Here is a 143698-nt window from a genome sequence, read left to right on the forward strand (position 1 = left end):
TCAAGGACTGGTCTGGGGTGTCTGTCTTTAAGGAGGAAGGTGAATTGAGGTTGTTATATCATGTTCCAGGGGCCCAAGTAGCTGCATTATCACAGAAGCCACATTTTGCATCTTGTTCCCATGACCTTAAGAAAGATTTTGTCAAATGTTTTTCTAAAATTTAGATACTCTATATCTAAGGCATTAGCACAAGATACTCAAAAATAAGACATGTGAATAAATGAATAATTGATCTATATACCTGTTTGTTATACCTATTATAAATAAAAATAAAACTGCCAATAAGGTTAGTTTGATACGATTATTTTTCTTGAGAGCCTACACTGTACTGATTCTGATTGTAGCTTTTACTCCCACCATGCTTCTTGGTGTACATTTCTTTCCCACTGACTATGTGGGATAGGTGAATTATCAAGGAAGGAACCATGCTCTCTGAGTCTGTCAGAGCTCTAATAGCTGAGCTGTGGGCTGAGGATATCAACAGGACTTCACTAATTTTTTTTTTTTGGTATATTTTCTAAAGCAAAACCCTTGACCCCAGAAAGGTGACCTGTGAAGATTATGATTCCTGAGCATCAGGGATTTGTTTCCACCTCATGCACCTTGCCAGAACACTTTGTTTTCATCTCCACCAGGCCAGTTCATTTAACTGTAGCTTACATTCCCAGGGATTTGAGTATTTCATTGTCTTCCTTGGGTTAAATTCATTAAACATTTTGAAAAGAGTATTTTGAAGGAGTATCTTGCTAATATTTTAAAACCCAAAAGTCTTGGCTCCTCAGCAAAACACCTCTCAGATTAGTGCTATCTCAGATTAGAGCTATTTGTAACACTCTCTGTGGTATCATTAAATCAAGATAAAGTAAAATTGCTCTTAAAGTGTGAGTAGTTGTGTCTATAGTTCTGTGCTTCCCAGGGGGTTAAGGGGTAATGATTATTTTTAAAGCACTGAGTTATTTATGTTTTCTTCCATAAATAAAAACAAGGGTAATAGAGTTGGGCTAAGAATTTCAGGGGTTTTATAGCTCATTAGTTTTTGCTAATATCTGAAAAAGTATGGAGCTGCTGGTATTGTTTAAGTAACTTTAGAATACCCTGATGTGTAATAGATTGTACTCCTCCCCAGCGATATCACAAGGAGTGAGGGGTGAGTGTTGGGTATGTGCCAGGGTTGGGCCTCCAAAGGTAAAAAGGGGGCTAGACTTTTAACACTTTCTCCATGTTTCATGGGCTATCTTTTATCGCAATTATACCAAAATATTTTCATCATACTCCTAGTATGTATCAAACAATTACATGCCTTTAAAAATGGAGAAAAGTTATTGATTTTGTAGAGTGTGTTAAGGGGTAGCTACTTCTCTCTCTAAATGTCTCCAGGAATGCTTCTGGCCCTGCTATCCTCCCCTCTTATTTGTTTGTTTTTGCTTCTTGGTTTTTTGCTACCTGACTAAATATTTTCCCAATGCTACAAAAAGGACTCTTCACACCAAATACTGCATGTCTTTGTTCTGAAAAGTAAAATCTCATTTTGTTCCTATCAACTTTACAATTTCAAAACTATGTACAAGTGACAGAAGTAGTTTTGAAACATGAAACGGGGTATTTTCTAGAAACTCGGGTGCTCTGAAAAAACATTAGCCTTCCTAGAAAATGTTTCAGATTCTCTTTCAGTAAAATCTGAATTCTGTTCTTGGCATGAGTTAGGTGTGTGATTGTTAGAAAGCATAAGTTTGCCCAAATCTTACACAATATCCTTTGTGATATAATTCTGTACCAGAATAAGAATTTTATTCGTCCTTTTCATGTGAGTATTTTATCTGGACTTTTTAAAGATAAAAAATTGAATGTGCTGGGAGTCAGGACCGGAACAAGACTCGTGGAGACTAAAGGCAAAAAATATTTTGGTGTTCCTTTCTCAGCACCCCACCATCCCCATGCGATGCAAACGTGAACCACACTAAGCCATAAATTATGTCTAAAGAAAATTCTACAACGTTTTGACTTTTCACATATGTCACTACAGATTTTTCTTTCTTCAAAATCTGAATTGCTTTAAGATAGTGCTTTGGCTTTGCAGGTGCCTTTAATCGCTGCTTGCTAATGTAGCGTGGGGGTGGGGTGTGCTCTACGAGTGTGCAAGGACTGGGCTACACGCGCCGGGTATTTTGCACCCGTTTGCATATCACGTGCAGGTAAATATCCGCAGAAACAGCCAATGCCTCTTTGAGACTTGGGGCGCGGCAGACCCCGAGAACCGCCGGGTAGCGCTGGGCTGTAGCCTGTTCTAGGCCCCGTTCCCGCCCACGCTAGCCCGACGGCGCGAGGGGCGGGGCCGAGGGCTTCAGCGAATGAGCGCCTGCGGGCCAGGCGGGCCGCGGTCAGGTAGCCCGGGCGACCGGAGTGCGGCCCCGCCCCCCGCGTCTAGCCTCCCGCGCGCGCGGCTGAGTGCTGGCTGGAATGCTAGCTGCGGTCCCGGTCCCTCCAAGCCGCGCGATGAGCAAGTGGAGCGTCGGGAGAAAGCCCAGCCGCACACTCGGACTCCTGCTGCTGGTGATCTTGAGTTACCTGGTGCTCCGCAGGTGAGAGAGCCCCGCCCGGCACCTGCCTGACTCCAGACATCTCAGCCTTCCACACCCGTAGTTCTCGCCTCCCCTCTCACCTGAGGGAGGCGGCCCCAAGAGTCTGCATCCCGCGAATTCCGAGCCCCCACGGGGAAGGGCTCTCCAGTCTCTTCTTCTTTGGGTCTGGCGTCCCCCTGCATCACTAGGCACTCTGCTCCTTGCCTCGAGATCCAGGCCCCTGGGTCACACTAGGCGCTACCCGCTCAGTCTCCAGGCGTCTGTGTCCTAGAGCTTCCCCACTCTTTCTCTGTGCTTCTGATGCCCGGGCTCTGCTTTCCTCGTGGATGCTCCCAGCTCTCTGGGAAGGACAACAGAACTAGCTTTCAGGTCTCTTTCAAATGTCCCCCATCACTGCTCCGCCCCTAGTCCTCCTTGGGGAACCTGCTTCTGTTTTTCTCCCGGGTCCGTACGTTTCCTACCAATCCTGCTAGAAGGCTTGTCTATTCCGCAGAGGCCGGAGCTCCGGGGCTCCCAGCTATGGTAGATTTTGACTTCCCAGAGCAGTCAGCAGAACGCTGTCCCATGGGTCCTCCAAGATCCTCAGCCCTGGATTTATTTGCCCCACTCTAGGATTGATACAGCTTCTCTCTCCATTTGTCAGTCACCAGCTCACTCCTTCCCAGTCCCCTTTTGCAAAGTGTTGTCTGTGGCAAATGGTTGTGTTTAATCATAGAATAACTTACCCACAGCCTGCATGGGTGCCCTAGCCCAGATTTTTTAACTGTATCTATTTATAGTATTCTATAACCCTGACCATGTCTTTCAGGTAGATGGCTGGCACTTTCCATATTCAAAACCTCCAGTGTTGCTGGGAACACAGACCAGCAGTATCAAATGCTTTGGCACTGAAAGTTAATGTTGAAGCTTAGTCCGGGCAGACAACACCACTTAGCTTTTGCTTCTTCTCTATCCCCTTTGTTAGTTTCTCTGAGTTTCCTCCAGGAGATAGGGAAGTTTTTGATGGAAGTGAATATCTGAATGTATTTTGCTGCCACAAGAACACCTTCAGAAACACTTTCTATTTCCACCTTTTCAAGACTTACATGTCTTCTTTGTTTTACCTGTTCTTGACTTTGGTGTTGGGAAGGATGTCATGATATTGTTTGAGAGAAAGACATGGCACTCTTCTTACTCTGGGGCTCAGAAAATTAAAGAGGCATTTTGTTTCCCCAGTTGTTCCCGAGACTTTTTTTCCATCTCGTCAGTGATCTCTAACCCATTCCTCTTTGAAGACTGGCTCTGGCTCTTGTAGGATGCTCAGCCTTCCTCCTGATGCAAGGCTGATGCAAACCCCAGAAGGATTACTCAAAGCAGAGGCAACAGGAGCCTCTGGCATGCAGCAGGGTATCAGGAGCCCACATCACAGAGAGAAAGGCCAGAGGTGTGCAAGTAGCATGTTGTTTGTCTATTGTTGCAGGTCAAGGATATGGCAGTCCATGCATGGGACCCAGCCAGGTCATTATGAGGAGCAGCTCTGAGGGGCTTGAGTTGGGCCAGATAGTGCACCCTAATAGTCCACAGGAAAAGGTGTGGGAGGGAGGCTGGGTATTTGTTGATGTCTGGCATGAAAGAAGATGAGGTGTCAGGTAGTCGACTGGCTGTGAAGAAGCCTGAGCTTCTCACAGGTGAGTTAACCATGTCCCTACCTGGGTTGGGGTGGCTGCAGCAGGAATCAGTCAGGGGCTTATGGAGGTACCTGGGAATAGCTGTGACTCAAGCCTGAGGAAATAGTTTGAAATGCTTAGTAAAGTCATTGTTATCCTTGTTATTACTTCTTTTATACTAGGTAAGACAGAAGCTCTGACCCAAAGTCAGGGCTGTCTCTTAGGGTCCTTCACAATATGTGTCTTTTGGGCATCTTTTTGATTGTATCACCATCATGGTAATAGGCTTTCTGATCAATTTGTCCTGTCTTGCATGAGCTGGGCACCAAGGATTATCTCTGGAGGCCAGAGGAGAACACACTTTTTGTTGCTTCCTCTTCTTGCCTTGCTCTAGCTTTGACTGGATCATTAACTGAGTTGGAGGTGGGGACCTTTCCCAGCAGTAGCTGGGAATGTGGATGTGGCCAGTGGAATATAGGTCACAAGGGAATTGGCTACTTAGCTGGCAGCTTTGTGGAGCTGAGCTGTTAGGATCAGCCCTTTTCTTGTACCTTAGAAGGCAGGTAGTGGGTGGGGGAAGGGAAGGGGCTGCTGGGATCCACCTTTTGTTTTTTCCCATGAACTTTACCTTATGCTGGTTCATAGTCAGTCATAACTGTTTGATTATATCACATCCAAGAAATAGGAGGACAAAGATGACTTTTGAGGATGACCTCTTTTTTTTTTCCTTAGATTGAACAGTGGTCTCAAATTACCTTTACTGCAGTATAATTGTTAGCAATAAGCTTGCATGTTTAGCTTGCACAGTTTGAAAATTTTATAGATATATAAATAAATATATATATAATTATATATATAATTTTATATATCTATATAGTTATATATATAAATATATATATAATTTATGTATATATAGATCAACATATATATATATATATAATTTTCAAATATGAAAATTCAGAATTTCAAACATGAAAATACCACCACAATTAAGACAGTGAAAATATCCATCAGCCCCAGAGATTTCCTTATGCCCCTTTGCATCTCTCTCCTGCCCCTCTCTGCTTCCGCAGCCCCAGGCACACTGATCTGTTGTTTTCTGGCACCATATATTTGTTTGCATTTTCTAGAGTTTTATAGAAATGCAGTCCTAAAGTATGTACTCTGTTTTTATCTGGTTTCTTTTACTCAGCATATCATTTGGAGATCTTTGGTGCTTATCAATGTGAACCATGTCTGAACCAGCTCCCTCTCCTCTTTCCTACTCCCACTCCATGAATGCAAGAATTCCTGCTTGATGTGATCAAGGCATAGTTCTTACTCATGACTTTTTTCCTTAATATAAATGCATCAGTGAGCAATAATCCAATTAACTCTGCATCTTGTATACCTGATATTTTAGCTGGCAAAAGTTAGGAGAGAGGAAAGTGGCCAGGTAGGCACCCTGCATCATGCCTCTGTAAAGGTAAGTTCATCTCTTTGCCCAGCTCTGCCTCATTTAGTGCTCCTTCACTGACATTACCTGGATTCTAGATCCAAAGTTCTTGAAGGAAAGAAGAGGAGAACCTTATCTCCTTAGAGGAGGTGGATAACTTAGCAACATGACCTGGTCACCTTCTTTCAAACATATTACGGAAAGTGCTGTCTTCCAAGGGTGTGTGGGCAAATTGTGCCTCTCTTCCTGGCCTTCTGTGAGGTCACTGATTTTATGAGCTTTGCCTGTTTTAGGACTTTACCCTGCTTGAGGCCTGAGTCATATTCCCTGGAATGTTTGAACTCTTTGAACACTGTTCCTTTCATCTTCTAGTAGTGAAGTTTTCAGCATGTGGGAAGTGTCTCTTTCAGCAGGTAGTCATTTCTCTGACACAAGTGGGGGAACATGGCTACCTGGGCAGTGGCTCAGTCAGAGAGAGGTAGGATGTCTGAGCCATCCTGTGCTGGGAAGATAGAGTTGGCACTGGGATTCTTACAGTGCTGTACTAGCCAACTGAAGGGACCAGAGTGTCTTGGAGCAAGAACATGGAGATTAAATTTGGGGCAAAAGCTGCACAGCCTGAGCAGCAGAAGTATTGGAAGGTTAGCCAAAGAGTTTTCTGTGCGTTAGGTCAAGGAAGTAGCAAGTGAAATAAAAGTGCTTAATCTTTGATGCAATGACTCAGAGTTCCATTATACTGACTTGAATGCTCTTCTAATGAAGATTCAGCATATGCTGGAGTTTAGGTCAGTATTTTCAGAATATTTAGCACCTGAGAAGGATTCTGGAGGCCAGCCCCCTTTCTCTGGTTCCTCCCCTATAATCTAGCAGAATTCTTTTCGTATAGGGATATTTTCTGCTTCTTCCCCATTCAGGTTTATTTCTTGCTTAAATCTATTGCTCTGGATATTAAAGGCCACACATGTTGTGTGAGATTCTCCTGCAATAGAAGGGCAGGGGTATTTTTAGAGGCTAATGGTAATGAAGCAAATAACTCTTGACTGGGTCTACTGGGTAGACCTTCTTAGGTGATGATCCTCACTGATTTCATGCATCCGTGCACAGCAAGACAGTGGCATTGTTCCTTTCAAGAGCATGCTGCTCTTCCTGCAAAGTTTACTTTGTGAGTAGGTAATCTATAAGGATAAAATATTCAAATAATATAAAGAGGAAAATAAAGCCTCCACTTCTGGTCCTAAGGTACCCCTCTCACCTCTAGCAGAGGTGATTACTAATAATGGTTTCTTCAGGGGAATTACATATACAACAAGACAGCTCTATGTATTATTACCCCATTTGTCCATTAGGGACATAATTTATTCAAACAATTTCCTATTGATGAACATCGATTGTCTCCAATCTTTTAGCTACTGCAAGCAAAGTTGCAACGTAGGTTAACTACACTGGAATTAAAATAAAATAATATAAAGTAAAAACAAATAAGAAAATCCACAAAGTTACAATGAATATCTGTTGGTATATTTCTGTCTCTAGGATTGCTGACCATATAAGATATTCATTTTAAATATCGATAGACATTTAAAATAAGTAAGTAAAAATAAGTTAAAATAAGTAAGTAAAATAGCACATTCTGTTTCTGTTGGATCATTGTGAGGGAGATTCTGACCTCTAAAGTCCGAGGGGAAAATTCTGTTTACTTTGTATGTGCACAGGTTCTTTGTGTCTTTAAGAGCTAGTACATTTCTTGTATATCTATGTAGATAAGTCTCATGCAGTGGCGACTGATTAAAAAAAAAATGTTGAGCATATTTATATTGCCCCTGTGTCATTAAATCATTTTATTCTGATTCCACAAGTACTCTAAGAGGGGAGTCTTGCTATCAGTAGAGTCCTCTGGGTCATCTAACAGAATTTTCACCCCTCTCTAAGTTGAGATATAATATTTTTTTCTATTTATGATGCTATCAGTGGGAAATTTTCCCATAATGAAAAATTTCTGTTACATAACATCAGGACACTTTTTATTGTTAATATGTGGTTGATTACTCCTGAACTGTTTTGTTGCTTCACCTTTGGGTCTCAAGGTTTTGGTCTAGTAGGTGTTTATTCAATACAAACTTCCTACAGCATTTGGAAGATGTTGCCCTCCAAACCAACAGCATGTCCCTGGATCATGTAGGTAGACACTTGGCCTGACTTGCTGGAGTCTGCATGCTAGGCCAGTTCCTGGCTCACCAAGAAGCCTTTTCAGAGGGAAAGACAGAGGTACTAAGATTGTAGCAGTGCCATCGACCTGCAGAATGCTGCAAAATGACCTGCAAAATGAGGTTATACTAGCTTTTGAAATGGAAGGTTCAACCCCTTTGGAAATATTTAATGCTGTTATAGCAAAGCAGGAGCCTAAAGCTTTGGGCACAGGCCAAGGATCACATCCAGGAAGTTGGATCAGTTACAAGGATAGAGTTCCATTTCCCTGGGATTGAAGTTCTTGGGGTTCCAGGATTGATCCGAGAGCCATTATTCTGGATTAGAGGCATTAAAGGCACTGGCCTGGGTCAAAGAGTCGGCAGCTCCTTCCTTAGGCCTTCACGATTCCCCACTGAGGGAGGAGTATATAGCCTTAAGGCTGGTAAGGCCAAAATATCCCCAAGTGCACAGTTGAGGGGAACAGAATGCCCAAGGAAATAGGGCCTCATGGGAGCCTGTAACCACATTAGGATCTTGAGAGTGACAACTAGAAATTTGTATTTTAAATCCAAGTGAGGAGATTTCTATGCATGATGATGTCTTTTGGGCAGTTTAACATAACTGCCATCTAAATAATGGTTTCTAGCATGAACACTTGGATTAATGAAGATATGAGTGTTTCCTTGGTCATCATCTTTAATGTGATGCTTTGGACCCAGATTGAACCTCTTCTCATGGTGGCCCTGATGGGTTCACAGTGCACCTGGAAATTGGATTTGTAAGTTGTCATATCTCAAGTATACATTACATATAGTGCCAAAATAACCAGTCCTTAGGACCAGCGAGGACTTATGTTCTGTGACTTGAAGGACTATTTCTGCAGATTCCTACTTCATCTCCTGAGCTTGTCCATACCCTTGGAGAGCCTCAAATTGTATGGGCATTGCCTGGTCTATGCTGGAGGCCACGATGCTCCAGAAGATGATGATGCTGTCTCTGTCACATCTGGTCGATGGATACTGGTCTGAATCTGGTCAGACTGTGTGGTATGACAGAAAGCTGAAGGAGATGGCTGTGACCCCAGGTGAAGCTTCCCAGTTCTACAATGGCCCCAGTTACTGACCAATATATTTTCAGGATTTACAGGTGATATAGGGATGCCTTCTGGCATGGAAAGAACCATTTCAGACCTGCTTCAATGAGCATACTTCATTCAAGATCATTCAAGTAAGCGACCGGATCTGGCTCTTCTCCTACCCCACCCTGAAGACTCTCTCTGAGATCTGAGAATCAATTCAGGGACCCATTTCACATGAAAGAAATTGTAAGTTTGCCACCTGCTCATCTGCCTTTTCTAATTCAAGCACATTAACTCAGCACTTTTGACCATGCCTGGTGAAGTCTGGCCTATGTAGAGCCTGTGCTGTGTCCCTTGTCCTTATGATCCACTACTGTGATAAAGTATAAGAAGGATTCATCCCTCTACCCCTCCACACTCCCAGTCTCTGCCTGACGGTAACTCCTCACCTGGGAAACTCAGGCCCCAAGTCCTCTGCCTAATGTTTCTGCTATAACCTGTTGCATCTATGGCTCGCACAGCATATATCACCTGCCAAAAGGGATGGAAGTAATCAGAATGTAGAGGTATTGTTACATTGTGTGGGGCCCCGTCAGAAATCTGACATGTGTGCCACTTTCCAGGAACCTCACTGTAGACTGTAAACAGAGTAGGACTCTGAGCAGGGCAAACCTGAGGACAGGTCAGGTCAGTGACCAAGGCCTGCTCTTCAGTTTACTCAAGGACTGAAAATTTATTTATCCTACTATGAAGCTAAGAAACAAAGGCAAACAAAAATTCCAGGAGAAAGTAGAATACGCTCCAGCTAAAAAGAAGGCAGATGCCCTGTATCAAAAAAAAAAAAAAAAAAAAAAAAAAAAGTTTCAACAAGGGACACCTGGTTGGCTCAGTTGGTAGAGCATGGAACTCCTGATCTTGGGGTTTTGAGTCTGAGCCCCATGTTGGGTGCAGGGATTTCTTTAAAAAAAAAAAAAAGAAGAAGAAGCTTTCCACAATCTAAAAAACAAACACACACAGAAAAGCTTTCCACAATCTGAAACAAAAAGTTTCAACATGAATGAGTTGCTCACTGGGAAAAACAACACAAACAAGGGAACAGGATTTCCTAAAGGTTTGGTTTGCTCTGTGGTAACAGGCCTAATTTAGAAGGAAAGTGTCTCCCGACCTCATGTAACCATATAGTTTCCATTGTCCTTATTTTGTTATTACTGAGTTAATTATTCAGGAAGCACTGAGGTTATTATTAACTTATGGTAACAAGTACTAATGATCATTATCAGTATTAATAACCATTTTCACGGTGTTTTCTCGTTTATGAAGCTCTAATATATATCATCTCATTTTTCACAGTGGATTCCTTGGAGAAATACCAAATTTATCATCCTCATTTTCTCAGTGAATTTATCCCTCTTATTAATGTATTAAAAATTCACCTAGTAACCTACCAGAAAGATTTCAGAAAGGAAACAGTTGAATTCTCTAGAATTTGGAGTTACAAGCTAGCTTTTTTTTATTTGCAGTGTTAGTTTCATGCCTCTAAACAAGCACTGAGAGGTAATACTTATTTTAAAAAATCTAGAAAGTGATAGTACATAAAGACACTAGCAAATACAAGCTCTGTCCAGGAAGAGATGGCATATACATATATCAAAGGACAAAATATAGATTAGTGCTTCTCAAACTTTACTGTGGGGTCTGGTCAAAATGCACATTCTGATTCAGGTCTCAGGTAAAGCCTGAGTTTCTGCATTTTTATCAAACTCCAGATGAAGGTACCCTGCAGGTGCAGTGCACACCTGGAGATGTAAATCCAGAAGGAGGGGACAGATTAGGGAGACTCTTACTAGCAGGAAGTATTTTGGAATGAGGGTCACAGAGAGTGCTTCCAGCACCATCACCACCTCTGCACCGAGTGGGTAGAGAGAGGGAGGCTCTCGCATCATTTGGGAGACACAGTCCTAAATAAAAGTTGGGGTCAGTGATGTGAGCTTGGTGAGCTGGAGATTGTTCTTTTGAAGTTCTTGCCAGTGGATAAGGATTGCTGCCTGGTGGCATGACTGCTGAATTGTATTTTCACTGTCTTTAAAAGTAATGAGATTTTGTGCATGCATGTGTGTATTTTTACCACTGGCAAAAATATGTATTATTACCACTGGTCAATGTGTCTCTGTGTTTAAGAAGAGAATCTGTCCATCAGTTCTTCCTCACTCTAGCCTGGGGTGAGCCTGAAGGGTGGAGGACCTAAGGGATGCCTAGAGGTGTCCAGTGGGGAGAGTACATAAAGCCTAGTGAGTAGATGAGGCATGAGGGCAGAGTGTGTTCTTTGGAGCAGATATGAGGAAAACAACTTGTCCTGTGCATGTGGTATGAGAAACTTCAGATGCAGTCAGAACACTCAGGAGCTTATGGTCAAAGGGAAGAGCTAAGGGGAAGAGCCAAAGCAAGGAGATGGCTAGGAGGCCCAGACAGTGGCCACAGAGGGCCTGAGGCCTCCTTTTAGTATATAAGGCCTCATCCTTCAGGGCAGGGTTGGCAGTTTCCTGTAAAGGGCCAGGTAGCAAATGTGTTCAGCTTTGCAGACTACATGGTGTCTTTCACGTCAACATCACTAAGCCCCAAAGCAGCCGCAGACAGTATGTCAACGAATGGGCATGGCAGGGTGCCAATAAAACTACTTATTAACATTGAAATGTGAAGTTAATATAATTTTTTTGTGTTCCCACATCTTGCTCTTTTGATTTTATTTTTCTAACCACTTAATAATGTGGTTCATATCTTGCTGACTACACAAAGACAGGAGGCATAGTGGCTTTGGCCCACACCTGGGGTTTGCTGACTGCTGGTCAAGGGGCTGGGTTGGTTTGACAGGATCCCACTGGACAGACCTTTTGTTGTAAAATTTTAGAAACTGTAATAAGATGACTTGACACAAAATCTTGTGCATAAAACATGGTTAGACAGAAAATTAAATGCTTAAGAATGGAAAGATTGGGATTATTCCCTATTAAGGACATAAAAAAAAAAACCCACACTGAGGCTATTCTAATATACAAAGCATACAAAAATAAACATTTCAAATATCCACAAAACTCCTTTATAGCATGTTTCAGAGTATTTCATTTATATCTGACCTTCAAAGGGTCTTTGTGAACAGTTAGGCATTCACCCATTTTACAGAGGAAGAAACTCATGGCCACAGAGCTAGTGTCACTGACCCAAAGTGATGGTCCTACAAGGGTAGGGCCAGGATCATGTCCAGATCCTCCTTGTGCAAATATTGTTCTTGTTTTCACTTTCCCATACAGGTGGTCCTCTGGAAGAACTATATTCTGAAATAATCACTTACAAGTCACTTGGAACATGGGACTTTTCTGTTTAGAGAAAGGAAAAAGTGATTAGGTTCCCAGGTTATCCACAAATGACTGTTTCAACTATAATATAGCATAACTTCACTCCTGCAGTGGCATCATGAATTCTGGGTCCTGGTGGCTGTGAGAAGTAGGAAGGAGGAGATCAAAATAATTTACTTTGCCCATAGTGGCCATTTACAATATTCCCAAGTGGTCAGTGATGTCTGTGTCTCCTCTGTCTTCTTGGCCTCCTGTTCTCCCTACTCTGGCCATCAGGGTCCCTGATTTGCCCCAGACCCTCCTGTAAAACTTGCCCTAGACCAGTGCTCAGCCTTGCTCCGATCTGTGGAGGAGCTTTTAAAAACTACCAATACCTGTGCCCCACCTCCAGGGTCATTAACTGGTCAGGAGTGGGGCCTGCGCATTCATTGTTTTAAGTTTCCCAGGTGATTTAGATATGGGACCAGCTTTGAGAGCCACTGTGGCTAAACCCAAACCTCTCTTTTTGTGCTGTAGCTGACTTCAGCAAAGTGCTAGGAAGGCTTCTGCTGAAGTGGTTTCACACTGTTTTGGTCTCATACGTCCTACATCCATTTGGTTGCTAAGCCTGGTAAACTGAACTGGTCAATATATTTGTCCTCCCAGCTCTGATCACAACTGCCCAAGGACAGACTGTTGTTTCTGGTCTAGAGCAATACTTCTCAATCTGTCTGTGGTGAAGAATCATTTTTCCTTCTGTAAAAAATTTTTTTTCTAGTCTGTTACTTGATAAAACACATTCAAAAATTATTACTAGAAAAAGGAAATGAAAAGATATACAAAGTCCCTGCCCCAGCTTTTATGATGAGCTTCAACAGACATAAAATTACCTTCATTACGGTAAAGGTACCTCAATTTCTGTACCAATCCCAGACTGTAGCAAGCAGTTGTGAGCAGTGAGTGCCAGTGCCAGGCATACACTGTTGAGGGACTCCAGGCTGGGATACTGCTCATACAGTCTTCTCACCAGTCTGCTTGCTATTCTTGGAGTACATCTGCGTTCACTTTTTAATACTTTTGCCCCTAGTTTCCTCTGTTTTCTTATATTCTCTGCCTTCAAGACCTGTGAAATAGTTACCGTCTAAACAAAGCCTTCTGACTCCTCCTGGATGATTTAGATAATTTCTTCATTCAACAATTAGCTATATATATATTTCAGCTACTGCCCTCTGCCACTGCTAGGCCAGGTTACCCTAACGTGTGGGGCCCAGTGCGTAATGAAAATATGGGGCCCTTGTTTAAAAAGTATTAAGAATTTCAGGATGAAGGTAGTGTGTCTGAAACTATGTGTACAGTGTGTGCTTTGATACATTTATATGTTGTAATATGATTGCCACTGTAGCAGTATTTATCACATGACATAATTATAGTACAATATTATCTATATTCATTGCACTGTGGATTAGATCTCTGTGGCTTATTTAACTACTTGTTGCAAGGGAGCCTTCTCAGCTTGGGACCCTGTGTGGACTGCATGCCTTACATGCCCTGGAGGGCCAGCCCTGGCCTTATCTTTGCGCTTGGCTTATAGCAGCCGATAATTTGTAATTATCTGAGTGTGCAGTGATGTGGAGAACACTGTACATGTCAGAAGCATCTGGTTTGGAGGAACTTTGGTAGGACGGGAGCTAACTTCCTGAGGAGTGTGTGCAATTGAATTTTTCCCATTAATAGCAGGGCTCCAGCTGCTTTACAGTTTAGGGTATGTAACTTTATATTCAGAGCTGAAGCACTTGGCATTGTAGGTGGAGTAGAAGCTGGCTGGCATGTAGGAAAAGGACCCAGCAGGAATACAGGGCTGTGGAAGAAATGGAGAGAGAGCAGGAGGGATGGCTCATCCAATAAGCATGTTGGCAGAGTCAATGATGGTGTGTGCGACATGCATGTGTTCTCTGCCCCCATGACCTGCACCATTGGTCCCTGTGGCTGGCCAGAGCTCTGTGAAAGAGCTGCCTATTTGAAGTGCACAGAGAATGGCTGAATCCAGAATCAAGACTGAAGATCTCAGCCCATTTTGGTTCATGCATCTCTGTTTCTTCTAAGTGATGACAGTCCCCAGTGTGTATCAGTATCGATTGAATGAAGCAATTTGGGCCTTAAGCAGTGGCACAGTTTTAGCCAGTGTTACAAAAGGAATGGAAAGACCAGCAGCAGTTTAGGGAGCTCTTTTATGCAGAAGAGCCCTGCAGGGCAATATGCCTTCTAGTGGCAGGAACTGTAATGAAAAGTGGGCATAGAAGAGGCACCAATGGAAATTTGCTTTTGCCCCAGACTCACTCACTCACTCACTCACTCACGCTGTTGTTTTCTGTCTCCAACTCTCATATATATATATATATATATATATATATATATATATATACACACACACACATATGTATACACATGTGTACACATATATGTGTACACATATGTATACATATGTGTATATATAAATTTGTGTATATATATGTATATGTATATATATATGTATATATATATAAATGTGTGTGTGTGTATATATGTGTATATATGTGCATATATATATATCTCCAATTTCCCCTCTCCTCCACCCCCCATCGACCCTCAGTTTGTTCTCATTATTCAAGAGTCTCTTATGGTTTGCCTCCTTCCCTCTGTGTAATGTATTTTTTATCCCTTCCCCTCCCCCATAGTCCTCTATTAAGTTTCTCAGGATCCACATAAGAGTGAAAACATATGGTATCTTCCTCTGTATGACTTATTTCACTTAGTATAATACTCTCCAGTTCCATCCACGTTGCTACAAATGGCCAGATTTCATTCTTTCTCATTGCCAAGTAGTATTCCATTGTGTATATAAACCACAATTACTTTATCCATTTGTCAGTTGATGGACATTTAGGCTCTTTCCATAATTTGGCTATTGTTGAAAGTGCTGCTATAAACATTTCGGTGCAAATGCCCCTATGCATCAGCACTCCTGTATCTGTTGGGAAATTCCTAGCAGTGCTATTGCTGGGTCATAGGGTAGATCTATTTTTAATTTTTTCAGGAACCTCCACACTGTTTTCCACAGCGGTTGCACCAGTTTGCATTCCCACCAACAGTGCAAGAGGGTTCCCATTTCTCCACATCCTCTCCAGCATCTATAGTCCCCTGATTTGTTCATTTTAGCCACTCTGACTGGCATGAGGTGGTATCTCAGTGTGGTTTTGATTTGTCTTTCCCTGATGAGGAGTGACGTTGAACATCTCTTCATGTGCCTGTTGGCCATCTGGATGTCTTTAGAAAAGTGTCTATTCATGTCTTCTGCCCATTTCTTCACTGGATTATTTGTTTTTCGGGTGTGGAGTTTGGTGAGTTCTTTATAGATTTTGGATACCAGCCTTTTATCCGATATGTCATTTGCAAATATCTTTTCTCATTCCGTTGGTTGCAAATATCTTTTCCCATTCCGTTGGTTGCAAATATCTTTTCCCATTCCGTTAGTTTTGTTGATTGTTTCCTTTGCAGTGCAGAAGCTTTTTATCTTCATGAGGTCCCAAAAGTTCATTGTTGCTTTTAATTCCCTTGCCTTTGGAGATGTGTCAAGTAAGAAATTCCTGTGGCTGAGGTCAGAGAGGTTTCTTCCTGCTTTCTTTTCTACGTTTTTGATTGTTTCCTGTTTCACATTCAGGTCCTTCATCCATTTTGAGTTTACATTTGTGAATGTGTAAGAAAGTGGTCTAGTTTCATTCTTCTGCATGTTGCTGTCCAGCTCTCACAAAACCATTTGTTAAAGAGACTGTCTTTTTTCCATTGGATATTCTTTCCTGCTTTGTCAAAGATTAGTTGTCCATACATTTGTGGGTCCAATTGTGGAGTCTCTATTCAATTCTGTTGGTCTGTGTGTCTGTTTTTGTGCCAATACCATGCTGTCTTGATGATTACAGCTTTGTAGTAGAGGCTAAAGTCTGGGATTGGGATGCCTCCTGCTTTGGTCTTCTCCTTCAAAATTACTTTGGCTATTTGGGGCCTTTTGTGGTTCGATATGAATTTTAGGATTGCTTGTTCTAGCTTCGAGAATAATGCTGGTGCAATTTTGATTGGGATTGCATTGAATGTGTAGATAGCTTTGGGTAGTATTGACATTTTAACAATATTTATTCTTCCAATCCATGAGCATGGAATGCTTTTCCATTTCTTTGTATCTTCTTCAATTTCCTTCATAAGCTTTCTATAGTTTTCAGCATGCAGATCATTTACATATTTGGTTAGATTTATTCCTAGGTATTTTATGCTTTTAGTGCAATTGTGAATGGGATCAGTTTCTTTATTTGTCTTTCTGTTGCTTCATTGTTAGTGTATAAGAATGCAACTGATTTCTGTACATTAATTTTGTATCCTGCGACTTTGTTGAAGTCATGTATCAGTTCTAGCAGACTTTTGGTGGAGTCTGTCAGGTTTTCCATGTAGAGTATCATGTCATCTGAAAAAAGTGAAAGCTTGACGTCATATTTGCCAATTTTGATGTCTTTGATTTCCTTTTGTTGTCTGATTGCTAATGCTAGAACTTCCAACACTATGTTAAATAACAGCGGTGAGAGTGGACATCCCTGTCGTGTTCTTGATTTCAGGGCGAAAGCTCTCAGTGTATCCCCGTTGAGGATGATACTAGCTGTGGGCTTTTCATAAATGGCTTTTATGATGTTTAAGTATGTTCCTTCCATCCCGACTCTCTCGAGGGTCTTTATTAAGAAAGGATGATGAATTTTGTCAAATGCTTTTTCTGCATTGATTGACAGGATGATATGGTTCTTGTCTCTTCTTTTATTAATGTGATATATCACATTGATTGATTTGCAAATATTGAACCAGCCCTGCAGTCCAGGAATGAATCCCACTTGATCATGGTGAATCATTCTTTTTATATGCCATTGAATTTGATTTGCTAGTATCTTATTGAGAAATTTTGCATCCATATTCATCAGGTATATTGGCCTGTAGTTGTCTTTTTTTGTCTGGTTTGGGAATCAGAGTAATGCTGGCTTCAGAGAATGAGTCTGGAAGTTTTCCTTCCCTTTCTGTTTTTTGGAACAGCTTGAGAAGGATAGGTATTATCTCTGCTTTAAATGTCTGGTAGAATTCCCCACGATGCCATCTGGTCCTGGACTCTTATTTGTTGGGAGATTTTGGATAACTGATTCAATTTCTTCGCTGGTTATGGGTCTGTTCAAGTTTTCAATTTCTTCCTGTTTGAGTTTTGGAAGTGTGTGGGTGCTTAGGAATTTTTCCATTTCTTCCATGTTGTCCAGTTTGTTGGCATATAATTTTTCTTAGTATTCCCTGATAATTGCTTGTATTTCTGAGGGATTGGTTGTAATAATTCCATTTTCATTCATGATTTTACCTATTTGGGTTCTCTCCCTTTTCTTTTTGAGAAGCCTAGCTAGAGGTTTATCAATTTTGTTTATTTTCTCAAAAAACCAACTCTTGGTTTCATTGATCTGCCTACTGTTTTTTCAGGTTCTATATTATTTATTTCTGCTATGATCTTTATTATTTCTCTTCTTCTGCTGGGTTTGGGGTGTATTTGCTGTTCTGTTTCTAGTTACTTTAGGTGTGCTGTTAGATTTTATATTGGGGATTTTTCTTATTTCTTGAGATAGGCCTGGATTACAATGTATTTTCCTCTCAGGACTGCCTTCGCTGCATCCCAAAATATTTGGATTGTTGTATTTTCATTTTCATTTTCATTTGTTTCCATATATTTTCTAATTTCTCTAATTACCTGATTGACACATTCATTCTTCAGTAGGATGTTTTTTAACCTCCATGCATTTGGAGGTTTTCCAGACTTTTTCCTGTGGTTGATTTCAAGTTTCATAGCATTGTGGTCTCAAAGTGTGCATGGTATGGTCTCGATTTGTTTATACTTATTAAGGGCTGTTTTGTGACCCAGTATGTGATCTATCTTTGATATGTTCCATGTGTACTCGAGAAGAAAGTATATTCTGTTGCTTTGGGATGCAGAGTTCTAAATATATCTGTCAAGTCCATCTGATCCAATGTATCATTCAGGGTCCTTGTTTGTTTATTGATTCTCTGTCTAGATGATCTGTCCATTGATACAAGTGGAGTATTAAAGTGTCTTGCAATTACCACATTCTTATCAATAAGGTTGCTTATGTTTGTGATTAATTGTTTTATATATTTGGGGGCTCCCGTATTCTGTGCATAGACATTTATAATAGTTAGCTCTTCCTGATGGATAGACCCTGTAATTATTAAATAATGCCCTTCTTCATATGTTGTTACAGCCTTTAATTTAAAGTCTAATTTGTCTGATACAAGTATGTTTACTCCAGCTTTCTTTTGACTTCCAGTAGCATGATAGATAGGTCTCTGTCCCCTCACTTTCAATCTGAAGGTGTCCTCAGGTCTAAAATGAGTCTCCTGTAGACAGCAAATAGAGGGGTCTTGTTTTTTTTGTTTGTTTGTTTTGTTTTTATCCATTCTCATACCCTGTGTCTTTTGGTTGGAGGATTTAGTCCATTTACATTCAGTTTTATTACTGAAAGATACGGGTTTAGAGTCATTGTGATGTCTGTAGGTTTCATGCTTGTAGTGGTGTCTCTGGTACTTTGTGGTCCTTGCAACATTTCACTCAGAATCCCCCTTAGGATCTCTTGTAGGGCTGGTTTAGTGGTGATGAATTCCTTCAGTTTTTGTTTGCGAAAACCTTTATCTCTCCTTGTATTCTGAATCACAGACTTTCTGGGTAAAGGATTATTGGCTGCATATTTTTTCCGTTCATCACATTGAAGTTTTCCTGCCATTCCTTTCTGGCCTGCCAAGTTTCAGTAGATTGGTCTGCTACTACTCTTATGTGTCTACCATTGTATATTGAGGCCCATTTATCCATAGCTGCTTTCAGAAATCTCTCTTTATCCTTGTATTTTGCCGGTTTTACTATGATATATCATGCAGAAGATCGATTCAAGTTATGTCTGAAGGGAGTTCTCTGTGCCTCTTGGATTTCAATGCCTGTTTCCTTCCCCAGATTGGGGAAGTTCTCAGGTATGATTTGTTCAAGTACACCTTTAGCCCATTTTTCTCTCTTCTTCTTCTTCTGGAATTCCTATGATATGGATATTGTTCTATTTGATTGCATCACTTAGTTCTCTAATTCTCCCCTCATACTCCTGGATTTTTTTGTCTCTCTTTTTCTCAGGTTGCTGTTTTTCCAAAATTTCATCTTCTAATTCACCTATTCTCCCCTCTGCCTCTTCAATCCGCACTGTGGCTGCCTCCATTTTATTTTGCTCCTCATTTGTAGCATTTTTAATTCATCATCACTATTTTTTAGTCCCTTGATCTCTGCAGCAATAGATTCTCTGCTGTCCTCTGTTTTTTTCAAGACCAGGAATTAATTTTATGACTATTATTCTAAATTCTTGTTCAGTTATACTGCTTAAATCGGTTTTGATCAATTTGTTAGCTGTTGCCACTTCTTGGAATTTCATTTGAGGAGAATTATTCTGTTTTGTCATTTTGGCTAGTTTTTTGTCCCTTATGCATTTTAAATGCTTGTTGTGTGCTCTGCACCTGCAAGCACTGCTATATGAAAGGAGGGTTATACAGTGTCCAGGGCCTGGCCCTTCAGGAGGTGTTTTTTCAGAGATGGTTACTTGCTCTCTGTTGTGTTTGGTTTTTTTATTACCCTACTCTTAGTGATATTTTGGATCCTCCTCCAGGTGTGCTTTGATTTGTTCCTTGGAGTAGCCCTGTAAAGGAAAACAAATAGACAAACAGGAGACAAAAACACACAAACACACAAACAAATAACACAAACAAACAAAAACAAAAACCTAAAGACTAAAAACAGAAAACCCCAAAACACTGACTAAAGTAAAGAAGAGGGTGGAGGCAGTGCTAATGGAAGAGAACATACAAGGAGAGAAATGACAGGAGGAGTGGCGGTGGGGAGCGTGGGGGCAGGGGGGAGGAGAAAAGATAAACATTGATTAGACAGAGAGGTAAAAGGCTTAATCCAGATGGAGAGAAAGGAAAATAAAGAAGGAGGCAGGGAAAAGGAAACAGATAAAGTTACCCAGACAGAGAAACTATATTGCTTGATTATTCCAGAGAGAGAGAAAGGAGTGTAAATAAGGAGGTGTAGAACATGTATCAAGACAATGGATTAAATATGTCTGTTTAGACAGACAATAACCAGAGTGACCAGCCTAGGGCATGGAAGAGATAAGGAGGAGAAATGGGGGGGGGGGGAATGGAGAATATATCTATATATCCAGAATTGACCTAGAGTTAATCTAGGCAATGCTGTGTCGCTTGTTGGGAGTAGCTGTCTGCAGGGTCTGTGCTGCTGTGGTGGATACGCAGTTACCCAGCACAAAGGGGCATGGTTTGGCATAATCTGGACCCACCTCCACTCTGGGCCCCAGTACTGATCCCTGAGGCCCCACCTTGGTGGTGGTGGTTTGTGGAATGGTGATCCCCCAGTCTCTTCTCCACGGAGCTGGACCCGATGGACTCTGTTTGTGTCGTCCTTATTGTGCCGAGGGCACAGGTGGGGAGGTCCTTCTCGCTCCACCAACTCCCGTGACCCTGTGCTTGACTAGGATTCAAAGTCCCGCTCTGTGCACTCTGGCACTGGGGAAGCGCCTCTCAGTGTGATGGATATGTGGTCCTGGCTGGCTTTGTCTGTGCCCCTGCACTTCAGGGAGGACAGCCTTCTCTTACTGGGGACCAAGAGCCACCACCTTCGCCACGAGCCCCCAGGGGGTGGCAGACACAGGCAGGCTTTGTCTTTTCCCACAGCACTCCAGAGAGATGGCAGCCTTTTCCTCCTGCAGACTGCACCCTTGGCCCAGCCACTGTGCCCAGGAGTGGCGGACACAGGCAGATTCTGTACTATCACATAGCCCTCCAGGGAGGGAACCACTTCCTCCAACTGAGGACTGAGCCCCTGACCTACCACCACACCCAGGCTCCCCTCCTCTCCAGGTGCACCAACAGGGAGCCAGCTCCAGTCCAAAGAAAGCCCTGCAGTTAGAGATCGGATCCCTCTCAGTCTCAGTCCCTGGTCTTTCTCCTGTCCAGATACGGTCCTGCACTTCCCTAGCCGCTCTTTCTTTTCCTTTTGTCTCTCCGTTGAAGGGAGTGCCTCCGCTCCGTGCCCATGTGGCTGTTTTTTATCTCCCCAGTTTGCAGTTACCCACCTATCTTCTTTCCAGCTTCCCCATTTTCTTCCTAGTAGATTCAGTCTCTTTTCCTCCCAGGCTCTGGTGTTCAAAGTCCTTTGGCTTCTGCACTTCTTTGTTTGAGAGTGGCAGGAAGTATGGATCCCCCTACTTCTCTGCTATGTTGGCCTAGCTGAGGTTCTTTCTCTCCAACTCTCTTGAATGTCCTGGCTCCTCCAGCGTCTCTTGCTGGGTTTCTCTCATGGCCTTTGGAGACTGGGGAGAAAAGAGAGGGAGGGAATTCTAGTCATGGGGATCAATTTGAGTGGGCTCCGCTTGGTCGAGTTGCTTTTCCAGGGACTAACACTTTCCAACAGCCCTCCCAGGTGGGGCTCTCTGTTGTGCTAGATCATCACTTCAACTTGATCTTTAGATAATAATTAAGACTTGGAAATTTGGTCAATGAATAAATGCTGTTTCTAACCCAGATACCTCCTTCCAGGTATTTGCACCTCAAGCCGGGCAGCTGTGACCACAATGTGGCTCAGAGGTACTATTTGAAGTAGCTGCTCCTTTGATGTTTAGTCAAATGGCCTAGAAGAGCTGGCCATTGTAGGAATCTGCGTGCCACACCTGCCCTGGGCACCCTGCGCCCCCTGATAATATCCATTCCGTGCCGTGTGCCCCCACCTCGCCCTCTATCCCCATAGCAAAGTCTCCATGTTGACCATTGTGTTTGTCTTGTTCCTGACTATAGTCTCAGCTTCCTCTTCCCCTACAGTGGGGTGCATATGAGTGTGCTGAAGAAAGATGCCTTTCAAAGTTTGGCTAAGTCGGAGGGTGGGGAGCCTTTTCTGAAGGCCTCAGAAGCAGGCCTGCGGAGAAGAACCCTGTCTCCTAACACTCCGTGCTGCTCATTGCTGAAGATAAGCCAGCCTTGCCAGCTGCCTTTTCTCTTTGCAGGTTGGACTGGTATAATCTGGTCCCTGCATGGCTGAGACACCGGCAATCAGGGCTGCAGGCCAACGGCCAACACTTCATGCTGGAGGACTCCACCTTCTGGATCTTTGGGGGCTCTGTGCACTATTTCCGGGTGCCCAAGGAATACTGGAAGGACCGCTTGCTGAAGATGAAAGCCTGTGGCTTAAATACCCTCACCACGTGAGTGCTGCCACCACCCCCCCCCACCCCCCCGGAGCTTTGGCATCTGTGGCATCTGTGTCCTGGGCTTCTTCTAGGCAGCCTAGCCTGTAGGTCTCCATCGTGTCAGGATGGGGGAACGCTGCCAGATCCTGGACCTGAGCAGTCCCTGAAGAGAATCTTTGTGCTAAGCTTTGTGAGGAAAAATATAGGAGGATCAGGTCACCCACGCTCCTGCTTAGGTTTGCCAGCTATGACACCTTCCTTTTCCTCATCTGCACAGCACTCCCCACTAGTGCAGATGAGGAGACAGGATGGACGTAAGGTTTAGAGGCATAGAAAGAACAATGGTGTATACACGAAGGAATATAGTGAAGGAGGGGAGTGTAGGGGTGGAGGTGATTAAATTATCATATATATATATATATGTATATTTTATTTTATTTTTTTTTATTTTTTTTAACGTTTATTTATTTTTGAGACAGAGAGAGACAGAGCATGAACGGGAGAGGGGCAGAGAGAGAGGGAGACACAGAATCGGAAGCAGGCTCCAGGCTCTGAGCCATCAGCCCAGAGCCCGACGCGAGGCTCGAACTCACGGACCGTGAGATCGTGACCTGGCTGAAGTCGGACGCTCAACCGACTGCGCCACCCAGGCGCCCCGATATATATGTATATTTTAAACAAGCACTCCACCCCCCAATTTATTTAGCAAATGAGTGTGATCTTTTTCAAAATAGCTTCCTAAGGAAGTTCTCATCACCTTTCAGCATTCCTGTTTAGAATTATCTTCAGAGCACTATGGCTTCCAGTCTAGCACTGACCACAATGACAGGCACATGATAGGCACTCAGTACAATGTTGAATATGTGAATCAGTTAAAAATGTACTCAGTTGTGAAGAATCTTATCATTCTGTGGATTTATTTTTCAAAACTGCCAAAAGATAGTTGGATCCAAGTCTATGAAATAAAATGGGTTATATCAGGCTGGGCTATTCTATTTTCAGGAAAAAATATGTAATTACAGATCAAGGATGTGGATTTTCTTGGGTGGTTTGTTGAAGCAGCTCTGAAGATAATTTCTAAAAAGAATTACAGGAATGTTCTGGGCTATAACAGCACAGTTGAAACACATGTATATAATTTTCCAGAAGGATTACTTAAAAGGATCCATTTATTTGTGTATGTAAGTTCTGATCCTGAGGGTACATTCACACATCATAGGACTCCTGAAGCTGGTGGGAATATTGTAGGCTAAGCATCTTGCATTATAAAATCTGAGTAATGTGTATTTCCTTAAATGTGGAGCTCCTGAGTCTCAATTGGAAGGGGCTCCACTGGAAGTCAGGGGTGGGTGGGAGTCCAGGAGAGGAGCAGCTGTGTTACTATCATACATCCCTTGAGTTGGGCCCCTTGAAGAACTTACTTTATTTCCTTATCTTCTCTTTAGAAGATAAGGAAAGAGTTATTTGAAATTCTGGTTGCTTCAGTAAAAACAGGACTGATCAGAGGTTTCCTCTTACCTTACTTTTAACTTACTCTCTTAGAAAGTTACCTTTTCTCCACCAGCTGATAAAGAGAGAACAGGAGACATGGGGAGGGAAGGAGGAACGTGGGGGAGTGCATGCTCAAGCTGATCTGTGCTCACATCTTATGCTTCACCCAAATCTTACTGGCCTTCTCTCCCTTCTCCTAAGGAGATGAGTTGTTAGCCACCCAGGGACTGGCCCTGGATACTCTAAGGTCCCTAGATCTCCTCAGTTAGTTCTTAGTTCCAGTCCTGATACCATTAAAACAACGTGCCTAAGAAATACATCTTCGACCATCATAATGGGTTTTAGGGATAAAGAAGGTAATCTGGAAGATGAAGTAGAATAAATGAAAAGCTCATTCCTGTAATTATCTTCTATTATAGCTATGTTCCATGGAATCTCCACGAGCCAGAAAGAGGCAAATTTGACTTCTCTGGGAACCTGGACCTGGAGTAAGTGCTGTCACTGCTTCTGTGGCATGGCCTAAGGCTGGGAGGCAAAGAGGTGGCCCCTTGGGTTGGTCAGGAATCAAAGAGCCATCTCCATTCTGCATTGAGAACCGGAGACAGCCTGGAGTCTGGAACCTTGTTCTCAGGACCCAAATGCTCTCCAGACATGAACCTGTTACTCTCAGGGTCTGAGTTTGCCTCCTCTGAGCTCAGACCTTTTCATTGAAGCTCAGAGGTATCAATCTTCAGTGTCTGCCCTGTTCTGTAGTGTGGTCCAGCACCTGGGCTGGGACAGGGCTTACCCATGTAGGGTAGCAAGACTGTTGGGGTCAGGTTCACTGTTAGGAACACCCCCCACCCCCCACCCCCCCACACACACCGTATCTTGTCTGATGTCCTTGGTCCTCATGCCCCCAGTAGAACTATGCAGAAGGTACTGGGCTGGGGGCAGGGGAGAACCCAGCTCACAGGGCGTCTGAAAGCAGGGAGGGGAGGAGCCAGGTAGATCCACCACCTTGTGATGTGTGCCAGGCTCATCCCCACCCTCCCCCCCCCCCCGCCCCGATGTCTTGAGAGCTGCTGACACTGACCTCCCTAGGGCCTTTGTGCTGATGGCTGAAGAGATTGGGTTGTGGGTGATTCTGCGTCCAGGCCCCTACATCTGCAGTGAGATCGACCTCGGGGGCTTGCCCAGGTGAGCGGGGCTGTGAGGGGCTGTGGCTTGAGCTGTCCTGTGTGCTTGTGCAAAATGCTAATCACAAAGGTAGGTTTAATTTTGCTATTGAAGTATATTTTTCATTTTCTACTGAAACACCATTCCAGAATAAGTGGGACCTAAAGGGAGCCATTTTAAATGATGTTACTTTATCTTAATAAAGTATTAGAGAAACAAATTATTGTTTTTGTTTTATGTTTTATCTTAAAATTTAAGGCTTTAATGAGTTATGTTAGAATGTGTAGTCTCCACTGAGGTCAGTAGAGTGCTCTGTGGCTGGAGTAGAAATCTGGGCAGTAATCACCTGGTACCACATTCATTCCTTGTCCTCATCATTGTGATTAATTTTCAGCAAAAAGACTTCGTTGTTAATAGGGGTAATCTCTCCCATCCTCACAGTGTTCCAAATGGTTAGATCAACTCTCTCCTATACCATGCCACCCCAAGAGGGAAGAAGGCTGGTCCTGTTTGCCTCGTGGTCTCCTTTGGGAATGGCCTCTCCCTGTAACACAGCTACTAGCCCAGGCTTTGTTTTCTCTCTTTTCTCCAGTTCCACCCAGCCCTTCCCTAGGGATCCCAGGCAGGCTCTGTCTCCATCTCCTTTGCTCTCCAGGATGACTTCTCTGTCTCTGTGCTGTTCAGCTTGGCAAGAGTGCCCTTGACAAGGCCATGCACACAGCCAGAGTGCCCTCCCCCTGCACCTAGGGATTAGAAATCTGTGTGTCAGTGATGTCCTCAGGCCCAGCCAGAGCTGCCAGGAGGACAGGATTTAAGTGTTAGCTCAGAACAGCAGGAGCTCCAGCACTCAGCCCTTCTCCTGGGCAGCATTGTCCACTCAGGTCCTGGCATCGAGGATGGGCATGTGGGCACACCCCAGGGAGGCCCAAACAGGCAAAGACCCAGTGGTGATGAGAAGCTAGACCTGGTTTAGGTGAGATGGAGGGTAGAGGTGTCAGTCTAAAGGAAGCTGCTCTCTCCTCCTGCATTTTTACCTAACATCAATTGATAATTTTCTGACCTTGTTCAGGACTTCCAACTTAGGATGTGAAGCATTAGACCCTTTTTAAGAAAATATAAGTGTTTTACTTAGAATTTCAAGTGAGAAGGAAGAGTTCCTAACTCTGGAACAAATGATCTGGGTTCACCTGGGAAATGTGATCACAAGGGACAGGCTGTGGGAAGAACTAATCTTGCTCTGCAGCTCCTCCTCTGAACTAAGCTCTGAAGAGCTGTGGAGGCTGATGTTAATGAGTCACAGTGGAGAGCAGCAGATGGATGGATGGACAGGAATGAGAAGTGGATTAGCCTCTCATGACCTCCATGTCAGGCTTAGTTTTCTGGGAGACACCAGAAAGTTGCATCTGGTCCCAGTGATTCTTTAACCCTTTTGGCTTTACCCCTTTGTAATGAGATTTTAGAGTAAATGCTTCCATGCTGGGCCTTGAATTCAGTGAGAAGCTTTTCTCACTCTGACTGGCAGCCGGACCGTAGCCATAAAGCTGGAAATAAAATCCCTAGCAGTGCTGGTGTCTTTTGGTAGGGAAACAAGTGCAGAGTGCAGGTCTTGAGTTCTGGCAGTGTTTGCCCCTGAATCTGTTTGCACAATCTCCTGCCTTCCTGGCTAAGTGGAGGTGGTGGGGTGGGAATTGTCTTGCTTACCCCCAGCACTCTGAAGCCACTGCTTTTCTCCCCACCATCTCCTGCCAAGAGAAACCCACAAACAGTGCAACTAATTCCCATCCCCCTTTTATTCAAGCTGGTTACTCCAAGACTCTGGCATGAGGCTGAGAACAACTTACAAGGGCTTCACCGAAGCAGTGGACCTTTATTTTGATCACCTGATGTCCAGGGTGGTGCCACTCCAGGTAAAAGCAAGGAGACTCTTCTTGGAAGTTCAGCTATTTTCCTACTGGAAGTAAACAGTCCTAGGTTAGCTCTCAGACAAAGGGCTCCCAGTTCCTTTCAATACAGAACACATTCTTCCCCACTGCCTGAGATCTATAATTGGAGGGGTTTGTAATAGTTGTCTTTTAAAAGATGTATTTCAATATTGTTTTAGGTGGTTCAGTGCTGAAGAGATAGGCACAAAGGCTTACATTATTCCACACAATGTCCGATGTGATGTCTTATTCTGAAAAACCCACTGATTGGCATCCCAATAGTGGCTCAGTTCTTTGTGAAAAAGAGCATAAATGGATAGGCCCTTACCTGTAATACACGGGACTTTTTGTAGTTATAAAATTACAATTGATGACTTTTCAAGGTACATCTTTCTACTATCAAAAAGGTGCTGTATGGTGCATATTTCATTCAATAAGTGATAAAAATCAATTTTGGGAAGAAATTATCTTATCATTGCATGTAATATTTGGAAGCAATAAAAAAGCAGGAATGGGAATAATTAATAGTTTATGTAAAAATAAGAGTCATGCTGAGAAATTAGTACATTAATAAAAAATTAGTACATCAATAAAAATTGCTCTTCAGTCAATGGTTTGTAATGTTCACAGCACACATAGATCAAAGGAACTACTTGATCATCTGTAGGGTAGACAAATAAAACACTGGGTACTAAGTTAAATTTGAACTTCAGATAAACAAGGAATATGTTTTAGTATAAATATATCCTAAATGTTACATGGGACATACTTACATTAAAAATATTCATAATTTATATAAAAACTTATTCATTATACATTCACGTATAACTGGCTATCTTGTATTTTTATTTCTTAAATCTGGAAGCCCTAATAATGAAAGAAGCAACAAGCCAGGAAGTTTTTGGCCTACATTTTTATAAGGAAGATGGAATTACTGAGATGATTCAGCAGGTTGTAGTAGATTGGTGGAGGTAGAGGTTTTAGGGAAGGTGGTTTTAGGGAAGGTCATGCCAGGAGTATGGCTTAGAAGCATTCTTAAATATAGAAATGATGTACTAGACCTTTCTTTAAAAAAGCATTTTCTGAGTATAACATAATTATTTTATTTTTATTATGGTAATTTTGTCATAATATAAATTTTACCTAACATAAAAATTACCATTCTAACCATTTTTAAGTGGTTTTAAGTTCACTGGTATTAAGTACATTCACATTGTTGTGCAAACATTACCACCATCCATTTCCTGAACTTTTTCAGCTTCCCAAACTGAAACTCTGCATCCATTAAATATTAACTTCCTATCTCCCCTCTCCATAACCCCTGCCAACCACCATTCTACTTTCTGTTTCTATGAAATTGACCACTCTAGGTACCTCATATAAGTAGAATCCTGTAATACTTGTCCTGTTATGTCTGGCTTCTTTCATTTGTCATAATGTCTTCAACATTCATTTGTGTTGTAGTGGGTGTCAGAATTTCCTTACTTTTTAAGACCTAATAATAATCTATTGTATCTCTGGACCACATTTTGCTCATCCATTCATTCATCAGTGGACACCTAGGTTACTTTTGTCTATTGTGAATAATGTGGCTATGCTAGTTAATCTCACTAAAGCTTTGCCAATTTTGTTAATCTTTTCAAAGAACTAACTCTTGGGTTTTTTTATTTTTCTCTATTTTTAAATCTCTTTTTATCTCTGTTCTAACCTTTGTTATTTCCTTCCTCCTTAAACCTTTAAGTTTAGCTTCTCTTTCCTAGTTCATTAAGGTGAAAAGTTAGGTGTTGACTTAAGACCTTTCTTCCTTTTTAATATGTTTATAGATATAAATTTCCCTCTTAGCACTGCTTTTGCTTCATCCCATAACTTTATGTTGAATTTTTATTTTCATTTGGCTCAAGATATATCCTGATTTTCCCATTATTTCTTCTTTGCGTTACTGGTTGTTTTTTAAGAGTGTGTTGTTTAATTTCCACATATTCGTGGAATTTGAAATTTGAATTTTTCAGTGTTCTTTCTGCTGTTGGTTTCTAGTTTCATTCTACTGTGATTGGAAAATATGCTTTGAATGGTTTCAATCTTTTACAAGTATTAAAGCTTCTGTTGTGGCCTAAAATATGATCTCTCCTGGAGAAGGATGTTCCATGTGTACCTGAGAAAAATGTGTATTGTGTCATTGGATGGAGTGTTTATATATGTGGATATGGTACATTTGGTCTATAGTGTTGTTCAAGTCCAAATCTATGTCTTTTTATTGGGGAGTTTAAACATTTACATTTAAGGAAGTTACTATTAGGGAAGCATTTATTTTGGCCATTTTGTTATTTGTTTTCTGTATGTTTTGTAGCTTTTTTTCTCCCTTATTTCCTCTATTACTACCTTCCTTTGTATTTAGTTGATTTTTCATAGTGACAAGTTTTGATTCCTTTTTCATTCATTTTTGTGTATATTCTATAGATATTTTCATTGTGGTTACCATGAAGATTACAAATACTGTCCTAAAGATATGATGTTCTATTTTATATTGATGTCAACTAAACTTTAATCACACATACAATCACAACTACTCCTTTACAGCTCAACCTTGCTGTATGTTATTGATGTCACAAGTCACATATTTATATATTGTGTACTCATTAATCTAGATTAATAATTATTTTCATGCATTTGTCTTTTAAATCCTGTTAAAAAATAAGAAGTAGATTTATAAACTAAAATTAGAATAATACTGGTTTTTACATTTTTAAAATATATTTACCTTTACAGGAGAACCTTATATTTTCAAGGGGCTTCAAGTCACTGTGTGGCATCTTTTCATTTCAATTTGAGGGACTCTGTGTAGCATTTCTCATAACTCAAGTCTAGTGGTATCAGATTCCCTCAACTTTTACTTGTATGAGTATATCTTAACTTCTTCCTCATTGTTTAAGGACAGTTTTGCTGGATACAGAATTCTCAGTTGATAGTTTTTTTTTTTCCCCTTCAGCACTTTGAATATATCATCCTTCTGTCACTGCCCTGCCAGATTTCTGGTGAGATATCCACTGATAGTCTTATTGGGGATCCTTTGTATGTGTCAAGTTGCTTTTCTCTTGCTCCTTTCAAGAATCTCTTTTTGTCTTTGTCTTTGACGGTTTGATTGTAATGTGCCTTAGTGTCGTCTCTTGGTTAATGCTACTTGGAGTTCACCGAAGCTTCTTGGATTTGTATACCCATGTCCTCTCAAATTTGAGAGGTTTCCAGCCATTAATTTTTCAAATAATCTCTCTGCCCCTTTTCTTTCTTCTTTTTGGAATTTCCACAATGAGTATTTTTGTCTGCTTACTGATGTTGCATAAGCCCCTCAGGTTTTGTTCCCTTTTCTTCATTCTCTCTTTTTGTTCTGTAGACTGAATAATTTCAAATGACTTGTTTTCAAGTTAGCCCATTCTTTCTTCTTCCTGTTTGAATCTGCTGTTGAACTTCTATGGTGAATTTTTTCTAGTCAGATATATTTTTCAGCTCCAGAAATCTTGTTTATTATATTTTATAGTTTCTCTATCTGTATTGATATTCTCACTTTGCTGATACAGCATTTTCCTGATTTCTTTGTCCATGTTTTTCTTTAGCTCATTGAGCATATTTATGGTGATTGTTTTAAAATCTTTGTCTATTAAGTGTGTGCATTTCTTTAGAGATTTACTTTGTTCCTTTGAATGAGCTGTATTATCCTGTTTCTTTGCCTTGTGTTTTTGTTGTTGTTGAAAATTGGACATTTGAAACAATAGTCACCTCTCATAGTCTTTGCAGACTTGTGGGGAACATCTTCACTGTTTGGTGGGCTCCTACACATTAAGATAAGCATGGGGTTATGGCTCCAGATCTTCTCAGATGTTTCCTGGGTATGTGTCTAGTCTGGCCTGTGTGTGTGTGCCTTTCCCCAAACCCCTGCCTCCAATTTTCCCTGGCTGCTTTTACATGTCTTAATTTTCCAAAGAGTCTCACCCCACCTTCCTTTGTGGCCTTAGATGTTCTATCATATTCCTCTGCCTATAATCCCTTGCACAGGCATACATGAGTCTGTAGAACCTCTGAAATTTTCACATGCTGTGAACTCCACTGCCTTGTGTTGCTTTTAGCCTGAGGTCCAAACTATGCCAACATTTGCTGTCTGAGCTCCAAATCAGATGAGACAGAAACTAGTCTACTGGGCAGCCCACAGACAAGTGGGCTACAAACAAGTTCCATTTTGCTCCTTTTGTCCTGAGGGAAGGAATTGGGAATTAGATTGATCTTTTGGGATTATGCCACACTGTGCCAGGGAGGAGGTTGGGCAAGGATGAGCAAAAACACCAAGATATTTCCTATCATTTTAAACATGTGTTTTTCTTCATTTGCTTAAACATTTAACTAGTTTCCAGACCAGTTAATAAAATAAAGTTATTTTATTTAGTCTTTAATTGTTTGATGTTTCCATAGGGAACCAGGGCCTGGAACTCCCTACTTTCTCTGTGTCTTACTGACATCACTCTCAATTATATAATCAAATCTTTTGAGACTTTTGCTTCCAAATGGAATATTTTGCTGCTAATGGGTGAGAAGTATGACGAAATTAGATAGTACAGCTTCCACTACAGATTCAGCTTCTGATTGTTTATCTCTTTCTCCAGTACAAGCATGGAGGCCCCATCATTGCTGTGCAGGTGGAGAATGAATATGGTTCCTATAACAGAGACCCCGCCTATATGCCTTACATCAAGAAGGTAAATATCAGCTCTTTATTTCTTCATATTCCTTCCTCTGGAATGTAGTATGGGCTGTGATGTGACATGTTGGTCTAGTACTTTTCTCATATTAATACCACATTTATTAGTGAATCCTTTCACCATACTTTTATTTCAGTGAGGTCATCACTTATTTACTTTTTATTGAGTCTAATTGGGGGTTGCAGTACACACATGGGGTTGCAGTGGCTGAGAATAAAGGGATGGACTTAATTGAGTGTGAGGATTAGTGAAGTCTCCCTGTAAAGGCTGCCCTCATTCCAGCATCTAAAGCAAGGGTTCCCAGCTTCGTCTGTACATTCACTTTAAAAATCCCTATGCCCAAACCATATAGCATATCAATTAAATAAGAATCTCTGGGGTGGTCCTCAGACATCTGATTCCAATGGGTGTGTGAGTTTGAGAACCATTGATTTAATGTATGGGAGATCAGAGGAGGGCTGGGCTAGATGACACTTTAAAGAACAGGCCTATCTGGTTTCTGTTACTTAGTAGCTGAGACCTTGAGAAAAGGCCTTTATTTTTCTAAACCTCCATTTTCTCTTCTTTGAAGTGGGGATAATGAGAGAATTTGCCTCTCTGAATTGTGCGCGTGTGTGAGATCACTTGGCTCAGGATTGTTCTAGGACTGTTCTCAGTAAGTAGTCAATAAATAAGACTTTGATAGATCATTGGCAGTGGTTATAGAGGAAACATTGAGGAAATGTTAAGTGGCCTCAGGGAATCCACCTAATTAAAGCTGCTTTAGCTTTGGCCCATGATGTCAGCATCTCTTCTACAGTCATAGGCAGATTCATTTTCTGTCTGGAAATTACTTCAGTCCCTGCATGTAGGTAGAATGAGCTCAAGCACTCCTGCTTATAGGATTTCATCTACTCTTGCTCCCTTTTTGTCTCTTACAGAAAGCCCCATGTAGGGAGCAAGGCTGTCTCCAGAAAGAGGCATTCCCAAAATCAGGAAGGGGAGAGTTCCACCCTGATAGTCAAACCCAACTGCAGACTTGATTAGACCACACCTCCAGCTTCCTCTTTGCCTTTGAATTAGCTAGAAAGATCCCGACGAGGGTGCAGGACAGGAGAGCTTCTTGCATTATAACTCTTTCCCTTGGACTATCTCTTGAATGCTGGAGCTTCTCCAGCAGGTGTTTACTGAGTCCTGAGCTGCAGAGAAGAGCTCTGCTGATGGTGTGGAGAGGAGAATGCAGTTGTTAAGGGGCTTCTCCTGCTCAGTCAACACCTCCCTGGTGTCTGGGGAAGGTACCATATGTGAGACAGATGGACAAAAAGAAGCTGCAGCACACACCTCTGTCATCCTGAGCTCTTGCTCTCAAGCAAGAGCTCCCAGCTCCCCTCCTGAGCTGCCATGCAGCTTCTTCTGGGTGTAATGGACATGTGGACACCATCAGCATAGGATGACCTTGGGTAAGTCACCTCACCTTTCTGAGCCTTAGCCTCATCATGTGTTCAATGGAGACAAGAATGCTTTCTCTAAGGCTGTTCTGGGAATGAAGTGAGATTATAGACACAAGACCCTGAACTCTGCTTGGCAGATCACTGGTCGTCAGGAAACAGTAATAGTAATTACCCCTTACAGTGTGCAGTCAATAGATTAATGGCCATGAAAAGTCAAGTGCAACTAGTACATCTGTAAAAGATGGTTACACCCTCTCAACCCACATGATGCTATATGTATAAGGTACAAACAAAGGCAAAGCCTGTTACATATCAGCAAATGACTGGCTAGACAGTTGTGAGGTGGTAGGTCCAGGGCTTTTAATAAACATCTTATCTTACCTAATGGATTGAACTTCTGTGGCTTCTGTTGTCCCTGAGAATTAGGGCCCACTCTGCTCTTTCCTTACTTGCATCAGGTTTAGATATGAACATTATGCACGCCATGGATTATCTCTCTGCCTCACCTGTTTCCCAAAGAATTTGGTTGAAATAAGCAATCTTATAAAAATATCTGCATGTTAAATTATAGGAAAGTTCCCCTTGCTGGGGTTTCTAATCCAAAAGAGCCCATAGGCCCAAAGCAGAGCCTTTCAAGGTGGGCAGACTCTAGATTCAAGTCCATACTGGCTCACTTGCTCTGTATCCCTTAACACTTTATCCAACCTCTCTGAGACTCTTCATCTGTACAGTTATTAAATGTGAGGATTGAATAGGCTAGTCTATGTAAAGTAGTTAGCAGAAGGCCTGGCGTGACTGTAAGTGGTCCATAAATGTTAGCAGTTATTTGGAGTGGTAAAATGGTTATTGCATCTCAACACAGTGTGTGTTCCTTCCAGTTCTTCATTTGATTTACAACCTGCAAGGAGTGCCTCCTGTTCTACTGGGCATGTGCAGCATGTCATAGGCATGTGGCTGGGGCATGGCGGTTGAACAGAGCCCACCCTGGCCCAGTGTGAGGAAGTGATGGGCTGCTTGCTTCTGGTATCAGGAAGGCCTGACCCCTTGTAGAGCCCTGTAGTCAGCTGCTAGGTGACAGCATAGCATCTGGCCCTGCCGAGCTGCCCTCTGTTCCTAGATGGGAACAGGGCACCAGCCAGACCTGACACCTTGCCAGATCTGGGGCAGCCAAGAGATGTCAGAGTCTGATAGCCCTACCCCTGCCTCAGCTGGACTTCAGCTGATAGGAGCTTTGTTGAACATGGTGGGCACAGACAGGAGGGTTTCTGTCCATTTTCTGTGGAGAGGTAAATGCTTTATTTTGAATCTTTCCCTCTTTCTTTTCTGGCTGCCACCTTCTCAGCTGTGTGACATGGCAGGAGCTCTGGGGAGTGAATATTGACTTGTCTTCTTCCCCCCCATAGGCCTTGGAAGACCGGGGTATTGTGGAATTGCTCTTGACTTCAGACAACAAGGACGGCCTGCAAAAGGGAGTCATGGATGGAGGTGCCTACCTGGAGGCTGTGCAGGGATAGGGTGGGGGATCAGCACCCTGGCCTCACTGTGCACGCCCCCCTCCCCAAATGGCCTGAGCCACAAGTGGAGTTTCTCTGCTATCTGTGCTTCTCCTGTTTGCATGGCACTGGGCCCGAAGCTCTGGGCCTCAGAGGGTTGGAGGATCCATGTCACATGGATCTCTCTGGTCTCCCACTTCTGCTGAGCACTTACTCAGGACACGAACAGTGTTCTGCAGACTACAAGCTGGAAATGGTGAGTTGGTCATACTGGAAAGCGTCTGCATGTCTGCAGAGAGGGTGTCCTGCGAGGATGGCTTACTCAAACCCTGCCAAAATCGTGGAGATGGCTGACCACTGCCCAGGGGGTATGTAGCCCCTGCTGTGACAGCAACTGGCTGAGCAACAAGTGTAGATGACCATGGTGGCTCTCCATCCAGCAGCATCCATCTCCCTGACTCTAACCTCTCTTCCTGTTACTGTAGATGTGCCGGCCCAGCTCCACCCTTGTGCACCAAGCCCTTTCTCCCTCAGCTACTCAAGGGCATTGCTCCAGGAGCTCCCTGCTTCTGCCCTCAGTGATCAGATTTTCTCTTTCTGTTTGATTATTCCCATCTGCATATCAACATGTTCTTTCTCTCTTCTTTATTTTTTAAAATTTATGTATTTATTTTGAAGAGAGAGAGAGCGAGAGAGAGAGAGAGAGCACCTGTGCCCATGGGACAGGCAGAGAGAAAGGAGAGGGAGAATCCCAAGCTGGCTCCATGCTCTCAGCAGGGAGCCTGATGCGGGGCTCAAACTCATGAACCCCAGATCATGACCTGAGCCAAAAGCAAGAGTCAGATGCTTAACCAACAGAGTCACCTAGGCACCCCTATTTCTCTCTTCTAAAAGAAATCTCTTGACTCATTTCCCCATCCAAAGCCTGTTGTGTTTCTCTGCTCCCCTTTCAAGAGCTCTCCCCATGTCCATGCTCACTGGCCCCCCAGGCCCTTTCCCCTCCTCTCTCTTAAACCATGGGAACCACATTACCACCCTCACCATTCCACTGCTGCTGCTCTTTTTGAGATCGCCATTGACCTCATGTTATAAATTTAAGCGTTCATCCTCATTGCCTCTGACTTCTCTGATTTTACTTATCAGCAGCCATCAATCTCTTCCCTTTGAAATGTTTTCCACCCTTGGTGTCTGAGACCCAATTTCCTACTTTTTTCTCTGAACTCACAGGCTGCTCCTTCTTGGTATCTCCTGCTGGTCACATGTCTGTCTCCAAATTCTGATGTTTAAATTCTTTACTTCTCACCCTTTGGAATGAATTCTCTCCTCCATACACTCAGTGCCCTGGTGGTGTCATCCAGGTGACTTTAAATCTGATCTGTGTGTTGATAACTGTGAGATGCTTGTTTCTGTCAGCAACCTTCCCTGAACTCCTGCCTCACGTGTGCATCTGCATACTGGGCACAGTGCCCAGGAAGGCTGCAGGTCTCAGTGGAACCAGCAGAGAACTGAACTTGTCTGTTTCCCTCCCAGAGTCTGCCCCACTTTTTAGTCTTCTTATTCTCAGTAAATTGCATCTCCATTTCCCCTAGTTGCCCTGGCCCTAAACTTTGTAGGCACTCTCAGACCTCTCCTTCTGTGTGCCTGACATACAGCCATCAGCAAATTCTTTTTATCTTTATCTTTATCTTCAAATTTATCCAGATTCAAGTTTTAGTATCTGAACTGTTACCACTGTTCTCATATGCATTATTGCCACAGCACTGAACTAATGTTCCTTTTTACTGTTGACTCCTGCACAACTTTTTCTAAACATAGTATTTGAAAATGTCATTTGGATTACCTCATGCCTCACCTGAACTTCAGGTACATTCTGCCTTGCTGACAGTGAAGCACAGGCTATGAGAAAAACCTCCAGGGGCATCCTTTGACCTGTGACCTCTGTGATCTGGCCAGGTGTCTCCTGCTCCACCCTCCTGGCCTCCTACCTGTTCTTGGAACATACTGGACACCTCCAGCCTTCATGCAGATACCTGCATAGCTATTCCATTTCCTCCCGTTTTTCTCTGAGATCACCTCCAAGTGAGGTTTCCTCCAAACACCCAAGCTCCTCCTGGAGCTCCCCCGGCTCTTTGGGCCTGCTTTATTTGGCCTTCTAACATTCTGGGTAGTTTGTTTTATTTACCTGTCTCACTGCAGTGCTAAGTTCCGTTTTGTTAGGCTGTACTCCTGTGCCTGGACATGGTTCGGTTCAGGCTCTGCATAGATGATGGTGGTTGAAGGGCCTCTTATGAGCTGCCTGGTGCTTCCTGCGGGCTCCCACAATCGGCTTGCCTCTGCTGCAGTGCATGTCCCTTTCCAGTTCCTTCTTCGTCGCCCTCCCCTCCACTAGACTGAACAGATAGGGACTTTCATCTTTGCAGCCCTAGGCCAGCGCCCGCCAGCAGGGGGCCCCCAGGGCATGACTGCTGGATGAATGAACAGAAGGCCCTTTCCCTAGACTATTGAGTTCCTCAAGGACCAGCAGCGATTCCCGCCATTTCCACGCGGTGGCACTGTCTCCTGTGACTACTTCCAAGGCCTCCGCTGGCCCGTGCCACTCGGTGGGGCCTAGGAGGAGCTGTGGCCAGTGCTGGGAAGGCAAGGCCCTTTGAAGGCTGGTGTACATTTTTAGCGTGTCGGCAGTGTGCTGAGCAAGGCCTCCGGTGCATTAGGGAGTCTCCCAGGCAGGTTGCTGGACACCATACCCTCTCTACGGCGCGCTCCTCCCCTCGCCCGCCCGCCAGGCCCCTTCTCCAGGCTATGCCCCCTCCATGCTCCTCCCCACGCCCCGCTTCGGCCCCTCCTTGCCTCTCCCTGCCAACTCGGGCGCCGCCCCCGCGGTGCCCTTCTCTGCCTCACCCTGGCTCCGCCCCCGCCTTGCCCCTCCCGGCCCCACCCCCCGGCCCCGCCCTCGGCGTGTCCTTCCCGCCCCAACCCCGGCTCCGCCCCCGCCAAGCCCCTCCTGGTGCCTTCTAACTCCCTGACCTCCAGAGCCGTGCTTGCTGCCCAGAAAGACTTTTTTCAGTTAGTTAAAAATGTAATTAAAGTAAGACATTCACAAGGTGTAAAAATGAAGCCACAGAAGTCCGGCTTCCTCCTCCACTCCCCGTACGAGACCTGGGCCCGCAGCGTTCCTGGCGGTGTGGCTACGTCATAATTCTGGTTGGTTTCTTGGTGCCTGCATTACCACGTGGAAATGCCCTTCCCACCCGCTACGGTGCGAGCCATATTCTGGGCAGTATTTGTGAACTGGCTGACTTTCGGTTGCTTGGTTTTCACTTTCGGTGTAATTATCCTGTTTATTCTCTTTTCCTTTCAATTTTTTAAATCTCCCCCCTTCCCCCTTTCTCTTTTATTTATTTATTTTTTTTTTTAATTTAAGTTGACGCACACATAGTTGACACACAATATTACATTAGTTTTAGGTGCCCCCCCCTTTCTCTTTTAAACAAACCTTTACCAAAGATCTTCCAAATTTCTGTCACACTGTGTTTCAAACATCTGTATATATCAGATTCTGTGTCAAGTCCGATGTGTCTGAGACCCCACTGCCCCTGACCTGATGGAGCTCTACCTGAGGCTGACCTCTGGTTCTCTCTGGAACTGTGAAGGCACTGTTCCCTGATTTTCTAGCGCCCGCTGTCACTGATGAGGTACAGGCACATTCTGTTTCCTGATCCTTCTTTTATATGTTCTCTGTGTATATTTTTTCCTTCCCATTTCTACAAAATTACAGGATTTTCCTTTATCCTTGGTATTCTGGTATTTCACAATGATGTTGTTTGGTGTGAGATTCTTTTCCTTTTGTGGCACTTTTGTGAGTCATTTGAATTGAAACAGTTGTGGTTGTTGTCAGTGGGACATCTAGTCAGTGCTTGCTTGCTTGCTTTCTTTCTTTCTTTTTTGATATGTTTTCCCTCTTTTTTCTGATCTTTTGGTCACTCCTGTTATTTGTAGATTGGGCTTTTATATCGATTATCTAAGTTGCTTGTCTTTTTGATTGATCTCTGCCCTTTAGTTCCATATTCTGGATGACTTCCTCAATTTCTGTCCTGTAATCTTTCTCTTATTTCCTGGATTTTATTTTCTTGAATATATTTCTTTTCTCAGGGCATACTTTTTTTTTTTTTTTAACGTTTATTTATTATTGAGAGACAGAGAGACACAGAGCATGAGCAGGGGAGGGGTAGAGAGAGGGGGAGACACAGAATCTGAAGTAGGCTCCAGGCTCTGAGCTGTCAGCACAGAGCCCGACGCGGGGCTCGAACTCACAAACTGTGAGATCATGACCTGAGCCAAAGTGGGTTGCTCAACCAAGCCACCCAGATGCCCCAAGGACATACTTTTTAAATGGACAGTATCTTTCTTACCTTGCTTTGAGGATGTGCTACTTTTTTTTTTTTTTTTTTAATACTTAACAGTTCTGCTCAATCTTCCACAAGGGGATTTTTCTCAATTGTTTGGCTCTTGTCTGAGCAGTTGAAGGAGGAGGCACTGAACAGCCACATGGCAATGAGTGCCAGGAGAGGCTGGGGCAGGGGTTGGGCCGGGGTGTGCTATTTAAAGGATGGAAGCCTTTAAATGTCAGTGTTTGGAGATAATCTCTTTAGCGCTTTTAAGTGTTTCCAGAGAAGAATCCTTTGATCTGTTGCTGGAGTCAGGCAGGAGGAATGGGCAGGAATCCCCTGACTGAGATGGCCCTTATGCCCCACTGCAAACCTCTCCACACTCTGCTGCACAGATCCCTCCAAGCCTGGAGACACTTGGGCTCAGCTTTTCCAGAGAGTGTGGTCCCCTGGGGTTGGGCACCAGTGGGGAAGCAGCTGGGGAAGAGGCTTGAGGAGTGTGTAAGGCAGGGGACAGAGATGTCCTCTGGCTGCATGGTGTCTGGGACGTCAGGTAAGTCCTTAGGCTGGAAGTGGGGAGTGGTCGAAACTTCTTCCACTCTCCTAGGCCATTTACTGACCCGCTGCCCTTTGCAGTCTTCTGAGATTTTCTTGAAACTTCCTCTCTGCTTTGTCTTCTCTTCAGGTCTTGTTTTTTACAAACTTCTACTTTTGCATTCCTTCATTTTTATTTTAGTGGAGTGTGAGGAAGGCTAGCAATAGTTGTTATGTTCAGTTAGCCATGCTAATCCTGTTCACTTCTGAGATTTTTGCCTGCTCAGTTTCAGACGGGCTTCTTGTCTTCAAGGTTTCTCCTTTAGGTGACGAGGGGTCTCGATATAGAGTCTTATCCAGTAGATTGCTGGAGGATGGTGACATCCAAGGACAATGGGTCAGTGTCAGATGGGCCTGGGATTGTAGCCCTAGTCTGCTGCTCACCAATTGTGTGACCTTGAAGCAAATGTTTTAATCTCTTAGAGCCTCAGCTATTGTTTATTTTTAATCACTGGTAATCAGTGGCTTATGTCCAACAGGACAGTGTCAGGGTGGCCAGCTTGGCAGGCTGGCCCAGTCCCTGTCATGTATTCCCAGACCCACTGGAGCTAAGACCAAGCCCAGTGCCTCTGAGTCCTACTGTCCAGGTGGACAACAGGCAGGCAAGGAGCCTCAGAGCCAAGTTCTGCAGCTGGGGTAGGCCAAAGGGTCCATGGCCACAAGCCAAATGTAGCACATCTTTCTCCAGCATACCTTTCACTGGTGCCATTTATTATTATTTTTAAATGTTTATTTGTTTGTAGAGAGAATGCCAAGCAGGCTCTGAGCTGTCAGTGCAGAGCCCGATGCAGGGCTCGAACACGTGAACCATGAGATCATGACCTGAGCCAAAATCAAGAGTTGGATGCTTAACCAACGAAGTCACCCGAGCACCCCTCACTGGTGCCATTTAAAATATAATTTTAAATTATAGAATGGACACATTATGGAATGGAATACAAAATTAGTCCTCATCTAAGGAATAAAAGAGGAGTTTTCATTTAGATCATCACCTTGCACTAGATACTTGAGGTGCAAAATAAACATCAGACTCTCGGCTCCTCCAAAAGAATAACTAACAGAAATGCACACTCTCATTGTAAAAATTACATTAATCAAGAACAGATGCCTCGTGAGTGACTGCCCTGTAAGCTCTGTGCTGAGTGGTAGAGTTTCCAAGATGAATAAGATAAATCTCCTGACATCACAGGAACTTAACTCTAATTGGAGGTGGGAAACAATGTCAAGATTAGTTAATTTATTTTGCTGATGAATTGGGAAAGGTCATGGTTAATTCAGAATGTCTCCCTGGCTTTAAGACAATCCTTTCTCTTTTCTGCTTGCCGTTCACAGTGCTGGCCACCATCAACTTGCAGTCACAGCATGAGTTGCAGTTATTAACCAACTTTCTCTTAAGTGTCCAGGTAAGTCTGGCCCAGGAGCAGCTTCCTGCTCTGCTTGGCATGAGTGTAGGAAGTCTTAGAGTCAAGTAGAACCTCTGTCAGGAAGTGTGCGGTGTTTTGGGGTACCTGCAGCTATGCCCAGGGCTCTGGGACAGGGGAAGAAGGACTCAGGACTCGCTCAGCCTTTCATCTCACAGACATCCTGTTGCACTGTGGCTCCTAACCCCTGTTGTCCCCATGTTGCCACACCCCCAGTCAGAATAGCAGTGTAGAAGTGGAGAAGTTTCTCTGAGTTGTTGCTATATAGACTGATGCATGAATGTGGTTTCCTGCCTCTTGAGAAAGGGGCCCTTTTTGGAGCTCTAGGCTCAGTTTGCTCATAGAAGCTCTGGACTATAATTTTGTGGACTCCACAAAAATGCTTTCCTGTCCTGTACTGTGTGTCTGACCTTAACCTGTAGGTTTCTAGGCCTAGAAAGATTATTTCATCAGCAGGATGGGAGGCCTGAGCCATTCCAGGTCAGAGGAGAAAAGAGTTTCTAACTATAAGTCCACATCTCTCAAGTTGATGGGAATTTACAGTTAAATCCTATTCTGATTGATTTCTCTTCTCTAGAATTCATGTGTCTGTCTTTCCTAAGGAGGCAGATGGAATCTGGCCATGGCCCATTCATAGAGCTGAGGCCCCATCTCTCACCATGTCTTACTGAAGGGTGTGAATGCTCCAAATTGTCACCACCTATTAGATGTAGGCATTGATCCCAGGCCTAGTGTGGAGCTGTTGGAGTGTTCATATCACTTGTGAATAGGTGCCCACAGAGATGGTAGGGCTGTTCTCCATCCCACCTGTTTGTTTGGTAGAGCAGAAGTAGCATCCGAAGGCACATCCATCTGAAGTCACCATGGAAGTGTGAAGCCGTGGAAGATGAGGGCTGCCCATGTGTATGATGTGGCTACTACTTGAGTTTAGAGGGACAAATGGAATGAGAAGAGATGGGGCAGGATGGGAACTGACCCCAGGGAGATTTTGTTAGGCTGATCAGGGGAGAGACAGTAGGTCTGGGTGGACCTGGGTCCAGACCCTTTCTCCTTGCCTTCCTTCCTCCAGTGTTCACTGAGTGTCTGCTCTGCATGTAGAGTGTGGCTAGGCCCTCTTACCCTGAAGTAACTAAGATAGTAGGGTCTGTGTCCTCATGGGGTTTGTGACCTACCTGTGGAAATATGTGTCCAATAAACAGTTCCCCAGCAACTGAGTAGGATTGTGCTTGAGTGCTGTCCAAGGCAGGTATAGCATTTTGTGAGCTTCCCCTCTGCCCACTCTGTAGTGTGATCTCTCTGTGCTTCTCTTTCCTCTTCTGTGAAGTGTGAATGATGGTAGTATCTTCTCATAGGGTTGAGGATCAAATGAGGTAATATTTGGAAAGCACCTGGGATAGCAAGGCTTCATGTTGGCTCCTTTCTAGTCATCCTTAGAGAGCGGCCCCACACCTGTGCACCCAGGCCAGGTCATCCTGCTGACAGACTGGTACTGTCAATGGCCTTTCTGTCCACAGTTCAGGGATGTCTGTTTTCCTCAAGGAAGAGGACTTAGATCAAAGTCTGCTTTGAATACTCAAACAGGATAGTTCCAGCTCTGCTTACTTTGGGATGTCAAAACCTTGCTGGGTCCTCATGTCCATGTCCAGTGATGGTTTCTTGAGCTCTTCCCAAGTGCTAGGCATCATGTGCTGAAGGCTGTACATGTAATATCTCATTTAATTCTCCCAGTAACCAGGTGAGCTGTCTCCTCATTTTACAGTTAAGGGCACAGATTTATAGAACAAATAGAGCACCCAGTAAGTGACTGGTGAGGGAGTATAGCACAGTTGACTGAGGCAGAGTTCTAGCTCTTCACCACATTGTGTGGGGCAGTGACCTGGGCCACTGGTAGATACCCCCATACCTTGGCCCTGGCACCCTCAAGTTGGGAAATCCCTTCCTGGCACTGGAGACTATTGACATGACACTTGGAATCTACTTCTCCCTTAGTGACTTAAACATGGTATAGTGTATCCCCTTCTTGGGAGGGAGACAGCTGTAAAGACAACCAAACCACCAGTCTTGCTAAAAAAATTGTTGTGACTACTTTGACCTTTACTCTGGTGGGGTTGATATCTTCTACTCATAAGATAATAAATCTGCCCCATCACTCTGGACCAGATTTTGTTGCTCTGTATGTGTTGTCCTCTAAATGTAAGGCCATCACTAACAGAGAAAGTACTTGATAAATGAGGATGAATGAGGAAGGATCTCTAGTAGGAAACCTGAAACAGCAGCAAATTAGTCCTTACACCTCCCTCAGATGCTCTGGTTCTTCTGAAAACATGGCAGAATAAAGCATGGCTCTGGGAATGATTTCTGCTTCCTGGGGACAATCCCATGCGAAAGTCAGTACTCTGAGGTAATATTAAAGACTTAATTGTTATTGAACATCCTAGCCAAGGTGTGAAGCCAATTATTGTGGCTGCAGCGCCTGAACTGTGAATAAGTGTGCTATATAGTGCTCTGATTTTCTTGTCCAGTTTTACACTTTTCTTTAAGCTAGATCTCAAGAAAGGGCCCACTCTATAGCCCTCTGACTCTTCCAGCACCTGAGGGGTCTGCATCCTCGGCGTGCCCTTCAGAAATGGAATTATCCTGATATAACATTCTCCTTCCCCGAGAGAGGATAGGCAAAGGTTGGCTTGGCCTGGAAAGCAAACCAATGTAGGAAAAGACTCTCGGAGCACATGCTGAATTCTTTTTTTTTTTTTTTTAATTTTTTTAACGTTTATTTATTTTTCAGACAGAGAGAGACAGAGCATGAACGGGGGAGGGTCAGAGAGAGAGGGAGACACAGAATCTGAAACAGGCTCCAGGCTCTGAGCGGTCAGCACAGAGCCCGACGCAGGGCTCGAACTCCCGGACCGCGAGATCATGACCTGAGCTGAAGTCGGACGCTTAACCGACTGAGTCACCCAGGCGCCCCAGCACATGCTGAATTCTAATGCAGACTAACATTGAACACACATTTCTGTGTTTTCTCACTAGCACCATATGCAGCATTAAAACCACATTAAGGCAGCAGGGTCTCCTGCATCAACCGTGTTAGTTTGTTCTACTTTCCACCTGAAGTGTGGAGGCCACATGTGGAGATTCAGCTGGTGCTCGTGCATTTGGTCCTCACCTGTGCTCTGCTTTTGATAGACCTTAAGTCAAGGAGTGTGTGGCCAGGGATGAGTTGGGAGGGTCGAAGGGCTAGGATTTCCCTGAAGGAAGAGCTTTCCTCTGCCTCTTTTGGCCAGCTAACTTCTCATTTTGTGGTGTCCAGAGGGTTCAGCCCAAGATGGTGATGGAGTACTGGACCGGGTGGTTTGACTCGTGGGGAGGCCCACACAACATCCTGGATTCTTCTGGTGAGTGCTTTATGGTACCTATATCCACCATGTGTATTGACCTACAAAGTAAAAATCAGTTCCAAATAACCTGCTAATTGATGTAAATAAGCTGTAGGGTGCAAGGCTCCTGGGATTATCTGCATGTAATAGTCAGATCTTGATAGTCCAGAGTCATTTGTCTTGACATTTAAAGAGAATGGTAGGACTTTTAACAGTACTTTATCATGTTTCTGTATTAGATAAATAACGTGTGCCTATTGCAAACATCCTGCAAATACAGATAATGTAGAAAGAAGAAATAAAAATCCCAGAGCCCAGAAAAAACACATGCAGTTGACTGTTGAACAATGTGCAGGTTAAGGGTGCTGACCCCCTGCACAGTTGAAATCTGGGTATAAATTTTGACTCACCCCAAATATAACTAATAGCCTGCTATTGACCAAAAACCTACTGATACCATGAACAATTGATTAACACATATTTTATACATGGTATGTATCATATACTGTATTATTACAACAAAGCAAGCTAGAGGGAAGACAATGCTATCGAGAAAATCATATGGAAGAGAAAATACAGCACTGCACTATAAAAAAGTGTACGTAAGTGGAGCTGCACAGCTCAAACCCATGTTGTTCAAGGGTCAGCTGTAGAGTGTGCTAGCAGTTTGCTATCTCTGTCTGCAGCCCTGTACGCACACACAGATAGAGATATGGACACATACAGTCACATCTGCTCTGTGTTACCTGCTTGTGCCAGTGACTGACACAAATGGAGAGCCTTCTACACTATTAGAGAGTCCATCACTGTTTTAAAGGATGCAAAGAACCCTGTGGTGTTGGTGATTAAAACACGATTTATTTAGCCATTCTCTTATTGATGAACACTTAGGTTGCTTCCAGTGGTTTTCGTTTTTTTTAATTTATTTTTAATTAATTTTTTTTTTTTTTAGAGATCAGGGAGATAGAGAGAGAGGGAGAGCGAGAGAATCTTAAGCAGGTTCCAATGCTCCGTGCAGGGCCCCTGATGAAGGACTTGATCTCATGACCCCAGGAGCATGACCTGAGCCAAATTCAAGAGTTGGATGCTCAACTCCTGAGCTCAACGCCTAAGTCACCCAGGCACCCCCCAGTGGTTTTTGTTAATTGAACACCATTGCAGTGAACATTCTTGAACATCCAGTTTTGCATACCTGGCATATTATTTTTCCTAGCTTAAGTTCCTAGCAATAGAATTGCTACATGAATGAAGTTTCAGTATACATTTCGGTATACATGTACTCTGGCAAGATGTTAGCAATTCTTACTATTATTAAACAAGAATACTTATTTCCCACAGATTCATCAATACTGAGTTTTAAAAAAAATTAATATTTTCCAATATGATTGCCAATACGTGTGTGTGTGTGTGTGTGTGTGTGTGTGTATAAAAGTACTTGATATTTCTCCTTTGATGTTATGTTTTCACATCTTTGGCTTATTTTCTCATAGAGGTGGGGTTGGGGAGGTGATCAGAATTAAACATCTCCAATTATGAGTCCAGTCTTTTGCATCTTTCCAAGTGTGAGTAATGGTTGAGAAGGGTGGAGGTAGCCCAAGCAACACACTGTTCTGATCGTAGTCATCAGGGACATGGTGGAACCGACAGCTGGAAGGCTGCAGCTCGGGGGCTGTGGTGCTGGCCCATTTCTCTTCATGCCCTTCATGTTCTGTGATTGCGGTTCTAGTGGAAGCTGAAGGGCAGAGCTATGGAGTTGAATTTGATGGGGTTGGGGAATCAGAAAAGCTGAGAGGCTTGTCCCAATCTCTGACTCACTCTGCACATCCCCTCTGTCCCCTCCTGCTGCAGAGGTTTTAAAAACAGTGTCTGCCATTCTCGATGCTGGCTCCTCCATCAACCTCTACATGTTCCATGGAGGCACCAACTTTGGCTTCATAAATGGAGCCATGCATTTTCATGACTATAAGTCTGATGTCACCAGCTATGGTAAGTAGTCCCCAACACTGGCCTTCCCTGGAACATGCCACATTTGCATGTCTGGGGCTTTTTATGGAGAATCATTTAGGGGCAGCATCTGGCACCTTTAATGCATTCGGCTCTAGAGTGCCCGGGGAAGGGATAGTTTTGTCTGGATTGTCACTTTTAAATTTCTAGAGCAGTAGGAGATGGAAGCCCATGGACATGCCTGTGAGCCTTTGGAAATGAGAGGCACAGGCAGGGTGAAGGCAGATTCTTCAATGAGGGCAGCCTCTTTAGGCCCTTGAGATGTGTGACCTCTGATTCCCTTTAGGTTGAGAGTCCACAGAAGGTAGGCAAGATGCAGGAAATTGAGGGTCATGCTATGGCCATGGCACTTTTGGTGTCACTTTATAGTATTTAGTATTTATTGTATTCTGACTGATGGCTCACACGAAAAGTGTTTTGCCTCCCAGATTACTGAGAAAAAGACCCTGCCTCTATACTCCAGCTTCTCCTTTCTCTTTTTTTCTGCTGCGGACACTGTCCTGTGATACAGGTGACAAGTGACAGTGTCCTGGTGTCTTGCAGACTACGATGCTGTGCTGACAGAGGCGGGGGATTACACAGCTAAATACTTCAAGCTCCGAAGTTTCTTTGGCTCCATCTCAGGTACCTGGCAGTCAGCAGACTTGAGCACCAATTTGGGCCCTTACTTGTGCTCTGAGACCCCTAAAGAGTTACTTCTTCACTATCCCACCTAAACCCCAGTTGACCTATGTGCAAGAATGTCCCTAGACAAGGACAGGCAAGTTTGAGAAACTGTTTTCATCATAGTTTGTGTGCTTGCAGCTTCATCTTTTCTCTGGGTGGTAAGACTCCTGAGGGTATGAGAAAGTCCCCTGCACCCCCGCCCCCACATTACCTTCCCAGTGGGAATCAGGCAGTCTAAGACTGTTCACATCTTGGCTCCAGAATAAAGGATCACACTGGGCTGTGGACAAGAGCCAGTGGCTAGGGAGGCTGGAGGAGGCAATGACTTTTTGGGATGGACCTCTTGTCTGTGTTGCAGGTATTCCTCTCCCTCCCCAGCCTGACCTTCTTCCCAAGATTGCATATGAGCCCTTGAGCCTGAATTTTTACCTGTCACTGTGGGATGCCCTGCAGTACATGGAGGAGGTGAGTGCAGCAGGGTAGAGAAGCCAGGGCAGTTGCTAGGTGGGCAAGCAGGGCTGTGGAGGGGTAAAAAATGCTTGATAGCTTTGAGGTCTGTTTTATGACGTTAGAGCTCAGAGTTAAGAGAACAGACTTTTGCTAGGGTATGAAGTGGGAAGGAACAAAAAGAACTTGAAGAAAAACTGGGTAACACAGTAGGAAGTCTTTTTCTCCAACCTGGGTAGACAGAGAGGAGGTGAGGAGGCCTGTGAGTGGGCTCTATCCCTCTCTGAGAATAGGGTGCACCCTGGAGCTGACTCAGGGGGGTGCTGTGATGCAGAAATGGTGGCGGTTTGAAAGGCCACAGGTCTGATACATTGCTGGGCTTCATTCCATTGCCTTCACACACACGCGTGACCCTGGATAGCCATGGGTTAATGTGATAAGTCAAAATCAGAACTTTGGAGGTTGGAGAACCAGTTGGCAGGACTGGCTCTCCATGTGTGTGTAATGAGAAGTCAAACTAGTAGAAAAGGCTAGAGGGCCCCTTGCCCCACAGGCAGCCCCAGGTAGGATCTGTCTGCTACTCCACACTCCCCGAGAAGACTCAGGATGAAATTTGTGCCTCTTTTCTCCTCTGCCTAGCCTGCATCTTTCCCGACTTTTCTCTCTACAGCCAGTCAATTCTGAAAAACCAGTCAATATGGAGAACCTGCCAATAAACAATGGAAATGGACAGTCATTTGGGTACACTCTGTATGAGACTACCATTGCTTCATCAGGTGTCCTTAGTGGTCTTGTGCGTGACCGGGGACAGGTAGGAATGTCTTCTCTTAATTCCTGTGACCTTGTAGTCATCCAGCCCTACCATATACATCTGACTCTCTCTCCTGAGTCCTCATGTATCTGCCTGGTACCAGTGTGTAGAAATGGCCCATCATTGTCTTTTTCAACTACAATCATGGGCTAATGCCCATTTTTCCTCCTATGCCTGGCTAACACGCATATTCACCACACACACATAATATTACCCCTTTCTTTGCTTAGCAGAAATTCCTCTTATGCCACTCTCCTGTGGACCCATGGATGCTTTCTGTCTGTTCCTTTGGCAGGTATTTGTGAACACAGTGTCTATAGGATTCTTGGACTATGAAAAGAAGAAGATCGTTATTCCCTTGATCCAGGTTTGTTATTCTGGGGAGCTTGGTAATGGCTAGCACCAGCTGCTTCCTGAATAGGTTTGGTGGGAGTCAAAGAGGAAGACCTAGAAGATGGGAGCCTTCTTAATCACAGAGCTGCTGATGGCAAGAAGGGAAGAGCATTGGTATCTGATCAGTGGGTACTTTTTCACCCCCATCCTCAGAGTTCAGGGAATAATTGGGGTTCCACAAAGAAATCTTATGGCTGGGTAATCAGGCAGTCATCATCAACCACTGTGTTCCTGGCAGGGTTACACCAGGCTGAGGATCTTGGTGGAGAATCGTGGGCGAGTCAACTACGGGGATAATATTGATGACCAGCGCAAAGGTGGGTCATAGCATGTGCTAAGAGAAGAGCTTCTAGTGCTTAGCAGTGCCTGGCTATATTTTCTTCATACCAGCATGCCAGCAGTTCATGGAGGCTGACTCTCATGAGGTAGAGTCATTGTAGCCCATTGTAGCCCTTTGGAGGGAGCCCATTGTGGAAACCCATTGAAGGCAGGTGGGTCATGGAGGCCCATTGGAAGGAAGAAGTTTGTAGAGTCCTATTGGAGACAGGTGGGTTGCAGAGGGCCATTGGAGGGAGCTGAGTCATGGAGGCCCACTGGAGGGAGGTGGATGTGGGCCTGAAAGTCCCACCTGGGTTCTGACCTCTTTCCTATGCATGTTGTCCACATGTCCATGGTGAACACACAGGAAACACTGAGCCAGCCTTTCCACATCTCTCTGGGCTGCAGTCTGCTTTATCAGGGGATAATCTGCTTGGGGTGGGGTGGGGGTGGTGAGACTTAAGGAAGGGGATCCTCAGAAATCAAAAAATGGCATAGGACCCTTGCCTTCTTGGATCTTCACACTCAATTTCTTTTCTTGATCCACCTTGGAAATCCATTGGTGATCTCATTTGTGGTGGGGAGGAGGAGTTAGTACATACAGTAAACAAATGCTCTTGATGGTATGCTCCCCTAGGAATATTTTACCAATTCATGTTATTTTTCCTGTTTGTTTGTTTGTTTGTTTGTTGAAAGAGGCTGAGAGAGGTGGGGGAGGGGCAGAAGGAGAGAGAGAATCCCAAACAGGCTCCATGCCTGGCATGGAACCTGACATGGGCTTGATCTCATGACTGTCAGATCATGACCTGAGCCGAAATCAAGAGTTGGATTCTCAGCAAACTGAGCCACCCAGATGCCTCTATTTTTCCTGGTCTTCTAAACCTTCTATGCTTAAATGTGCCTCTTCCTTTTCATCTGTCAAAATGTGGGTGGTTTCATGTAAGTTGTGACATAAGAATTCAGACAAATAAATCCTACTACTGTAAGGGACACTGGTGACCTCCCAACTCTCATGGGTGTTTGCCTTTGTAATGAGGAAGTTTGTGCATCCCTTCCCTGCCTGCCAGGGAAGCACTGTGGCCCAGCCTTTGGGGGCTTCTTGGGTCCTGGGGGTTGGCCCCCTCTGGATAGGCCTCACAGTTGCTTCTAGCATTGTCCAGGCTTACCTTCCTTTTCCCCTAAGCAATCCCCCCGGTGTTACTCTCTGGATCTCAGCTTCTTCCTCCAAGGAGCTCCATCTCCAGGCCCATCTTCACTTCCTTCGCTCTCCTGGGGACAGGAAGGGATTGCCAGCATGACCCTGTTCCCAGTCTTTGCCTCCCAGGTCCCTGATTAAGATGTGCCTTGGACTCTCACTGTGGAGTTCTTACCCCTGGAGAAGTTCAGTGTTTTTAAGTCATAGACCTACCCCCACATACACCTGTACCTGCAATTTAAGAGTCCACAGGCTCCATGGAACCTGTTTACAGTCCCTAGCCTATTCACAATCCCTCTTCAGAAACTCAGCAGCTCCATGATTATGAGGACCTTGGAAGCTGCTCCAGGACCAACATCGATGGCTCCTCCCCCCAGGCACTAGTTAATCACTATGCAAAAGTGTGCATGGGTCCTCAGACTCAGATGCCCAAATCATATTGCCATCTGTTCACAATTCAAATACTTAAACAATATATCCTTAATCCTAGGCCATATAGAAGATTTCTGGCTGAGTTATTAGGTCTGTTTAGTTTGGGACACTACTGAATCTGACCTTGAAGCTAAGTTAGAACTGTTGTGACCTCTTGATCATTTGCCCACTGGGCTTCATTTTATTGTGTTGGAATTCTCATACCCAAAAGGGAGTTTCCCCTTCAGAGAGAGACCAGAGACTGTTCTCACCCTATGACATTCTCAGCTCTGTCATTGCCCTTAGATGTACTCTTCCATGCAAGTCCCAGAGAAGGCCTGGCAAATATTGCTATTACTAACTCTTCTCTCCTTTGGGATTTCTAGAGGAGGTTTTATACCACGTGAAGAGCTCTGTAGTATATACTGTAGGGAGTATATACTTCTGGAGGAATTTTCACTTGAACTTTCCAGAAACTCTCCATGTATGTGCTGGGCCTTAGCTGGGTCAGCTGTGCCCCTTCCTTTGGCCTTATTCATGTTTCCTTGGCTTCTTCCAACAGGTTTAATTGGAAATATCTATCTGAATGATTCTCCCTTGAAAAAATTCAGAATCTACAGCTTGGATATGAAAAAGAGCTTCTTTCAGAGGTGAGTCCTGACCCCATGAAGTGTATGTACCCGTGGATAACATGTAATAAGAGCCAGGAAGGCCCTGCTCTGGCCTAGCTCCTCCCAATCACGTGTAAACAGACCCAGAGCTCAGAGCAGCTTGCTCAGGGTAGGGGCAGTACCAATGCTAAAGACTGGGGAATTTCCATGATATGCTGGTTAACAGGTGGTGAAAATTTGGGATGCCTTTGTGATTGAGTGCGGGATAGGGTCCAGATCTGATAATGTGCCCTTCTTCTTTCTTGTCTTCTGTTCATAGGTTCAGCGTCGACAAATGGAGCCCTATCCCTGCAGTACCTACGTTCCCTGCTTTCTTTTTGGGTGTCTTGTCAATTTCACTTTCCCCTTTTGACACCTTCATGAAGCTGGAGGTTTGTAGTCCCCTTACTGCCTGGGTTCTCCAGTCTTCCCTCCGAGGGCTCTGAGCCCAAGCCCCTGTACTTGCCCTTGCTGGAGCCTTCTATATCACCTGCACCCAGAGAGTCTCTGTCTTTGTGTTGCCCTCTCTGAAGGGTCTCTGGGGCCTCCCTGGAGAGGGGGAGTGGACTCAAAGCAGAAGAACCACCTGGTGATACTTCTTAGGGTCCAGGTCTGAGCTTGGGTGCCTTGCTGGGGAGGCTTAGAGCTAGTGGACACAGGAGATAGAATACCCCATGTGTTAACCTCATGACTGTTAAAATATCCATTCATACTGATATCTTGGAAGCTGAGAGAAGAATGCAAGGCATGTGTCCATCTCTGTCTTCTCATGTGACTTTATATTCAGTGCCTTTCATGGTAAACTAACCCCTTTCCCACTCTGCTTAAAGGGCTGGGAGAAGGGGGTTGTATTCATCAATGGCCAAAACCTTGGACGCTACTGGAACATCGGACCCCAGGAGACCCTCTACCTCCCAGGTGCCTGGTTGGATCAAGGCATCAACCAGGTGGGAACACTTGCAAGTCCTTCCCTTGTCCCAGCCCTCCCCAGTATCACAGTGTTTCCCTGGGGGCTGCGGGTGACAGTCTATTAAGGTTGGTTAGGGCAGGAGAGGGGGGGGCAGAAGGTTTAGCCAGCTCCTTCTGTATTCCTCCTTGGTGCTGATGAGTTGTGGGTCCCCATTCCTTCCAGCCTGCTTCTCAATCCCTTCCCCTAAGGCACCCTCATCTGGCTCCAAGACAAACCTCGGCTACTGTCATACACTAGCCCTTCTCTCTCCCAGGTCATTGTTTTCGAGGAGAAGATGGCAGGCCCTGTGATACAGTTCACTGAAACACCCCACCTAGGCAGGAACCAGTACCTTGATTGAGCAGCACCTCTCCTGCGCCCCCTGGAAGCAGGAGAGCACCACTGTCCTCCCAGCTGAGCAAGGCCTGGTGCTCTGCTCCCTGACACTCTCCCATGTGGGAGAGTTTCCTTAAGTAACATTCTCAGGCAGCCACGGGGGCTACAGCTCTGCCCCCTACTTTAATTCAAGGCCCTAAACTTGGAAGAACTGAAGAAGAGAAGTGGAATAGGAGGGAGGGACCCTCTTCTTACCTAAGTGGCTTCTTGACTGGGCTTTGTTGATGGCACCTTTCTACTTTCCTGCTCTTTGGGAGAGGACAGAGGGATGTCTCTCTGGGGGGTGGGAATGTCTCATCATATCTCCACGTGATGAGGTTTGCTTCTGTGATGTTCTCACCTGCACTCAGCATGGCCCTCATGGCCCCTTTTCATTTCTGAAATAGAAGGTTTGTCACCATTTGTATAGAATGGGGAAGGGGGTGGATGTCTCACCTCTCTCTGGGATTCTGGAAGAAGCTCCATTTGAGAGACACACACATCTTCTTCTTTTCCTTTCCACTTTAACTGCATCTGACAGGATGACAAGCCAAGCTTAGGAGAAACAGAAATACTCAGCCTGAATTAGAGAATATTTCTGGTTTTACTTGATGAGAAGGAACATCAGCTGAGGAGGGAATGCAGGCCCTAGAAGAAACCACACCCCAATATGAGGGCCCAGCTCCAGTGGCTTGGGCAGGGAGCCTCCCTGCTATGTTGGTGTAACCACGGGGCCTGCAAGCCTAGACCAGACCTTGCTTCCGGCTCAGTCTCTCCTTCAATCCTTGTAACTAAGCAGGAGGGAGGAGAGCCAGTCTTCCTTTGCAACTGTCTGTCCAAATTTGAGGTGCTTGTTCTAGGGATCAAGTCCACTGGTTTGGCTTAGGTTCACTGTCCTGAATTGCAATAAAGCAAGAGTTGAATCAAACCCTTTTTAGTGATATTTCTGATCCCATCTGTGCCCCTCTTTACCACAGGCAAAGGCATTGTGGTGTCAGGCACCCATTTAGTCTATCTGGCACTGAGAATCTAGACCCTGACTTTACCTAGTTAGTGGATGATCTAGCCCCTGGCTCCTTACCACCTCCCTCCTGACCTTCATTCTGCCTGACATGTCATTGTGGATTGGTAGTGCCCTTGGAGAGGAGAAGTCAAGTACATATTCACTCTGGTGCTGGTGGGCAGTTGCAAGAATCTGCTAGATAGCCAAGAGCTCGACATGTGAGTTAGCTACAGAGGGTGAGTTTTCCTCACGAATAACATCTGTATTGTACTGCCAGAAACTAATTATTGCCAGTAATAATCAAACGTAAATAGCCAATACCTCTCCAGGACAATACCTATGCCAGGAATCCATAAAGGCCTGTGGGGAATAGCAGTCCATGGGGCTCCCAGCCACCCCATGGCTTACATCTTGGGCTTGGCTAAGGAATGGACTCTGCAGTAGGGCATTTGTGGTGTGTAGCCACTGGGCCCAAGAGCTGAGCCTGGGTCAAGGACATACAGTAACAAGGGGCTGGGCCCAAGGGTCCTACTATCTGGGGATGGCCAGCACTGGGAGCGGTGTCACTGTACCTTACTTTATACCTGACCGTGTTCTTACAAAGGTGTATGTAAAGGTTGGCTTTGTTGGAAGATGTGATAGGGAACTGGTATTTAAATGAATCTTACAGCAAATCCTTTTATAAAGTGAAGAATCCCCTTGAATTGCTTTTATCAAAATCTGCTCAGGGATGCATTGGTCCTCTTGCCCCATCTTACTGTTCTTGACCTTCTTATCTGCCAGCTAACCCTGCAGCTTCTCTCTGTCAAAGCCCCTTGGCAGAGCTCATCCTACAGAGTTTATTCATGTTTGTCCGGACCTTCCCTACTGGATAGCTTCATCACAGAATCTTTAGAAGACTCTTCATCACCCCCCACATCTCTAGACCTGCTTCTTGGGCCTCTTCTTCCCTCTGTCCACACTCACTCTGGGTGCATCACTAACCAGGGTTTGTAAACAGCCTGGAAATTCATGCTCTCCAATGTTTATCTCCATCTGAGCTCCAGATCTACTGGCTGTACACTCACCTTTGCTCCTGCATGTGATGACAAAGTCCGATTACTCCCCCATGATCCCTGCTGCACTCTGTCCCATAGCAGGAAATGGTTATTCTGTGTCTCAGATTGGTTTTAGCTTCTCCATTTTATATTGCACAACCACTCCACCACTCCATTCTCCTGGCTGTATCTCAGGCATATCCAGAACCTGACCACTTCTCTCTGTCCCAAGGCTTGCTCTTCTGACTCACCATCATCTCCTGCCTGGATCATGGCAGGAGCCACCTCTGCTAGCCTGCCCTGCCCTCTGTTTATGGTCAGCACAGAAAGGGGAGTGATTTCTTTATAGGCCAGTTTGGCCCTTTGTTCCAAACCCTCCAACGGCTCCACTTCCCTTTTTACTTGCAGAAGCCAAAAGCTTGCCCGGTTCCCAGGGCCAGTATATTCTGTGCACCCCACCAACTGCATCCATCTTACCTCCCACCCAACCCCTCCTGTCTTGCCAGTCAGTTGTAGGCACACTGGCCTTTTGCTGATCTTTAAAAATGCTAAGTACTCTCTGCCTGGAAGTGAGTTCCCGTTTCTGGAATGGTCTGATCCAGGTAACTGTGTGTCTGTACTCTACTGCTCTGCTGGGTCCTCTCATCAGGGAGGCCTTCCTGACCACCCTAGAGAGGGGATCAACTCCTCCTCAGCTACACTCTGACACCCCTATCTGGCCTCATACTTCTCGTTAGACCAGATCACATCTAAAATACCATATATGCCCGGTGTTCATCTGTCTTGTCCCTAAGGAGGGAAGCTCCATGAAGACAAGTGCTCTGTGCTAGTTCCTAGAATAATGCCTGCTCATAGTAGGCACCTGCCAAGTAAATACTTGTTGGATGGTTAAAGCAGTAAATGAGAATAAAGTAAGGCAGGGCTGCAGAGGATTAGGGCTATTAAAAACCATGTTTGACTTTTAATTTTGGAAACAAATTAAATACAGTTAAATTAAAACAGACCAGATGGTGCAGCTGCACAGGCTCCACCCTCACCCCAGGCTCTGTTCTGGTGGCTCCTAGACCCCGGCCTCACTCTTGTGGTGGGGAGCAGGAACACACTGGGTTTGAGAAACAAATTGTAGTCACGGACCCAACTCTGATGGATAACAAACTCATTCCCAACAAAGATGAAAGCTGCAGTCCACCAGGGTTATAATTATAAATAAATACACATGCGGCTAAGAGAGGCTATTAGGTGAAATCAACAGAAATAGCATCCGCCAAAAAAAACAAAAATAAAAACAGAATATCCCATTTTGTTGTTCATTATCAATTTCCTGAAAAATAAGCCCTGGGTTTTTGGCTAAGAAGGTGGCCTAAGACCAGCCAGGCTGACCTGAGCATTCAGGGCTGGTTTCAGTGAGTGAGGCAGTGCTGTGCCTGGGCATGAATTCACTCATTTGGTGGGTGCCCTGTGCACACCTCCTCCCTCCCCTCCCATGACACCCCACTTGATTCTGAGGGGTTGATTTCCAGAGCCACCATAGAAAGTATAAGAGGCTGGGAATATCCTGCAAGGTGGCTCAGGGTTCTCAGGGATATGATCCCATCGAATGGTTTCACGAATGCTGTGGGAAGTTAAATCCATTTCAAAATAGGCAGCCAATGCTATTTTTTGAATGTTAGGTTGCTGGACTGAATCCTACCCACCCACCCAGGAGTGGGTTCTTAGCGGTCCTCAGACCGGTCCTGTGAGTTTAAATGGAGTGGGGGCTGTTAGGGTTAAAAAATAAACACCTCTTCAGTAGGCTCAGGCCTTTCCTTTTCCTCCAGTTGGGAGGAAAATTGTGCTTCCAACTTTCAGGAGCATGAGTGATAGCCAGCAGAGGGCTGTCCCTGTCAGTAGCCTCCAGGTACAGAGAAGTAACACATGCACACTGTTCTTCCTCAGGGGTGGGGGTGGGGGGAGAGGGAACAAGCAGCAGGCTTGTTCTCATGCTCCCAACTCAGGGAGAAGGGAGAGTTTTGTTCCCATTTTGTGTTTACAATAGAATGATTTCCAAAGTAATGTGTGCTCAGGTCTCCTTTCCCCTCAGGATCCAAATGATCTCTGCCCCTTTTCCACAAGTCCCTTTGCTAACCCAAAGCCCCTTCCTCCCTTAAACAGGGGCAGGAAGGAGTACTGGATGGCCCCTGCCTCCCTCCTCTTTCTGCCTTGCCCACCCCTGGCTCACTTCAGCCCCTGAGGTCTGTGGTTCTCAAGAGCTCCAGAAAGAGGGCTCCTGCCCTCCCCAGTCCCAGCCCAAGCAAGAGGCCATGGAGCCCAGTGGGCAGTGGGGAGACAGTGTCTAGACAGGGGCCCGCATGATCTTAGTCCAGGTCAGTCCATGACCTGTGCTGGCTCGAGGGCCCACCTCCTTCCCTGTGCTGGAAGGAGCAGGCTTGAGGGATGTGGGCCCGGAGTAGGGGACTCCACTCCCACCACAAGCCTGAGGTATGGGGGAGCCTGATGGCAGGCCCAGGCTCCCCTCATGCAGGGTGGTTGCCTGTTGGGATCAAAGACAGCCTTATGCTCTGGAAATAGGAACCAGAGGAAAGCCACAGAGGTATGTCTACTTGAGAGCAGCTCTCCGAGGACAGGGTGGGGCAGTGTTCCTGATGCCTGGGCAGGGGGCTGTTCTCTGGTCTTCAGAATTCCCTGGCCAGGTGGCCTGTGCAGTCGTGCTGGGCCCCAGGAGCAGGGAGCCAGGCAAGGCCACACTGCACTTGACAGCTGGGGTCTTTTCACCTCTCTCCCAGCCTGGCATCACTCCAGGGCTTAGGTGCCCACCGCATCTGCTCCGTCAGGCCCTGTCAGTGCAGGAAGCTCTGGGGAGGCGTGCTGGGGCACCGGCTCGCTGGTTGGCATGACTTGGCTAGCAGCTGGGCCCCTGGTCATACTGGATGGAAGGTAACAACAGGTCTGGGATTTCTGTGCTTTGATTCTCCGTCCTTTGTCCCGGCATCAGGCTGGGCTCTCTCTGAAGCCCCCAGTATAGAAAGGAGGGTGATGGTGATTCCTTAGGAGTTTGCCTCGGAGGGACCATCAGCCATGGGGAGAGGATGGAAGGCCAGGAACAGGGTTCGAGAAGGAGGCTCCTGTGAAGGGGAGAAGAATATGGGTGAGGCGTTTAAGCAGGGAGGCAGGTGAGGGGCAGCCAGTCTGGCCAAACTGCTGAATCATGAGCCCCCATCAGGGTTCACCCAGGAGCTCCACAGAGCCCAACCCCTAGGGTCCTCTGTGAATCCCTTATTGAGAGGCAGGTGGGGGCAGGTCCTTCCAGTGACCAGGTGAGGAGGTAGGGGATGGGGCTCTGTACAGATGCATTTTCAGTGGCACTGTTCAAGCTGATATTTTGGTTCAAGGCACAAAACAGGCAGACTGACACCCCATGGTCTCCTGTGGGCAGGGTAGCTGCCAACATGATATAGAAGTTGAAGCTTAACTCTGAGGCCAGAGGACAGATGTGTATCCCACCGTCTGAGCTCCCACCTCTGGGATGATATTATAGAAAAGCCCATAAATTTCCTGACTTAGACAAACAGCTGGCACAATTCACTTCATTTAGCTTTTCTGAACACCCTTTCTTTACCTCTAAAATGTAGATAGATCCTGTGGCCTACTTCAATAGAAAGTTTTAAAGAATTAAATAAAAGTAGCAACACTTACATAGGACTCATTATGTACCAAAGATTGTTCTTGGTGCCCCTAACAACCCATTTTACAGGTCAATAAACTGGGGCCTAGAGAAAGAAAGTAAGGTCAAAGGGTGAAAAGTGGTAGGCCTGGAGCCTGAACTAGGCTCTGGGGTCCATGCTTTCATCAATGTGCTACACTGTTGCTATTAAGAGACACACGGAGGTGCTTGATGAGGTGGAAGCAGGAGAGTGAGGGGTGCCTGCCACAGCAGCATGGCTGAAGAGGAACCCACAGGGGAAGACAAAGCCTGGAGAAAGAGTCCACATAGTAATGCCTTGCAATGGGACTGGTGTCATGGCCACAATAACAGCAGTAATGACAGGAGGTTGTCATCAGGCTGTGTCTAGAAGGTGAGACCTTCAAAGGAGTTGGTGGCAGAAGGACCCAGGTGTGCAGGGGAAATTGGCTCCTGTGAACTTTTAGGCGGCACAATGAGAAGGGGACTTCAGCTATGTCTCTTCCACTCTTGAAGTATTTGCCCTGCCCTCCCACAATTAAAAACCAAGAGGAAAAGCCTTGGCAGATTTGTTCCACATCCACACTTGGGGTGCCCCTGTCCAGTGTGTTGTCTACCCTTGTCACTGCCATACCTGTAGCCTGGGGCTCAGATCTCCACAGTGGGGTCAGTGAAGCCTTTTTTCCCCTCATTCACCAGCACCGGCTTCTCTGTCCGTGTGTGCCAGACCAGGATCTGTGTGTCCAGAGACACAAAACAACATGGAGCGGGTCCCCCCCTAACCTCACCTTACCCCCTCCCAGGTCCCTCCCACACTCTACAAGTACTTCTGCTGCCCCTCCGTTCTGTCCTTGTTCTTTATTTCTACCTGCCTCCTGATTCTTGCTGTTTGTACATATAAGGCATTCAAAATGTCTGTTGGAAATACAAAGTGTGCAGCTACAGAAAATAGACAAATAAGTCCCAAGATTTCCTCTTCTCATCTTCCCCTGTGTTTTTTGATGGGTCTCTCTAGAGAGGGAGACATTTCTTCAAGAGACTTCGGCTCAGCCAAGTGTATAGTCCTGGCCCTCGCTGGAGCAGTCCAAACTAGAAGCAGTGTGTATGTGTGTGTGTGTGCACACACGTGCATGCAGGCATGTGTGTGCATGCACCTTGGCATGAACACGTTCATGCATATGTGTTCACACATGTCTGGAGCCTAGCTGTTTTGAGGTTTGGGAGGGGATGCAACCCTTGGTCTTCCTTACTGACTGCCACCCTCTCCATTTCTGTGCTTGATTTTAGCATGATGGCCTGACTGGGTATAAGCTACCTTCTTGGGAGGGTGTTCTAGGAAGGCATGGCTCTAGGCTGGTCCCTTGCAGTGCAATTTTGAGGTCTTTATTTCCTTCCCTCTGACCTGTCGGGAGTGTTTGGATGGGCTGGGAAAAGCTTGCGTTATACCTGCCAGTTCTGCTGAAGGTTTACCTTGGTGCAGTTGGCTGCCTTGGGCTCCAGGTCATTGAGGGTAACAAGTTCTCGGAGGAGGCTGCTTTCCTGGTAGCCTCCCTTCACACCACGCAGCTTGAAGTAGGCCTGGCTACGCTGTAGAATGAGCCTCAGGTTGACTGCAAATCCAGCCATGTCTATTGCAAATGGTCGATGCGGGTCGAACACTGTCTTCCAGCCGACCACCTTCCCAGCCCCGTTGACCCGTGGGGCCTCGTACCGAAGGCCACCAACGAAGGCAACGGGCCACACAGACACCCTCCTGGTGCTGCGCATCTACAAGAGGGAATCCAGAGTCAGGACACATGGGACTGCTGATAGGGAGTGGTGCCTGTCCCCAGAGAAGGAGAAATCAATTAACTCTACACACATAGGCCATCTGAAGCCATACCAGGGGATCCGGCCCAGCCCCATCTCCAGATGCATCCTCCATGGTAGGCATCTACAGAGGAACCTGCCTTGCCATAAGCAAGGCCTGACGTTCACCCCAGCTAAAATGCTTCTTCTCCACAAGACTTGGAGTCTAGCTTTCTCTCCTCCTGCAAAAACCTCTGTCTTCCCAATGTAGAGTCTGAAATGACTCCTTCCCCTGCCCAGACTCCCATGACTCCCAAGTCCCAAGGATAAATTATTGCACATAAAATTATACCACTTGAGGGCATGCCTCTAAGGCCAAGACTTTGTTCTATGAGCTACATCCTCTGCTTTCTTCCCTTGAGGCAGGGGTGACTGCAGAAGTCTGCAATGAGTTTTTTCCATCCCTTCTCGGGTTGCCTGCAGTCTACACTGACACCCCAGCAGGCATTGCTCGCCCCACCCCACTGTTTCCCTTCGTGCCCATACCAAAGGGTCCCCACACCAGAGGCCCCTCACCGGCATCCTCCCACCCCTTCACAGCCTTCTGCCCCGTCCCACACCTCCTCAAAGAGCTCCAGACTGTAGGTGTTGTCGTCGTCAGCGAAGTACACCACACCCGGTTGGCTGGTGTTGCGCGGGAAGGTCTCCCGCAGCCAGCGCAGGGCCAGGTTGCGCTGCATTGTGCCCCGCGGGATGCGCGGGTCACGGGCGTCGCCGCGCAGTTTGTAGTTACGGGGCGTCTCCACGTGCAGATGCGTGTAGTTGAGGCCGGTGTCGCGCAGCAGGCGCGCGGTCAGCGGCGTCCGGCGCGGCGCATCCTCCACCACCAGCCAGTGCAGGTTGGGCACGTGCAGCAGCGTGTTGGCCAAGCGTGTCAGCTCGGCCTTCTGCACTGGGCGGCTGTAGGTGGGCGTCACCACGTGGATGGTGGGCAGCGTGTCGGACCATGGCGGGGGCCGCGTGTACACATACTCGGTGCGCACCACCTCCACGATGTCGCGGTCGGACATGCAGTATTCCCTGGGGTCGGCGCCCTGAGGCACGTCGCGCCGGGGGTCACTACCGTCATCTGTAGGGTTGGGAGACACACGGTGTGTGGCTGGGCTGTGCAGGCCTGGCTCTGGCCTCAGGTACGGGCAGGATGTCACCCACCCTGCTAAGACACACCTCCCCACTGCTCCTTCTGCAGGAATGCCATCGGAAACCTGCCTGGGCTCTAGCTTTTACAGGTAACCGAGAAAGCTGCATCCCTGGAATTCTCTCAGGCATTTTCCCAGTTCTGACTCCCGAAATGACACAGAAATAACCTCTTCCTCCTTCTCATATTTGACAGCTCTGTGGCTATTTGAGTGTGGCTGGCCAAATTCCAAGACTGCTTTCTCACTTCCTAAATGTGTTGGGTTTTATATGACAAAGTGTCCTGACGCTTCCCACCCTAGTGCTCTCCCTATCTGGCCAGAGCTTACTGCACTTGCCGCCCCCGCCCCCACCTCCTTGGGATTGCATAGCAGGGCAGCACTGCCACCCGCAGTGGTGTAAATGCCACAATGCCTCAGTGTTAGTGCTTTCCTAGCTGCAGCACACTGTGGATCTCACAAAGTGTGAGGTTAGCTCAGCCCAATTTTTCACAAACCCTCTACTCAAGTGGGGCCTCTCTCTCCCTTCCTGTTTATGAATCTTGGTGCAGAATTTCATGCTTAACTACCACGTTTTCTTCCAGGGTTATGACTATAGTTGCCAAGATAATTTTGAATCCCGAACCTGTTGTTTGTGCTTTTAGATGTTCTTAAATTTTGACCTACACAAAAAGACAGAGTGGACACTTGCTTTAGCTTTTCTGCTGCTTGATGTCAAACTCCTGATCTGCACTTTCTAGACACTCATTCAAACATCTGGGAGACTAACCGTACCACTGACCCTAACTGTGCTAGCATCCAGCTAGTGTTTATACATATCTCCCCAAGGACACCATCAGGGGCAGTGAAATTTTGAAGAGGTCTGGCCTCTGGTAAAACACTCACAGGCATGGGGAACCCATTCCTTCCTGAAGGCAACCTGTTTCAGTTGGGGCAGCTCTTATTACCAAGCTTTTTCTTACATCCTGGACATTTTTCTCATTAGTAAGGCTAGCAGTCCTGTCAAGAGGACAAATCAGGGTCATTGGTATTGATTTTACTGAGCGCCTGCTCTCCAAGTCTTTCTGTGTGAAAAACTGTGTGGCCCTCACTGCTCTTACACGATCTCAGCAGGAGGTGGCAATGGTCAGAGGACATACCTAGGAATCCAAACACTGGGCTCATACCCTGTCCAGTTCTGGCACTAACTATGTCCTTGAGCAGGTTACTTCTCGTGCCTCAATTTTAGCAACTACAATATGGAGCTAATAATAGCATCTATTTTATTGAGTTACTATGTGGATTAATGAGTCAATATATGTAAAGGACTCAGAACACTGCCAGGCAGTTGTTATCATTTCCTCGTGTTTAAAAGGAGAACAGTTGCCAGCCCTACTTCTGCATAGCTTCCTGTACCTACAGAAAGGATGCAATAAGCATTTTCGTGATTGGGTTGAAGTATGGTTCCAGGGAGGATGCTGGGAATCAGCCATTCTGTCACCTCCCCTACTTCCCATCACTGACATTAGCACATGGAGTGTGTGCAGTTCATGTATTAGATCTGACACTGGGCTCCGGGAGGAGGTACAGATGCACCCAGAAGATGACCAGCTCCAGGCTCTTAGGGAGTTCACACAGGCCAAGGGCACAAGACATGCAGTGGGGAATACCATGCCCCCTGGTGTGTGAATGCAGGTGTAGAAGACTAGCTCAGCCTCTGTTGATCAAAGGTGACTTTTTGGAGGGGTTTTAGGTCAAACTTGGAAAACAGACCAAGGTGGAGGAAAGAGAGATAGGTGATGGGGATTCTGACCAAAATTGATATAAGGGTTAATTCATCCTGCAGTCAGTGAAGTTTTGGAAACTGAATACTGGGAAGGAAGATTTAGAGCCATTTTCCCCATCTTTCTTCCATTCAAATCACCCCAAATAGACTGGTCTTGGCCCTGGGAAAGTTCTCCATGCATTCTGACTGGGCCACAGTGCTGGCTTCAGGGCTTCTGCAACCTTTGAGTCACAAAGGCCTCCTGGTGCCCCTGACATTATTTCATTGCAGCTTTCTTTAAGCCCATCTTGACATATTCTGAGGACACAGAAAGCCAGCTCCCTATCCTCAGGCAGCAGCATCAGTGCTTAGCGAAACATTCTGACACCTCTGACTCTAGAGCTTTGCCAAGAATGGAATTTACATGATATTATGTCACTTGGTGTATTGTAGCTTTAAACCTTCTGGAATGATGTAGTTGTAGGATAACAATTCCAAATGATGAGCATTAAAGAGAGATGTTGGAGGATAAATGTCAGGAGAGGCTCTAAGTGCCTAGCATGGGGCAGTGGGAATTCTGCAATCTCCAGCCTGGAAAATATTCCTCATGGAAGCTTCAAGAACTGCTGGGGCTGAGCAGGCCCCACTGTGTAACTGTGAAACAGCCTGGCTTCAGACTATGATTCTTGGCTACTGCCTGCATCCAAATCACTCAGGGTTATGAGCCATACATGGATTTATAGGCCCTAACACAGAGCCATACTCTCTTTCTCTGGGATGGGCCTGGGTACTTGTGTATGTTATCATGTCCCCCATGTAATATGATGTGCATTTCAATAGGAGAATTGCTGCCCTACAGTATTGAGTCTGTACATGCATGGGGTGGGTGGGAAAGAAGAGCATGAGATGAAAGACTGAGGAATGAGGAGGCAGGCCAGATATGGGGCAGATAGAAGGGAGAAGAGTAAAGGGAGCCCATTGTGAGAAGGAAAGGCAACCTGGTGGGAAGGAAAGCCTTGGACTCAGAGCCAGGAGAAACTGGTTCTAGTCTGTTAATCCACGAGTGCTTTGTGGGATTTTTTCTCTTTCCAGGTCTATTTTCACTAGGTAGGATCAGGGTTGCCCAAGCAGGAAAAGAGAAGCAAATAATATGATCTCCCTGAATGGTTTTAAAACACAGGCCAGAGGGGCGCCTGGGTGGCGCAGTCGGTTAAGCGTCCGACTTCAGCCAGGTCACGATCTCGCGGTCCGTGAGTTCGAGCCCCGCGTCGGGCTCTGGGCTGATGATGGCCCAGAGCCTGGAGCCTGCTTCCGATTCTGTGTCTCCCTCTCTCTCTGCCCCTCCCCCGTTCATGCTCTGTCTCTCTCTGTCCCAAAAATAAATAAACGTTGAAAAAAAAAATTTAAAAAAATAAAACACAGGCCAGAAACCCTGTCCATCCATCCCTCCCCATTCACAGCTGAAAGCAACCAGTCCTTACATGTCCTGAGACTGGATGCAGCGTTGTGCATGTGTGCCTTTGTGTGTTTCTCTGCATGTGTGTCTCTGTGCACGTGTATGTGCATCTGTGCATGCATGCGTGTGTTGGCACTCATCAGATTCTGAAAGGGACCAAGACCCCCCAAAAGGTAAGGTCATTGGCCTTGATCATCCTATGACTCTTCCCAACTGCCTAGTAAATGAAAATATGAACTCCATCAGCGTCAGCTGTGGTCATTCTTATTACAGAAGCCTGGCTGGGGCCAGGGCAAGAGGTTGAGGGGCTCACCCTTGTGTGCGGTGAGCAGAGGCGCGATGGTGCTCTGGTGCCACACGGTGACAAGCAGTGTCCAGGGCAGTACGATGAGGACGATCGCAAGGATGTCCCGTCTTTTCGGCATCTCCAAGGCTGGCTGGGCCCACAGCTCCTCGTTACCTGAGTGGCGGCAAGGTCAGGAGAAGGGTGGCCCCAGGGGTGACAGCAGCAGACAGTGGCAAGCACAAGGGAGAAAAGAACAGGAATGGGCTGCTCAGGCCAGGCACAGGGAGAGCAGAGAAGCCGAATGTTGGCTAGCAGGTCTTACCAGCGCTCACAACCCACCCATTGTGGAAGCAGGTTTGCAGAGTCCAGCCAGACCGGAGACTGCAAAGGGGTGGCTGTCCAGGGGCACAATCAGGAACCCTGTGAAGTGGACACCTGCAAGAGAGAGCAGAACAGGATGGCCAGAGACCTGGGGGTGGGGGGAGAGATGCCCAGAAGGGCAGGGCCTGGCTGCAGGGCTCACAGCATTGGCGTTTTCATAGTGGAGCCTGCACTGCCTTCTCCCTGAGGACTGCTTCGGCCAGCCTCTGTCCCCCACAGGCATGGGGACAAGGTGCTGCCCAGTTACATGAGTCAGCAGGGCACAGAGGTTAAGGGCACGGCTTTCAGACACACAAGTCTTGGTTTAAACCCCAACTCTGCCACCAACAAGCCATATGCCCTTTACCAAGTTATGGCAACTGTTTCTGCCTCTATTTTCTCATCTATGAAATAGGGTACTATCACTACCTATGTCACAAGGCTCAGAATTAAATGTTAACCTCACAAAAGCCACAGAATGGTGCCTGGTGTATATATATGTACTGAGTGCTCAAGATGCATTGGCTACTCTGGTGTCCACGTTTGTGTCCAGATGGTTTCTTCATAGCCTAGATAAAGGGGTAGGCGTTGGGGTGAGGGCCAACAGGAGATGTTTTGGGGACAGGCCCTGGGAGTACATGCAGCAAGTGCCTTCTCTTTGTCGATGTCAATAGGAAATTCTCATGAATTCTGCATAGCTTGGGTATCAGCAAGGTGAAGAGATGGTCCCTGTGGGGGCTGCCATACCCTGAGGAGGCGGAACTCAAAATAGCAGCAACAGGAGCCCTGGGAGAGACACCCCTTCGGTGAGTAGGGTGAGCCTGCTTGAATTTCTTCTCAGTTCTGCAGAGGGTCCGTCAGCAGCATCCTTCTCTGGGGCTTGTTGTCTTGTGTGACAAAGAGAGCACACACAGAGCCCTCACAACCACCATGGAAACTGTCAGATCCTATTCTCTGCCTTCCTTGTCCCTTCTCTGCTGAACCCTGTGTAAGATGCAGATGGGATCTGCAAAGGGGGTGGGGAAATGTCAGTCCTGGGAAGTCCAAGGCTGGTCCTGGCATGCTCACCACTTCTAGTGTCCAGCACTGTGCAGTGACATCCCTTAGAGAGGCCAGCTGCCCAATCCAGCCCCAGGTAGCACATGCTTTCAATCTCTGGCAGCATCAGGAGCCATGGCTAAGGAGAATTTTGCCCCCCACCTCCCAATCCCAGATTTGGAAACAGTGTGTTTCTCTGTCCTTGTCTAGTTCTCTCTCCAAATAGTTTTGTCACCTTGTGGAGGAACCAGTTATGTCTTCCAGTAAAGAGCACTGTGGTTTCCAGGGTCAGTCAGCATGTTGCAGCCAACCACTTACCACCAGGGGCCTGCTCTGCCTCCACTGTCTCCTCGTAGGCAGGAGGTAAACAGGCTACCCCAACTTCTCAGGGAAATGGAAGATCCACTGAGGTTAAATGTTACTGGCAGGGACAAATGATGTGGACACAGACCAGGGAGAATAATTCTGGGGTATGTGCTGTGTCTCCTACAAACTCTTCCATGGCCCCTTCAGGTGACAGAGCCCAGTGTCCACCCCAGGAGGCCTGTCTGGATCTCATGTACTAAGTATGATGAAATGGAGTGACCTCATGCCACCCTCAGCCCCAGCCCAATTTCCCTACTCCAAGGTCACTGACTAGGCTGCAAAGGGCTGAGTCAGGGGCTTGGTTTGGCTGGGCCATCTTAGGCCACATTTCATGGAAGACAAGGGAGCTTCTAAGAGGTCTAGCTGGGAGATTTCCTTTGGGTTCTTAGTGACTCAAAAAGGAGTTTTTCCAAATGTCCTTCATCTTGGGGAGGGTCCTAATTCCAGGATGGAGAAAGTAACAGAGAGGCAAGCTCCATGCCAATTTGTTGTGTGCATATCCAGCCTGCTCATGTTGCAGGTGCCTGCATCTGTACCTTTTTTTTTAATGGGCAGCCTCTTTATCCCAAGTCTCTTTCCTCTTGTACCTGCTCAACCTCCTGCTTGTCTGCTTGGGCTGTCATTAGTAATAACAAGCTGTTATGTAGCACTTGGTGGTGTCCAGAAATGACACTCAATACTTCATGTTCGATCCTCATGGTCCGCTGGCCATAGGTGCTGTTGTAACCCCATTTCACAAGGAAATCATTGATGCCCAGTGAGGATCAGTGACTTGTCTGCAGTTGCAATCAATAAGGTCATGGTTGACCCAGACATAAGTCCAGGCCCTTTGGCTCTATGCTGTTGGCAGGAGTGTGGGAAGAGAGGTTCCAGGCTCAAGAGCCTAGAATCCAGCTCAGGTGCAGGGTGACCACAGGTCCACACACAGGCCCTGGCCAAGAACTGCTTCACAGCCACACTCCTCCATGAAAGTTGTCTGCTCTGTGGGGTCCCAGCAGCTCCCTGGAGGTGGGAGCAGGCAGCAGGTTTGGGGTGAGGAAGGATGCAGTCAAGTGTACATGAGGGCTCTGGAGAGACCGTTCTGATCCCATCCAGTCTTTTTGGTCAAAACATCTATGAAAGGAAAGGAAGGATGGGATGAGGGAGAAAAGCTCTAAAAATAAACTTAGCAATAAACCCAGTTGTGCATTAATTACTCTGGAAGCCATTATGGCTTGAAAACCTCATAACTTTAATGGAGGCTATTATAAGCATAGTAGCAAAATCGTGGAGCTAATTACCAGGCAGTTGTTAAGCAGCACAGAGAGAGCCCCCAGCCTTAGAGAAAGCCAGCTAGCCAGCAGGGGGCAGGTTTATGGGAAATGGGGCTGGGGGCAGGGGAGGCAGCTGGGGGCTGCACTTACCCCTATTGCAGATCTGTAGACGGGACTGCAAGGGTGGCCTCCTCACCACAGCCTGCTGCTTCTGCCTGTGCCTTGGTGGAAAGGCAGTAGCTAGACTGTGGTCACAGGTTCAGACCCCAGAATTGCTCTGGGCCCTTGCTGGCTAGGGCAGAAGAATCAACATGAAGATGGAGCAGGGGCTTGGCCACACCCCAGAGGCCAGCAGAGAGGAGGTGGCAAGAGCAGGGAGAATGGGATGTTTGAGGAAGTGTTGGGTGGAGGCTGCGAGGGGTGGCTGGCAGGAAACTGCAGGGACCTGGTGGGGCTATGATTCCCCACCTGATACTTGTCACTCATATCTGTGAGCAACCTCAATTGTCATTTGTCCCCCAGTAAGTGCAGATATGTGGAGGCCCTTCCACCCTCAGAAGCCTTCACTGGACACAAAGGCTGTGATGTGGGTGGAGAATATAAGGTCGAGTGGGGGATGGTCATTTGGCGACAAAAGCAGAGCACTTGGAGGCAGTGGTAGGGAGATGGGGCAGCAATGGCCTGGACAGTGCTCTGGGTAGTGGACAGTGTCCCCCTTCACTGGGGGACTGGGTTCCATTGCTTGCCCTCCTTGGCCTCCACCTTCATCTTAAAATACAGAGGCTGGATTGGGAGAGTTCTAATGAATTTTTAGTTTTGCCATTTTAGCAATGTGAGGTTGAAACAGGCCTCCATGAAGATGAAGAAGTGTTCTATATGAGAACAGTGGGGGTCATGTAGGCATTCAAGGCTGGAAGTCAACCTAGCAACTTTTCATGGAACATAGTCATGATTTAAGGACCAATTAGCTATGATGATTGGCCATGTCTGGAAAGACATAGGAAATTTCTATGGGTTTTAGGGTGTCACAGGCTGTGTGTGAGAACTAGGTTCCCTGGGTATGGGAACTCAGATGGAACTTCCCAAGACTGGGGGCAGAGCCAGTCAGGCTGGACAGGAGATGCTGGGCCTGGGGTGGCAGAGCTAGATCCATGTTGGCTTCAAGGCTGGATGATTCTAAATGCAAGGAAAGTTTCTTTCTGAGCCTACAGGTGTTCAGATGAAAACCTCATCAATGCCCCTAGTTGCTGAAGAGGAGGCTTATTTAATCAGATTCAACAAATATTAACTCAGCATCTGTAGTAGGCAAATACTGTGTTAGGTTCTATGGGCAATGCAGCAGCATGGGGGAGGGAGGCAAGGGTTTCCTTCCAGCATCTCGCAGCCCAGAGGGAAGGAGGAACTTTACACAGGTGTCTGTGAGGCTCCCACAACATCACTCAGGGTGATGTGTGATGAGTTCTAATGTTGCAGTGTGTGTGTGTGTGTGTGTGTGTGATGGAGACTAGTCACAAACAAACTCAGAAACCATCCAAGACTGACATCATTTGTCGTTGGTCAAAGGAATCCATTAAAGCGAAGAGTCCTTCAAAATGCACACATAGAATACACATTTCAACTTAAGCAACTTTTAAATAGCTAAGAGCTCAATAAATGATGTTTTCCCATTACTACACAATAATGTGGTCATTTTTCACAAACCCAAACCACCCAGCACTGGGTAGCTTGCAGCACTTCTGCTTTTTTGACACAGGGCCGAGGCTCTTTCTTGGGCCAAGGGACAGTTGAGGTGAGTCCCATGTTGCCTTTCTGACGTCATCTACACCATAGTGCCCTGCCTATGACCTCCAGTGTGGGTTTCTTTGAAGTAGTCTGAGACCTGAAGGACACTTGGTGAACAATTCAAGTGCAGTATGCTTTAAAGTTTTTATGACTTTTCCAACCAATCCTCACCTAATTTTGAGAATTTTTCCCTAGATGCATCTTATGGAGTCCTTTGAGGGCATTCAACTTAAGTTTTCATAGAAACAGCATATTTATTTCTTTCCAGTTCATGTTTCATGGTTTGTATAATATCCCACGATGGTGACAGCAAGCATGCCCATTGTAAACTGTTCGGGAACAAACACTATGGACTCTCAGCAAGTATGCAGCTTGGCTAGTATAAGCACAGGGAGGGGGGACACCAGAGGGGAGGTCCAGCATTATGCTTGCACACGCATCTGTTAGTGTGCTTTACAAATGGAATGGAGAGCATCAGTAGTATGCTAAGCCAATTGAGGAAAGTCTTGGTTAGGAGAGCTTCTGCTGTATGTGTGAAGCCATCCTCTGTCATCTGGAAGCCTGAGTCCCCCTGGGGCTGACGAGACAGGTGCTGAAGCCTCCCCATGCAGAAGCATAACCAGCTCCACTGGTTGGGGGCCCAGAAGGAGGTTGGGGTAGTCAGAGGGGGATGGGGAAGCTAGGATGGCTAGGGAAGGCACCAGACCTTTGAGCATGGGAGCAGGGATGTGGTAATAGGAGGCAGAAAGTGGGGAAGTTTTAAAAGAAGATAGTGGGAAGGATGCTGGTCAAGGCTCCAGCTTTACCCTCTAGCCCCAGACAGTGCCTCTCTCAGAGGGGCACAGACTTTGTCCCAAAGACCTGCAAGAGCCCCTAATGGGATCAAGGGATTAGTACTGATTCTGCTGCCGTTGCTCAGGAAAAGCCCAACGCCAGAGCTAATCATTGCCTGGGCCAGTCAATCCATACTTCATTAACCCGGCCTCAGTCTTCTGCCACCCCTGGCCACCCCCATGTTCCATCCCCAAACCTGGCCCTGGCTTCCAGCCACCAGCTCCTGCTGAGGAACAGGACACAGGCACTGGCCTCTCTCCACCCACCATCCCCCAGAACACTCATGGTGGAGGTATCCAAGTAGCGTCTTTGCCCAGGCCTCCTGATCCTTTTCCTCCTCCCTTTCCCCCATGACTTGGAGGGAGGGATGGGAGTTCCACCACTCATTCCACTCAGAAGAAGTGAAGGTACTGTGGGACACCTGGTTGGAACTGCAAGCCTTCCCAGTAACAGCCCTATGCTGGGCCAACAGGATTCATTTTCCTTTGATCTTCACAACAGCCCTATGAAGCAGGCAGGAAAACTCACTTTACATATGAGGAAACCAAGGCTGTGTGATTGGCCAAAGGTCGCCGCCAAAGTCAGTCTCTGGCAGAGTTCATGCTCAAGCCTTTGGACTCTCAATCAGTGTGCCCCACATGCCCATGCTGCCTCCCTTCCTGCAGGCCTGGTGCTGCCTCCTGGCTTACCCATCTGGCACTTCTGCCCCAGGGACAGAGCTTCCTGAGCTTGTGGGGGCCCAGTCCTGGCCTGCCCTCCTCGTGGTCAGGTTGAGTGTCCCAGGAAGGGGCTCCCTTACCCTGCTTTCATGGTGTGGTGCTGAGGAGAGGAAGACCCAGGCTCTGGGGAGGTCTGTGTCCTGCCTCAGGGCCTGGCCACTGCTGGCTCTCACTCCTGGATACTTCTGATAGGAAGAGTGGCATAGATTCCAGATCTTGCACCATCTTGTTCCTTTCTAGCTGGGAAAACCAAGCCAAGGGCTTGGGCAGAGGAAGTATTAGCTCAGTTCAGGCTTGGCATAAAGCACACTTTTATGCTTTGGTTTTCTTCCAGCCCAACAGTGTCAGAAAATGCAACTCATGGTTTGTTTGTTTTAGGTAGCTCCTTTGTTTCTTTTTTTGTTTTTTCTGAAACAGCCTTTCAACTCAATTTGGATTATGAATCAGTAAGAAATGAAAATTGGGGTTTGGTTTTCTGTGGTATTCTGCAAGGTAAAGTCCATTCTGGTTCACTGCAGGAATTTAAACAGAACAAGAGATTGGCCCCAGCTGGTTTCATTGAAGTTCCCTGAATCATGTAGCTTGTGGGCTTCAGTCAGAGAGGCATCCACTCATCCCAGAGCCTCCAGGCAGGAGGCTCTTAGAGAAAAAATCAAATGCTTCATTTTGTGGGGACATTAGTTGCTACTGTCAGTTGGTGCTGGCCTAGGCTGGGGCCCAAGCACACAGATGACCCCAGCTTGGTCCTTCAAGAGTGGGGACAGCAGGGAGGGCGCAGTGGCCAGGGAGACAGCTAGTTGGAGGACATATGCCTGACGGAGGGTTGTGGAGAGTTGGGTAGTGGCCGGCAAGGCCCATGGGCACCCCCCTGAAGAGCTAGCATGTGGCAAGTTGTGAGGGCTGACTGTAGGGGGCTGGTGGGCAAGGCATTCCGCAGGTGTGTGCTAATCACTGGCAGGACAATGGAGTGTACAAGTCAGGCAAACTGCTGCACATGGCCACAGAGCCCTGCAGTAAGGGTCACACTTTGGAGTGTGGGACTTTGGGGAGCAGTCCGAAGAGCCCTGTGGCCCAGCTTCCAGCATAGCATTCTGCATTTGGCTGGGGCCTTGGGGCCCAGGGAGGGCTCTGGGCCTGCAAAGTGCCACCACCCTCACCTCCTTTACCTTCCCTTCCATGTCATCTTTCCATCCTTGCCCCAGGCCTGTTCTGGCAGCCATGCCAGCATTTTGAAGGGAAGGTCAACTGCTGCCTAGCAAGTCTTCATACACTTAGCTGCTTAAAATGACACACGTCTACTCTCTTCAGTTTCTGTGGCTCAGGAGCGCAGACATGGCTCAGGGGCTCACAAGGTTGCAGTGTACTGTCTGGGCTGCACTCTCCTTGGGGGGCTCACTGGGGAGGAACCTGCTTCTAGGCTCAAGCTATTGGCAGAGTCCTCTGCCTTTCGGGCATAGGACTCAGGGCCACTCTCCCTGCTGGCTGTTGTCTGGGACTGCCCTCAATGCCTAGAGGCTGCCCGAAGTTCCTTGCCATATCGGTTTCTCCAATATAAATACTTACTCCATCAGGCCAGCAAGGGAGGGGGGTGGGATCTAGAGCAAGTCTGCCAATGGGACAGAGTCCTACATAACAAAATATGGGAGTGACATCCCATCACTTCTGCTACATCCTACTGGTTAGAGGGTGGTCACAGGTGCAATCCACACCAAAGGGGAAGAAGTTACACAAAGGACAAACAGCAGCAGTCAGGAGATGTGGTGGAGGGAGGACACCTTAGAGTCTGTCCACCAAAACAAGGAGGCCTGGTCTCCACTCTGGACCCTCAGCTCCTGTTTGGCCCCTGTAGCTCCTGAGGGTAACAGCAGGTTCTAACCTTAGTCACAGCCTTCTGTTGCCTCCCTCCCATCTTTCTTTGCTCTTTTCTGCCCAGAAGAGTGGCACACAATTGGACAAATAGTGAAGAGCCTGTGCCCTGGAGCCAACAGCCCTGGGCACAGTACTAGAGGCTTTTATCCTCTGCTGTGTGACTTGGGCAAGGTAATCTCTCTGGGCCTTGGTTTTCCATCTGTAAAATGGGAATAAAAATAGTGCATCCCTCACTAGGGTTGTTAGGGTGATTAGGCAAAATAAGTTTAAACTATCTGACCCATGATTGGTGCCAATAAAAGCAGCTATTTGCAACTGCCAAACTTACTTACAGCCCAGAAGGGGGCATGAGATGGATCTGCTTGGCCTTGCTTCTCTCCAACTCCCTCCAGCTGAACTGGCTGCTGGAAGGCAGGGTGGGAGCCACAGATCCTGAAAGCCCCATATCACCCCCGAAGGAGGAGGCAGTGAGGAAGGGTGGCTGGGATAGTCAGAACGGACACCTCCCTTCCTCAAGTGCTAACATTGGCCTTACACAGTGTGAGGACATTGATAACTACCTATGATTTCTCTTAGCCTCAGTTTCCCCATCTCCAGTGTGGAGTTGTTATGCCTCTTTTATTGTCCGGCATATTCCACCGTGACCTTAAGTACAACATGACTAAGATTCAAGTATCATCTTTCTTCCTAGAGCAGCTCCCCATCCCTTCCTTCTTTCTGTCATCCATCTTCTGCCAATATAAAAATCCCAGAAATGCCCTGGATCCCTCCCCCTCTTCACGTAAGGTGGGCCTCAGCTCCTTTGGCCTGGCCTGCCCCTAGGCCTTGAGCTACATCCCTCCAATACAGGTCTGGGTCATATCTTTGCTCCCACAGCCACCCATTGTGATCTTTCTTCAGATTCCAGCCCACTGCCTGACCCTCACCCCCATACTGACTTGCTCACACTCAAAACCTTTTGCATCTCCTGCTGACTGTAACTTACTTAGCTTGGCATTCAAAGCTCTTTGCCATGTGGCCCAGTCCACTGCTCTAGCTGCACCCTCTTCTATTTCCTATCCACTTTCTGTCCACAGCAGTCTCTGGCCTCTACCATCCATAGCCTTCTCCTCTCCCTGCACTACTTGGGGAAGTTCTGGTAGCTAGAAGACCTACTTGGTTCATTCAGATGGTAATTGCGCATTCCCATCTAGGGCCAGTGTCTGAGCCAGCCCCAAGAGAAGAGGTCTCAATTTAGAGTCAAGATGCCCAAAGAGCAAGCAAGGCCTGGCTCTCACAAGCTAGCATCTCCCTTATTTCCTTCCACCTGCAACCTTGCTTCTTCACCTTGGCCTCTGACCCCTGCTGTCCCTCTTTGCCAGACCTCTGCCATAACCCAGCATGGTACGTGTGTACCTGACCCTGCTGGCTGTCACAGCTCCTTATCCTGTGATAGTCTGAGTATCAGTTTGGTGTTTGTGGCCTCTCACCTCTTACCACCCTCTGTAAACTGACTGGGGAAGATGTCAGCCTGGTAAAGGTGACTGAGATACCCTGCTCCCCATCCTCCTGAATTTGTAATTTCACTCAGGAGAATGGCCAGACTGAGTCTTCCATTCTGACAAGTCACCAAGGCTGTGTCAGCTAACTACACAGCACCCCTTCAGAGTGATTTAACAGGGCAGCAAGTTATTTCACACACACACCTGAATGCAGATCTGTGCTCATGGCCAGCACACCATCTGAATGAATGCACATGTGTTCATGGGCACATGTACACACACTCTTGGCTGGGTTTGGTTATTGCTTCTGAGTCCTTCTGGAGAATCCCATGATTGGGTCTCTGTTCAAAGGAAGGATTACCTTGTGTGCCCTTGGCATCCAATGGCCCCAGATCCTAGAACATAGAGGTGGACAGGCCAATTTACCTTCTCTGTGGTGCTGTGGGTAGGGGGCAGCCTCCCCTAAAAACTACTGGTAAAATGACTCATCCCGATAGGGACCTGTAACTTCCCAAATGATTTCATACTGGTGATCTCATTTAATCAATAAATCCTTGTAATTCCAAAGTTTTATTGATGTTTTACAGATGAAGAAAACTGAGGCACAGGGCATTGAGTGTCCAGGCATCCTGGGTCCAGTGAGACAGCGGCTCAGCCTCATGTCTGTCTGAGACCTGCTCCCTAGGTGGAAGTGACCCTCACAGGGGCCAGGCAGCGCAGCTGTGACACCTCTCCTGGTCCAAGCTCACTGCTGGCTGCCTTCCAGGGACATGCTCCCACCTCTTCACTGGGCTCAGTGGAAACTAGGGCTCCTCCTCCTGGCCTGCATGCCTATACTGGGCATCTGTGCTTAAGTCACCTCCCTTGACCCTGTCCATCAGAGTGGGTATGACCATGTATTTTATTACCAAAAACAGGGCCCTCCAGACCATGCTGAAGTGATAAAACAACAGGAGTCAATGCATCAGGAATAGACATGCTCAGGGACTGTTCTGGGCACAGTGGGCAGTGGTCCCCTTAACTGGAGCCTGCTAACACTCAGTATGTGGTGCCCAGCTATGCGTATGAGTGCCAAGTTTGGACCCAGTGCTTCTCCCGATTCTGCCAGCTCCCAGAATTGGATCTTTGCTCCTGCATGAAGCACAAATCAACATACTTGGTTTGTTCTGTGAGCAAATCCAGAACAGCTCCTCTGTCCTCTGCATCATGAGCTGTGGGAGCACTGGAGTTCTCACTCACGGTTGCTTGGACACCTCCCCATATCCTCTGCCTGCCCTGGCCTCACCTCACCCTCTTGGAGACAGGGGTGCAGAACTGGCAATCCATATCACCCTGGCACAGGTCGAGGTTGCACCAGGATACTGTCCGGCCTTGGATTCCACGTATGGTTACAGAAAAATGCTTGTGAGCCTTTCCTGCCCAGCTTGCCGCAATACTTAGTGAGCTCTGTGAGAGGTGCAGAGAAGCTCAGGACGTGTGGTGGGGCCTTGCCTCCAAGTGGCACACACTCATGGGGTCAGGCCACCACAGGTACCTGCTTGAGTGGGGATGAGGGCAATAGGAGTGGAGGGCTCAGCAGATTCCAATACAAGATGAACAGTAGGGGCTAGTAGGACAAGACAAGCAAATCATCAGTTGCTAGTGGAACAGCGGTCAAGAACCACACAGGTATGACCCTCCTTTTCTGCCAGCCTAGCAGCAGCAGTGGGGATGGTCTGCTCCCTGCTGAGGCTGAGGTTAGAGAACAGTCTGGAACCCAGAAAGACCATGGTACCCTAGCATCCTGGGCTTTGGGAGCTGGGAGGGCACAGCTCTCATCTCATTGGCCCTCAATTACAGAGGTGGCCCAGGGAGGATGAAACAAGCCCAGTGCTGGCCTCAGTGGATGCGAAGCACTTGTTGCAATGAGGGTCCACATTATGAAGCCTGGCACAGGACATGGTGACTGACTTGGCATCCATTAGATCCCTGTAGACCAGCAGGCAGGGCATGTGACCAGGGCCTGGGGACTGGAACCAAGCAGGCTGAGGGTCGATGGTGAGGGTGGACTGGGATAGCCATGCAGAGCCTCTCAGACTGTGGGTGATGCTGCCATTCAGACACCTTCCAGGGAGGGTGTAAGCAGCCAATGCTAGTCTGTCCCCATAGCACCATCTTTCCCACCCTCATGTCATTCAGGCTGCTGTCTGTCTCAGTTTCTCTTGGAGCTGATGTCTACATAGTTCTGGGTGAGGGTGCTGACTAGGTGAGACCATCCTGAGCTCTATGCCCTCAGGCTGCCCTTCCTTCTTTGAAGCCTTCCCCAGCCATGCTCTTCTCCAGGCCTGAGCACTCAGTGTCCATGCAGTGAAGGTTCAGCCTTGTAACCTTCTGTGCACTTGTTGTTTTTCATGTTTGTCTCCAGCTTCTAGGCCATGGGCTCCCCTGGGGGCACCAGGTCTTACTTAAGTACCTCTGGATCCCACCACAGAATCCAGGCCCTGACACAAAGCAGAACCTGCACCAATACCCCTGTGACTCAGTTTTCTTATCTGTAACTCTTACTGGGCTATTTTTGGGATCAGATGAAGGAATCCATGGAAAAATCTAGCATGGGGCCTGCATACAATTAACACTAAAAATGTCAGATAATGTAAAGTAAAAGAGTAATTATAACCACCACCACCACCTTGTTTTAAGATTCAGCTGAATTCAAGAGCCTGAAAAAGAAGGGGAAGAGAGAGGTGAGCACTGACCAGCCTCTGGGGCAGCTTTTCTAGCAGATTCCTCCCTCCATGGACAAGGCTGTGCTGAGACTGGACTCCACAATAAGCAGGCACATTGGCATGCAGCAGTGTGATAAACAAAGGTGCAAGTGTGCAGTGGCCTGGAGAAGGCAGACTTGCCACACACACAGGGAGGCCATGTCCTGGAAACCTGGCGCCCTGGCCCTGGCCCCTCTAGCCCTGTGCTGACCTCCAGGTCACCTCCAGCCCACTACAGAGTTTATAAGCTCTTTCACATACAGTTGCCCATGGCTGCCTTTCTGCACAGCTCCCTTGGGAAGGCACTTCTTTCCTTGCTCCTCTTTCACAGATTTGGAAGCTAAGCTCAGAACTGAGAGGCTGTGTTATGGGTAGATGGCCAGGGCCTGTCCTGGTGTTGGGACACCTCCTGGTGCTGCCTCCCAACATCAGTTCCATGTTTCTGCCCAATCCGCTGAGACACACACTTAAGCAAGGACTGGGGATGTTGGAAGGTCAGGTGCCCCCTCTTCTCTTTTCCTGCTTCCAGAGCTCTCAGAGAATGGAGACTCTCACAGCATTGGGGCTGACAGTTGGCCATCAGCAGGGGTCTAGGGCCATGCACCTATGGGCCCCCTCATTCCCTGGCTTTTCTCCCCTGGAAGCAGGCCGGGTGCCTGGAAAGCTTCATCTTCCACCTCGGAGGCTGCCCAACTTTCTCTCTTACTTGTACCTTATCCTTTAGATCCCTCCTGGTATCAGCTAACCCTGTTGACTGGATGAGGAATAGTTAAGGAAAGGTGTTGAAGGTGGTTGGGTACTGGGAGCCCAGCCTCAGAAGGCCTGGGAGTCCAGAGTGGACAGTGTGTGTTCCCCCCATGAGCAGGCAGGCGTGAATGTGATGAATGGAGGATCCCTAAATCTCAGTCCCCCAGATGGTAGATTATGCTGACATTATCTATATGTTTTACCGACTGTGTATTATATAGCTAGCAGCAGGGTGGCTATGGATCATAAAGATGGAGCCTTAACAGCACAAAGCCATGTGCTAAGGTAGGCTTGCCATATACACAGGAGCTCTCTGAGGTCACCAAGGGCTCCTGCCCCCAGGGAAGAGCTCTGGGAGTACAGGGAAGATTTCTCTCTCAGGGTCCTGAGAAGGTGGCATGTAGGGAGGGGTTTGGGACAGGATTTTGGCATCCCTTCACTGGCAGGTACCTCTGCCTAGAATGTTTTTCTCCTCATTATTCCTCAGTGCACTGAGCTCCTGTTTAACCTTCAAGGACTGGGCCAGGTGCACTTCTCCTGGGGAATGCCACACAGGGGTAGGCATCAAGGATGCTCAGTTGTCACTGGGCAGTGAAGGGAGCAACCAGAGATCCCAAAAAGATACCATTCTCTTCAAATAAAATGGGGCTTCTTTTCTGTGCTCCTATGCTACCTGGCATGTAGGTTAACTCAGAGCATAGAGGTCTCTGCTGGACCCTTATACTGAGACACCCCCTAAATGAGAAGGTCAAGTGGGGAGAACCACCATTACCGAGAACTTTTTGCTCCATGGCCTGGCATCAAAGAACCTGTCAACTGGATGACTGAATAAAATGCAGTTGACATATACAATGGAATATTATTCAGCCTAAGAAAGGAAGGAAATCCTGACCCATGCTGCAATATGGATGAACCTTGAGGACATTATGCTAAGTGAAAGATGCCAGGCACAGAAGGACAAATACTGGATGACACCACTTACATTAGGTATCTAGAGTAGTCGGACTCAGAAACAGAAGGCAGAACAGTGGTTACCTGGGCCAAGGGAAGGAGAAGTGGAAAGATGTTGTTTAATGAGTATAGTTCCCAATTTTAAAGATGAAAAAGTTCTGGAGATAGATGGTTGCATGACAATGTGAATGTACTTAATACCACTGAACTCTGAGAAATGGTTAAGATGGTAGATGGTGTGTGTGTGTGTGTGTGTGTGTGTGTAGTACACACACAAAAAAGAACTGGTTATCCAGAGGTCTGGTTAGATCTGTCAACAATGACACATCCCTTAGGGCCTGCACACTAGGCAGGGTGAGGGGATGGCGGGGCTGGGGGCTTTCATGGCATCAGGGCTGGAGTGGGCACCTGTGTGTAGTACCAAGTGGGGCTGCTGGGTATACCTTCCTGCTGGCTGTCATTGGGGAGCACTGCTGTGTGTACACATACACAGGGCACCCCCCAGACGTTCCAGATGTGCTGCTAGGAGTGAGCAAGATGTAGTGGAAGAGTGTGTGCACACATACACGGACACACATGAATGCACACACATGCTCACACATGCATGCACACACACACACATCCTCATACATGCACACTCATGACAGCTTGCTGTGTCACCCAGTCATGGGGCTTGGGAAGGGACAGAGATGGAGCAGTTGGGGCATTTGTTTCCAGAGAGAGATTTATGAGTGGGAGAAGAAGTTAGTATCAACAAGTGATGAGTTAGGCTAGTAATACTTCAGCTTAAGTTCAGAAACTCTGGCAGAAAAAGAAAATAACATGTCCAGAGGCTGTACGTCAACCTAAACAGGCTGGTGGCATGGACAACCTGCTGCCCAGAAATGAAGCTCCTGGATCCTGGTGTGAGTTCTGGCCAGTCACTCTTTTGGAACAAGGGGTTGTCCTTGGTCTGTGCTCCATGCACTAAGAGGGTAGAGAAGAGAGCACAGGGTACTGAGTGGGGGAAAGAAATATATGCCCAGGATGGCCAAAGGGAAGAGGCACCTCCTTGAAGTCCATCATGTGGCCTATTTGGCCTGGATGCATTATTCCATTAACTTTGCCTCCCAGGGGACAGGTCACTAACATCTCTGGGAGTCTGCACGTACCTATTTCCAAGGGCATCAGGATGCTGGTGATGGGGGAGGTGGGCTGAGGAGCATGCCCAGATCTCCTCAGGCTTCAGAAGACATCCCTGAGGAAACCCTCAATCAACCACTGGGGACCCTGAGTGCTTTAGGTCTGGGCTGAGACAACCTCAGTCTCAAGATATCAAGGGCCCCTGGTGGCTCACTCAGCCTGATGATTTCCAGGCTGACCTTATTCGTTTGGTTAGAGTGTGCATGGACACAATACCAGGATAATGGTTCAGTGATTTAATTAAAGTTTTGTATGTATTTTTAATGTGTTGCCTGTGGTCTGAAAGATCTGACCTTCCCTGGGGTCTGTCAGAGATAGTTTGGTTAGTCTTCCCGGGCCATGTGTCAGAGGAGGAGAGAGAAGACTCATCCCAGCCTGTGTGAAAGGGGTCTTGGTGTCTCAAGTGCTGGCCTCTTAGCCCCAGCCTGAGTGAGGCTGTTCCTGCTGCCCTGATGTGCATCTCTGTCTTGACAAGAGGGCAGGCGGCTGACAGAGACGGAGAAGCAGGGAGCTGGGAGACTTAGGTCATGGTCTAGGATAAGGCACTACCATGCTGTGTGACCTGAGATAAGCCAGGAACCTCTCTGGGCATTAGTTTCCTTATCTATAAAAAGAAGGAAGCAACCAAGAATCACAGAATCCAAATTCTGGGCAAAGCCCTGCAGGCTAGATAGTTTTCAGTGTTTATCTGATACTTTGTGGCTATGGATGGCAAATTCTTGATTCTCAGACCCATTTCCTCTACCAAGGTAAATGGTATAATTCAGGTAGGGCAATGTTCATATGGCTCCCACTCCTCATATTTTAGATGAGGAAGATGAGGTTCCATGAGATTCTATTACATAGTGAGCTGCTGACATAGCTGTGTCCCTGGGTTAGCCAGCTGATCACCTCATTCTGTCAGGCCAAGGGCCCTTCTCCCTCCTTGCTGCTTCCCTCTGTTGAGCTCAGGACAGTGGCCTCCTAGCTTTCTTTCCCTCAGGACGAGGGTGGGGTTGAGCCCAGGCAAGAGCCCCTTAAGTCTCCTGCTCCATCCTCACTCAGCATGATGCTGGAGGCAGCTGGGGCCTCATTTGCTCATTTTGAACCTCTGGGGGCTTAGGAAATGCTTTTTGGTGAGAGTGGTTCCAATAAAAAGAGAATTTCAGGTGCATCCACTTCCAAAAATGTTAGCTCCTGTTTATCTGGAAGTGTCACGGACAAAGGAAGACATATTCCTCATCTCATTGTATCTCATCAGGGGTGTGGTGCAGGGGCTATTATTGGGCTACATTCCCATCACAGGTGAGGAGACTGAGGCTTAGGAAGCAAGGTCACATGCTGACGACTGACAGACCCAGCACCTGGCATCATGCCAGGCATAAAGTAAGCTGTTCAGTGTTTATTAAGTGAATTGTTAAATAAATGAATAGAAATTGCTAGGCAAAGCACTTACTATTGCATGTTCTGGGTGATCACCATGATTAACTGTAATGACTTGCTCTGTCCTCATAAATCTCCTAGTATTATTCCCATTTTTGAGATGATAAATCTGAGGCACAGAGAGGTTAAGTAACATCCCAAGGAAACACAGTTATTAAGTAGCAGAGCAATATTTGTATTTAGCCAGTCAGGCTCCAGAGTCCATGCTTTTAGCCATCTCACTAAACCATCTATGTCAAGTCTAGAATGGCACTTTCAGTAGAACTTTCTGTGATGCTGGGAATGTTCTGTATCTGTGCTGTCCAGTATGGTAGCCACTAGCCACATGTGGCTACTGAACTCTTGAAATATGGCTGCTATGAATGAGGAACTGCCCACTATGGGAGGGAAAGCAGCCCATCCTACATCTAGTGTTGGGCTATGCAGGTTTCTGAATAACGGTCAAATGAATAGTACAGAGTCTTGAGCCTAAAGAGACGTGTGGCCTCAGAGGCCAGATTGCCCACCTGCCTCATAAGGAAGGAAGCAAGACAGAAGTGAAGGAGAGAGGAGAAGGCATGAGCCCAGCCAGAGAGGACTGGCAGAACCAGGTACCCAACCTCAGGTCTGGTACTATAGTTCCACTCCTAATACCCAATATTGCTTTCTTGTCTCTGCTCCCTCCATGCTTCTTCCCTTCATAAAGAGATAATAAGAGCTCACATTTCCCACATACAAGAAGAAAGAAGCCCTGCCCATGGCTCTAATACTTAGCTGTGAGACCCGCAGCCCTGTGGGCAAGGCTTATCCCTAAATCCAGTCAACTCTTGGTGATCCAGACTGAGACTCTCCACTTTTGGGCTTATCGGTGGCAAAGCCCTAATCCCTGCCAGGCACTTTGCTGGGAGGCTGCCTGCCCTGCTGTCAGCTGGTACGCACAGGGAGCACAGACTCATTTTAATATTGGCTGGGGCTGAACCTCATTAGAAAAGTAAATTTGCTGTAGCTGCAAAAAAAAAAAAAAAAAAAAAAAAAAGCAACCCACATAACCCTTCCAAAAGCTAAATAAAAACCCCTGATTTTGGATTATTTGATGCCTTATGTTCTCAGCACTGGCCCAGAGCCTGGAACACAGTAGGTGCTCAGTCAATGTGTGTGGAAGTGAACGGAATTTTGAGTGATCTCTGTCCACCTTGTCATCTTTCATCATGGATAATAGGAGGTCACAGAGCCAGAGTTCTTCTAAGTTACACAAATTGTTTTAGGGGAGCATTGGCTGATAAATTGGAACAATTACACTGACTACTAATGAGACATCGAAACATTGTTGATGCTGTTTCAAGGAGACACCTAGAGTGTCCTTGCAACACAGGCATGCCCCAGGTGGGCCAGGGGAAGGCCCAGAGTCTGGAGGTGTGGCAAAGCAGATGGGGTGGAACAGCATGGGGGGTGGAGAGACTACAACCATCCCAATGTGACTGGTTTCAGAACTGGCCAGAGAATTGCTACTCCAAATCCTAGAGCCATCCAGATCCTGGAAGAATAGGGGAGGAGGTTATATAAAATAAGTACATAAATTAATATCCATCTAGCACTTCACTTAAAGACAGCCTGGTGAGATGAGGCTTCCTCAATTTACAGGTTTTTAGGAAACCAGGGCTTAGAGGGCTCAGTTTTTCCCAAAGTCCACTCAACTAGTCATAGAGGGAACAGAGCTGGGCCCCCCAGGCCTGGCTGAGAGCCTGTGCTCTGCATTGTACTAATTCCTTTCCCCATAATGCTCTTCAGCAGGGTCTCCACAGTTCTTGTCTGGCAGCCTGGGGGGTCATGAAAGAGGTTTTTCTTTTTCCTTCTCCCCAGAGCCAGTCTCCCCAGAGTCGACACCCTTCCCTACCCCACTTCATCCCAGGACCAGGAGGGGCGGAGGGGCAGGGTCCAGAAGATGGGAGAAATCCTCAGCACTGGGGGATGGGCCTGAGCAAGAAGGTCTTCCAGAAGACTCTTGATCCAATAGCCAGTCCCCTTTCTGCCTTTGGGCCTCCCTCTGAACCACCCCTGCATTCATCAGAGCCATGGAAAGAGCATTCCTCAGGAGACTGTCCTCCTGATTCCCTGAGGAGTCCCCTGCCCAGGCAAATGAGTGCTGATACCTTGGAGCTTGGGAGAGCACTGGACAAACCCCAACTGCACTGCCAGGCAAGCCAGACCTCTGCCTCTGGGCCCCTTGCCCTGTTGTTCTGTGAGCGTGCTTCTGTGTCTTTGTCTGTTGTCTCAGGCTAACTCCTCTGCCTGCCTCAGACTCTCAGATTCCTTCTCTTCCTGAGCCCTGCCTTTGCTTCTCCTTCAGTGTCAGCAGATGGGAGCTCTCAGGCATTTCTATTCCTCTTTTCTAGCCAGACTTAACCAGCATGTTCCCCTACCCTTAAGCCTGACTCCCAGGCAGCTCACCCTACTGCATTTCTCACACTTGCAAAGCTCCTGCCTTGTCTCCTCACCCTATGCTTCACAACAAGAAGTAAAGCCGACTTGTTTCCCTCACCGCTCAAAAACTACTATGGGAAAATCCAGGTCTATCCGGAGGCCTGAGGCAGGGGACTGGGCTAGCCCCACTGGCATCTTCCTCTACAACCCCTGGTCTCTACTGCAGGCTCCAATCCTGTCACTGGAGCTGTCCCACCTCAGTGATTTACCTGCCCCATCCTTCAGGTGGACCAGTTAGTGCCTGCTCATCCAGAAACCTATATGCACATGTTCAATCCAGCACATGTAAGCTTCCAACATGCCTAAAAATAGAGTAATTTCCAAGTATGTAGGAACAGGTAGAGAAATGGGCACAGCAAGCCACTTGGCTCCTGTGCTGAATGGGCACACATTCATTAACCCTCCTTCTTCCATTAATGCTGGCAAGCCATCTTGCTCGCACCAAAAGGGGAAGCGGTAAATGGCGTGCAACTCTAGAACCTTTGGGGTGCTGGGGATGGACTTGGCAGAGTAGACAGTCTCCTTGAGGGTCTCATGGGAAGGGTCTTCATTCCATATGAAGGAAGGGGGGGTCTTGTCATTTGGTCCAGTAAGGGCAATAATGGTCACCAGTTAAGCAGGTTCTGGGAGCAAATGTCTCAATCTCTGTGGTGGCTATTGGCAGAGGTAGGGAGACATGAGGCACAGAAAGACAAATCTTAGAAAACCCTACAGCATCAGTCTTGTGAAGCCACTTGCCCCCATAACCCCAGTAACTTAAGAAGCTATGTGCCCCCTGTTTCCACACAAACACATAATAACTTCACAGTGCTATGCACAGGACACTCACACCTGACCCTTTTACAGAGCATGCCACAGAACCCAACCAGGTCCCAACGGGTCCTCCATCCAGACTGGTAACCATGCAGGCAGAGCTGCCCCACCAGCATAGGGCTAGCAACTGTCAGCAGAGGTCCCCTTTGGAGTCCTGTGAATTGGAAATCCCTGGAATCCCTTAGCTCCAGCTTCTACTAGAATTCATCTAAATAGTACATGGCTGGGGAGTCTGGGTGGCTCAGCTGGTTGAGCTTCCAACTTTGACTCAGATCATGATCTTGAGGTTGATGAGTTAGATCCCAGCATCAGGCTCTGTGCTGACAGCTCAGAGCCTGGAGCCTGCTTGGGATTCTGTGTTTCCCTCTCTCTCTGCCCCTCCCCGACTGATGCTCTCTCTGTTTCAAAAATAAATATAAACATTAAAAAAATTTTTTAAAAATAGTGCATGGGTGACACTAGGCCTGGCTGGGTGGAGGCAGGGGAAGGGGAGGTAGTCCGGACTGTTTGTTGGTTGATGTATTATATGTGGGGGGGGGGAGGGGGTGTCTCTCTTGACCTTAGTTGCTTGGTACCAGGCTGTCACCTCCTTTCCCTGGCACTGTTAGATCCTGTGGCTTCCTCTATTCTTTCCTGCCTCACCTCTCAGCCTCCTTTTCAGAAGTTGTATCCCTCCCTTTAGAGGGATCAGGACCTCAGGCCTAAGCCCAGATGCAGGAGGCTGGGTGGTGAAGCTGGTCATGCCTCCTTCCTCCTGGCTACGCTGAGGGTCCCAAGGACCCTTTGTCATCCTTGCCACCTCACAACCTTTCAGTCTCCCCAGCAGAGTTGCAGAGCCTGGGTCCCCTGAAGAGAGTTAACTTGCCAGCGCCTGCAGCCTCAGAGCGACTGGGGATGGCTTTGGCGAGCAGGGGTGCGGCAGGTGTGCGGGCCCCTGACTCCTCCGGGCCACCAGGAACCACCTGCTGAGGTGGAAAGGGACCCAAGAGCTAGAAGCCTGCGCCAGTTGTGAGAAGCTGCCGAGAACCAACTCTCCCCTTAAGGCCGACCGGAGGAGGGGAGGCATCGCCCGGGTTTTGTTTCGCAGCCCCCTCGGTAGCAGTGCCTCCCAGCCCCGGCCCGTTCCCGGCCGCTTTCCAGCTGCCCCCGCTGCGCGCGCTCGCGCGCGCGCGCACACACACACACACACACACACACACACACACCCCACACAGACACACTCGCACCCAAGGAGGACATGGCATGGGTACTGATGGGGACGCATAAAGGGGCTCTGTGCGCGGCGGTGGCTCTCGCGGGCGCGGGGGCACTGACCTGCGGCGGCGAGTCCGGATCGTCCCCGGCGCGGTCCATGGCGGGCGGCGGCCCCTACGCGCCGACTCCGGCGCCCCTTGGCTGCTGCCCTGGGCCGCGCGCACCTCCCTCCCCGGGGGCTCTCGGGCTCCGGGCCCCCGGGGGCCACTTCATAGCCGCGGGGTCCGCGCACCCACCCGCCGCCCCGGCCCGGCTCCTTCTGGGCTCAACGAGGCGGCGGCCGGAGCCTGGGAGCGCGCGGGAGGGCGCAGGCAGGGAGACAGGGGCGGGGGAGCCGGGGAGGGGGAGGCACGGGGTACCGGAGAGGGGGTGAGGCGAGGGAGCCAGGCCCTGGGGACAGCGAGGGGGAGGCGCGGAGCGGCCGGAGCCGAGCCGACAGGGCCAGCGCGGAGTCCCCTCGGCGGCAGCGGATGCGCGGGTGCAGCCGCGGCTCTGACAGCGCCTGCCGCCCCGCCCCCACCCCTTCGTTCCCCACCCCCACTCCCCCTGCCCCCGCCCCCGAGAGCGCGCAAGCTGCTGGCGGGACCCGCGCCGCTAATGGGCGGTACCAACCTCGCCAGCTGAGGCGGGGGGCGCGAGGAGGAGGAGGCGACCCCCCCCTCCCAGGATTGGTATCACCCCTCGCCCCCCTACACACTCGCCCTTCCCAGCCCCAACAGCAGCAGCTTGAGGAGCTGGAGCAGGGGCTGCGGGCGGGGGCCGAGACAAGCCCGACCTCGGCTCTCTAGAGTTAAAGCTCGCCAGACCCGCTGCCCGCACCCCCATCCCACCCCGCCTCCATCCTGGCTGTTCCTGGCGCCCAGCTTGGCAGCCTTTCTCAAAGGGTGATTGTTTCCGGGCTGGGCAGTTGGGGGGCGGTTCTCTGGGACTGGGAGGCAGAGCTGGGGAGCGAGGAGGGTGCGGCTCCCTCCTCGGTTTCAGGCACCCCGGAGTGGGAGATAGCTGGTGGGGGCAGGGGTACCTGCTGGGATACGGAGCTACCTATGTAGGGTGAAGACGGGGGTCCCTGGGCGCCGGCCAACAGAGCGGCCCCACCTGTGGGCACTGCTGCCTTGTCGAAGGGCATGTCCAGCTGCCGAGTGTCATCTTCAACTCCCTCTCCCACAGTGCCCTGGACATTCCAAAGAGAAAGCAGGGGGGCAATGCGTGGGCTAGAGATGGACTGGGAAGGAACAAGGAGGAGCAGAGATGGAGAGAAGGGGGCCAGCAGGCTATCTAGTAATTTCCCAGGGTTCCTTGGGCAAAGAAGCCCCAGTATATTTCCTGCCTATGTGTGCCAGGAGGGCCAGGGGAGTGTATGACCAGGGAGTCCTTGTGTATGCATATGTGTGTACATGTATATATGGGGTGTAGATATAGCCATGGCATGTAGCTATCTATGGAGATACTTCCAAATGCTCTTGTGTCAGGTTGCCAGAGACTTAGAAGCTATCCTTATACCTGTTTTAAGGGTTTGTACCCACAGGCTGGTCTTCCTCCCGGACACCTGTAGTCAAGGCCACCCTGTATCCTCTTCACAGCCCCAGGAGAGGCCAACTCCTATTGCTGGGGTTCTGGCCATAGCAGGGCCAGAGAATGTCAGTGTTTTTTAGAAGCTCAAATTCTTGCTCAAGGTCTGATGCCTTCTTACCTCCACCAACTCTAGACCCACTGTCAGGCATTGCTGAATTAAAGTTGTACCACCAGTCAATGTGTTTCTATGTACCATGGACTGATGGTGAGAAGCAGGGGACCTCTTTCCCCACCACCTTCCCTCTCCTGGTCAGTACCCAGCCAGGCTCTGCCCTGCTCCTTCCCTGAATATGTGTGGTGGGTGGAGGATGGGGTAGGGGCAGGGGCAGGGGCTTCAGAATCAGCTACTTTGATCAAGATCTTGAGATGTGGAAGGGGCCTCATCGTCCATACCGTCTCACAGATATTTGAAAATATAATTAATTACTGCTTCTGGTGACAGATGTCCCTCCCTCTCATTCCCTCTTCCTTTCCTGTATTTAACAGCCCTCTTTGCCAGCAAGGAAGTTCTTCCAAATCTAACCTGAGTACCTTCTGCTGCAGCACAGGATCATTTCCTCATTCTCTTAATGAAGCATGAATTACAGCAATCCCTATACTCTGCTTTTTCCTTCCCTATTGAATAACCCTTGTTCCTTTTACTCTGCTAAGAGAATCTTTCCGGAGACTACGTTTCCCTTGTCTCTACATTCTGCTCCCTGCTCCACACCAACTGGAGCAGGGGAAGGGCAGATGCTGGAACAAGAGAGGGCAGATCAGGAGCGCACAGTGGAGGGGCCAGGCCATGAGTTTGCATGGAATACAAACTGCCTCTCTCCCCAACTAAACCAGCTGGTCCTGTTCACACACTCACCAAATGGTAGAATAGAAATGGCTTACAAGAGTTGTTAGTTCTAACCCCTGATTTTATGAACAAGGGAACTGGAGCCACAAAGGATGTCATCATCAGCAATGTGTGAACTATGTGCGTGAGGGTGTGCCAGAGATTACACTCATTTTCCATCCATTCTCCCAGGACAGGACATAACCTTCATATGGTAAGCTCAGGCAATGGAGAGCTTCAGGCTGATTCTGAAGATACTACCTGAGTGACTAGGTAGTTAGTCTTTTCACAGACAGTGTTTTCAGTAAGAAAACCAGGGGTCTGACTAAACAGTCACCAGTCCTCTCTGGTCCTGACAGGCTGTGGCCAGTTGGATACCTTCTGCAGGTGTTCTCTGGTGCTCTGCCTTGCACTAATGGGAGGCTAGCCAGATGGAACAGGAAGGGTGACAAGCTTTACCCTCAACATTCTTATGAGAACAATAGTGATAATAAAACTCCTTTCTAGGGACCTTTCTTGCAGTTTAGCCCCAGGCTCTGTTTATAGAATTTTTTAATATTAATTTTTAGAGCCAACTTAAAACAATAATGTGGGATTAAAATTAGCATGATAAGCCTCAGTGAAGAGAGAACAGCCTGCCATTAGTTTCGGTGGGAAGTTTTGGCAACACCCCAAGTGCGTGAACACATATAAATACACAAACGCTATATAGACACAAAATGTGCACACAGAGGCAGATACACATACAAACACACACAACTCTTGTATTCCTCCAGTGCGCTCATGCATGCATCCATACACCTATGCATACCTGAACCCGCCCACACATGTAGATGTATATGTGCACACACATATACACACCAGTCCCCACAAGGTGGTTGGGCCATAATGATTGCCTTCTACTCCTTTTTCTGTTTTCCTGCTTGCCTCTTCAGGTCTCTGGAAACCCTTCTCTTCCACATCTGGATTTAGTGCTTCCCCTATAATTTAGCCCTTGCTCCAAACACCTGGAGCAGTTCCTGAATCTCCTTGAATGATTGATCTTCCCGTTCCCCCCTCTTCCCTGCCAAGAGTGAGCCCCTCTTCTCAGAGGCCCCCAAAGCCTACCACCAAAATGTTTAGTATGCAAATCCTGGGTCTGTCCTCTGGGACAAGCTATTATGTGTTTATTGTGTAGTTAGATAGGAAGGGAGTCCTGTCCCTGCTCGGGTCCTGGCACAGCTCCTACAATCTGACTCCCAGAAGGGTTCCATAAAACCAGCATCTGCAGTGCAAAACCCCAAAAACCATCTGGGAGGGTCTGTATGTTTTCTCCAAATCACCTGTCCCCTAATTTAATATGAATAACAGTTTACTCTTATCAGTTAATTTTTCCCCTTGTAAGTTCCCTCTGACTCTGCTGGCCTCTCTTTCAGCAGGAGCTTTGGCCTTCTCCTGATTTGTAATGAAACTTCCTTTTCTGACCACCCTTCCTCCTCAGCTAACCAAAAAGCCCAGAGAGATAACAGAAAACAGCTGAGCTGCTCTCTGCCTATCTGGGATCCAGTGCTAGTCTTTGCTCTCTGTTGGGGCCCCCATTTCTAGGGAGCCACCCCCCACCCTGGAATCTACAGCAGTGATTTTGCTGATGTGAATGTACTGGTCCACAAAGACTCCCCCGGGCCCCCACATGCTGCATGTGCTCACCCATTATTGTAGCCCCTACCTCACCAGAATGGTGGGAGTTGAGAGGAAGGACAGCTGCACTCAGGCTGGGCAGGGCAGTCAGGGTGAGTTCCCCAGGGCCCTGGCACACCTCACAGCATCTGGCAGGCATGCATGACCTGCTCCTCAATGGCTCTCGCTGGATGTGTGTGCATGTGTTGTTTTGGGTGGTTGAGCTCATGGCCCAGAGAGAGAATGGAGAGGAAACCTTTTAGCTGTTCTCTTTCATCAGCAGTTCTCTGGTCAGAGCTTTGGATTTTGAACATTATTGCTTCCCCATAACAAATTAGAAATGGTCCTTGGGTTCTCAGGACTCTCAGACCTCCCACTGTCTCCCTCTTTCTCTCTTTAGCAGGTCCAGGATCCTTCCTGAACTACAGCAAGGAGGTTGAACTTGCCCTTCTCAAATCCCTGCATCCATGGGGAGGGTGCAGTTGCATGGCTTTAGACCCCCCAAATTATCTCAGTTTCTAAAATTCCAGTATAGTTAACATACAGTGTTATATTAGTTTCAGGTGTATAATACAGTGATTCAACAATTCTATACATTACTCAGTGTTTATCGTGATAAATGTACTCTTAATCCCCTTCACCTATTTCAGCCACCTGCCCACTCACCTCCCCTCTGGTAAGCATCAGTTTGTTCTCTGTACTTAAGAGTCTGTTACTTGGTTTGTCTCTTTTTTTCTTTGTTTTCTTAATTTTGACACATGAATTAAATCATGGAATTCATCTCTCTGATTGACTTATTTCACTTACCATTAGAGACTGTAGATCCATCCATGTTGCTGCAAATGGCAAGATTTCATTCTTTTTATTGGCAAGTAATATTCCACTATATGTATACCACATCTTCTTTATCCATTCCTCAATAGATGAACACTTGGGCTGCTCAGTGTGCCAAACTATGGAGTTTGACTATTGTAAATAATGTTGCAATAAACACAGAGGTGCATATGTCTTTTTGAATTGGTCTTTTCGTGTTCCTTGGGTAAATACCCAGTAGTACAGTTACTGGATTGTAGGGTACTTCAAATTTTAACTTTTTGAGGAACCTCCATACTGTTTTCCAGAGTGGCTGCACCAGCTTGCATTCCCACAACAGTGCACAAGAGTTCCTTTTTGTCTACATCCTCGCCAACATAAAATGATCTCATTTTTGTTTTGCTTTCTTTTTCCTGTGGCTGAGGGAGGCGTGAGAGGCTATGGGAGGAGAGCCCTGTGAGTTGGAGGTGCATCCCTCTGAGGCAAACTTGGGACCAGTCTCTGTCCTCTTGGGGCGGTGAAAACAACCCAAGGTTGCCCCTTGACCTCTTCAACTATTCCCTAACTATTCCCCAGAACCCATTCCTCCCAAGTCCCTCTGGAACTCCTTATGGCCCAGGTCTGGGTCAGTCACAGTGTGAGCCCTAGGGACTCCCTCAGTTCCTTCAAGAGCCTTCTCTGGCCCTGCTGCTCTCCCCCTGCAACCTCTCCTGACTGAGACACCTCAGGAAGTAAACTGCCTTCCTCTTAGTGCCATCACATCTTCTCTGGGCTTTTCTGAAGGCTCTTATTGATGCATGCATGCTTTCATTTGTTTAGCTGATATTCTGTGCCTATTATAAGATACTCTTATGCCAGACTCTGTGCTAAGCATCAGGATAGAGCAGTAATAACAGATGTAGCAGTAAATAACAACAATGAGCAAAGTTAATTTTCATGAGTCCCTTTACATGTACCAGGTAATGTTCTAAGTCTTCACATGCATTAACAAATTTCATGATGTTTGTTTATGAGGCACTGTTTATGACAAGGTTCTATTATAAATTCCATTTTATAGGTCAGGAATCCTGGGCATAGTATTTAGGTAATATAATCAAGGTCACATGTTTAGTAAGTGAGAAAGTTGGCATTTCATGCAGGCAGTCTAATTCTAGAACTCATGCTGTTCATCATCCCAGTATACCTCAGGAGCTTATATGCTAGGGGTATAATAGACAAGCAAACACGCTGAATAAATACAAATATTGAATGAGATATAAGAAGGAAATCACAGGATCAAGAACTAGGGAGAATCCTGAGAGGGGCTTTTTACATGAGAAGATCAGGGAAAGTCTCCATCAAGAGTTCACAGTTGAGCTTCATCCTGCAGAATGGTAGGGCCAGTTGCATGAAGAGCTGGAGAAAAGAGTCCCAGCCCTAGAGAACAGCAATAGACAAAGTTGGGAGGCAAGAAAAGGCTCAGTGTGTTTGAGAAACAAAAACAAGGCAAGTGAGGCTGGAGTGTGGAGAGCAAGGACAAAGTGCTGTGAAGTGAGAAGAACATTCTCTTTCAGAGTTTGAGGATTCATGTGCATGACCGACCTCCTGCACAAGTGTCTTCTAGAGAAGAGCTGTTCAATAAATATGATGGATGTAGTTGCTTAATTTCCTGCCTAGACTCCAGGGTGATGGGCAGACATCTTAGACCTCCAGTGTGAGCAGAGCTTCTGCAGAAGTGACTCCTTTCTCCTGAGCCTCTCTCACCTTCCTTTTTGAATTTGGAAGACATAAAGAAGGACTAAGAGTCTTTCCTTATGGGTGCTTTGATTTCTCTCATTCATTCATTCATTCATTCATTTATTCCACCCAATTTCTGGGAGCCTGCTCTGTGCCAGGACTTATACTAGGTGCTGAAAATAGAGAAATGAAAGATATGGCCCCTGCTTTCAGTCTGGCAGTCCTCTCAAGCCTGAGGTTTCTGTGTTTCCATTTGCCATCTGCTTTTCCCCATGTGCCCTACCACTGGATTCTTCTGAAGGCAAGAAGAGGGATGAGTCATCTGGGAGGCAGGTAGAGACTGGGGTGAGGCTTCTGTAGAGGGCAAAATGTAGGAGGGGAGGAGAGAGGAAGCACTGGGCAATGACCTCCAACTTTTTCCTTATTGCCCAAGATGCTGGGTGTCATGACTTCTTTTGGATAGGAAAGGAAGAAAAGGAGTCTATAACAGTTGCAGGCAAATTTTAGACTTAAATTAGTGATTTTTAAAAATTTTATTTATTTAAAAATTTTTAATGTTTATTCATTTTTTGAGAGAGAGAGAGAGAGAGAGAGAGAGAGACAGACAGACAGAATCAGGCTCCAAACTATCAGCACAGAGTCAGATGCAGGGCTTGAACTCATGAACTGCAAGATCATGACCTGAACCCAAGTTGGATCCTTAACTTACTGAGCCACCTAGATGCCCCTTAAAGTATTAATTTTTGATCAAGCATATTCTGGAAGAAAATTTGATATTAAAAAATTTGAGAATTTTTTTTTTTTTTGTGCTCAGTGTATCGGAAGCAGACCTCTCTCCTCCCTCTCAAGATTCCTTAGATCTGTGAATTTCCTTCCTTCCTTCCTTCCTTCCTTCCTTCCTTCCTTCCTTCCTTCCTTCCTTCCTTCCTATTTTTCTCTTCTTTTTTTTTCTCCTGGAGACATGAGAATGGCAGAAGTGAGGAGGGGATACTCAGAATCAGTGAGCATTGATGCTCTTTGCCAAACCTGCATGTGGCCTGATCTATGTGTTATGGAAGACAGAAAAAGAGAGAACTCACACTAAATGCTCTCTGACAGCCTCATTGATAATGGGAAGCTGAGGGGACTGAGGAACACGTTCTTTCTGGCTTTGTGAAACAAGCAAGAGTCTGTCAGGATTTCTGGGCAGTGAGGACATATGAATGGAAAGGGTGCTGAATATCGAGAATCAAATTTTCCTCAGACTGGGAAGAAATGATGGAGGCAAGGCCAGTTGAAAGCCTGGAAACTATTCAGCAGTCGACTGTTCAGTGAGATCCCAAAGATTGAAGTCTTGAACTTCTAGCTCAGACAATTAGCCCTCAGGCCACTGTGGCTGCTCACCAGGTAGCCCACACACAAATGACTGCAGCCAGGCCTATAACTGGGAAAACTCCCCTTCACCTGATTGCTACTTCCTCACTGCATGCATTCAGGGTCTGTGTAGGGGAGCTGGTGATCTGTCCTCAGATAGACTACTGATGGATAAAGGGGCTAAGGAGTTAGGGAGAGCTCTAATAGCCCTCTGGGTTAGAGCACACATCTGATAGTTCTAATTCTCCAGCTCCATTTTCTGCAAATAGATGGTCATCTTGGGCTTTCTGGTCTCTAATCCCTCATTCAGCAAAGCAAACACCCTAAATCCTCAATAATGTAGGTTTTACTGTCTCATATACATATCTATGTTTCAGCACCGAGGCCAGCACCACTCATGAACAGCATATGTTCTTGCATCTGGACATAAGCAATATTAGGACTCTGGAAGCCCAACTTGGGCTTGGCAGGAGGGCATCACATTGTGGAAGCCAGGCTGACATCCACATAGAGCCCTGTTTATAGGCCCTGTAGCTGTGTTTCTTTGAAAAAGACAGAATCTTTAAAAAAAATTTTTTTAATGTTTATTTATTTTTGAGAGAGAGAGACAGAGTGTGAGTGGGGAGGGTCAGAGAGAGAGGGAGACACAGAATCCAAAGCAGGCTCCAGGATCTGAGCCATCAGCACAGAGCCTAACGTGGGGCTTGAAATCATGAACTGTGAGATCATGACTTGAGCTGAAGTTGGCCGTTTGACCTACTGAGCCACCCGGGCACCCCAAGATAGAGTCTTCTTTAAAATGACAACTAGATAAGACATAGAATAGAAACAACGTATTCAGGAAAGGATTGGAAAAGGTCAAGAGGGCCCATTTTCCAAATGAGGGGGCTGACCTAGATCATGATGGCAAATCAATTTTATTTTGCATGCCAATTTCAGTAATTCATTGTAGATGTGTGAAGTGTTGTGTGAAGTGTTGTCTGAAGCTACATCTGTGGTAAGCAGGACAGAGTGCCATGACCTACTAGTAATTTTGCATTGAGTGGGTGGTAGGATAGGGATGGCCATTTCTGCTAATTAGGTGATGTCTAAAATCCTTTTAACTTATAGTATTATATGTTTTAAAAAATCAGTTTCTATATGTTCTCTTCTTTTAATTCTTCCTTAAAAAAACCCCACCCATTTATTCACCCATTTAACTTTGGTTGAGGGCCTGCTAGGTGCTTGTAACATTTTACTTACCCTCAGTGAGCTTGTAGTCTAACGGAGAAAAAAGACAACCAAGGAGATGCAGCACAGTGGGAAAAGACAGTGTTCTATGGAATTGATGACATGATTTTGGTGTAGTGAAGGTAGGATGAAGTCCCAGCACAATGGGTCCCCAAATTCAAATTACAACTCTCAGCACATTGGTGGCCCAACTGGCAGAACTTGAAAGCAGGCTTCCTGTTACTTAGCTCTGAGGTTGAGAAAAGAGGTCCCAAACTCTGGGTCATCAGTTTGTCTGTAGACCCACCCTTGTTAAGTGACATTTGCCTATTGATGTAGCTAGGGCAATCAGAGAGTCCTCTCATAGGCCTAACCTAGCTACGTTCAGCCACAGACTACCTAGTAGAACTCCACAGTTGTTATACAAGAAGGTTCAGCATATCCCCAATTTGAAACCACATTTAAAGCTCCTAAATTTTAGGGGGGAGGGAGATACTGGAATGTATTTATTAAGGATTAAGGGGAAGGATAGTAGTGTCTTGTTATTGAAAGGAATTGGGAAGACTACCAGAGATGCTAAGACAGGCCATTTGTAATGAACTTTCTCCTTGTCCTCTGGTAAACTATTATCGTCTTTGTGAGTTTCAGCAGATTTATTTGTGATCAATCAGGGTTAAGAAAACATAAGCAAAGGGAAAGTGGACACTGTGGCTTTACAACTGGGCACACTGAGGCCTAGGAATGAAAGAAAGCTGCCCAGGCCACATTGCATGGCCACCAATCCTTCTGTGTTCTCAGAGTCCCAGCAGGCCTGCAGAACTAAGACATTACAATGGACAGGGGCCCTCCTAAGACTGAAAGCTAAAACCCAATCCATTCATCTCAGTGGTGAATGGTGAATCTTTCTGCCTCTCTTGAAGATCCCACAATTAAACAGGCGAGAAATGTATTTCATAAAATATGTATATTGTTTGCTTTGTATAAAAGCATTTTAATCTCTCTTAGCTCATAGCCAAGATGAGCAATGGAAGGAACAATCTTTCACTGTGTATTAAAATCAGGCACTGGTTAGCAGTGTCTTCTGGAGTGAATTCCTAATCATCATTGTCATCATCATCATCATCACCACCATCATCACCACCACCATTATCATCACCGCCATCCCTACTATTTATTAGGTAAGTGTATAATTTCACATGAGTTCCACAGAAGTTGGAACTGTGACTTATTCATTAAATCATCTCTTTCACCTAAAAGTGTTTGGTACATGCTAGAGGCCTAAGAAATATCAGATGTTATAAATGTTTATTAAAAATAAATGAATGAATAAATGAGGTTGCATATAAATTATGTTGTTTGTTCCTAAATATAATACCATGAAGTAGATAGGGTAGGTCTCATTACCCTCGAATTAGATATAAAGAAACTGAGACACAGATGGGTGCCTTGCCTTGACCTGGCCCTATCTTGAGATCTGACCTCTTAGAGGTAATTGTCCTGCTTTGCTCAAGTTTTCTTCCTTGGGTAGAATATGATCACTAGCCTCCCTATGCCAGCTTCTCTTCTGGCCCTGGCTGAGAGCCTATGTTGGGGAAAGAAGGCAGCCCTTAACCCATTTGTCTCCTGTGTTCTATCAGACTAACTTCACTTCTATGGATAATGGCTCACTATCAGCCTTAGAGCCTGAGGAGCAAATTCTTCATTATTGGATGAAGCTGACATACAAGAACAATTGGACTAAATTGATTGTATTTTCCAAATCATCACCCAGCTTCTAATTCTATCTATGAGATGGACGAATTTGAATAAGAATTAGCTTCTAAATTGGGAATCTAAGCCCTTGACCAGGAAGGGAGAAAAGGGTCTTACACAGTTCAGGCACTAATAATGTTTTTAGGCCTGCAATAGACCCAGCAGTATCCCAAGAAAGGGTTTCTTGGAGGGAAGGAAATGATGTACAATCATGATGGGCCCTTGTCACTTTCCTATGCCACATTCTGCTGTCTTCTACCATTACATCTGTATTTAGTAATTGTATTTCAAAACCAGTTAAGTAGAATAGTGAACTTGAATTCAGGCTCAACTGACCTTCTGGATAGAATCAAGGCAATGGGCAAAGGTCAAATTTAAAAACCTTATACCTCAGAAGAAATCACAGGCCATCCATCCAAACCTCTATAGGATACTCCATTCCCCTGTACAACACTCCAGATAGGTGCCTTTCTTATTTCTGCTTTAACCCAATGCCAGAGGCCCCACTGCCTTTTAAGACATCTCAGTCCATCTTTCGTCTGCTTCCTAAATTAGAAAATTATTCCTACTCAAACTGAAATCTCCCTTTTTTTTTTTTTTTTTTTTTTTTTTACCCTTTGGGCCATGTCCTTAGGGCACTGTCTCTCAGACTTTAAAATACATAGGAATCTCCTGATTCTGATTGGAATCTGATTGGAATATGGATTCTGATTCAGATACTGATACTGTTACCATGGTTCCACTAAGCTCACTTTGAGTATTGAAGGCTCATGGATACAAGACAGGATAAAAGTGTGAAGGCAGTGATAATGTTCATATTTTGATTTCTTTTCACCAAGATAAAAGTCCTACATTCCATTAAAATCACAGTAAACAAGTTTTACAAACTCATAGAATGCCAAGTCTAGAAGAGGCCTTGTCCTCCATAAAATATCTTATCTAATTTTTGCATTTTATAAATGAGGAAACTGAGGCCCATAAGGTTCAGTGATTTGCCTAAAATCATAAGGCTTGGCAGAGCCAAGAGTACTAGAGTTAAATTTTTCTGAGCCAACATCTTTTTCTCTTAATTTGCACTGACTTCAGATAGTACAAGTAAGAATAACAGATAAAAGAGGTTGATAAACTTTGTTCCCTGAGCTGATGTGGGAGGCAAAAGCACAGAAGAGGTGGTCTTCTCAGTGACGTTCTATTGGGGTAAGAATAGTTGGACTTAGGTGCTCCTTCCAGGGGAAAGAGGATGTAGCAGGAGAGATATGGGGGAGGAAGAAGGCAATGGTCAAGAGAGGTGGGGGAAAACACCATGGAGAGTAGAGACAGAAAGAATGCATGGCTCTTAGGGACTCCTATTGAATAGGAAGAAATACTGAAGGCAAAGGAAGAATTAAAGGCTTGGATTCCTTAACATATATCAGAAAATGGGTACTGATTCTTCTCATTCCTATAGTACTTCTCCCTTACCCCTATATGGAACTTAGCCCTTTGTGCAGTATTTCCTGTTCACAGATACATTTCCCTACCTGTATACAATAAGCATCTTGGAGGTGAGAACCATGATTGGTTCACCATCACTTTTCAGCACCTAACCCAGGGCCTGGCATACAGTATGTATTAAATATGTATATATTTTTAAAAAGTTTATTTATTTATTTTGAGAGATAGCAAGATAGCACATGTGAGCCTAATATATTTTTGTTTTGAATGCATAGTGCTAGAATAACAAACTGGAAGCAGGAGGTCAAAATCTAGGACTGTATGTCCTAATAAGAAAATCTGATTACTGTAGACACATGAAAAATATCTTGATAGGTCAGTGTGGTAATTAGACCTAGGATAACCAATAAGACTCGATAGGTTTTGGAAATGCACGATGAAGGAAATGGAGAAATTAAAGATAACTCCTAGGTTTGTGAATCAAAAAGCAGGAATCAGATTTCTTAGGAAAAACCAAGAACTCTGTTTTGGCCATTAAGTTTGAGATGAATATTAGATACTTTAAGATTTTTTTTAATGTTTACTTATTTTTGAGACAGAGAGAGAAAGAGCATGGACAGGGAAGGGGCAGAGAGAGAGGGAGACACCAAATCTGAAGCAGGCTCCAGGCTCTGAGCTGTCAGCACAAAGCCCGACCTGGGGCTTGAACTTGTGAACTGCGAAATCATGACCTGAGCCGAAATCAGATGCTCAACCAACTGAGCCACCCAGGTGCCCCATGAGATGAATATTAGATACTTTAAGGAGGATTCTGAATAGTCCTTTAGATACCGCTGTTATCCCTGGATTCAGAGAAACTGCCGAAGGTCTAGGGGTGGTCTGAGTCCCTCCCCAGCCATGAAGGTGTGAGAGTGCTACTCCAGCTGCCATGGGGGTAGAAGCAGAGAGCTTTCCTTCTGTATCATCGATGGAAGACTGACAGCTTGCCATGGGGACTCACAGGAATCCTGGTTTGCAGCAGCTCAGGGAAGCTCAGTTGGCTGGGAAGGGCCCACAAAGTAAATATGGGGTAGCAATGGAAAATTGAAGCACACTGAGTGGGACCCTTCAGCCTGGGACAGAACAATCAGAAATGTCCAGAGTAAGTGGCTCTACTAGAGAACACAGAGGAAATCTAGCAACACTATAAAACCAGAGTAATGAGTGATATTAAACCGCAGCATAATGGACACTTTCCAAAACTAAAACTCGGGTTTTCCAAGTTGAAAAATTCAGTAGCTAAATTAAAGAAGAAGATGGAAACTCCTGAGAGGTAAATTAGTGGTTTAGAAGATCAAGTGGAAGAAATATTTCACATATGAAGCAAAAAATAAAGAGTTGGAAAATATGAGGAGACAGTAAAGAAGATATTTGGAGGACAGATTCTGGAGACTTCACATGTAAATAGCAGGAGTTCCATAAGGAGAAAAAGGAACAGATGGAGAAGCAATAAATAAAGAAATAATACAAAAAATTTTTCTTGGTTTGTCAAAACACTTGAGTCTGGAGATTGAAAACTTACTGAGTTCTAGGTGTGACTGACAAAAATCTCCCACCTGGGTACCTACTGGGAAAAGTGTAAAATGTGTGTCTTCATCTTCACTATATCTCCCTCAGTTCTAGGGAGATGAGTATCTCTAAGGATGTTGATGCCCTTAACAATTACCCTGAGAGGAACTTTGGGAGAGATTCAACAGGTCCCACATTACAACATTCCATTGAAGGGATGAGGGGAAAGGGAGTGGCTTTCGGCCACATTCCTGCTGTGATAGTCATGAACCCATGGAAAAACATATAAGGAGCCAAATCCTAGATGCACAATGAAGAAGGTGGGCTAGCAACTAGTGTCTGGGTTCAAGCCTATGCTTTGTGGCCTGAGTCTCCCAAACAATGATTTGTTGTGTTCCTTACTATGCAGAGAGCATGACAGCAGGCAGGGGGGAATAGATGAATGAGCACAGGTAGTGCTGTACAACCAGTCTCATGGCATATGGATTTGGAGAATCTGGAGGACATGGAGGTTGTCTCGTGTGCCACTCTCCTCCCCCTTCCTGGACTCACGGTTAGCCATAACAGTCATGTTAGCTAATGTACATATCATCTCACGCAGTACAAATCATTGTCAGACATGTTACCTCCTTACCATGATTGTGTTATATCCTTGTGATGCTTCCATGGGACAGGGTAGGAGCAGGGATTATCATGTACACATTTTACAGACAGGATAATTGAGAATTAAAGTTCTTTTGTAGATGAAGAAAATAAGAAACTGTGAGAATCAGTTGGCCCCAATTCTTCACCCATCCCTGAATCTATACCATTGTTATAGACTTATTGTTGGCAGTGTGTAGTTTCCTATTTGACTCTGGGTCTGTCCATATAACTAAATCCAGACATTGGAACAGGGTGGACGTGGCAGCAAGCCATTCTGAGACCAGGCCTCAAGAGGTCTTACAGATCTTTGCCTTTTTTCCACCTTTGCCATAGCTATGAGAGGAGTTGCTTCCCCCTCAGCCTCACTCCAGAATGACTGCATGTCTAGACCCCCGCACTTGCAAACCTATAGCTTGAAGCTAAATTGCCTCTGTTGGCCTGCTAATCTGTGAGGACAAATGACTCTTGTTTTAAGCCACTGAGGTTTTGTGGTTTTGTTTAGACTAGGCAGAATTATTATTATTATTATTATTATTATTTAATGTTTATTCATTTTTGAGAGAGAGAGAGAGAGACAGGCTTTGAGTGGGGGGGGAGGGACAGAGTGAGAGAGACACAGAATCTGAAGTAGGCTCCAGGCTCTGAGCTGTCAGCACAGGGCCTGATGCAGTGCTTGAATCCACAAACCATGAGATCACGACCTGAGCTGAAGTCAGAGGCTTAACCGACTGAGCCACCCAGGTGCCCCTGTTTTCACTATGCAGAATTATCATAGCAATAGCTAACTGATACTCTTAGAGACAATATGTCACTTAGTACGGCTTCAACTTTTGTGCACAAAAGAATCACTGAGGTTCCTGTGCCCCCACTGAGGTTCTCTAGGGGATTCTGATTTACTAGGAAATTCTGATTTACTAATTTAGGAGGGGGCCCAGGAATCTGCCTTTTAAGTTGGGTTCTTGTGGTTCTGTGACAGGCTGTTTGTCTCATACACACTGGGTAAAGTGATGCTATTTGTCTGAGTTCACCAGTGGCTGGGGATAGGAGTGTTGGAATGCATTTTCAGGACCAGGACTACCAGTTCTCAGACTCCAGATATTGCCCCTTTTAGCCCAACTATAGCAGGGGATTATGTGTGTGCATGTGTGGTGGGGGCACATATGTGAGTGTACCCCACTAGTACTGCCATCTGGGACCCTACTCTGTGTGCTGTGAATGCTGTAGTTCTAATCTAGCAAATTGTTCCAGGAACTTGGTTAATGCTGTGCTCTGAACTGCTCACAGCTGCAGCTTCTTGAAGAGAGCTGCCCCTCCCTACACACACAAGCACACACAGGCACGCACACGCAAGATGGCACTTTTCTTTCTGCAAAGATCAAATTGGCCTCCTTGTAGCAGGCTCAAAGCAGCTGTTTATTTGTTGTTTTCATGTTTTCAACTGTTGTGATGAGGTTTGCTTCCTTCTCCTTTAACTGAATTACGTGTCATTTAGCTCTTGAGTGCAAGCTGCAAAGTGAGCTGGATCCTTCTGCGTGTGGGGCTTCAAATTCCTAGTCTGTCCTACAACCCAATTAGACTAACACAGCCATCAGGAACTCAGGCTCTGAGGCCCCTCACACACACACACACACACACACACATGCACACACACACACAGAAGAACAAGCAGTTCCTTTGGTCAAGCCAGATGTTCTCCCTCATCTTACCTCCTTGGGAGTGCAGCTGTAGATGAAAGGACCAGGTAGAAAGCTGAGGTCACCCAGAGGAGTATATTCTCTCTCCCACATTTGTCCTGGTGCCCACATTCTGTGACTATTCAGAATGCAGGAACCCAGATCTGATTTACCTTTGTTTATGGGTCCATTGGGTACAATTAGTTGGCCCATGTTAGCTGAGTTGAGTGCAAGGGAAAGAGAATGGAAACAAATTTGCTTGCAAGAGAGCCTGTGAGTACACAGAGATGGCTGGAGGCAGTGTCATTGGACCAAATGTTTTTCAAAACCTTCCTTTTATCAATTGGGACCCACGTTCTATCAACACTGACCTTGAAGGGGTCAGAGAAGCTTACCATTAGGCAAATGCCACTTCTGTTTTCCTGCTGTTGAGCCCTGGCTTCCACCCCTGCCATTTAGTCTTGCTCCTGTCTCCAAGCAGGAGACACCCAACCTGTCTCCATCAGGCTGCTGTGTCCAGAGGAATTACCTTTATAAGTGATTGGCTTGCTGTGTGACTTCTGCAGTCACTTCCCCTTTTGGAGCTTGAGTCTTTTTAACCCTGAAATGAGGTGATTGGGCCAGATGAGCTGGGTCTAAGATTCTTGTTAATTCTAAATGTCTTTGATTTGCATGTATGGCTATATCTAAACTTAGTTACTTCTTAGTAATGCTGGAGCAAATTAGTCTAGCATAGTCAGTTTAGCATCACAGTAATAAAAAACTTGATTCTCAGGTAAATTAGGCATGGTGATGGGCTTGGCAATGTTCAAAAGGAACGGGACAGATTCTGGAACTGAGGTGTCCTGGACCTGAGGCTTTTACTTGGCAGCAAGTACATCTGGGGATGGTGAGGTCAAGAGACGGTGCAGCACAAGGCAGTCTAGGGCAGCCCATATAACAGGTTTTAGCAGCAGGGAAGCCAGCCAGATGGATCACAGAGGTCATGCAAAGTTGAGGTAGGCTAAAAGTCTGGCAGGTAGGGGAGCTTGGCAAGGAGGAGCCCAGGAGAAGGTCAGACTAATAAGTGCTGGTGCAGAAAAGTCTAGTGGCTATAGAAGGGGACTTTCTGGATATACTGAAGTTTCTAGTTGGTGCAAGGGTTGGGGTATCAGCTCTAGAGAAAAGCAAGTGCTGATCAGGGAACAGACAGGGACACACTTAGGAGACTGAGGCTTGAACTGAGCATACAAGACACAGGGCCCACAGGTACTAACATACCCCCACCTAAGCTGGCTCATGGGGTATAAGTGTCTTTAGCTGCAGGACCTCACACACTCCAAGTGAGGGTCAGACCAAGCTCACCTTCCCTTCCCTGGATGTCTGTCAGTCCTGCTGGGTGAAGCAGGATGGGGTCATATTACTCCCTGCCCTCCCCTATATCTCACATATCAGTAGGGACAGTGGAGTGTCCAGCAAGAAGCCAGTTGCCTGGAGGGCTTGTAAACCAGTGATGGTTCTGTTCCGGAGGACTCACTGTTCCTCAGCCCCTCCCAAGTAAATTGCGGCTCTTCACAGCAGGATTAACTGATGCTTTTAATAATAATGTGAGAAGATTATATATTTTTTCTTCCCAATTAAGCCTCCATAAATAAAGACACCAAAAACAGTTCTGAAAAAAGGAATGTTATTTTTTAGAAGCAGCAAGTCAGTGTTCTTTCCTTCTAGCAGGAAAGGAAAGAGATCTGCACCCAGAAAGTCTCTCTCCTGTGTTTCCATGTGTCAGGTTGACCGTTCAGGGAGACATTTTCTTATGATTTAACAGATGAGGAAACCAAATATCAGAGAAGCTAAAGCATTTGCTCTAGGGCACACAGATATATTAGGAGGGTGATGGGGTCCATGTCTTTCTGGCCCAAGCTATCTGGCTTGATGGGGAAAACATTACCTCACATCCTGGTCCTTTCATTCCACCTCCTGCTACAAAGATGTCCCCTCATGGGGCTGCCCAGGATATTGACTTTAGTCAGGCTTTGCTCTGTTCTGCAGTTCCACTGAGAAGACCATACCTGGAACAAGAGCCAGAAAGATTGTTAGAGATCATCCAGTCCAGTGGTTTGCATACTTGATTTTTCCAAACAAAACTGTATAATATGCTCCAGTATTTAAAACAGGTAAAAGAGTTGCTGTTTCTGTTCTTGGGAGTGCTGCCATGGGAGCTGGGGCAGTGAGGTGGGGTGGGGTGGGTGCAGGGCTTGGACAACCTCCACATGGTGATCCAAGTACCTCAGGGGAGCTCGAGAAGATGTTGGAAACCATCGATTGGCCCAATGCACCCTTTTGCAGATTTGGAAACTGAGGCTCCAGGTGATTTGTTCAAGATCACAGAATTATCTTGAGAGCTCTGAATAGAACCCAGGTTTATCTGTCCTTCAGTGGGGTCAAACTAATATGTCTGGCCAACTGAGATGGGATCTGAGGAAATTTCTTCTTTCTGCAGGGAAATTGCTTCTTGGGTGTTTGGAAGGTGAGTCTGTAACTCTCCATGAGTTACATGTGGCAGGGTTGCCTGGGAGCCAGAACCAGCTGTCAGTGCATTAACCTGCCAAGTACTTTATCAGCTTTACTTAGGATTGGTTCTTCACAATACAACCTAAAGTATAATGAAGTTAATTCACCCCTCCCCTAGGAAGTTTTCCCCTGGTAGTTCTGGGTACTGGGCTTTATAACTGTTGACTTCTAATGATTGTATTCATTTCATTAAATGGACAACTTAAATGGGTCACCATATAATATTTAATTTTTATCTTAATTTTCTAGGTTTTGGTTTAGAAAATATGGTCACTATGGGTAGAACTCAAAATTTAGGAGTCTCCTGGAAAAAGCAGGCCCTCTGCTTCCACTGCAGGATGGTATTCCCAGGTCAGGGGGATGTCTCACTTCCAAAGCACCCACTTTCCTGCCTGTCCATCTCCGTCTTAGCATCCATGAGCTCCACTCCTGCCCACAGCTCCCTGTACCCCTGAAGTTAACCCTTGGGCAGCTCTAGGTCCTCAGTACATGGGTCTTTGGTGGAGTTCAAGACTATTTAAATTTGTCTTTTGTTGAGTGCCTATTATGAGCCAGGCACTGGAGACACAAACATGAATAAGATACAGTCTGCCCTGGAGAAGCTTACACTCTTGGGAATGAGAACAGGTGAACAGTATGGTGTGGGAGGTTCACACTGAGCCTTGAAGGGGGACAAGGGGCCATATGGGAGAGGGACCAGGAGTAGGTATCTCACACATGGAGAGCTGCTGTTGCCCAGAGACCTGAGGGACATGTCATCTACATTAATTTTTCTCAGAAAGTCAGGGAGTGTATCTGAATACTCTTATCCTGTTTTCTTGGAAAATAACATTGCAGTGAAGGAAAACCACTGTAGGAGAGTCCTGTGGTTCCAGCCCAGAGGCAGCTGTCCAGCTGTGAGAGCAAAGCCAAGCCAGAAAATAGCTCATCTTCTGGCTTCCCAGCAATGGAGAACACCCCCGGGGAAGGTTAACGCGGCAACATCATCATTAGCTTCAGCAGTTAGAAGGCTCCTTTCTGAGATGCCGGCTGCCTGCTGGATCTAATGATGGGAATTGGGCACTAATTACCATGAAGCCACCCTGCATGCAGTCACACAGTGACTGCACACTCCATGGGGTCGTCAGAGAGGTGCCCTTCTCCATTCTTTAAAAACCAGAATCTTACCTTACCTTTTCGTGGCACTTATTGGTGGATAACGAACTTTCACACCTGTCTACTGATTTCCTGTCTGCTGTGTGCACCGTCATTCTCATGTAACTGGTGAGGAAGGGAAGGTTGAAGGGAGGGTCCAATTTACATTGTTAATAAGCGGGAGATGTGAATTGACATAGTTTTCACCATATTTCTTTCTAATTAATCTGTGCTTCTGGGTTGGGGTTGAGGAAAGGAAGAGAGTAACATTTATTGATTACCTTTCATGTGTGAGGCACTTTACCAATGCTAACTCATTTAATGAACAATACCCATTTTATAGGTGAAGAGACAGAGGCTCAAAGAAACTAAACAATGTACCCAGTTCTGCACTGTTGCTTCAGATCCAACTTCACTGTGTCTTTCCTCTTCCTATGATGTTCCCAGATTCTTCTGGCCCTTCCTTATCCATTGCACCTGTGTGTGATTTGGGCACTATGAATACTGTGGGTTCAGGCACTGTTAGCTCACTTAGGTCTGTACAATAGAGCCTTGCAGGGGAGTCAGGTCTTTTATCTTTTATTTATTTTAGTCAGGGCTTGCAAAGCCTTGTCTGTTTGGATTAAAGGGTGTTTCAGAATTAGAACTCACTTCTGCAGCAGTGAAGACCTGGAGAATGGGTCCTTCCCTTAGAAGCCACTAGAAGTGACTGGAGATCTGACTGTAGCCTTTGTTGGGGTATGGAGGCTTACCCCCTGAGGACCTCAAGCCCACTGACAGTGTCCACAGCACTCAGGAGTGTCTGCCCATTGCTGTTTTACAGCAGTAAGCTGTCCCATGTGACAGAACCTCCCAAACCCTGCCACTTTGGTTGTGGCCTCCATGCTGGTCCTATTACATCGGTCATGGAAGAAAGGAAACTGACAGATAAGATCACTGTTTTCCAGTCTTGATTCTAAACAGCAGTGAGTAATGGGAGGATCCTTTGACTCCTGTCCCCATGTCCTGCATACCCTAAGAATCTAGTCCAATGTCTTGTAGGTGTCTTAGGTTTGACTGTAAAGGCCATGGATAATAATGCCGAGGTTAAACTGTGTTTTGTATAATTGGAGTTAGAGATCAATGAATGGGATCTTCCAAATTTTGCTAATCAATCAATAAGCAAATGTAGCCACAATAGTTTGCAAGTTGGCTGGTAGAAACTCAGAGAAGAAAAAAATTTGACACTATCTAATCCAACCTATTCACTTCACAGATGCAAAAACCGAGGCCCAGAGAGGGGAAATGATGTGTCTGGTTATGCAGCTGGTAAGCAGCAGAGCTAAGAATAGGATTCATGTTTATGAGTGCTTTTTTAAAAAAAATTTTGTAAATATGCCATGATGTTGCTACTTTCTGCAGTCTATTTTTCATCCTCATTTTGGCCCAAATTACCAAATTATTTCAGATCAAAATGTTCATTTGGGCTGTAAATTAGCTGAATAATCGCTGTATGGATCTCATACCAACAGCTCTTCAGATAGCCTTCCACGCCAGCTCTGTCTTGTGCCCTCTACCTCCAGGGGAGAGAACCCTGTCAGAAAGGTCGAGTGCTCCCCAGAGTCCTGGCACACCCCACTGCTTGCCCTTATGCCCTATCCAAACAGAGTGTAGCACATGCAGGAGGAGCCTCAATAAGAAAGGAAAATGGGAAGCCTGAATATCATAAATATATCGATTCTTCCCATGTTAACTCATAAGTTTAATTTTTTCTCAAGCTCTGATTTTTTTCATGAGGAGGGGAAGACTTGACAAAATAATTTTTAAATTCATTAAAAAATATACAGGTGAAAATAGCTAAGAATTATGACAGAGAAGTTGAATGAGAGGGTTTGTTTTATCATATATTTGAACATATCATAAATCATCACTAAATAAGACTGTTTAGTAGTTAAGGAAGAGGAGAGAGATTTACGGCACAGGATAACCTACATAAGGGCCCTTCATATGATATAGGAGGCATGGCATCTCAGTGTGAAAAAGAGTGAGTGATCAAATTGTTAGGAAAAATGGCTTGTTCTTTGGAGAAAATAGGTAGTTAAGGATCTCACCTTGTACTGTATATAAAAAGAGATCTATGTTAATAGGGAAAAATCAAACCATATTGAAATTAGAAGAAAATTTAAGTCTGTACTTGCCTCTAAATGAAAAAGGGTATTTTAGGCATAAAAGTGAAGAAACAGATAACAATAAATTTGATTACATTTTAAAAACTCTATGCATCAAAAGTATTTGGCAATGAAAAGGCAAATGTAATGGGAAAAGTTAAAGCTATCAAAAACAAAGAATAACTGATCTGAAGAGTTCATGCTTACATTGGTAAGACAAATACTAAGACCCCTGTAGGAAGATAGATGAAAATCATACATGGGCAGGTCAAGATAGCAATGCCTAATAAACATTTTAAAAATGTTAACTCTTCTTAGGAATCAAATAAATGCAAACTGACATACAAGAGATAACGTTTTCACCTACTACATTTACAGAGATTTAAAAGGTTGACTTTTTGAAAAAAATTTTTAATGTTTTTTATTTATTTTTGAGACAGAGAGAGACAGAGCATGGGCAGGGGAGGGGCAGAGAGAGAGGGAGACACAGAATCTGAAGCAGGCTCCAGGCTCTGAGCTGTCAGCACAGATCCTGACCCAGGGCTCAAATTCACGGACTGGGAGATCATGGCCTGAGCTGAAGTTGGATGCTTAACCGACTGAGCCACCCAGGCACCCCTAAAAGGTTAACTTTTAAACTCATTGCTTCAATGAGGACATGCTAACATCATTCTTTTACGCTGACTTCTGATAGGAGCATAGAGGTACTGCCTCACCTAGCATAGTGTGGACACATGCATTAGAAGTCTATATATATATCCAAACAATCTGAGTAAATAATTCTCCTTTGTGTTTGAGATTCTTGTACAAGGATATTCATCTAAGTATTGTTTATTACAATTGTAATCCAACTGTCTATTTCTTCTTTAGGTCATTTATTCAATAAATTTCAAGATCGATAATGTTCTAAGTACTGTATTTGATGTTGGGGACATGCTGGTGAATAGAAAGGGCATGGTTTCTGCACTTCATGGAACTTACCATTTAGTGGGGGAGGCAAGAAAGAAATGAGACAATTAAGAATGTTCATCATCACAAGAAAAAAATTGTAACATGTGAGGTGATGGATGTTGGCTAAACTTACTGTGGGGCGATCGTATCTTAATATACCCATGCACCGAATTGCTAGGTGGTACACTTAAAACTGGTACAATTTATATGTCAATTATATCTCAATAAAACTGCAAAAAAAGGAAAAATGCTTAGCAATTAATGTATAATTATGGAATATCCTTGAAGAAAATATTATGTGACCATTAAAGGTGAAGAATGACATCCATCCATCCAGCAAATAAATATTGAATTCCTAATATGCATCAGGAACTATGCTAGGCATGGAGGATATAATTATCAAAACAAACACAGTTTCTGCCCTCATGACCCTCACATAACAAGGAAATTCTAATACTGTTGACAAGGAGTCTGGTAGAAGTCAGGACTAAGGTAGCCCACAAGAGAGACCTCTTACCTGAGGTGAGAATGGTCAGAGAAGTCTTCCTGGAAGAAATGCCATCTAAGCTGGGATTCCAAGAATGAGTGAGGTCAAACTATCTGAAGACAATAGTATTACAAAAAGATGTTGGGAAGTGCTTAACAAAATGGATACACAACTGGACATATAACATGGCATCAGCAGTATAAAATCTGTAAAAATATTCTAGGAGAAAATTTACTAAACTATTAGAAGTAGCTGGTGAGATTATAGATGGTCTTTATTTCCTGCCTTATTCCTTTCTGTGGAAGTCAGGCTTCAGAGTTTTTCTCCTCCAAGTTTCCCCCAGTTACTGCTGGTGAGTCCTCAGGTTTGACCACTGGGCAGTTGGCTGCTGTAGCACAAAGGACAAGAGGTGGCCATCTGGGCTCCCAAGGCTTCAAGAGAAATGGTGTATCTTGTGAACAAAGTGTCCAGAGCAATAAGGGAAGAAGAAGAGAGCCCTTGCCACCCACAGAGACAAAGTGGAAAGTTGTATTTTCAATATAAGCTGTGTTTAGGATACCTCGATGTTTCATTTTGCTTTTGATAGAAAAGGCTCTTTCTTGATAAAGCGCAACAAACACTACCCACATGGTATGAGTGATGTTGGAGGAAGGGTGCTTGCTTTCTGAGCAGCTGAGGGACAAGAGGCACACCTCCACGGGCGGTTCAAAGAGGCCTTGGAGACGGTGGTTGGCCTGCCTTCCTCGTGCGTGTCCAAGCTTGCCAGACATCAGCACCATGGCTATACCATCTTCTGCTTCTGAATGGGGAAAACCCTCCTCTCCTCAAGCCACTCCATTGGATTTCACATTTCACTCCTGCTACTTCCATGAACAAACTCCTGACTTGGTGGCCATGGGTTCCAGATGTCCTGAAATCTGGCCCTAGTTGACTTTGTCCTCTATCAGGAATGTGCTCTTCTCTCTCTAGCTGCTTAAGTAAAGGCTGCTCCTTTTGTAAGATCCTGTTAAAAACTTCACGCTCTGTGTAGTCTTTCCTGACCAGCCCAATTCAAATTGGTATTTTTCTTTAACTTGTCTAGCATTTACTGTCAGAAACACTCATTTGACATTTATCACATTCTGCCTTTTATTGCCAGTTATTTGTTACTGTGTTTGCAACTCCCCTCTCCAATGTGTAATGCTATTCTCTACTTAGAAGGTGACCATTCTCTTTCCCATCTGCTGAACTCCTACTGAACAGCTCCCAGGCCCAGCTCAAAAATCACCCCCACCCTGGGCTTCTGCACTTTTTTATTTGAACCAGAATTCATTTTTATCCACAAGAGTGTATTCCTTGTAAGGCTACGAAGTGTATATGACACGGGTGCCTGGGTAGCTCATTTGGTTAAGCCATTAAGTGTCCAACTTGGGCTCAGGTCATGATCTCAAGGTTTGTGGGTTTGAGCCCTGCATTGGGCTCTGTGCTGACAGCTCAGAGCCTGGAGCCTGCTTCAGATTCTATGTCTCCCTCTCTCTCTGCCTCTCCCCTGCTTGCTCTCTATCTCTCTCTCAAAAATAAATAAACATAAAAAAAGAAAGTATATCTTATCCTAGCATTTCCTGAGGTGTCATGCTGAGTGCTGGGGCCTAACGGGTGATAAAATTAAATACTGAGTCAGTGAGTGAATGAATGGAAAATGAATGAGGGCTTTTTGAGGACTGTTTCAGTGTGTTAAAGGTTATGGGTTGGCTGTGGTATGCTTTTGTTTATACTGCATAGAAAGTGCTATGTACATAACAGGTATTTAATGAATATGAAATTTTTATTAACTATGATATATGTATAGGTAGCTTCAGTATTAACATCAATCCTGCCATCCCTGAGATAAGTCTGTCAGAATGAGGTAGGTGCTTGGTCCCTTTCCCTCTCATTCTTGAGTAGGAAGACTTACTTCTGGAGATTTCCTGTTCCTAGAGGAAGATCCTTCCTGTCCACAAATAAGGCAGCCAGATTTAAATCCAACACTTGTTTGCATCTGGAGGAGGGTCCTCTGATGAGGGTGCAGCTTCTGTCCCCAGGCAAGGTGTTTTTACAAAGCTCCCCCACAGGAAATAAGACTTCTATGCAGGTCCATCACACCCTGGGAGGGCCTCAGGTGGCAGGAGCAGATGTAAGGGTCTGCTTCCTGTCTGCTTGTTTGCCTATATGACAATTCAACTGGGTGGTAGGGACAGGGGTTGGACAGTGATCAAAATGCCTGAACAATGTTAAGGGCCATAGAACTGCTCACCAGCTGGAAACCCCTATTTACTACTCTGACTTGCCCATGAAGACAGAGATCTGAGCTCTGGGCATGCTATCAACCCGGGTGGTTTATTCAGATACTTTTCAGAGCCATCAGCTCTTCCCTCTCTTCTCCTGCAGAGCATCTTAGTGAGATGTGCCTCATAGCAGTTCCATGAAGAATCTTAACAAAGAGAAAATAAAAATAAAAATAAAACAAAACCCCCAAAACTCCAGCTCAGCAGAGTCATGCTGTCCGGCTGGCTGTATTTATCCTGACAGTTTCTGTCCCTTGTTTTTTCCCCCCTGAGTAGAGCTGTTCTTTTGGTCCCAGCAGCTCTCAGAAAAAGCATGGCACAGAAATAATTATTTTTTAAAGTTGCTGAGGCATCATAGCCATGAAGAGCTCCGCCTCTCTGAAAAATCAGATCCTGCTGGGAGAGAGTCTCCCAGGCTTTCCCCTCCATCCTTGGTGGGAGGGGCCTTGGCTGGTGCCAGGTCACGGGTACAGGTGCTCCTGGAGTGGTCCCAGCAACCAGGCCACTGTTCAGACCCCAGCCAGCCCTGGCTCTTGGGAAAGCCCTCATGCCATGGGTTTGGGTCATGCTGTTCTGGCAGAAATCTTTGTTAGGTGACTGAGTTGTAGAAGGACCCAGGGGTAGATCCAGGGCCACTCAGAGAAAGAGATAGGATGGAGGGATAAGGAGAGAGCAGGCAACAGCAGTCACCCATTGATGAGAACAAACAGAAGAGAGATAGTAAATGCTTCAGACTCCTTGAGGAAGCAAAGCCGGGTGGGGTGGGAATAGAAATTCTGTTTCTCAACCCACACAATTCCAAATATACCACTGTGGAGAAATAAGTGGATGTGGAGAAAGAAATGTCCATTTGGGGTCAGCTAAAATTCTGGGAAGTCCATGGATCTCCCCATTCCTTTTTGAGTGTCTTGGCTGATTCATGAGCCAGGTTTATGATAAGGGGATTGATGCTCCATCACTCTTTCTAGGGAAATGGCTAGAAAGGCCACCCCAGGGGATTAGAAGTTTGCAGGCTTTATCATGTTTCTGAGGCAGTGCTAACTCTTTTGGATCCCTTTGTCTGGGGCCCCCCTCTCTTTATTCCTAAGCCCCTCCCCTGCCCACAGACTTTCAGAGTCATACAGATCTGAGTGAGAACATGGGCTTACCCCTTATTCCTGGGCCACTCATTTAAACCTCACTGAGCTTCTGTTTCCTTACCCACGAAATGAGAGTGGTTTGAGAGTTTAGTCAGATAACTTGGGTGAATCCCCTTGCAGTCTCTGTGCCTGATGGTCATCCTGCCCAGAGAGGTGCAGAGTGTCCTCCCAGAGCACTGAGGTCACTGGGTGGATGCCCTTTCCCCTGCTGCTCAGCTAGTGGGACGTGGCATCCACTGGTTCTAGGGAAGCGGTGTGGCATTTGGAGTGGCATGATATGTCCATCTCATACATTCTGAACAATCTCTGTGATTCTAGGAGAGCACGGAACACAGAACCCTACCTTTGGTGATTTAGACCAGGTGGGTTCTGGGCTGTGAGCCTGGATAAGGAGCAGTATCTCCACAGTCATAACCCAGCCAGGGTCAGGGGACTTGCTGGTTGTATTTGAGTTGGGAGGTCCATACTCTGCAGTCCCAGGAATTTAAAGTTTTGACCATGTGAGAGTTAGCCCTGTGGGTAACAGTGACTTCTTAAATCACCCAGAGATAAGAAAGCTTCCATTTAATCTCTGCATTTTCCCTGAGGCTTTTGCTGCTCTTTGCTGAAGCACCAAAGCTGCATTAGTGAGCATCAAAGCTCCTTTACAATGGTTAGCGGCTTCAGAGTCTGCTCTCTGCTGGAGCCATCTATTTGGGGGATTGTGAGTGGAAGGGACATAGTGGAAGGTTTAGGAAAAATTCCTAATGTGACTGTATATGCTTCCAGTCTCTATACTCCAATTGTCAGATTAGACAGCTCATATTCATGACCTGAGAACTGAATGATACAGTTTTGTGGATGGGTCCTAACAGTGATGACCTTTCTATCCCCAAAGTCTTCATAAACCTGGGAGGACTTTGGATCCAACTTGTTGGCCACAGTTAGGAAATATTTGGCCTTCATGATCCAGAAATGAGTGGCTACCCACCAGCTTCAACTCTGGCCAGTTTCAGGTAGAGTGCCCCCCTCCCCCCACCCTAATGCCTGCCAGCATCCCTCCTAGCTCTGTCCTTCGCCACAAGGATTACTCTTGTTTCTCTTTCTAAGTGGTAAGTAGAGGGGGTGATGGTGGATTCATCTGCCCTAAAGATGAATTTAAGGGAAGAATAAGAAAGAAACAGAAATAAATAGACTGCAGGCTGACTCTGTCATAATCTACAAAAGAAAAAAGACCCAGGGTCTGAGGGCAGGTGATAAAGTTGCCCAGAGGGAGGACGGGTACCTGGCTTGCTCTAGTTTCTGGGCAGCCTATGGGCCCATTGCTGATCTTCCTACTGCTGTACAGAGAATGAATCAATCCTTAAAATGATCATTTCTGTGTGAGTGAATCACCTGTATGGATCACAGGTGCAGAGTTAATGGGTAGGCAATCCCCCAGCAGTGGTGGAGTGGCTGGTTTTGTCCTTTGTAGGGAGCCTGTGCCAGCTGGAAAGTGTAGCAGGCACTTTATTCAAAAATAAAGCCCATTTTTGGTTCACTTGTTACTCCCCCAACTGATCTCCCTTTGACTCCCTTTTTCTTCCTATCTTCTGAGGTGGGGAGTCTGGAGGACTTCTCCTCCCTGCCCATGTCTTTTCCATGCATATTCCCACAGAGAGCTCATCTCCTTCCCAGAAATTTCAAAGACTCCTTTCCTAGCAGGAAGCCTTGGGAATTGAGAATGCCAAGGTGAACAAGGTGTGAACTGTCCCCTCAAACTGAGGACAGACATAAGCTCTTCCTTCTCTCCCAAGTTCCAGGCTCCAACTCATCATATTAAAAATAAAGCCAATTATCTTCTATCATTCCTATTGGTTTTTGGCATCTCCATTCTCCTGGTCAAACCCTAGAGTCACGAGTGTCCCCCAGTGCCCTTCACCCATGTCCATCCAGTCTCTGTGTCCTGTTGACTCTTCCTTCTTGCTTCCTGCCTGCATCCCTTCTGCCAGATCCACAGCCCTGATTCAAGCCCTGTGGCCACACCTCCGGGCCTTGGGCAATAGTCCCCGTCTGGGCTCCCTGCAGACTGCAGGCAGATTAATCGTCCCAAGGCTCTGCTTTGATGATATCACTTTTATAGACACATAAAAAGAAGCATTTAGGCAGTCAGTCATGTTAAATCTTAACCATCTTTACAGAGTTTTTTAGTGCAACCCATCAAAATTGTCACCAGTCCTGAAGGTCCCACATTTACAGTGTCCATGATAGTACCTCCTATGGCAGGAGATAGCAGGCACCTGGAGATGTAGGGCGCTGAGCTGGCACTGTGGAAGATGTTCTCTCTTGGGTCTGATCTCACATGGCTGCTGCTGGCTTTGATTTACATCTAGACTCATTTTCTCTTGGGTACCACCTGGAGCCAGAGGTTGCCTCCTGCTTATTTTACTCAAGAGGGATAAGTAATCACTCCCTTTGGACACCATCAGCACTTGTCTGCAAGAGACAATATATCACAGCAGTTAAAAATGTGTCAGGTATTAATCTTTCATTTGCTGGATGGGGGAGGCCTGGGGGTCCTAGGGACATGTTAGCATGGGCAGAGTGGAAAGTCTTCAGCAGCAGCTATGAACCAAATGGTGTGGGAGCAAATCGGCCACTAGGTGACAGGGAATAGAATAAAACAGGAAACAAAACCCATAGTTTTAACCTGTGGGGTTGGACTATGGGTGATTGTTTTCCATTAAAGTTGATATTGCTACCATGTACATTAATAATAAATAAAGACACCACTTCTGAAGAAATAAAGGCACTGGGAATAAAAACAACTTTATGGGTTCTGGAGCCAGACTCCCTGAGTTCAAAATCTAGCTCCCACACTGACTGTGTGAGTTTGGCCCAGCAACTTACCCTCTCTGGGCCTCAGTTTTCTCATTTATTAATGGATATAAAATGGTTTCTAGTACATATGGTTGATTTGAATAAGTGACTTAGGACCTGAAAACTGCTTAGATAGTGTTTGGATACAGTGAATGTTCCAGAGTGGTTAGTGTTTAGAGGTGTGGTGTTGTTGTGTGCACACTGATGTTGGAATGGGTGGTTTGGGTTGGAATAATGACCAAGTGACTCTCTGGTTTGTCTTGTAAACTTGCCTCCTGCACTTTGCTGGCATGGGTCTGTGACCTAGGCAGAGGGATCTGTGGGTGTCTTCCTGACATGTCCATACCACATCTGTGCCTTGCTTGTGCTCATGGCATACCTCTCCTTCCACACACTGGAGTGCCTTTATGAGTCCTGATTATCCAGCAAGTCCAACTTCATCTTCATTCCCCTCCAGAAGCCTTTCTCTGTCTGCTTCAGCTCACTGTGGCCTCTGCGTCTTCTGGTCCCCAAGGACCTACTCTGAACTGTCTACTTGGCACTTTGTATGTGGCTCCCAGAGTTGGATATGTATCCATGTGAGTGAGACTTGTTTTCCCAACTACTTGTCTGTGTACTCATGAGTACTGCAGTGTGAGTGATGCTAAGTACTCCAGGAATTCTGTCTAACTAGGACTGATTCACTCCCACGGCCTTGTGCTTGCTGCCTGGTGGTCAGTGGGGATTACGCACTAGGAATGCACTGGTCTATGTGGGACACTGACCACAAGCTTGATATTGGCTCTGCCTTTTTCTCTCACTAGCCCCCCAAAAGCAATCTATTTATGGTAGGATCAGAACGAGCAGAGTCCAGCAGGCTTGTCTGATCCTCACCTTCCTGAATCAAGGAAGAAGAAAGCTCCATGACTAGTCCATGTTATGAGGGAAATATGAACAGTTAATTCAGGCAGGGCTGACAGCCATCCTTGGCTGTACAGGGGTGAGGCACTGCAGAAGCATATGTGTAACCCGGTTTGGATTTAGTCCCTGGGCTTCCAAAGGCAATGACAGCCTGATCTGAAGTGTGGGTTATTGAGAGGTGGCCAGTTCTGCTGTGTGCTCTCAGCCCATGCATGCAGCTTGCTTTCTATGCCATTACGTAATTAAGTTGGTACTACAGAAAAACTTTCGTATTAGTAAAAGGCCTCAATTAATTGCTTTCATTTTAGCTGTGTACTACACATCCAAGAGGAAATAAGAAAGAGGTAATGTGGGTTTTGAAGCCAAGAGGAGAGATGCCCTCATAAAAAGTGACAAATGCCATTCTCATCCAGTTGGGTCTACTCAATTACACAAGTACAGGGGGTGGCAGCCACCACTAGTCCCAGACTCTGGCTGTCTACCATAGCTCCTGGTGAGCTAGGGCAGCAGATGTGGGGATCCAGCTTCTTGCTGATGGGTGGCATGTGACTGATGGCCTCTGATGGTCTGACCCAGTTCTGTGACAAGGTGTAGCAATATTGGATTGCCTTATTTTTTTAATTTTACAGAGAGAGAACATGCAATGGGGGAGAGGGGCAGAGGGATTGAGAGACAAAGATAAAGAGAGAGGGAGAATCTTAAGCAGGCTCCACACGCAGAGCGGAGCCCTACACAGGGCTTGATGCCACGACCCTGGGATCATGACCTGAACCAAAGTCAAGAATCAGATCCTCAACCAAGTAAGCCATCCAGGCACCCTAAATGGGTTGATTTATGGTACTTCTATTGGAAAAAAATTCTGAGTCATCACACACCTGCCTCCTGGGCCTTGTGGATGAGGCCTGCTATTTACTGCAGGTGGCTGCCAAGGCCAAGGACATGCATGGTGTCTTGTGATGTCACCACATGTATGAGATGATAAGGTGAGGAATGATCTCATGATATTTCATACTTGATTGAATTAGTGCCTGTCTCACCATGTTTTATTATTTGGTTTTGTATCAACTTCTCCCACTAGATGTCTGCTCTATAAGGGCAGAGACCTTCCTTCATCTCTGTTTCCTGCCTGGAGCACAGAGCCCAGGGCCCCTTCCACGAGATGGGTTGGTCTGTAGATTATGATGTGGACAATACCTATTGGAGCTGTGTGATGTAGTGGCACTGATAGTAGGTGCTTAACAGATTATTTTGAATGAATAACGGAATTCCACAGATGTTTACTGAGTGTCCATTGAATTTGGGGGACAATCGAATGCACTGGGGTTATGGTTAGACCAAAAAAGACAAAACCTCCCTCATGGAGTTTATTAATGAGGGCAGGTGGACTATACACAAGTAAAAAAGGGAAAAATATCCTGGAAGATGATAAGGGTAAAGAAGAGCAATAAACAGGAAGATAGCAAATGCCAGAGCATTAGTAAGGAGGGGGAGAGAGTGGCAATGTTAGAGTGGTCAGGAAAATTTTCACTGAGAAGGTGATATTGAGGTGAAGACTTGAAAGAGAAGGAACTATGGTATGCATGTGTGAGAGAAGGGTGTTTCAGGCAGAAGCCCTGAGATGAACATAGACCTGGCATGCTTGCGGAATCCCAAGGAGGCTCATGTGGCTGGAACCAAGTGTTTAAAGGAGAGTAATAAATGTTGACATCAAAGAGGTAACTGGGGTGGGGGGGGGCAGCACCTGCTGGTTCAATCAGTTAAGGTCTCACTCTTGATTATGGCTCAGGTCATGATCTTGTGGTTGTCAGCACAGAGCTTGCTTGGGATTCCCTCTCTGTCTCAAAATAAATAACTAAACATCAAAAAAAAAAAAAAAAAGAGGTAACTGGGGACCTGAGTGTGCAGTCCTTGTCAGGGCATTAGCTTTTCTTTTTTTTTTTCTTTTTTAAAAAACTTTTCTCTTGTTTTAATTTTATTTTAGAGAGAGAGAGCATGGGAGAGGGAGAGGGGAGAGAGACAGAGGAAGAGAGAGAGAAAGAGAGAGAGAATCTTAAGCAAACTCCATGTTCAGTGTGGAGCCAGATATGGAGCTTGGTCCGACCACCCGAGGATAATGACTTGAGCTGAAATCAGGAGTAGGATGCTCAACCTATTGAGCCAACCGGGTGCCACATCTTTTCTTTAATAGGAGGGCACTGGATAGTTTTGAGCTTCCTGAGCCATGTAATGGGAGGCAATAATGACCCCCAAAGTTGCCCACATTTTTTTTTGTTTATTTATTTGAGAGAGAGAGAGAGAGAGAGAGAGAGAGAGAGAGAGAGAGAAAGCATCCATGGGGGGGGCAGAAAGAGAGAGAGAATGAGAATCCTAAGCAGGCTCCCCACTGTCAGCTCAGAGCCTGATGCAGGGCTTGAACTCACGAATTGTGAGATCATCACCTGAACCGAAATCAAGAGTCAGCTGCTTAACTGACTGAGCCATCCATGTGTCCCAAAGATGTCCATATTCTGGTTCCTGGGCTCTGAGAATGTGTGCAGATGACCAAACTAAGGATCCTGAGATAGGGAGATAATCTCAGATTACCTGAATGTGCTAGTATAATCATAGGGATTCTTGTAGGCAAGTCAGAGAGGAAAGATGATGACCAAAGCAGGGTCAGAGAGTCACAGAGAGATTTGAAGATGCTATACTGCTGGCTTTGAAGATGGAGAATGGGGCCACACATCAAGAAATGAAGGTGGCTCCAGAAGCTGGAAAAGGCAAGGAAACATATTCTCTGATAGTACCTCCGGAAGGGAACACAGCTCCACTTACCTCCTGAATGTTTATTATAAGGTAATAAATGTGTGTGGCTTTAAGCCACTAAATTTGGGATGATTTGGTATGGCAGCAGCAGGAAGAAAATACAGAGGTTGGGAATGGTGTTCCATAACTTGTGGGCAATCCTTTGAATGATTTATGTGTGTGATACCATTGGAAATAACAGAGCTAGAGGTTGGGAAGTCTGGCCTCCTCACCACTTAGAGATGAATGATGGAGAGAGTGAGGTCACCAGGTGAACTGCAAATGATAAAAGACATTGAGTTCAGGTGAGCAAACCAGGGCCAGGAGTCTCCTGGGAGAGGACAGGTAAACAAAATAGACCTGACTGGAATATCTGGTGGGAATCACCTCTCACCTCTGTGAAAGCAGAAGTATCTGTGGAATAGTGGATAATCCCACACCAGGAACAGCACCTTCATAAGGATTTTGCCCAGACCAATCACTTGAGGTCTTTGCACTTCCTGGACCAGCCCTGGTCACAATACAGAAGGCAATCCAAGAGCTGGGCAGGTATTAACTGCTGGAGGCAAGACACAGGATGGACAAACCTCTAATGGGGCATTCATTCTGTGCTGACTTTAGAGGATGGAGGGCTTTTCCCCTGGGGAAAGTGGAAGGAGGGAGGCAGTTCCTCAGGCTTTCTCTAGCCTTTGGGCATTACCATTCTTATCAGGGCTCAGAGGAGGGCCAACAGCTGGAAAGTAGTGGCCACTGTTCAAATTCAAAGACTAGACTGATCAACTTGAAGAACTGGTTCTCCTCATCACCTCCTCCACCCATGCACAAGGCCTGGACTTCAACTCTATCTCCAATGACTTCTTTAATGCAGGCGGTATGTTCTTTCCCACCATCCAGCAGAGTTTCATCCTCCTAAAAGGGTTTTAAATCTTCCCTCCTTATAAAAACTTTCCAAAAATGGTAAAGTGAGAATCAATAGCTTCCCCGTCCCCATGGTCTGGGAATTCTGATAGGTATGTATTCATAGCTCTCCCCTTTCAGTACATTTTTCTAATGTGGTTTTAATATGAAATGTGCCACTATAAAGTTACTTTGGTTCATGGTGGGCTGACTCCCTATGCCCTACTAAATTTTTTTCAAATAAGTTAAATTTATAGGTGTCTTAAACAGAGAGTGTGTCATGAACATATTCTTAGAAATCATACCCATCCATCCATTTGTCCATCCAGCCATCCAGCCAGCCAGTCATCCAGCCAGCCAGCCAGCCAGCCAATACTTACTGAGTCCCTACATATGCCTAGATCTGTTCTCAGCACCAGGAATACATCCATGAACAATGCAAGTATAGCTCCTGTCAGAGGGGTTGCATCCCAGTGATTCTGACCTAGTGTTATGAATCAACATTTAATTAAATCTTTTGGATATAGATTACTTCAAAAATGGAAAATGTCAAGTCTGGAAGGGACCTTAAAGATCATCTAGTTGGGATGCCTGGATGGCTCAGTTGAGTGTTCCAACTCTTGATTTCGGCTCAGGTCATGATCCCAGGGTTGTCGGATCGAGCCCTGAATTGGGCTTCATGCTGAGTATGGAGCCTGATTAAAATTCTCTCTTTCTCTCTCTGCTCTCTCTACTTGCTCTCTCTTTTTAAAATATAAAAATAAATAAATAAATAAATAAATAAATAAATAGCTAGCATCTAGTAAAACCCTATCATTTTACAAATGAGGAATCTGAGGCCAGAAAGAGAATGTAGGTGGCCAGAAGTCCCTAAGCTGGTCAGTGGCCCAAACATACCTGAACCAAGTCTCTGGCCAGTATTTCCCATTACATGGTGCAGTAAAACCCACCCTACGATTTTCCAGGCTTAGACTTGTTGTCTGTGAGTGGATGATTTATAAGGCCGACGTGGCACATTATAGTCACAGTTGGAATAGGGAATACAGTGACATTTCAGGTGATTGAAATAAGAAGGAACACTTTAAAAATGGAAAGGCTTCATGTCTGTGTGATGCATGGTAATGTCTCAGGGAGGGATGCTTCTAGGACATCCCTAGAAAGACTTGGCCCTGCAGATGCTCACCTGGATTGGATTTGGACCCCAAATTTAGGCTCCCAGGTCGGGTGAACAACCCCCTACTCCCTGCATTTCACCTTGCCAGGGGGGACTCATACTGCTGGAATTGCACCTTGTCCCTTACAGCCTCCTTCTGGGTCCTCCGTGTTGTTCCCTCCTGGGGGTCTCTTCCTCAGACATGACCTTTGCTCATGCTGGCCTGGACCACTGCATATATATATATATATATATATATATATATATATATACATATCTATATATCTATATATCTATATCTATATCTATATCTATATCTATATCATCATCTATATCTATATCTATATCTATATGCCATCTTCTATTCATTTCTTCTTGATTTGTTTCCACAATGCTTCCTGACCTTTCTTCTTTTTCATGTCATGGTATACACAGGAAATAATATTTGAATGGTGTACTGGAGCAACCTGGAGGGCATTTGGTGGTATCTATATGGCACATGGTGAAAATATCCATTACATTCTTTTTTTATGTTAAAGCTGATGAGAAATGATAAAATATACAATTCTAAGGAAGATATTTAATAATTTTTATAAGAGTTCTAGAAATTCATAACAAAATTTAAATGAAAACTTGAACTGGTTTCCATGAACATAACTTTTTTTATATATCAATTTTGATGCTTAAAATAGCTACAAGGCAATTTGTGTCTCAGACTTAGTGATAATTTGTTCAGATTCTTGATAGGCACCATTGACTGGAAACTTTGTTCACACAAGTAGGCAATAAAAGTTTTAAAACCATTTTTTTACAACCACTCAAAAATTTACAACATCTAAAATTATATTTAAAGGCTCAAACAGTTCTTCCTTTTCTTTCACTGACAAAAGTAATGTTGGAATTTATTATAATAATTTAAATGGATTTCTTATTGGCCTTTTTCATATCAAGTATTTCAAAATAATGAATGTGCATACACTTTTAGAGCAGCCAGTTTGGACACCACTGAAGGACATATCAGCCACAAATGTTATGTGGACGTATACATATGGGCCCTTTGCCTACAGATGCACTGGCCAGAAACCATCACCACAATTGGCTATACCTTGGCTGCGGATGGTGTCCTTGGGTGACAGGAGCACAGATTCTCCTGTGGGCCCTTTTGTCAACCAGAAGCATGGGCTGCTGGAGTAGATGTGCGTGTGACCTAGAACCTCCTCAGCCACACTCAGAGCATCACACTGAATGGCATGTGCCCCATGTCCTGTGAGTTCTGGAACCGCTTTTGAGAATCTCCTCTGGGCTTCCTGGGACTGCAAGGGCCAACCCGGCACTCTGCCCTCATGGCTGGTGCTCACAGACTCATGGCACATAGATCTGCCTTGGTCCCCCTGGTTGGGAAGCTCTGTTCAGCATATTGCTTTCAGAGGCATTTCTACATCCTCTCCGCATTACTTAACCTTCTAGTGCTTTCTCCATCTGTCTCATTTTTTTAAAATTTTTTTAATGTTTATTTATTTCTGAGACAGAGAGAGACAGAGCATGAGTGAGGGAGGGGCAGAGAGAGAGGGAGACACAGAGCCAGAAGCAGGCTCCAGGCTCTGAGCTGTCAGCACAGACCCCGACGCGGGGCTCGAGCTCACAAACCATGAGATCATGACCTGAGCTGAAGTCAGTCTCTCAACCAACTGAGCCACCCAGGCGCCCCTCCATCTGTCTCATTTTGAGCAGATGACATTTTCCTTTTCTACTGAGAAAGTTGAGATTACTCCATGAAACTCCCATTTCCCTTCTTTTGTATTTCAAATTCTCCATTCCTCATTTCCCTTTCTTGCCTCCTATTTTAATTTGCAAATATTTGCACACTACCCACTTTATGCTGGACACACTGTTAGGTGATGGGGATGCATAATGTGGATGAAGAACAAGACACATCTCTTCCACTTGGAGACTGCTGGGTCTGGCAGGAGGTGAGCAAGGACTTGGCTGACCCTCCCCAGATAGACCCTCTCTCTCCTGCATCTTCCACATCTTTCTCCTCCTTGCTGAATGGCTTTTTAAAAATTTCTTCTTCTTCTTCTTCTTCTCTTCTTCTTCTTCTTCTTCTTCTTCTTCTTATCATCGTTATTATTTTTTTTTAATTTACATCCAAGTTAGTTAGCATATAGTGCAACAATGATTTCAGGAGTAGACTCCTTAATGCCCCTTACCTGTTTAGCCCATCCCCCATCACATAACCCCTCCAGTAACCCTCTTTTTGTTCTCCATATGTAAGAGTCTCTTATGTTTTGTTCCCCTCCCTATTTTTATATTATTTTTGCCTCCCTTCCCTTGGGTTCATCTGTTCGGTGTCATAAAGTCCTCATATGAGTGAAATCATATGATATTTCTCTTTCTCTGACTAATTTCGCTTAGCATAATACCCTCTAGTTCCATCCACATAGTTGCAAATGGCAAGATCTCATTCTTTTTGATTGCTGAGTAATACTCCATTGTATGTATGTGTGTGTGTGTATATATATATATATATATATATATATATATATTTATATATACCACATCTTCTTTATCCATCCATCGATAGACTTTCCATACTTTGGTTATTGTGATAGTGCTGCTATAAACATTGGGGGTGCATGTGCCCCTTCGAAACAGCATACCTGTGTCCCTTGGATAAATACCTAATAGTTCAATTGCTGGGTCATAGGGTAGTTCTATTTTTAATTTTTTGGGGAACCTTGATGCTGTTTTCCAGAGTGGCTGCACCGGTTTGCATTCCCACCAACAGTGCAAAAGAGATCCCGTTTCTCCACATCCCCACCAACAACTGCTGTTGCCTGAGTTGTTAATGTTAGCCATTCTGACCGGTGTAAGGTGGTATCTCATTGTGGTTTTGATTTGTATTTCCCTGATGATGAGTGATACTGAGCATTTTTTCATGTGTTGGGTGGCCATCTGGATGTCTTCTTTGGAGAAGTGTCTGTTTGTGTCTTTTGCCCATTTCTTCAGTGGATTATTTGTTTTTTTGGGTGTTGAGTTTGGTAAGTTCTTTATAGATTTTGGATACTCACCATTTGATATGCAGTTTGCAAATATCTTCTCCCGTCCCATCAGTGCCTTTTGGTTTTGCTGATTGATTCCTTCACTGTGCAGAAGCTTTTTATTTTGATAAGGTCCCAATAGTTCATTTTTTGCTTTTGTTTCCCTTGCCTCTGGAGACATGCTGAGTAAGAAGTTTCTGTTTCTGTGGCCAAGGTCAAAGAGGCTTTTGCCTGCTTTCTTCTCGAGGATTTTGATGACTTCCTGTATTACATTTAGGTCTTTCATCCATTTTGAGTTTATTTTTGTGTATGGTGTAGGAAAGTGGTCTGGGTTCATTTTCTGCATGTCACTGTCCAGTTTTCCCAGCATCGCTTGCTGAAGAGATTGTCTTTATTCCATTGGATATTCTTTCTTGCTCTGTCAAAGATTAGTTGGCCATATGTTTGTGGGTCCATTTCTGGGTTCTCTATTCTGTTCCATTGATCTGAGTGTATGTTCTTGTGCCAGTACCATACTGTCTTGATGATTATAGCTTTGTAATACAGCTTGAAGTCTGGGATTGTGATGCCTCCTGCTTTGGTTTTCTTTTTCAATATTGCTTTGGCTATTTGGGATCTTTTATAGTTCCATACAAATTTTAGGATTGTTTGTTCTAGCTCTGTGAAGAATTCTGGTGTTATTTTGACAGGGATTGCATTGAATACGTAGATTGCTTTGGGTAGCATTGACATTTTAACAATAATTGTTCTTCCTATGCAGAAACATGGAATATGTTTCCTTTTTTTGTGTGTCTTCTTCAATTTCTTTCATAAGCTTTCTATAGTTTTCAGTGTATAGATTTTTCACCTCTTTGGTTAGATTTATCCCTAGGTATTTTATGGTTTTTGGTGAAATTGAAAATGGGATCGATTCCTTGATTTCTCTTTCTGCCGCTTCATTGTTGGTGTATAGGAATACAACCAATTTCTGTGCATTGATTTTATATCCTTCAACTTTGCTGAACTCATGGATGAGTTCTAGAAGTTTTTTGGTGGAATCGTTTGGGTTTTCCATATAGAGTATCATGTCATCTGCAAAGAGTGAAAGTTTGACCTCCTCTTGGCTGATTTGGATGCCTTTTGTTTCTTTGTGTTGTCTGATTGCTGAGGCTAAGACTTCCAATACTATGTTGAATAACGATGGCTAGAGTGGACATCCTTGTCTCGTTCTGCACCTTGGGGGGAAAGCTCTCTGTTTTTCCCGTTGAGGATGAGATTAGCATTGGGTCGTTCACACATGGATTTTATGATTTTGAGGTATGATCCTTCTATCCATACTTTCTTGAGGGTTTTTATCAAGAAAGGATGATGTATTTTGTGAAATGCTTTCTCTGCATCTATTGAGAGGATCATGTGGTTCTTTTCCTTTCTTTTATTGAAATGATGAATCACATTGATTGTTTTGTGGATATTGAACAAGTCCTGCATCCCAGGTGTAAATCCCACTTCGTTGTGGTGAGTAATTTTTTTTCATGTATTGTTGGATCCAGTTGGCTAATATCTTGTTGAGGATTTTTGCATCCATGTTCATCAGGGATATTGTTCTATAGTCCTCCTTTTTAGTGGGGTTTCTGTCTGGTTTTGGAATCAAGGTAATGCTGGCTTCATAGAAGCAGTGTGGAAGTTTTTCCTTCCATTTCTATTTTTTTTTTTTTTTTTTTTTTTGGAACAGCTTCAGCAGAATAGGTGTTAACTCTTCCTTAAATGTTTGGTTGAATTCCCCTGGAATGCCATCTGGCCCTGGACTCTTGTTTTTTTTGGCAGATTTTTGATTACTAATTCAATTTCTTTACTGGTTATGATCTGTTCACATTTTCTATTTCTTCCTGTTTCAGTTTTGGTAGTTTATGTTTCTAAGAATTTGTCCATTTCTTCCAGATTTCCCATTTTATTGGTGTATTGGCTTGTGATATTCTCTTATTATTGTTTTTATTTCTTCTGTGTTGGTTGTGATCTCTCCTCTTTCATTCTTGATTTTATTTATTTGGGTCCTTTCCTTTTTGTTTTTGATCAAACTGGCTAGTGATTTATCAATTTTGTTAATTATTTCAAAGAACCAGCTTCTGGTTTCATTGATCATTCTACTTTTTTTTTTTTTTTTGCTTTTGATAGCATTGATTTCTGCTCTAATCTTTTTTTCTAAGAAGAAGAAAAATATATAACTATATTTAAAACACTTAAATTAACAAGAAATTACTTTTCTGTCCTAACAAAATATGATATATTCAGTTTAAACAAGAGTTAGCATCCACACTCCCAGGCCCCTCTTCTCTACAAAATCTCTGCTACACACCCTTACACCTGGTTGCTATTCCCTCTCACTCACTTCCCAGTTTATCTGATTTTGGTGCTCTCTCTGGCCCTCCCATCTCTCCAGTATTCAACTTTGCACCCTCTGGTGTCTGTTTTTTTAAAGGTCACCAAGGACTGAAATGCTGGATCAGTGGCATTTCCTCCACCTTCTCCTCCTTCAGCCTCTCTGCATGATCAGACGATGATGGTTGCCTTTTATTCTGGCAGCCCTTCTCCCTGTCTCTGTGATATCACATCTTTCTGCCACCTTCCACTTCCCAGGGGTTCCTTTTCACCACTACTGGAGAGACCTGTCTGGAGAATGAAAAGTGGTAGGAGTATGGGATTGAGGCATGAGTAGAAACGCCAGAGAACCAAGTCTTCTATGTATTTAGATTCAAAGACTTCTATTTCATTACTGTTAAATCTTTGGATTTTCCCCTTTGGTTATTATCTCTTGATATTATGGGTAAGGAACATCCTTAGTAGAAGAAAGTGCTTTGTATTTTTTAAAGAAACACTAGGGAACTAGTTAGTGACCAGACCCTGTTTTCCAGATCAGTTATTTGAATGAAATGCAAAATTCCAGAGGAGCCAGACTGCCTGGGCTGTCCCTCCAGCCTCCTAGACAGAGAAGCCACACCAATCTGTCAGGCACCCAAAGGCCCCAGCATCTCTCTTGTAAGGTCTATTTACTACATTGTCAGGATCAGCACAATCCTTTCCTCTCCTGCCCTATATATGAAGATTTCTCCCAAAAGTCTATTCAGAGTCTGTCTCCTGATCTCTCTTTTGTATCTGACAACTCACCTATTCTAATGGCTTGAGCCTTCTCTTCTGCAGCTGGAGTCCAAATTGATAACACTCTAGTCATTGTCTTGTCTAAGTTTTCCCCCAAATCAAGGCCTGAGAAAAGGGTCTAAATGCAGACCGTTTGTTGAGACAGCGATAGTAAGATACCAGAGTTAGAGGCTGCGGTAGGTGAAACAGGCAAGGAGGAGAGCTTTTCCAAGGACTCATTGCTGAGCTGGCCATCACTTCTGTGCCAGCAGCTGGACCAGCATCATTGTCACACTGGGTTGTTCTAGATCTCTTGATGGAAAGTGGAGACTGGAGTTCTGTTATTCTGAGGTTCAGATTTTTCCAGCACACCTGAATTATATGATGATTAATCTCATCAGAAAGAGTAGCTCCTGTACAACCACAGGGCCAAATACTAATCTCCTTGAGGATAGAAGTTCTTCACTTGATCTCTGCCTAGCTTTGTCCAAAATACCTGGGAACCTAATACATGCTGTTGAATGAGGCTGACAATGATAGTAAAATTTCCCAAGCCCTGATCCATAGGTCAAGGTCCTCGAAGGCCTTATCTCAGTCATCAGATATGACTTCCACAGGAAAAAAATTATGGTAATTCACATCTTTCAATGACAATACCCATGGTGATGGTAATTAATGTCTTTACAATAGTTGTTAATATAGACAATGTTCTTTAGTTCTCCAAATCATCATGGGGATAAGGCAGAGGGTACATGTAATTATCCTGATTTTAAAGATGAGGAAGTTGAAGCTCTGAGAAACTAAAGCGACCTGCCCCAGGTCTTATTTCCAGTAGTAAATCCATATCTAGATTTGACTTCTTCTCTCTCTTACTCTGGATCATCTAGGAGTAAGCAGGAGGAGGAAAGGTGGGAGGGGGAGGTCGCTCTCGCTAAGGGCCAGTAGAAAACCCAAGTGGGATGAGACCACGGGCACAAATTTAGGGTGCTCATTATGGAAAGACAGAAGCTGTGACATTTACAGAGAAGAAGCCTTTGATAACCAGCTGGTCAAACTGTGGCACTAACAGGTAAGCTTTGGGTATGTGCGTTGATAGAAACAGAGGAAAGGAGAGGCCGTGCCAGCACAGTGCAGACTGTGCAGAGTATCCTGCCCAACACAGGGCCATATGGGAGCTTCTGATAAATATAATAAGTATTTTACTTAGAGGGAAGGCTGATGGCCAACACCAAACCCACAGTGTGTCTTGCTAGCTGCTGCATGTGACCTTGTAGAATCAACTCATGTATTTCTTATTATGGGGTGATGGGCTTGAGCATTCTCAACAGATGTTTTTGCTGTCTTCCTTAGGTCCTGAGTAAATAAGCCCTCTAGAAATTATTTTTACATAGATAGACTTTATCGGATAATGTGTTATGGCCGGGGGAAAAACATAATCAGGATTAAAGTAAGGCTTTGTCTTTGTCAGAACTGCATTTGAAGAAGGGGAAAGGAGTATGCTCAGCAACCTGATGCTGGGGACCATCACACACACATGGCCATTACAGGCTTTTGTTCAAATAAAAGTTTAATCCGAAATCTCTCTAAGAATTCCCCTGGGGTCATTCAGATTGGAGAGCGATGACCTTGTGATATCCAGCAGGTGAGAGGAAGATAAACTGTATCATCAGTGAACAAAGTTCTACGAGGCCATTTTTTGAAAGGTACATTTGTCCAGTAACATATTTAAGATCAATAAGGATTTCATACTGTTTATCCAGGGGAATAAAACATTAATGATCCTTTTGTTCTTTGAACATTGATTTCCTTTCTCTACTACTGACCTGAAGTACTCTCTTATTGGAGGTGGGGGCTGATCTCCTCATCAAAAACTCCTAGCTCAGAGAGGGAAAATCAGAGAAGCAGTCCCCAGAGCTTTATGAATGTGATATTAACTTCGCTTGTTTTCAGGCCAGGTGTGGCAGATGGTATTCTTTCCCATGTGCCTCATTTCACCCTGTAATAACTCTGGGGGAGCAATAATGTGCAGGCCTGGCCCAAATCACACAAGTGGAAATACCAGTGTAGTGTTGGGGGTGTTTGTATCCTCAGACTCGGCCCTTCCCTTGTAAGATCCCACTCTTCTTGAGTTCTGTTTCCTCCATCAATTCAGTGGGATCATCAGAAGTCTCTACAAGGAGGGCCCTCAAAGTGCTGGCAGAACACTACCATCTCTTCCAAGAGGCTTTGTGAGAGCAAGTGCTGTTCCTTTTGTTAGACAGACCTGAGCTATTGCTTGCTTTCTTCACCAATGCACTGTAAACTGGGGCAAATTGCTTAATTTCCCTAATCCTTGGTTATGTCATAAGACAGGGATGGTGGCAATGCCAACTTGATACAGTTGTTGTGCGGACTAGATAGAGCAAGGTGTGGGCTTATGGGCCAGTGACTCTGCCACATTGCAAGAGCACTGTAATTACTTGATGCGAATGTGTTCATTGATTTTAAAGGCACATTTGCCCCCAGTTTTCAACACCTCTGCCATAGGAATACATCACAACTTCTCATGGTGGCTTCAGCTAGGTGAATTATGACACTGTGTTTGTTGCCTGCATATGTACAAAGGTCTGAAGCTCCAGCCTCCAAACCTACAGACTGCTGTCACTGGCCTAGAAAACCACCCAGGGGACAATATAGGTGGACTTTTCTAATGCACAGGGACAAAATTGTTGTAGGGCATAGTGAATCAGGGATGTTTAGCAATCTTCCTAAAATAAGAGTCAAAGTTGGTTAGTCTACATAATTTCAAAACCTGCTTAAGAGCTCCCAAAGCTTTTTTAGTTCTTATATAGTTTCCTTTAAAAATGTTGCATCAGCTAAGCTTGTGATGGCACAGATGGTATCATGTGGAAAAACCTGAACATTACCAGCTTTGAATCAAAACTGATTCAGAAGAGTTAGATTCTGAATGGGAAACAGTTTTAAGAATATTTTACTCAATATATTTGCTGTTTTTCTTTCTACAAATGTAAAAGAGCAATACATAATAAAAGACACAGCCAAAATAAGCCCAAACAACTCTTTGAACAAATATAAAGTAAAAATTATGTTGTAAGAATGTATTGTGTCCAGATTTAATTGGTAGTCCCTTCTTTCTTAATAAATAGTACATAAAGCGCACCTACATGGCTCAGTCAGTTAAGCATCCGACTTCAGTTTGGGTCATGACCTCATGGCTTGTGAGTTTGAGCCCTGTGTTGGGCTCTGTGCTGACAGCTCAGAGCCTGGAGCCTGCTTCAGATTGTGTGTCTCCCTCTCTCTCTCTGCCCCTCCCCTGCCCACGCTCTGTCTCTCTCTGCCTCTCAAAAATAAATAAACATTAAAAATTAGAAAAATAAATAGTACATAAAAATACAATTGTTAATGTGTTACATTTAGTGAAATATAGCAGTATGTAAATCACAAATATTTGTGGTTCCTTTAAGTAATTCTCATATGGCATGGTGATGTAATTGTGTTTCCTTTCCTTTGGATGAGTTGGTTTGATTTGACAATGATTCTTTGTAATGGTTAATTTTTTGTGTCTACTTGGTTAGGATGTGGTGTCCAGTTGTTTAAATGTTAGTATAGATGTTGCTGTGGAAGTATTTTGTAGACAATAGTTTACCATAAAAAAGTAAAATAGATTATCTTCTGTAATGTGGGAGTTGGGGAGGCCTGATGAAATCAGTTGAAGGCCTGAAGACCAAAAACTGAGTTTTCCTGAGAAAGAAGTAATTTTGCTTCCAGACTGTCATATCAATCTCACCTGAATTTCCAACCTGCTGGCCTGCCCTATTGATTTTGGACTTGCTGTGCCCTAAATTCATATGAGCCAATTCCTTAAAAGAAAACCTTACTCTCCCCTATTGGTTCTCTTTCTATGGAGAATCCAGACTAATATAATCTTTGAACGTATTTTAGGTAGAGTTGAACAGTATGAACAATGTGAAACAGAGGAGGCAGGCAGCCTTTTGGAGTTATACATAGAGAGAAACTTTCTTAATGCAGACTATTTTTGCATCTGCTTACTGGGTGGCAGATTGACTCTACTTAGTGACTCTCATTGTAAACCCCACACCTTCTCACCACCATGTACAGACCCTTATATCTATCCCACATAATTTCCATTTCACTGCCTGGCCCATTGCTTCAGGCCATAGGCATCCTTTATGACTCAGTGGGCCATCATGTGATGCTACCCTTACATCTGCTGTGATTGTAGGACCTAAAAGGACTGGAGGCTGTGACTTCTGTCAGTGCAGCTGTGGTGGTGCTGATGACCTTCTCACCATTAGGCATGGAGTGGCCATCTCACTTCAGCTCAGTGTCTCCAAAGTCAGTTGCTCTGGGCTCAGGATGCACATGGGCAGAAGTGAATGAGCTGTATTAATACTTTCCCCAGCATAATCCATCATCCCCTCAACAATGCATTCCTGACAGTTAATTAGAATCCACACAGTGGAATAACGAACATCGTGTTTAGAATTACAATCTATTGCTAAACAACAGATCAGACAGCCTGTTGTCTCCTGTCACCCTGGATGTCTTAAGTGTTCAGTTTCCTATGCCTGCTTAGCATGCTTTAGCCAATAATTCTGGTGAATGGTTTCAGATGGCTTAATCACATCTAGGGGGTGGGACCTGTACCTGTCCATGGGCAGGAGTCCAAGGAGGGAGAGAAGGAAAGCTGCCAGTGCCTAAGGCAGCAAAGGATTCATTCTCTTGGGCCTTGTCTCCTGAGCCTGATGATAGGGGTACAGGAAGTAGGAGGAATCTGAGCAACAAAGTGAGTTAGAAGGGGACTCAGGGACATCCAGTTCAATCCTTTCCTTATTCAGAGGCTTCCAAGGGATGCAGATATGGCCTCCTAACTCCAACCTGCTATGCTTTCTTTTGCTCTCTGACCCAGATCAGAGAGGTTGCTGCTTTGGGGACTCAGGCAGCTCTCATCAATTTCTTGGCTGGCTAAGGGGGGATGCTTGTATCCTCATTAGTGCAGCCAGCTGTTTGGCAAATTGAGTCTTCCAGTCCAGTTGCCCCCACAGTCTCTGGCCCCACAAAGAGGCAGCTACCCCTTGAGAAGTGTACCTAGCTCAGCCTGATGACATTTGACCTTTGTTCTGTTGTCACCTTGTGGGTGACTCCTCCCACCCCAGAGACCAAGAGGAGTCTGCTTGTGGGACAGCAGCCCTGAAGGCCCAGCCCTGGGAGAGTCATTGTCATTCAATAACATGGTGTCAGTGGCCTCTAAAAGAAGTGTTCTGCCATAATCTTTTTTGGGGGTACCCTGAGGTCCCCACAGTGATTCCCAGGGAGCTCCTGAGGTTAGAACCCCACAGTGTTGGATGATTCTGGCTCTAGGTATGGAACTAGGACTGTACACTTAGAGCTCTCTGAGATTCAGCTTCCTCATCTATACAATGAGCAAAAACCAAGTATTTATTTCTTAAATTCTAAAGAAGCTCAACAATGTAATAAGGTAAAGTACTCAATAAATATGTGGTATGTGTGTGTGTGTATGTGTGTGTGAGAGAGAGAGAGAGAGAGAGAGAGAGAGAGAGAGAGAGAGACAGTTCACTTTTGTGATCACTCACATTTATTCTTGGTCCCCCCAACATGGGCAGGAAGCCACATCCTTAGGAGAGGTGGCATGTTTCCTTCATGTCTTGGGGGGCAGGTGGACATATTTTTAGACCACTTCTGACTTAACAGAGTACTTTGCTGGCCTAAAGGCATGAAGTGTTAGAATCAGTTTAAGAATAGGTTAGAGACAACCAGAATTCACTTTATTCTAGCCATTCAGACTTGGGGGTATGATAGTGTGCTGGTAAGTGTTTATCACCTCAAGAAAAAAAAAAGCCTTGGAGCCTAGTGTGTGCTGGTTTCAGTGGAGTAAATACTCCTGCCATGACTGATTTTGAGCTTGCAGTGAGGTCACTTGTCTTGGAATTGGAAGAGATGAGCACAATTGGTCTGGGTGGGCTCCAGCACTGCTAGGGAATATAACATACATTATAAGTGGGGGTTAGGCTCCTTGGTGGCTGAGTCCCCTCTTATCAGCCGTCATCCCACTGCAAGCTATGCTGAAGGTGAGGATACATGTTCTCTCAGCTATTTCCTAAGTACCTTGCTCCAGGGCTGGAACCGGCAGTAGCCCTGGTTGGTTCACTGGGCCGATGGCACAGCCCCAGGATCTCTGAGATTCTGCTCAGCTTAGCTTTCCTGGTATGCCCTGCTGGGTGGCATTTACCACCTTTGTAAGTGCATTCCCCACCCTCCCACCCTTTTCTGGTCTATAGCCAGGCGGGCTGTAGGCGTTTTATGAATGCCTATTCAATGACAGGCGTTTTCAATCACGAGTCACACGTGGGCACAGGCAAGGAAAATTAAAGAACTTTGAAGCTTCCCTTCGCCCAGCCCTGGAAAAGCCTGTATGGGCCTTTGTCTTTCCTGTCAGCATTGTGGGCTCTCTCTCAGGGGCTTGCTTGTTCCTCTTCCTTATTTAGCAGTGATGGACAACCCAGTCCCTCTGTCCTCATGGAAAGCTGGGTATAATGTGATTCTGCCCCACCTCATCCTCCACTGCTAGGAGGTGGATTCAGGGCTCCTTCCAAATCTTCTAGACGAAGGCTTGACCCAGAGAATTCTGTCCACTAGGCCTGTCTCCTGACTCAGAAGCAGGAGGGAGACACACATGAATGACTCACAGTTGCCATGCCTTGCTATGGCTTTATGAATAAATTGGGTGCCTTGCAGAAAGATCACTGTATCTCCGATGCAAAACCCCACAAGATGATAAATATAGATTCCTTTGTTATAATCATAGCAACATCTTGATCTTCCTCTGGTAATTAAAATGTAACCAAACTACCATTTAATTTCATTCTAGGCCATTTCCAAATTGTGTTGTGTAAAGACATCTTGATACAGGAAATACTCCCTGAAGCCCAGATCCCATTGTGAGGGACTCTGTTCTGAAAACTCAGGCTTCTGCTGGAGAACGAGCTCAGATTTGGCCATGTAGGGTGCCTGTGTGCATTGACACCCCTGCCTCCTCGTCTTTGCCTCTCTCTGCAGAGACAGTTCTTGTTCTACACTTCGGAACCTTCTTCAATCATCCCATCTACTGATGAAGAAGCTCAGATTGCATCTTAGAGAGGAGGAGCCCCTTGCCAGATCCCCTTAATTAATGCTTGGAAAAGAACTATTTCAGAAAAGTTCCACACACCTTTGAGGGGCAATGTGCTTTGCCCTTGATGGCTGCTCTTATGAAGATGGCTTTCACTGGAGGGGCAGCTGTCCTGTCTGCAGAGCTCCCCTCAGCACCATAGACCTTACCTAGGCCAGAGGGAGAAAGGCAGGAAGGCTTGTGTTAGCAGCAGTGTTGTGGGGCATGATGTGGGAGAGACAAAGAAGGCAAGGCATGCGAAGAGGACAAAAGAGAGACCAAGGGGGAACCAGGGATCTAGTCCAGCCAAATTCATGGGGCTGGCCCCTGTGAGCTTGCTGTAGCTGCTGTGGCAGCCAAGCAGCATGAGTCATCTGCTTTCCCTGTAGCAGTTTGTCCAAAGGCTTGAAAGCCCATCTGCAGGGTGGCTCTCTGGCCAGCACTGTGCCTGCAATGGAATTGGGAAGGGGCCCTATTACCAGGTATATAAGGCTGAGCCAACATAATCAGTGGAGAACACCCAGGAACACCTCTCCATCATTTTTGCCCTGGGAGGAGAAAGAAACATGGAGATGATCTATAGGTTGGGGAAAATACATTGGCCTGGGAGACAAAGGGGGTTGGGGCAGAGATAGGGGTGGGCTTCTTATCAGTTTCTGTTGTTCGCTTTCAGATGAAAGAGTTTGCTTTAGGTTATATAAGGTCCTTACAAATCTGTGATCCTTGGAGATTCCAAAATAGGGAGCAAGGAAAGAGGGTGCTGAGTAAACAGGAACTACATCAGTCGAAGTTGTCATCAGTTTCAGAGGAAAAGCTGTATCCTCGCTGTGGTGTGTGTGTGTATGTGTGTGTGTGTGTATGCACGTGGGCGTGTGTGTGCATGCACACACACGCACACACACAGATGGTGTAAGCTTTCTAATTGTTGGGATGAACAGAGCAGGGGAGGAGAGTCTGGTTGCCAGGACTAGGAAATCTGGAGGTCCCCATTCTAGAATTGGTACCTACAGTCCAGGACTGAAGGGAAGGTGTTGGGAAAAATACTGAGCATATTAATTATGAAGCAGCAGAAGCTTCCTTTCTTTCAAACTGCCTACTCTCAGGACTCACTAACAAGACATGGAAGCTCATAGCAAGAGCAAGCCAGAATGAAGAAGTGCGAGGGAATGACCTCAGAGAGATGGATACACAGCAGAGATGACCAGTTGAGGTCAGCTTGGCAGGAGAAAGTTGAGTCCCTGGACTGTGCTTTTTGCAAGCCTGAGGACTCTGTGAGGAGCTATATCTTCCCTTCATGTGACAAGCACATAGCACCCCCCCACCCCTGTCAGGTGTTGCTCAGTACAAGCCGGCTGAGTGCATAGAGATCAAGCCACAGGTCAGACAAGTTGAAACCCAAACAGTCCCCCCAGACATGTTCCTCTTTATCTTGGTTGCAAGGCCCTTCTTGATCCCCATTCCTCAAGGGCTCATTATACCACTGTGCCCCCATATCCTATCAAGCTCCAGTGCTGATGGATTTTACCTCCTCAATGTTCCTGTGAGCCCACACTGTTTTCTCCAGCCCTGGTATCACCACACTCGTTCCACCATCATTTCCTATTTGTCTGTTGCAGTAGCCTCCTCACTGACACCTTGAGCCCTTGTTAAATTTGTGAATCTATGCCCATCATCCCTCTGCTGTAATCCTTCAGTGGCTTCCCACTCACTGCCTGCAGGATAAAGTCCCACACAACCTTCTAGGCCTTCATGATCTGAACTCCACTTACTGCTCTAATGTCATTCCCCTGTCTCCTGCTGCCCAGGCCTCCAGACAAATGAAACTCCTGGTACTTCCTCTAAAGCACTGCACTCTCTCTTCCTTAGACATTTGCATCTCCTGTCCCTCTGTCTGTAATCCTCTTATCTCCTACCTTGGGCCAACTCCTTGCCTCCAAGCTTGGCTTAGACATGAGCTTCCACAGATACCTCCACCAGTGTCCCAGCTGGGTGCTCCCGAAGACCATCTAAGTATCTGCATTCAAGCCCCTGCTACACAGTTCTCAGATGGCCTGCTAATGCACCTATCTCTTCAGAGGCCTGGGAGCCTCTTGAGGTCAGAACCATGGTTGGTCCTGGTGTCCTACACAGAGCCTGGCCCAGAGTCGATCCTCAAATACTATACTGTATTTTCTTGAATCTAAGGAAATTCTTTAGTGTAAGACATGCCATCTGATTGCATGGTAGGAGGACATGGAGGTACCACATTAAACATATGCCCAATTATTTTTGACTAATGAAATAGTATGCATTTATCGAAGCCACATTTCTTTTTCAGGAAAGACTGGGATTTATATTTGTGTCTGCCTTCATTACATTCGAAATGGGAATATTCTTCACCACAAGAACTGCATTGACAGTTCTTCAGAGCCTAATGATGGCCACTGTGTTACTCTGGGTGTGCTTGATGCAGACCTCTGGAGCACTTTAGGATTGCCAATGTAATTTCAAGAATATTGAAAAATACCATGATTTCTTCTGCATTTGCTATTTGATTGAACTCAGTTTTTCTTTTCTTTTCTTTTTCTTCTATATTGACTTATGTATTGCTGGAAGTGAGACAGTCTGTCTCAAAAATGAGTCTAACACTTTTGATAGATGCTGTTCTGCTCCTGAGTGATAGTCCCTCAAGACATGTTCTGTGGTCCCATCCCCTCCCAGATTTGAGAATGCTGCAGTCTATGCCTGGATGCTAGGCACTTCAGGTGCCTATCATTGTATTGCAGGTAAATGAATGGATATCTCCAGGATGCACGATTATTTTTCCCTCCAATGTTCTGTCATGGAGGTTGTCTTTCTGAAGACATTTTTGGTGAAAATTAATGATTCGCATAAAAGAGAAAACTCTACTTATGTGATACTACCAAAGGAAATAACCAATTGCAACTTCTATTGGATGGATGGATACTTTGTATTCTTCTTACACTTCCCACACACAGGCAAAACCTCCTTTGTTCAGACTTACTTCTCTGCTTATCCTCTGGCAAGTTTCTCTGGATCTTGATTATTGGAAGACACATTTGATTTCATAAATTTATTACTGACACTCAATCTGATATAACCTGAGAGGGGAGGGTCATGGTAAATGAAGCTGAAATGACCCTGCCTCTTTTTATTAAAGTTTGGCAGTGTCTACAAGACACATGGTTATTTAATTGTTTCTAGGAGTGTTGTGCTTCCTCTTATGTCCACATCCCCGAATAAACAGGAGACTCCCCAGGGTTGGGGTGGTGACTTCCCCCTACACTCTAGCTCTTAGCTGTGTTCACAGAGGTTTCTGAGAAGAGCAGGTATCCCTACCCCAGACTCAGAGGATGAACACCTAAGGAAAGGCTTCTGCTGTCTTTATTATGAAGAGAGGCACTGCAGGGTCTGGGTTTCCTAGCCTGATGCTGCATCAGTTTCCACAGGTGAAGAAATAGCTCCAAGCCTTCAGCTTAATCCTTTTGCCTCATACCAGGAATTTTCTTTATGTCTTTGATGAGTTAAAGCTCTACTCATCCTGTCTATCCCATTTATTTATATGTTCCCTCATTTTTTTCGGTAGCCATGTATACAGGCTAGAGGGGCTTTAGAAGATAACACTAGCAGAAAGGAAGGGTGGGGGATCCAGGACCCTTATGGCAGTATGTTTGGGGGAAAGGTAGTCTTCCTTGAGACTGTGAAGTTCCTGAATCATCTCCTATAAACCTCTTATCCCCCCAGCAGGATCATGGGTGGTTTTAGTAATTCCTCCTCTTGTTTCTCTTCTTTAGGTTTCTAGCCTATTTTCCAGGTGTCCCTGGACATGGAGGAGGCCTCAGTGAACAGTAAGATCCAGGAGAAGACTGTGACTTCAGGGAATAACAATCAACAATTTTTCAGGCCTGAGAAACCAAAACCAAAACTGCTGCTTTGGTAAGACTGAAAACCTGGGTTTTCTATGGCTGTTTTCCCCTTAAGACCCTTGTAGCTGTGCCTTCATACCATCCTCGCTGCCAGAAAACACAGAGAGAGAGGTAAAGTATAATGACTTCAGTGATCATCCACTTTGAATAATTAATTCCATTGTTAGTCAGTAGATCACAATTGATGCTCACATTAACACTCTGACATTCACTGTAATCCCCTTTTCACAGACATGGGCAAAGTAGGTAAATTCATTCATTCATCTATTTATGTATTTATTCATCCATTCAAGAAGCAGTCAGAGGTATTCAAGAAGCTCAGAGATATGTATGCTCAGAGATATCTCTGAGCTACATTGTATAAGCAATGACCTCTGAGAGTACCTAATGCAATGGGTAAAGTATAATATAGTGATATAAAAATATAAAATATGAAACTGTGAAATGTAAAAATAACATAAGAAGCATAGAGGTAAAATTGCTGTGGGATCACATGTGAGAGTGGCAATACAATCTGACAGGAACTGCAAGTATTATTTACCAGGAACAGCAAGTGGTTGGCTGTGGTTGGCACACAGGAGGCATACAGGGATGGATGGGGCAATGAGGCTAAATGTTCTTTTGGGAATGGAGAGAGGGAAAAGGTTTTGAAATGCCAGGCTAGGGAAATTATACTTTGATAGCAATGGGGATCGTTTGAAGACATTTGAGTCATGACCCTCTCTGGCTGGAATGGGAGAAACAGGGAATTGATAGTAGGGCCCATGTGTGAGGTGAGTATTGTGTGACTCCCCTCAGGGGTCAGCAGGTGATGTGGTCCGCATTGAAACCCCAAATCCTTGGTTCTTCACTGACAATGAGCTGCCTTCTTCTTGGAAATGCCCCATATTATGAGTGGAGAATGGAAGCATGGAGAAGCAGGGGACTCCATGCCAGTCATCTTGGGGTCAACACCAGTGAGGGGTGGCCAGCCTGCTGTTGGGCCCACGACTTGTTCACTATTTTGTTCTGAGTGCCCAGCCCAGTGCTGACAAGCAGCAAAATATGCAGAAGAGAGGAGCAGGGGTCGTCCCTGGGGCCTCCTTCCTCAGGAGGCTGCTTTGCTAGGGATGTGACAGTTCAGCCAAGTGTTCTCCCCCTCTCCCCCTTAGAACACGCTTTCATGGAGAGTCTGGAGCATGGCAGCTAAAGCAAAGGACTTTTCTTCTTCTCCTGGCCCCTCCTCACAGCCTGGTCCAGGGCACTAAGCACCCAAAGTCCAACAGGGTCAGCCCAGGTCCCTTAAGCAGGGAGAAAGCAGATAGTAGTCTGCGGAGTGAGGGGTCCTCAGTAGGTGCTTAGCTGTGGAGCAGTTGCCCTGCAGGGAGCTTCTTTTGTCATCTCTGTCAAATCTGAATTCTCAGAGGTGACAGCCTTGACTTCAGATCTCCTTCTTTAATTTAGTCTTTGTCACTCCATTGATGGAAATTTACACATTCAATAACTATTGCTAGTGTGGATTGAGGCATGGGTGATGGGATGAGAGCAGAGGCTGTAGATGCCAAAATCTTGCAGGAGAGCCATCTCCCTACAGCTGGGGCCCTAAGCTGGGGTTCTGGATGCCCTGCTGTCTGAGGCTAAGGGTGGAGAGTTCAGGGTTCCTTTTTCATTTACCAAACATTTGAGCTCCAAGTCAGATAAGGAGGTTGAGGATGTAACAATGGATAATAAGTGGCCCTTGTTTTCTAAGAGCTTCTAGTCTAATGAGAAAAATAACTAGACTTGAGACCTCACGTGAGGTCGTGTAGAGTGCCTGTGTGCTTTGGGATCAGGGAGCCAAATAACTGTCTTTGATTCATCTATATCCAATTTAATTCAAGCCCCGGTGCTGAGTACCTGTTTCTGGGGAAAACACCGTTGGAGTGGTGGGCTGGATGTGGGAAAGCAGAGACTGCAAGGACTATGATGCTATATATCAATAGGACTAGCTGCTCTTTCATCTTCTCTCCCTCTCTCCTTCTCCTTCTCTCTCCCTCTCTGTCTCTTTCTCTCTCCTTCCCTCCCTGCCTCCACTTCCTTCTCTCTCCCTTTCTTCCTCTCTATCCCTTCCTCCCTCCTTGCCTGCCCCCTTCCCCCTCCCTCCCTCTCCCTCTCTCCTTCCCTTTCCCTCTTCCTTCCCTCCCTCCATCCCTCTTTCCCTCTCCCTCTCCCTCTCCTCCCTCTCTCTCCTTCTCCCTCTCTCCCTCTTTTGGGCCTCTTTTTTTCTCTCTTCTGCTTTCTCCTCTCATCCTTTTTCATTCACTCATACAGTAAATATTGGTGGTGTTCTCAATACACTCCAGACTCCCTGATTCAGATCCGGGGAAGAATGCTGAGCTCAAACAGATTCTGTCCTTGTCCTCATGGAATTCACCCAAGTGTGTGGGAGACACAACCATTAATCAAATAAGCACCCAAGTGTGTAATTAGGAGCTGTGCTGAGAAGGGTGCAGGGAGCTGTAAGAATGACTCGTGGGCTGATCTCATTGATGGACCCCAGGGTGCTGTGCACATGTCCCAGAAACTGTGCTGCACTCAAGACCTTTTATTCTTTATTGTTGGTATACTAATGTTACACTGCATATACATAATGTCATATATACCTATATGTTATAACACTATATATATAATGTAATATACATTGTATCATATATATGTATGTTTTAAATTGCAATCCATAGAGTATGATTTCTGGCCATAAGAATGAGTTTGTTTTGAAAGCTGAACACTGACAGAATGTAAATTCACTATCAAAGATTTTACATGTTAAAAGAGACTAGGAAAATACTAGAAGAAAACATAAATGAATGTGTAATCTTTGGGTGGATAAGGGTTTCAAAAATATGAAGGAAGAGATTGACAATTCTGGTCACACAAAATTTTAGAGCTTTAGGAAACCATGGACCAACCTAAATGACAAGCATAAAACCATACGGCTCCAGCCTCACAGGTAGTGGGCTGCTGGTGAAACTCTGCTGGCATGGGAAGTGCAACTGGACTATAGGCAGAGTAACGCATGTAGGGTATAGCACATAGAGTACCGCACATAGAGTACTGCACTAGAGTGCTGCACACAGAGTACCACATGTCGTGTGCCACACACGGAGTAACACACATAGAGTACCGCACACAGAATACCGCAGGCAGAGTACAACACAGAGTACTGCATGCAAAGTATTGCATGTAGAGTAAAGCACATAGAGTACCGCACACAGAATACCACATGTAGAGTACCACACACAGAATACTGCACATAGAGTAGGCAGGTAGAGTACTGCATGCAGAGTAAGGCACACAGAGTATGGCATGCAGAGTATCGCAGGTAGAGTACTACACCCAGAGTCCTATATGTGGAGTACCGTACACAGAATACTGCACACAGAGTACAGCACACAGAGTACTGCATGCAGGGTACCGCACGTACAGTGCTGCACACAGACTACCACATGTAGAGTACTGCATGCAGAGTACCACTTGCAGAGTACTGCACACAGAATACCGCACAGCTCCCACACCAGTTGGTAAAGAGCTGCTTCCCTGAATCTCTGAGTGGCATGTGCCCTGTCCCCACCTCCCTTTGGATCAGCCCCCCTCCAACATTCAGGAATTTGCAGATGAATGCCTCTAGGATCCTGCTCCAAAGTTCCAGCTGATTTTCATCCTAATTATTTGATGCCCATGCTACACAATTGTCAAAATATTTTGAATTTTACCCCATTCTTAACATAATATTACTGAATGATTATTATGTGCTAGGCACTGTCTTATCTATGTTAGGCTCTGTAACTCATATAATCCTCACAACAGCTTTGGAAAGGGTATGTTATTGCTATGCCAGTTTGCAGATACACAGAGATGTTGAAAGGGCAACTCCTGGCTAGGTGCCTAGGGTTACAAAGATTGAAAAAGGTGTAGTGAGGTTGAACCTGGGAAGTCTGGCTTTGGAGCTGATACTTTTTTTTTTTTATAAGCCTGAATGAACTAAGACACTAAGTCAATAAGACAAAAATAAAGAACAGCAAAAATTACAGAATTATTTCATGAATACAATGAAAGTACAGAGATATTGTCCCCATTTTTTTGTTTTTAATATTACATGTTTATTATTGAAGTACAGTTGACAAATGTTATGTTAGTTTCAGTCACACAACATAGTGAATCTACAGCTCTACACATTATGCAGTGTGGAGCCAAGACTCTTAGCCTTGGAGCATCACTGCCATTTTCCAAACCAGCAAGAACAAGGAGGACAACCCCATAGAAGAATGGGTGAAGGATTTGAACAGATAATTTGCACACACAGACACAAAAGAGATGTACGTGTACAATAAACCTATGGCAAGATTTTCACCTTCATTAAAAATTAGATAAATGTAGGGGTGTCTGGGTGGCTCAGTTGGTTAAGCAGCCAACTTCATCTCAGGTCATGATCTAAGGTTTCATGGGTTCAAGCCACACATCAGGTTCTGTGCTGACATCTCAGACCCTGGAGTCTGCTTCAGATTCTGTCTCCCTCTCTCTCTGCCCCTCCCCTGCTCACTCTCTGTCTCTATCAAAAAATGAATAAATGTTAAAAAAATAAAAAAATAGATAAATGCAAATAGTAATAATAATGATATATTCTTCTACTGTAA

The 143698-nt window shown here is 45.7% G+C and overlaps 2 protein-coding genes across 4 annotated transcripts; one reads left to right on the forward strand and one right to left on the reverse strand.

The window, feature by feature from the left end:
- Positions 1-2437: 2437 nt before the first annotated feature.
- On the forward strand, positions 2438-57813 carry LOC115525661 (beta-galactosidase-1-like protein 2). 2 transcript variants are annotated; one of them, XM_030332948.1, is made up of 19 exons: positions 2438-2579; positions 22421-22618; positions 24514-24582; positions 25178-25273; positions 27051-27159; positions 31824-31916; positions 34753-34834; positions 41154-41224; positions 44553-44637; positions 46468-46605; positions 47167-47247; positions 47648-47754; positions 48407-48547; positions 48843-48914; positions 49179-49257; positions 51427-51514; positions 51795-51906; positions 52345-52461; positions 52738-57813. In XM_030332948.1, exons 1-19 carry the CDS (start codon positions 2458-2460, stop codon positions 52822-52824), a joined length of 1947 nt encoding a protein of 648 aa, XP_030188808.1. In that variant the 5' UTR covers positions 2438-2457; the 3' UTR covers positions 52825-57813. The 2 variants fall into 2 exon arrangements, with proteins under 2 accessions (XP_030188808.1, XP_030188810.1); XM_030332950.1 differs by lacking the exon at positions 46468-46605.
- B3GAT1 (beta-1,3-glucuronyltransferase 1) lies at positions 55811-86413 on the reverse strand. 2 transcript variants are annotated; one of them, XM_030332952.1, is made up of 7 exons: positions 86363-86413; positions 65350-65462; positions 65055-65201; positions 60966-61474; positions 60028-60324; positions 59192-59292; positions 55811-58000 (listed from the first exon to the last, which is right to left on the reverse strand). In XM_030332952.1, exons 3-6 carry the CDS (start codon positions 65164-65166, stop codon positions 59206-59208), a joined length of 1005 nt encoding a protein of 334 aa, XP_030188812.1. In that variant the 5' UTR covers positions 65167-65201; positions 65350-65462; positions 86363-86413; the 3' UTR covers positions 55811-58000; positions 59192-59205. The 2 variants fall into 2 exon arrangements, with proteins under 2 accessions (XP_030188812.1, XP_030188811.1); XM_030332951.1 differs by lacking the exon at positions 86363-86413 and having other exon boundaries at positions 65367-65428.
- Between the last annotated feature and the right edge of the window lie 57285 nt (positions 86414-143698).

Source organism: Lynx canadensis, chromosome D1 (assembly GCF_007474595.2).
Source record: "Lynx canadensis isolate LIC74 chromosome D1, mLynCan4.pri.v2, whole genome shotgun sequence".
NCBI classification, from domain to species: domain Eukaryota; kingdom Metazoa; phylum Chordata; class Mammalia; order Carnivora; family Felidae; genus Lynx; species Lynx canadensis.

What these genes read in the sequence shown, in the direction of transcription:
- B3GAT1 (XM_030332951.1), bottom strand. An exon ending in GTCTGGAGCTCTTTGAGGAG is followed by an intron (nt 60,325 to 60,965) that starts GTGTGGGACGGG and finishes TCCCTCTTGTAG; the next exon opens with ATGCGCAGCACCAGGAGGGT. An exon ending in AGGCAGCCAACTGCACCAAG is followed by an intron (nt 59,293 to 60,027) that starts GTAAACCTTCAG and finishes CTGGACACACAG; the next exon opens with ATCCTGGTCTGGCACACACG.
- LOC115525661 (XM_030332948.1), top strand. Translation starts at nt 2,458, where the DNA reads ATGCTAGCTGCGGTCCCGGTCCCTCCAAGCCGCGCGATGAGCAAGTGG. An exon ending in GGCTTAAATACCCTCACCAC is followed by an intron (nt 22,619 to 24,513) that starts GTGAGTGCTGCC and finishes CTTCTATTATAG; the next exon opens with CTATGTTCCATGGAATCTCC. An exon ending in AAAGGGAGTCATGGATGGAG is followed by an intron (nt 34,835 to 41,153) that starts GTGCCTACCTGG and finishes TGCCGTTCACAG; the next exon opens with TGCTGGCCACCATCAACTTG.